At 49.8% G+C, this 144,179-nt stretch overlaps 5 protein-coding genes across 7 annotated transcripts in view; 2 read left to right on the top strand and 3 right to left on the bottom strand.

Annotated features, from left to right (window-relative positions):
* The window catches only part of LOC138801949 (integrin alpha-L-like), an 84,392-nt gene extending 48,800 nt beyond the window's left edge, over positions 1 to 35,592 (bottom strand). Inside the window, exons 1-14 of the mRNA XM_069985045.1 lie at positions 35,511 to 35,592; positions 34,277 to 34,394; positions 33,379 to 33,461; positions 17,951 to 18,015; positions 16,739 to 16,853; positions 11,989 to 12,119; positions 8,104 to 8,246; positions 7,666 to 7,810; positions 6,738 to 6,876; positions 6,366 to 6,433; positions 3,805 to 3,925; positions 3,381 to 3,529; positions 3,164 to 3,301; positions 1,964 to 2,167 (exon numbers count right to left, since the gene is read on the bottom strand). Coding sequence (XP_069841146.1) covers positions 1,964 to 2,167; positions 3,164 to 3,301; positions 3,381 to 3,529; positions 3,805 to 3,925; positions 6,366 to 6,433; positions 6,738 to 6,876; positions 7,666 to 7,810; positions 8,104 to 8,246; positions 11,989 to 12,119; positions 16,739 to 16,853; positions 17,951 to 18,015; positions 33,379 to 33,461; positions 34,277 to 34,394; positions 35,511 to 35,553 — 1,662 coding nt within the window. The 5' untranslated portion in view covers positions 35,554 to 35,592. The remainder of the gene's footprint in view (positions 1 to 1,963; positions 2,168 to 3,163; positions 3,302 to 3,380; positions 3,530 to 3,804; positions 3,926 to 6,365; positions 6,434 to 6,737; positions 6,877 to 7,665; positions 7,811 to 8,103; positions 8,247 to 11,988; positions 12,120 to 16,738; positions 16,854 to 17,950; positions 18,016 to 33,378; positions 33,462 to 34,276; positions 34,395 to 35,510) is intronic.
* A 23,882-nt stretch (positions 35,593 to 59,474) lies between these two features.
* On the bottom strand, positions 59,475 to 66,138 carry DCTPP1 (dCTP pyrophosphatase 1). The gene is made up of 4 exons (XM_069984755.1): positions 66,037 to 66,138; positions 61,368 to 61,444; positions 61,067 to 61,177; positions 59,475 to 60,082 (listed from the first exon to the last, which is right to left on the bottom strand). Exons 2-4 carry the CDS (start codon positions 61,421 to 61,423, stop codon positions 59,842 to 59,844), a joined length of 408 nt encoding a protein of 135 aa, XP_069840856.1. The 5' UTR covers positions 61,424 to 61,444; positions 66,037 to 66,138; the 3' UTR covers positions 59,475 to 59,841.
* Positions 66,139 to 66,235: 97 nt separating this feature from the next.
* QPRT (quinolinate phosphoribosyltransferase) lies at positions 66,236 to 116,202 on the top strand. 3 transcript variants are annotated; one of them, XM_069984754.1, is made up of 6 exons: positions 66,236 to 66,337; positions 75,361 to 75,651; positions 93,444 to 93,726; positions 104,336 to 104,610; positions 113,892 to 114,023; positions 115,581 to 116,202. In XM_069984754.1, the coding sequence occupies exons 3-6, from the start codon at positions 93,444 to 93,446 to the stop codon at positions 115,821 to 115,823; spliced, it is 933 nt and encodes a 310-aa protein (XP_069840855.1). In that variant the 5' UTR covers positions 66,236 to 66,337; positions 75,361 to 75,651; the 3' UTR covers positions 115,824 to 116,202. The 3 variants fall into 3 exon arrangements, with proteins under 3 accessions (XP_069840855.1, XP_069840854.1, XP_069840853.1); XM_069984753.1 differs by lacking the exon at positions 66,236 to 66,337 and adding an exon at positions 75,153 to 75,236; XM_069984752.1 differs by lacking the exons at positions 66,236 to 66,337; positions 75,361 to 75,651 and adding an exon at positions 80,544 to 80,582.
* A 4,300-nt stretch (positions 116,203 to 120,502) lies between these two features.
* Positions 120,503 to 121,504, top strand: LOC138801948 (uncharacterized). Its single transcript, XM_069985044.1, has one exon. It carries the CDS (start codon positions 120,503 to 120,505, stop codon positions 121,502 to 121,504), a length of 1,002 nt encoding a protein of 333 aa, XP_069841145.1.
* Positions 121,505 to 121,697: 193 nt separating this feature from the next.
* On the bottom strand, positions 121,698 to 129,584 carry MYL11 (myosin light chain 11). The gene is given in 8 exon segments (XM_069982420.1): positions 121,698 to 122,077; positions 122,164 to 122,212; positions 124,173 to 124,251; positions 125,424 to 125,528; positions 127,154 to 127,229; positions 128,323 to 128,418; positions 129,509 to 129,538; positions 129,540 to 129,584. Coding segments are annotated over 8 exon segments (585 nt in total). The 3' UTR covers positions 121,698 to 121,972.
* Between the last annotated feature and the right edge of the window lie 14,595 nt (positions 129,585 to 144,179).

Here is a 144,179-nt window from a genome sequence, read left to right as displayed (position 1 = left end):
ATTCACAATCCCTTTTACCCTGTACAAATCTCCCACCTTACCAGCACCAACCCCAGACCATCACATGACCTCCACCATGTATAACAGATGGCGTCAGGCATTCTTCCAGCATCTTCTCATTTCTTCTGCGTCTCACAAACCTTCTTCTTTGTCATCCAAACACCTCAAACTTGGATTCATCCGTCCACAACACTTTTTTCCAGTCTTCCTCTGTCCAATGTCTCTGTTCTTTTGCCCATCTTAATCTTTTTCTTTTATTGGCCAGTCTCAGATATGGCTTTTTCTTTGCCACTCTGCCCTGAAGCCCAAAATCCGGCAGCCGCCTCTTCCCTGTAGATGGTGACACTGGTGTTTTGCGGGTACTATGTAATGAAGATGCCAGGTGGGGACCTGTGAGGCGTCTGTTTCTCAAACTAGAGACTCTTATGTGCTTATCTTCTTGCTTAGTTGTGCAACGCGGCCTCCCACTTCTTTTTCTACTCTGGTTAGAGCCTGTTTGTGCTGTCCTCTGAAGGGAGTAGTACACACCGTTGTAGGAAATCTTCAATTTCTTAGCAATTTCTGGCCTGGAATAGCCTTCATTTCTAAGAACAAAAATAGACTGTCGAGTTTCAGATGAAAGTTCTCTTTTTCTGGCCATTTTGAGCGTTAAATTGACCCCACAAATGTGATGCTCCAGAAACGCAATCTGCTCAAAGGAAGGTCAGTTTTGTAGCTTCTGTAACCAGCTAGACTGTTTTCAGATGTGTGAACATGATTGTACAAGGGTTTTCTAATCATCAATTATCCTTCTGAGCCAATGAGCAAACACATTGTACCATTAGAAGACTGGAGTGATAGTTGCTGGAAATGGGCCTCTATACACCTATGTAGATATTGCCCCAAACACCAGACATTTGCAGCTAGAATAGTCAGTTACCACATTAGCAATGTATAGAGGGGATTGGTTTAAAGTTAGGACTAGTTTAACGTTATCTTCATTGAGAAGTACAGCGCTTTTCCTTCAAAAATAAGGACATTTCAATGTGACCCCAAACTTTTGAATGGTAGTGTATATAAATAAATACATATGTAAATACATGTATATACTGGAATGTGATAAAGGACGAGACTTGAAGCAGCCTAAAAGGAAGTCTTGTGTAGTGTCGTGGTCTTTTCTGCATATTGTGGACTGGTATCCAATAGCCAACGCTTCACACCTGCCCTCAGCACTCATCAGGTTCCCAAAATTATTCACCACTATTTTTAGGAGCGATTCTTCCTCTATTTCCTCTCCACAAGAAGTCAAAAAAGTCTGCCCGGCAGGGGCGGATTGACTTCCCTATGGGCCCCAGGCTGACGGCCAAGCCCGGGGCCCCAACCCCACTGTGTGTATGGCGGCACTAGCGCGGTGTTCATAGTACAGGATGGATAATATCATGATGCCCTGATCTGTGCAAAACTGTGATAAAAAGCAGCAATTTTTGTAAAACATGGCAGAACTGTAGCCAGGTACAATACACCACTGAAAGTATAAGTCTTTTTGGGTGGCCATTGGCCCCTAGGAGCTCTGGGCCCCGGGCTACTGCCCGAAAAGGACCTATTACAATCCGCTAATGCTGCCCAGTCTATCTGTTGTCAGTCATCTCTACGACCCTGGTCCCCGTTCTGTCCGTCATCTCTAGGACCCTGGTCCCCGTCTTGTCCGTCATCTCTAGGACCCTGGCCCCCGTCTTGTCCATCATCTCTAGGACCCTGGTCCCCGTCTTGTCCGTCATCTCTAGGACCCTGGCCCCCATATTGTCCTTCATCTCTAGGACCCTGGTCCCCGTCTTGTCCATCATCTCTAGGACCCTGGTCCCCGTCTTGTCAGTCATCTCCAGAAGGAGCAGATTTTGGTGCTTATTTCTATAGCATCTTGTCTTTTAGTCTATATAATTATTATATATATATATGATATTGTCTGTTGCAGGGAGTCCATTACCTGGATGTAGGCAGCCAACAGTCCTGTGGGACCCCCTTTGTATATATACAATGCTCCTTTTCCATCCATCTCATATGGGGCTCCCACCGCCACCTCAGTATAGTTGTCTCCATCCAGGTCTCCAAGTGATGCGACTGCAGCTCCAAACTGAGAATGACGATGACCCGCTTCCCCATGGAGAGTGGCGGTGCAGTTCAGCGTGTGCTGCAGAGACAGCCTGTTACTCACACTCCCCAAACCCACACCCCACCCCGCATCTCACCTCAGTAAACCCACACTCCACCCCCACCCCGCATCTCACCTCAGTAAACCCCCACCCCACCCCCACCCCGCATCTCACCTCAGTAAACCCACACCCCACCCCCACCCCGCATCTCACCTCAGTAAACCCACACCCCACCCCCACCCCGCATCTCACCTCAGTAAACCCACCCCCCACCCCCACCCCGCATCTCACCTCATTAAACCCACACCCCACCCCGCATCTCACCTCAGTAAACCCACACCCCACCCCCACCCCGCATCTCACCTCAGTAAACCAACACCCCACCCCCACTCCGCATCTCACCTCAGCAAACCCCCACCCCACCCCCACCCTGCATCTCACCTCAGTAAACCCACACCCCACCCCCACCCCACATCTCACCTCAGTAAACCCACACCCCACCCCGCATCTCACCTCAGTAAACCAACACCCCACCCCCACTCCGCATCTCACCTCAGTAAACCCCCACCCCACCCCCACCCTGCATCTCACCTCAGTAAACCCACACCCCACCCCACATCTCACCTCAGTAAACCCACACCCCACCCCACATCTCACCTCAGTAAACCCACACCCCACCCCCACCCCGCATCTCACCTCAGTAAACCCACACCCCACCCCCACCCCGCATCTCACCTCAGTAAACCCACACCCCACCCCCACCCCACGTCACCTCAGTAAACCCCCACCCCACCCCCACCCCGCATCTCACCTCAGTAAACCAACACCCCACCCCGCATCTCACCTCAGTAAACCCACACCCCACCCCCACCCCGCATCTCACCTCAGTAAACCCACACCCCACCCCCACCCTGCATCTCACCTCAGTAAACCCACACCCCACCCCCACCCTGCATCTCACCTCAGTAAACCCACACCCCACCCCCACCCCGCATCTCACCTCAGTAAACCCACACCCCACCCCCGCATCTCACCTCAGTAAACCAACACACAGACACTTCGCCAGACCATTTCGGTTCATAGTGATGAGGAGCAGAAATCAGCACCAAGTCAGTCACTCCGTCTTGGTTGAGGTCGGAGACTGCAATCTCTGCACCAAAATAAGAGCCGACCTACAATAAGATGGAGGGGGAGCCATGTGATAAGGAGCCACTGTCTCATCGCACAGTCCATCATGGTACAGAGTCTCACTTGTTTCCCCAGAACAGAACCAGTCTTCTCCCATGTTAGTTCACCAGCAACTTCCTTCAGGACAGTGACGAGTCCGACATACTGGAAGCGTGGCGAGCCCACCACACAGAAGAGTCCATTAGGATTGTGGAACAGCTTAATGGAGTAACCTGTGGGGAAGAAAAGCCTGGCAGTGACTGTGCTGCAAGTGTTGGGCGCCCCCCCCCCCCCCCACGCGCCATGATTGGCGAGCCCCCCAGTGAGCCTCCCGGAGTGACAGCCCCCCACAAATGACAGCCCCCCTCCCGGAGTGACTGGAACCTTAGTGTTTAACCTGTGTCTCATAGATGTACTGGTGTGCCATGGTGGAGGAGCTGGACTACGTGTGCCCGGCATCAGGTCAGGATAAGAAGGATGGGAGACAATATGAGATGGCGCCACTCACCCAGATACCCATACTTCTCCTCTTCTTTTCTGGACATGTTAATGAGTTGTTCCTCCTCTGAGATATCGAGGATTCCGCCAGACCAGTCGTATATCCCCGGATCTCCCAAAACCTGACGATCCTGAAGGAAAGAGCAACAATCTGATCATGGAGTGGCATCAGCATACAGAGCCCCCAAAAGCTGAGACCCCCAGAAGAGCCTCCAGCCTGAGGGAATAACGGACACCAAGACCCCCAGAAGAGCCTCTAGCATGAGGGAATAACGGACACCGAGACCCCCAGAAGAGCCTCCAGCCTGAGGGAATAAGGGACACCGAGACCCCCAGAAGAGCCTCCAGCCTGAGGGAATAACAGACACCGAGACCCCCAGAAGAGCCTCCAGCCTGAGGGAATAACGGACACAGAGACCCCCAGAAGAGCCTCCAGCCTGAGGGAATAACGGACACCGAGACCCCTAGAAGAGCCTCCAGCCTGAGGGAATAACGGACACCGAGACCCCCAGAAGAGCCTCTAGCCTGAGGGAATAATGGACACCGAGACCCCCAGAAGAGCCTCCAGCCTGAGGGAATAACGGACACCGAGACCCCCAGAAGAGCCTCCAGCCTGAGGGAATAACGGACACCGAGACCCCCAGAAGAGCCTCCAGCCTGAGGGAATAACGGACACCTAGACCCCTAGAAGAGCCTCCAGCCTGAGGGAATAACGGACACCGAGACCCCCAGAAGAGCCTCTAGCCTGAGGGAATAATGGACACCGAGACCCCCAGAAGAGCCTCCAGCCTGAGGGAATAACGGACACCGAGACCCCCAGAAGAGCCACCAGCCTGAGGGAATAACGGACACCGAGACCCCCAGAAGAGCCTCCAGCCTGAGGGAATAACGGACACCGAGACCCCCAGAAGAGCCTCCAGCCTGAGGGAATAACGGACACCTAGACCCCTAGAAGAGCCTCCAGCCTGAGGGAATAACGGACACCTAGACCCCCAGAAGAGCCTCCAGCCTGAGGGAATAACGGACACCTAGACCCCCAGAAGAGCCTCCAGCCTGAGGGAATAACGAACACCGAGACCCCCAGAAGAGCCTCCAGCCTGAGGGAATAACGGACACCGAGACCCCCAGAAGAGCCTCCAGCCTGAGGGAATAACGGACACCGAGACCCCCAGAAGAGCCTCCAGCCTGAGGGAATAACGGACACCGAGACCCCCAGAAGAGCCTCCAGCCTGAGGGAATAACGGACACCGAGACCCCCAGAAGAGCCTCCAGCCTGAGGGAATAACGGACACAGAGACCCCCAGAAGAGCCTCCAGCCTGAGGGAATAACGGACACAGAGACCCCCAGAAGAGCCTCCAGCCTGAGGGAATAACGGCCCCCGAGACCCCCAGAAGAGCCTCCAGCCTGAGGGAATAATGCCAGAATAAAGCCAGAATCCTACCCCACACTGACGAGGGGCAAATACCCCGAAACGGCTGTCTGTGGGTGGAAGCCTGCCTTGGCAAGCCCTTGTCATGATCGCAATACTCGCACCTTGAGTTATACATTGACAAAAGGGGCCACCCTGGTGTTTCCCTATTTATGTTCCAATACTCGCAACCGAGTGGGACTTAAGGGGTTATTTATCAGGGTGGTGTGGTGCTCTCCCCATCATGGAGGCACCCCGTTGGCAACAGGCTAGAGGTATCTGGCTATCCCGTGTTTTGAGACTCGTAACTGAGGCTCCACGGACTCTTGTTTTGCATATTTACATTTTTGGGGGCATCAGTGGAGACTCTTGATTGAGGACTTCATTGGAATTTTTTTCGCTGTTCTCCTTGAGTTCAGTGATTACTGTGTTTTGTTGGTTGATTTTCCCCTAGATGTAGCAGCAGTGCGGTAACCAGAGATAGGGGGAGTCCTGAGATGTGAGAAGATGGAACAGACGTGTGGAAACCGCTGTCTGCACCCTCTCAGTGATGGCCCCAGGAGAGGCCCCTGCACCCCCTCAGTGATGGCCCCTGCACCCCCTCAGTGATGGCCCCTGCACCCCCTCAGTGATGGCCCCAGGAGAGGACCCTGCACCCCCTCAGTGATGGCCCCAGGAGAGGACCCTGCACCCCCTCAGTAATGGCCCCAGGAGAGGACCCTGCACCCCCTCAGTAATGGCCCCAGGAGAGGACCCTGCACCCCCTCAGTGATGGCCCCAGGAGAGGACCCTGCACCCCCTCAGTGAGAGGCCCCTGCACCCCCTCAGTGATGGCCCCAGGAGAGGCCCCTGCACCCCCTCAGTGATGGCCCCAGGAGAGGACCCTGCACCCCCTCAGTGATGGCCCCAGGAGAGGACCCTGCACCCCCTCAGTGATGGCCCCAGTAGAGGACCCTGCACCCCCTCAGTGATGGCCCCAGGAGAGGACCCTGCACCCCCTCAGTGATGGCCCGATGAGAGGACCCTACACCCCCTCAGTGATGGCCCCTGCACCCCCTCAGTGATGGCCCCAGGAACAGCCCCATGTAAGCCCCCTAGTGGTGGACCTCCTCCAGTAAACCATGTACAGCGCCCCCTATCACTACATCCATCATTCACCCACCTGACTCAGAGCAGCACTGAACCCAGCGGACGACATTTCCCGTGTAAAACTGGAACCTTGTGCCACCCCTGAAAGCAAATTACACATAGCAACAGAATAGTGAGTGCAGCTCTGGGGTATAATACAGGATCAGTAATGTAATGTATATACACAGTGACCCACCAGCAGAATAGTGACTGCAGCTCTGGGGTATAATACAGGATGGAACTCAGGATCAGTAATGTATATACACAGTGACCCCACCAGCAGAATAGTGAGTGCAGCTCTGGAGTATAATACAGGATGAGTAATGTATGTACACAGTGACTGCATTATATATAGTGATTATCGGTGTGTGTGTCGGTGATCAGGAAGGATCAGTCCATCACTCACCTTCGATGGCCAGGATCTTGGATTGCAGCTCTGAGAAGAATCCCTCCAGGTAGGAGTAGTCCTGCATCACACGGGTGTGGTTTTCCACCGGCCGAGAAGCGATTTGGGTTAGAAACTCTAGTTTAAAGTTTTTTCCTACCTAAAGGAGAAAAGAGGAGACAGAGGATGGAAGGTTATACAAAGGAGGACAGAGGATAGCCAGGTGATGATGTCATGGATGAGGAGAGGACAGAGGATAGCCAGGTGATGATGTCATGGATGAGGAGAGGACAGAGGATAGCCAGGTGATGATGTCATGGATGAGGAGAGGACAGAGGATAGCCAGGTGATGATGTCATGGATGAGGAGAGGACAGAGGATAGCCAGGTGATGATGTCGTGGATGAGGAGAGGACAGAGGATAGCCATGTGATGTCCTCATGGATGAGGAGAGGACAGAGGATAGCCATGTGATGTCATCATGGATGAGGAGAGGACAGAGGATAGCCAGGTGATGATGTCGTGGATGAGGAGAGGACAGAGGATAGCCAGGTGATGATGTCATGGATGAGGAGAGGACAGAGGATAGCCAGGTGATGATGTCATGGATGAGGAGAGGACAGAGGATAGCCAGGTGATGATTTCGTGGATGAGGAGAGGACAGAGGATAGCCAGGTGATGATGTTGTGGATGAGGAGAGGACAGAGGATAGCCAGGTGATGATGTCGTGGATGAGGAGAGGACAGAGGATAGCCATGTGATGTCATCATGGATGAGGAGAGGACAGAGGATAGCCATGTGATGATGTTGTGGATGAGGAGAGGACAGAGGATAGCCAGGTGATGATGTCGTGGATGAGGAGAGGACAGGATAGCCAGGTGATGATGTTATGGATAAGGAATAAAGAAAAGAGTATATAACTCTGTGATGTCAGAGATGAAGCTCTTTACCCCAATGACATAACGGGTGACTCCTTCTTTGTCCGCTTTCTCTGTTACTCCTTTGTTTCGATCAGTGGCCTCTCCATCTGTCAGAAGTAGTAGTACTTTCTTGGCCTGCTTCCGGGCTCCGGCTTCGGGGGTAAAGATCTCATCTCTGCGGGAATACATGGGATATTATGGAGTGTGTGGCGGCACAACCCGTTCTCATGGAATCTATTCACCCGGAAACCATGATCTGTGGCCGAGAGGAGTGACGGCCATCACTATCTGTAACCCAGTATAGGGTGCAGCATCATTGGGCATATCCTATCTATATGTATACTCCGATCATCCCCCATCCTGGCAGAGGACACCCTGACTGCTCCACCTAGCACAACACTCCTGCAGTGGTATCTCCATCCGGAACGCAATGGGGGGGGGGGGGGGGGCTCTGCGGCCTCCACTTACAGTGTGAATCTGATGGCTCGGAACGTATTTGTTCCACCTCCTAGATGCTTCATATTCCTGACTCGCTTTTCACCTTCTCCACGTTGATAATCCCGGAAATCAAAAAGTTTACTTATGTTGCTTGCGAACTGAACCACAGCAAACTGAGGAGAAGAAGAGAGATGGTGTAATGTGAAGGTGACAACAAAGACCATCAGAGACCCCACAGGATGGTGATAGACGAAGCTTAGAAGGGCCATACTGAGCAGCAATACATGGGAATGATGAGAGCACTGAGGGGACGGGGCAGGCTGCAGAGAGGAGGAATACAAGGGTGATGGGGGTGACTATATGGCTGGAGATGATGGCGGCGGAGGAGAGTAGAGATATTGGGGTGTGATGGTGGAGGAGGATGATGGCATTGCGGTGTGATAGAGGAGGAGGATGGAGATATTGGGGTGTGGTGGTGGAGGAGAATGGAGATATAGGTGTGTGATGGTGGAGGAGGAGGATGGAGATATTGGTGTGTGATGGTGGAGGAGGATGGAGATATTGGGGTGTGGTGGTGGAGGAGGATGGAGATATTGGTGTGTGATGGTTGAGGAGGATGGAGATATTGGGGTGTGGTGGTGGAGGAGAATGGAGATATTGGTGTGTGATGTGGAGGTGGATGATGGCATTGCGGTGTGATGATAGAAGAGGAGGATGGAGATATTGGGGTGTGGTGGTGGAGGAGGATGGAGATATTGGTGTGTGGTGGAGGAGGATGGAGATATTGGTGTGTGATGGTGGAGGAGGAGGATGGAGATATTGGTGTGTGATGGTTGAGGAGGATGGAGATATTGGGGTGTGGTGGTGGAGGAGGATGGAGATATTGGTGTGTGGTGGAGGGGGATGGAGATATTGGTGTGTGGTGGAGGAGGATGGAGATATTGGTGTGTGGTGGAGGAGGATGGAGATATTGGTGTGTGGTGGTGGAGGAGGATGGAGATATTGGTGTGTGATGTGAAGTAGGATGGAGATATTGGTATGTGGTGGAGGAGGATGGAGATATTGGTGTGTGGTAGTGGAGGAGGATGGAGATATTGGTGTGTGATGGTGGAGGAGGATGGAGATATTGGTGTGTGATGGTGAAGGAGGATGGAGATATTGGTGTGTGGTGGTGGAGGAGGATGGAGATATTGGTGTGTGATGGTGGAGAAGGATGGAGATATTGGTGTGTGATGGTTGAGGAGGATGGAGATATACACTCACCGGCCACTTTATTAGGTACACCATGCTAGTAACGGGTTGGACCCCCTTTTGCCTTCAGAACTGCCTCAATTCTTGGTGGCATAGATACAACAAGGTGCTGGAAGCTTCCTCAGAGATTTTGGTCCATATTGACATGATGACATCACACAGTTGCCGCAGATTTGTCGGCTGCACATCCATGATGCCAATCTCCCGTTCCACCACATCCCAAAGATGCTCTATTGGATTGAGATCTGGTGACTGTGGAGGCCATTGGAGTACAGTGACCTCATTGTCATGTTCAAGAAACCAGTCTGAGATGATTCTAGCTTTATGACATGGCGCATTATCCTGCTGAAAGTAGCCATCAGATGTTGGGTCCATTCTGGTCATAAAGGGATGGACATGGTCAGCAACAATACTCAGGTAGGCTGTGGCGTTGCAACCATGCTCAATTGGTACCAAGGGGCCCAAAGAGTGCCAAGAAAATATTCCCCACACCATGACACCACCACCACCAGCCTGAACCGTTGATACAAGGCAGGATGGATCCAAGCTTTCATGTAGTTGACGCCAAATTCTGACCCTACCATCCGAATGTCGCAGCAGAAATCGAGACTCATCAGACCAGGCAACGTTTTTCCAATCTTCTACTGTCCAATTTCGATGAGCTTGTGCAAATTGTAGCCTCAGTTTCCTGTTCTTAGCTGAGCGGAGTGGCCCCCGGTGTGGTCTTCTGCTGCTGTAGCCCATCTGCCTCAAAGTTGGCCGTACTGTGCGTTCAGAGATGCTCTTCTGCCTACCTTGGCTGTAACGGTTGGCTATTTGAGTCACTGTTGCCTTTCTATCAGCTGGAACCAGTCTGCCCATTCTCCTCTGACCTCTGGCATCAACAAGGCATTTCCGCCCACAGAACTGCCGCTCACTGGATGGTTTTTCTTTTTCGGACCATTCTCTGTAAACCCTAGAGATGGTTGTGCGTGAAAATCCCAGTAGATCAGCAGTTTCTGAAATACTCAGACCAGCCCTTCTGGCACCAACAACCATGCCACGTTCAAAGGCCTCAAATCACCTTTCTTCCCCATACTGATGCTCGGTTTGAACTGCAGGAGATTGTCTTGACCATGTCTACATGCCTAAATGCACTGAGTTGCCGCCATGTGATTGGCTGATTAGAAATTAAGTGGTAACGTGCAGTTGGACAGGTGTACCTAATAAAGTGGCCGGTGAGTGTAGGTGTGTGATGTGGAGGAGGATGGAGATATTGGGGTGTGGTGGTGGAGGAGGATGGAGATATTGGGGTGTGGTGGTGGAGGAGGATGGAGATATTGGTGTGTGATGTGGAGGGGGATGGAGATATTGATGTGTGGTATGGAGAGGATGTTGGGTGTGATGGTGGAGAAGGATGATGGAGGAGGATGTTGGGTGTGATGGTGGAGGATGATGGAGGAGGATGTTGGGTGTGATCATGGTGGAGGATGTTGGGTGTGATGGTGATGGAGGATGATGGGTGTGATCATGGTGGAGGATGTTGGGTGTGATGGTGATGGAAGATGATGAAGGATGTTGGGTGTGATTGTGAAGGATGATGGAGGATGTTGGGTGTGATGGTGGAGGATGGAGGATGTAATTATGAAGGATGATGGAGGATGTTGGGTGTGATGGTGGAGGATGGAGGATGATGGAGGATGTTGGGTGTGATGGTGGAGGATGATGGAGGATGTTGGGTGTGATGGTGGTGGCGGATGATGGAAGATGTTGGGTGTGATGGTGGAGGATGGATGATGTTGGGATGTGATTATGAAGGATGATGGAGGATGTTGGGTGTGATGTGATGGAGGATGTTGGGTGTGATGGTGGTGGAGGATGATGAAGGATGTTGGGTGTGATGGTGGTGGAGGATGATGGAGGATGTTGGGTGTGATGGTGATGGAGGATGATGAAGGATGTTGGGTGTGATGGTGGTGGAGGATGATGGAGGATGTTGGGTGTGATGGTGGTGGCGGATGATGGAGGATGTTGGGTGTGATGGTGGTGGCGGATGATGGAGGATGTTGGGTGTGATGGTGGTGGCGGATGATGGAGGATGTTGGGTGTGATGGTGGAGGATGGATGATGTTGGGATGTGATTATGAAGGATGATGGAGGATGTTGGGTGTGATGTGATGGAGGATGATGGAGGATGTTGGGTGTGATGGTGGTGGAGGATGATGAAGGATGTTGGGTGTGATGGTGGTGGAGGATGATGGAGGAGGATGTTGGGTGTGATGGTGATGGAGGATGATGAAGGATGTTGGGTGAGATGGTGGTGGAGGATGATAGAGGATGTTGGGTGTGATGGTGATGGAGGATGATAAGGGATGTTGGGTGTGATGGTGGTGGAGGATGATGGAGGATGTTGGGTGTGATGGTGGAGGATGTGATTATGAAGGATGATGGAGGATGTTGGGTGTGATGGTGGTGGAGGATGATGGAGGATGCTGGGTGTGATGGTGGTGGAGGATGATGATGGATGTTGGGTGTGATGGTGGAGGATGGATGATGGAGGATGCTGGGTGTGATGGTGGTGGAGGATGATGATGGATGTTGGGTGTGATGGTGGAGGATGGATGATGTTGGGATGTGAGATTATGAAGGATGCTGAAGACCTGGGTGAGAAGTTTGGTATCTTACGTTCACGGTGCTGTTCTTCAAGTTTTCTATTGCGCTGAGCAAGAATTTCTGGGTAACGTTAAACTCTAGTTCCCCCACACTGTGCGAGTCATCGAATAGGAAGCAGAGGTCCACTTCAACCTTCTGGCATTCTAGGTGGACATGAGAGGTTACACATACATGCACAAACAAGGCTCTTCAGGATAAGACTGCTGGTCACCTGGCATCCCTACTGATCAGCTGTTCATTGCCCGTACTACCCTGAGAACATGCCCCTGGTAGTGACCCATGTACTGTAGCCTCGGCTGCCACCACTACAAGAAGCATGGAGACAACTGCTCCTGGCCCTGTTCTCAGCGTAGTGCCGGCACCAAACCGCTGTATAGCTGCCGTCTGCTCCATGGCACACCCCTCACATACTGGATGATCAAGGGGAGCAAAAATTCCGGAATCATCTCCCATTTCTAGAACAAAACCCAAGTGCAAGAATGGGAAAGCGACAGAAAAGTCAGAATTATTACTCACTGATAATTTGTTTTTCAGCACCACCTGGAGATTAATTCCCATTAGTCCTAATCAGGACAGGAAGCACAAGAGGTTAATAAAGGGCCCCTCCCCTCTTCACCCTCATTGTTTATCAATTATTATTCCCATAGGTACCAAACACGAATATATAACACAATTAGGGAGGGTAATAAATGGGGGCTGTCATGATGGACAATAATTCTGACTTTTCAGACCGTCCAGTCCTGACAGCACACCTGGAGACATAGCAGATAATCCATTGGGGGGGAGCACAGCCTGTAACACGTTGGGCCACATTCAGCTTGTAGTGACGGTAGAAGGTGTGAGGTGAGGACCAAGTAGCCGCTCTACAGATCTGCTCTAGTGTGGCTGCAGATTGTTCTGCCCAGGAGACGGACATCGCTCTGGTGGAGTGGGCTTGGAGATTCCCAGGCACCTCTTTATCTGAAGATCTGTCGGCTTCTGATCATCTGGCTATGGATGCTTCTCAGGCTTTTCACCTTCGTTGGGCCCCTGAAACTGCAGGAGTAAGTTAGAATCCTCTCTCATTTCTTTAGTGGCTTTAAGGTAGGCGATTACTGCCCTACGGACATCCAAGGCATGGGAGCGAGATTCTGTCATTCTTAGGAGGATCACAGAAAGAAGGAAGTGTTATATCCTGTCATCTGTGAAAGATCATGACCACTTTAGGTAGAAAAGAAGGGTTAAGTTTGAGGATGATCTTATCCTCGAAGATAAAATAATACAGAAAAGGATACGCTTAAAATTAATTTTATTGTATCAAAGGTTAAAATACCAAACAAGAAAAACAAACAAATAATGTTACAAAATATCTCCAAGAATATGCGTAGTCAATAGGAGGATACGCTGCCAGACTATCCCTACTAGTATGGGGGAACTCCGTGCAAGTCAAGTAGGCTGTCACAAGTCCAATCCAATTTAAAGGGTAGTCGGGACTCACTAGCACCTCCAAGCTACTATAAGTATACCAATAATCAAAACAATAGTATACCAGTTATTACAAACCATACTCCTAAATATCGCTGAACCGTACTAATCCAGGTCAGGTCGGTCAAGGAGAACAAACAGACCACCTAGGCCATAGCCCAACGCGTTTCAGCACCAGTGTCGGTATGCATCATCAGGGGCCAAACTGGTCAACAGGTCAAGAAAAGTCTGTGTATACTAAGTATTGCTTCACAAAAACATCACTCCATTATGCAACATATGTATAGTGTAAAACACCACAACAATAGCATCAGAACATATATGGCACTTTTACGCCAGTAAATGATGTCAGTGTGGTGAGATATGGTAGGCGCCGCTGTCCTGTACTCACTGTACCATTCTCCAGGATCTCACATCGGATCACTGTCCCACCCGATAGCGCCGGTGTAGAGACATGTGTCCTTAATAATGATCAGTATGGGTACAGGCTAACATCAGATAGGACAACACTCTCTGTAGAGAGTGCTTGGATTTCACAGACTCGCCTCGCAGATGTGATAACGATTAAGAACACAGTTTTAGTGCCAAAAATCTAATAGAAAGTTCCTCAATGGGCTCAAAAGGCTTTTGCGTTAGGGCTTGGAGAACAAGGCTGAGGTCTCAGGGAGGAGTAAGATTAGAAAACTTTCAGGGTGCTAAGGGAGAGCGTCTTGTCCAAACAGTCTTGGAGGAAATCAAGAATCTGTGCAATGTCCGGATTTAGGGGGTCAGGAGTGGCGTCTCCACACCAAGAGCAGAACTTCTTCCAATGTTTGAGATGTATAGTGGAGGTGACAACTTTCTTGCTTTTTGGCATAGTGTCAAATACTCTGGAGGAAAGCCCGTTACGGATTAAAAAGGACTTCTCAGTAGCCATGTCGCTAAATGAAGCTATTGCAATCTTTGATGATTTAGAGGACCTTGGACGAGAATAATGTTCCTTTGGGGTAACAGGATGGGACCTTCCAGAGCTAGGTGCTTCAGAACACAAAACCAGCTTCTTTTTGGCCATACGCAAGCGATGAATATCCTTCAAGTGTGACCCATTTAGGATTTTGTGAAGGGCCTTCCCAACAGAGGAAATGGAGGGAGCGCATACGCTAGAGGAAACGACCATAGCTGAATCAGAGTATCCACCGCTTCTGGATTGTCCTTTGGTTTTAGAGAAAAGAAACTGTTCACCTTTTTGTTTTTTCTTGTCGCAAACAAGTCCACTTCTGGAATCCCCCATTTGTCTGTGAGGTTCTGAAAGACTTCTTGGTTCAGGCTCCATTCCCCTGGAAGCAACTTCTCCCGGCTAAAGTAATCTGCCATGATGTTGTTTGACCCTTCAAGATGAATGGTTGAGAGGGACTATAGGTGTAGCTCCCCCCAAATGAATATCTTTCCGCCCTCTTCTGTAGAGGAGAATTGCGCGTTCCAGCCTGGTGGTTTATGAAAGCCACTGTTGCATTGTCTAAGTATACCTTGACGTCCTTCTGGTGTAGATGTTGTTCTGCTTCTCTTAGAACTTTGTACACTGCCTTTAGCCTTTACAGGTTACACTGGAACACTGGCCTTGTAGATACTGATCTTGTACATGGCCTCCCCATCCCCACTGGCTGGCATGTGTGTGTACCTTGTCTTGGGGAAGAAACGTCACCTGGAGTTCTGTATCCAGCATCATGTCTAGAAACCTTTCTGCCTAGATAAGGCACTATTGTCACCCCTTTATCCTGAGGTGGGCCACCACTTCCACCATCACTTTTGTGAATATACGAGGGGCTGAGGCTATTCCAAATGGAAGTGCTTTGATTTGGAAACTCTGTGAGATATTGCAAACATCAGATACTTTTGATGGTTGTCCTAAATAGGAATATGAAAATCTTTGAGGTCTATAGTGGCTTACCAGGCCTCTTCGGATATCACAGGCATGGCCGACTTCAGAGTTTCCATCTTGAACCTCTTGTAGACAATAACTCGGTTTACAGGCTTCAGGTTTATTATTGTCCAGAAAGCCCCATTTGGTTTTTGAACTAGAAACAACCAGGAGTAGTGGCCTTGACCCAGTTGAGATTGGTGAACCTGGAAGATAGCTTCTAGAGAAAGAAACTCAGATACTCCTTGCCACAGACTCCTGTTTAACAAATCTGATCCTAGAGCTGTAATACAGAATTTTTGAGGGGGGGGGGGAGGGTCTGCAAATCTTGTAACCCCTTTCTAAGGTTGACAAGATGAAAGAGTTTTTTTGTTAAGGCCGTATTCCACGGCCCAACTCCGAGGAGCAAACGAGCAATGTCAGCGCTTGGTTGCTCTTCATTCCCCGCTCGCTGCTGCAGCTATTCCATGTGGCAGCAGTGGGCAGGTGAGTCCGGGGAGGGCCGGGGGGCTGCCCGGGTTATCGCTAAGCGTCTGGGCAGCCCATAGGAAATAGCCCATAGGCCTGCTGCCGCCACTCCTATTCCACGGAGCGACGGCAGCAAATTGCTGCTATATAAGTCATTTGTCTTTCAACATGTTGAAAGACAAATGACTTCAACGATCAGCTGACAAACAATGTCGGCTAATCGTTGCCTCCTATTCCATGGGACGATTATCGGCCGTAGCGGCCGATATTGGCCAAATACGGCAGATATTCATTCTGTGGAATAGGGCCTTTATACTTTCCCATTGATGATAAAAATGGGAAAGTCTCCCCCCTACAGGAAAGGTTTCATTGTTTTTTTTCCCGAGGATTTGGGATCGAGGAAGCACTGAGGTAGTACGATGTCCCATTGGTGGAGGAAGCACTGAGGTAGTACGATGTCCCATTGGTGGAGGAAGCACTGAGGTAGTACGATGTCCCATTGGTGGAGGAAGCACTGAGGTAGTACGATGTCCCATTGGTGGAGGAAGCACTGAGGTAGTACGACGTGGCATTGGTGGAGGAATCACTGAGGTAGTACGACGTGGCATTGGTGGAGGAAGCACTGAGGTAGTACGATGTCCCATTGGTGGAAACCTTGTAGAAGTCACCAGCGATAGGTTGAGACACCATGAACACGCTTACAATCACTAACAAAGTGATGGATTCCTCCCCATTCACTTCCAATGTGCTGGCGTAGGAGAACAATACAGCAACCTGGAAAAGCTTACATAAGAAATATACACTCAATAGTGTCAGCGAGTACAGGGAACCCTCTGGCCAATACCTGTGGTGCTGACTGGAAGGAGATAAGAAACAGTAGTGGCAAATTGGTTAGGGGACACTCCAGGGACACCCATCCCCTGTGGTACCCACCTTGATAACCAGGACTTTGCATCTGGGATGCTGTAAGGTTGGAGTCCCCGGTGTAGCAGGCCCCATTGGTGTATAGAGTCTTGAAACAGTCATGAGGTTCCTCAAAGCCACAAACCTGGGGGCAAACATAGCAAGTACTCAGGGTAAGACGGCTGAGAGTATCTCTGAAGACCCCCAGAAGTCACATGATTAATATATCTACATTCACATGAAAAAGTAGATTCCTTCTAGTTTTTACCATCTGTGGCCGTTTCAGCATCTGCTCCTCAGTCACACAGAACATGAAGACAAAGGTGACAAAAACTGGCAAAGAGAAGCCATGGTGTCTCTGCAGACGCGTCCCATTAGTCGTGTCTACAGCCCCTACATCCATTGCAGACATTTCCCCCTCTCCAAGCAGCACCTTCAAGTGTTCTACATACAGGTGGAATATTCAGAAAACTGGAGACCTGTAGGTCCTGGTTGACATTCTGACTTCTTAGAGGCATCTTCCACCATCTTGTGTTCTTCAGCTGATCTACATGTACAGTGGCTGTCTCCTCCTGGCCCCCCATGTAGATGTGATCCCTGGCTGTCTCCTCCTGGCCCCCCATGTAGATGTGATCCCTGGCGGTCTCCTCCTGGCCCCCCATGTAGATGTGATCCCTGGCGGTCTCCTCCTGGCCCCCCATGTAGATGTGATCCCTGGCGGTCTCCTCCTGGCCCCCCATGTAGATGTGATCCCTGGCGGTCTCCTCCTGGCCCCCCATGTAGATGTGATCCCTGGCGGTCTCCTCCTGGCCCCCCATGTAGATGTGATCCCTGGCGGTCTCCTCCTGGCCCCCCATGTAGATGTGATCCCTGGCGGTCTCCTCCTGGCCCCCCATGTAGATGTGATCCCTGGCGGTCTCCTCCTGGCCCCCCATGTAGATGTGATCCCTGGCGGTCTCCTCCTGGCCCCCCATGTAGATGTGATCCCTGGCGGTCTCCTCCTGGCCCCCCATGTAGATGTGATCCCTAGCGGTCTCCTCCTGGCCCCCCATGTAGATGTGATCCCCTATTATACATCCTGGGATGACGTTCCGGCCTTATTATTCTGTATGATTGAGGGGAAGATCCTGTATTTTACAGATTGGAAACTATGAAGGAATAAGTCCCCAAGCACAAGGCCAAAATGGCAGATGGAGAGGGACCCCGACCCGTATTCACTACAGGAAGAGCAGTGACACCTACAAGAAACCGTCCGGATATAGGCTCCACCTCCAGAGTCAGGCCGAGGCGAGAGGCGCTGTGCTTATCTAATGGAGAGAGAGAGAGAAACCATGATGCTTATCACACATATACAAAGCTCCTCACTATTCTATCCATCACACATACAGCTCCTCATTATTCTATCCAGAGAATAGAGGAGCCCTCTATAAGGGGGATAATACACAGAGGAGCCATCTATAAGGATAATACACAGAGGAGCCATCTATAAGGGGGATAATACAGAGAGGAGCCATCTATAAGGGGGATAATACACAGAGGAGCCATCTATAAGGATAATACACAGAGGAGCCATCTATAAGGATAATACACAGAGGAGCCATCTATAAGGGGGATAATACACAGAGGAGCCATCTATAAGGGGGATAATACACAGAGGAGCCATCTATAAGGATAATACACAGAGGAGCCATCTATAAGGGGGATAATACACAGAGGAGCCATCTATAAGGGGGATAATACACAGAGGAGCCATCTATAAGGGGGATAATACACAGAGGAGCCATCTATAAGGGGGATAATACACAGAGGAGCCATCTATAAGGATAATACACAGAGGAGCCATCTATAAGGATAATACACAGAGGAGCCATCTATAAGGGGGATAATACACAGAGGAGCCATCTATAAGGAGGATAATACACAGAGGAGCCATCTATAAGGAGGATAATACACAGAGGAGCCATCTATAAGGATAATACACAGAGGAGCCATCTATAAGGATAATACACAGAGGGGCCATCTATAAGGGGGATAATACACAGAGGAGCCATCTATAAGGAGGATAATACACAGAGGAGCCATCTATAAGGGGGATAATACACAGAGGAGCCATCTATAAGGGGGATAATACACAGAGGAGCCATCTATAAGGATAATACACAGAGGAGCCATCTATATGGGGGATAATACACAGAGGAGCCATCTATAAGGATAATACACAGAGGAGCCATCTATACGGAGGATAATACACAGAGGAGCCATCTATAAGGGGGATAATACACAGAGGAGCCATCTATAAGGATAATACACAGAGGAGCCATCTATAAGGGGGATAATACACAGAGGAGCCATCTATAAGGGGGATAATACACAGAGGAGCCATCTATAAGGATAATACACAGAGGAGCCATCTATAAGGGGGATAATACACAGAGGAGCCATCTATAAGGATAATACACAGAGGAGCCATCTATAAGGAGGATAATACACAGAGGAGCCATCTATAAGGAGGATAATACACAGAGGAGCCATCTATAAGGAGGATAATACAGAGAGGAGCCATCTATAAGGAGGATAATACACAGAGGGGCCATCTATAAGGATAATACACAGAGGAGCCATCTATAAGGATAATACACAGAGGAGCCATCTATAAGGAGGGATAATACACAGAGGAGCCATCTATAAGGGGGATAATACACAGAGGAGCCATCTATAAGGGGGATAATACACAGAGGAGCCATCTATAAGGGGGATAATACACAGAGGAGCCATCTATAAGGGGGATAATACACAGAGGAGCCATCTATAAGGGGGATAATACACAGAGGAGCCATCTATAAGGATAATACACAGAGGAGCCATCTATAAGGATAATACACAGAGGAGCCATCTATAAGGAGGATACACAGAGGAGCCATCTATAAGGAGGATAATACACAGAGGAGCCATCTATAAGGAGGATAATACACAGAGGAGCCATCTATAAGAAGGATAATACACAGAGGAGCCATCTATAAGGGGGAATACACAGAGGAGCCATCTATAAGGATAATACACAGAGGAGCCATCTATAAGGATAATACACAGAGGAGCCATCTATAAGGATAATACACAGAGGAGCCATCTATAAGGGGGATAATACACAGAGGAGCCATCTATAAGGATAATACACAGAGGAGCCATCTATAGGGATAATACACAGAGGAGCCATCTATAAGGATAATACACAGAGGAGCCATCTATAAGGATAATACACAGAGGAGCCATCTATAAGGGGGATAATACACAGAGGAGCCATCTATAAGGGGGATAATACACAGAGGAGCCATCTATAAGGATAATACACAGAGGAGCCATCTATAAGGAGGATAATACACAGAGGAGCCATCTATAAGGGGGATAATACACAGAGGAGCCATCTATAAGGATAATACACAGAGGAGCCATCTATAAGGAGGATAATACACAGAGGAGCCATCTATAAGGAGGATAATACACAGAGGAGCCATCTATAAGGATAATACACAGAGGAGCCATCTATAAGGAGGATAATACACAGAGGAGCCATCTATAAGGGATAATACACAGAGGAGCCATCTATAAGGGATAATACACAGAGGAGCCATCTATAAGGATAATACACAGAGGAGCCATCTATAAGGATAATACACAGAGGAGCCATCTATAAGGGGGATAATACACAGAGGAGCCATCTATAAGGATAATACACAGAGGAGCCATCTATAAGGAGGATAATACACAGAGGAGCCATCTATAAGGGGGATAATACACAGAGGAGCCATCTATAAGGATAATACACAGAGGAGCCATCTATAAGGGGGATAATACACAGAGGAGCCATCTATAAGGATAATACACAGAGGAGCCATCTATAAGGAGGATAATACACAGAGGAGCCATCTATAAGGGGGATAATACACAGAGGAGCCATCTATAAGGATAATACACAGAGGAGCCATCTATAAGGGGGATAATACACAGAGGAGCCATCTATAAGGATAATACACAGAGGAGCCATCTATAAGGAGGGATAATACACAGAGGAGCCATCTATAAGGAGGATAATACACAGAGGAGCCATCTATAAGGATAATACACAGAGGAGCCATCTATAAGGAGGATAATACACAGAGGAGCCATCTATAAGGGGGATAATACACAGAGGAGCCATCTATAAGGGGGATAATACACAGAGGAGCCATCTATAAGGATAATACACAGAGGAGCCATCTATAAGGAGGGATAATACACAGAGGAGCCATCTATAAGGAGGATAATACACAGAGGAGTCATCTATAAGGATAATACAAAGAGGAGCCATCTATAAGGGGGATAATACACAGAGGAGCCATCTATAAGGATAATACACAGAGGAGCCATCTATAAGGATAATACACAGAGGAGCCATCTATACGGAGGATAATACACAGAGGAGCCATCTATATGGGGGATAATACACAGAGGAGCCATCTATAAGGGGGATAATACACAGAGGAGCCATCTATAAGGATAATACACAGAGGAGCCATCTATAAGGGGGATAATACACAGAGTAGCCATCTATAAGGATAATACACAGAGGAGCCATCTATAAGGAGGGATAATACACAGAGGAGCCATCTATAAGGGGGATAATACACAGAGGAGCCATCTATAAGGGGGATAATACACAGAGGAGCCATCTATAAGGGGGATAATACACAGAGGAGCCATCTATAAGGAGGATAATACACAGAGGAGCCATCTATAAGAAGGATAATACACAGAGGAGCCATCTATAAGGGGGAATACACAGAGGAGCCATCTATAAGGATAATACACAGAGGAGCCATCTATAAGGATAATACACAGAGGAGCCATCTATAAGGATAATACACAGAGGAGCCATCTATAGGGATAATACACAGAGGAGCCATCTATAAGGAGGATAATACACAGAGGAGCCATCTATAAGGGGGATAATACACAGAGGAGCCATCTATAAGGATAATACACAGAGGAGCCATCTATAAGGATAATACACAGAGGAGCCATCTATAAGGAGGATAATACACAGAGGAGCCATCTATAAGGGGGATAATACACAGAAGAGCCATCTATAAGGATAATACACAGAGGAGCCATCTATAAGGATAATACACAGAGGAGCCATCTATAAGGATAATACACAGAGGAGCTATCTGTAAGGATAATACACAGAGGAGCCATCTATAAGGATAATACACAGAGGAGCCATCTATAAGGATAATACACAGAGGAGCCATCTATAAGGAGGATAATACACAGAGGAGCCATCTATAAGGAGGATAATACACAGAGGAGCCATCTATAAGGGGGATAATACACAGAGGAGCCATCTATAAGGGGGATAATACACAGAGGAGCCATCTATAAGGGGGATAATACACAGAGGAGCCATCTATAAGGGGGATAATACACAGAGGAGCCATCTATAAGGGGGAATACACAGAGGAGCCATCTATAAGGATAATACACAGAGGAGCCATCTATAGGGATAATACACAGAGGAGCCATCTATAAGGATAATACACAGAGGAGCCATCTATAAGGATAATACACAGAGGAGCCATCTATAAGGATAATACACAGAGGAGCCATCTATAAGGATAATACACAGAGGAGCCATCTATAAGGAGGATAATACACAGAGGAGCCATCTATAAGGGATAATACACAGAGGAGCCATCTATAAGGGATAATACACAGAGGAGCCATCTATAAGGGGGATAATACACAGAGGAGCCATCTATAAGGATAATACACAGAGGAGCCATCTATAAGGAGGGATAATACACAGAGGAGCCATCTATAAGGAGGATAATACACAGAGGAGCCATCTATAAGGATAATACAAAGAGGAGCCATCTATAAGGGGGATAATACACAGAGGAGCCATCTATAAGGGGGATAATACACAGAGGAGCCATCTATAAGGATAATACACAGAGGAGCCATCTATAAGGAGGGATAATACACAGAGGAGCCATCTATAAGGAGGATAATACACAGAGGAGCCATCTATAAGGGGGATAATACACAGAGGAGCCATCTATAAGGGGGATAATACACAGAGGAGCCATCTATAAGGAGGATAATACACAGAGGAGCCATCTATAAGGGGGATAATACACAGAGGAGCCATCTATAAGGGGGATAATACACAGAGGAGCCATCTATAAGGGGGATAATACACAGAGGAGCCATCTATAAGGGGGATAATACACAGAGGAGCCATCTATAAGGATAATACACAGAGGAGCCATCTATAAGGGGGATAATACACAGAGGAGCCATCTATAAGGATAATACACAGAGGAGCCATCTATAAGGAGGGATAATACACAGAGGAGCCATCTATAAGGAGGATAATACACAGAGGAGCCATCTATAAGGATAATACAAAGAGGAGCCATCTATAAGGGGGATAATACACAGAGGAGCCATCTATAAGGAGGATAATACACAGAGGAGCCATCTATAAGGGGGATAATACACAGAGGAGCCATCTATAAGGGGGATAATACACAGAGGAGCCATCTATAAGGAGGATAATACACAGAGGAGCCATCTATAAGGGGGATAATACACAGAGGAGCCATCTATAAGGGGGATAATACACAGAGGAGCCATCTATAAGGATAATACACAAAGGAGCCATCTATAAGGATAATACACAGAGGGGCCATCTATAAGGATAATACACAGAGGAGCCATCTATAAGGGGGATAATACACAGAGGAGCCATCTATAAGGATAATACACAGAGGAGCCCTCTATAAGGGGGATAATACACAGAGGAGCCATCTATAAGGATAATACACAGAGGAGCCATCTATAAGGGGGATAATACACAGAGGAGCCATCTATAAGGGGGATAATACACAGAGGAGCCATCTATAAGGGGGATAATACACAGAGGAGCCCTCTATAAGGGGGATAATACACAGAGGAGCCATCTATAAGGGGGATAATACACAGAGGAGCCATCTATAAGGGGGATAATACACAGAGGAGCCATCTATAAGGGGGATAATACACAGAGGGGCCATCTATAAGGATAATACACAGTGGAGCCATCTATAAGGGGGATAATACACAGAGGAGCCATCTATAAGGATAATACACAGAGGAGCCATCTATAAGGACAATACACAGAGGAGCCATCTATAAGGAGGATAATACACAGAGGAGCCATCTATAAGGAGGGATAATACACAGAGGAGCCATCTATAAGGATAATACACAGAGGAGCCATCTATAAGGATAATACACAGAGGAGCCATCTATAAGGATAATACACAGTGGAGCCATCTATAAGGGGGATAATACACAGAGGAGCCATCTATAAGGGGGATAATACACAGAGGGGCCATCTATAAGGGGGATAATACACAGAGGAGCCATCTATAAGGGGGATAATACACAGAGGAGCCATCTATAAGGAGGATAATACACAGAGGGGCCATCTATAAGGATAATACACAGAGGAGCCATCTATAAGGGGGATAATACACAGAGGAGCCATCTATAAGGAGGATAATACACAGAGGAGCCATCTATAAGGATAATACACAGAGGAGCTATCTGTAAGGATAATACACAGAGGAGCCATCTATAAGGATAATACACAGAGGAGCCATCTATAAGGATAATACACAGAGGAGCCATCTATATGGGGGATAATACACAGAGGAGCCATCTATAAGGATAATACACAGAGGAGCCATCTATAAGGAGGGATAATACACAGAGGAGCCATCTATAAGGAGGATAATACACAGAGGAGCCATCTATAAGGATAATACAAAGAGGAGCCATCTATAAGGGGGATAATACACAGAGGAGCCATCTATAAGGGGGATAATACACAGAGGAGCCATCTATAAGGATAATACACAGAGGAGCCATCTATAAGGAGGGATAATACACAGAGGAGCCATCTATAAGGAGGATAATACACAGAGGAGCCATCTATAAGGGGGATAATACACAGAGGAGCCATCTATAAGGGGGATAATACACAGAGGAGCCATCTATAAGGAGGATAATACACAGAGGAGCCATCTATAAGGGGGATAATACACAGAGGAGCCATCTATAAGGGGGATAATACACAGAGGAGCCATCTATAAGGGGGATAATACACAGAGGAGCCATCTATAAGGGGGATAATACACAGAGGAGCCATCTATAAGGATAATACACAGAGGAGCCATCTATAAGGGGGATAATACACAGAGGAGCCATCTATAAGGATAATACACAGAGGAGCCATCTATAAGGAGGGATAATACACAGAGGAGCCATCTATAAGGAGGATAATACACAGAGGAGCCATCTATAAGGATAATACAAAGAGGAGCCATCTATAAGGGGGATAATACACAGAGGAGCCATCTATAAGGAGGATAATACACAGAGGAGCCATCTATAAGGGGGATAATACACAGAGGAGCCATCTATAAGGAGGATAATACACAGAGGAGCCATCTATAAGGGGGATAATACACAGAGGAGCCATCTATAAGGGGGATAATACACAGAGGAGCCATCTATAAGGATAATACACAAAGGAGCCATCTATAAGGATAATACACAGAGGGGCCATCTATAAGGATAATACACAGAGGAGCCATCTATAAGGGGGATAATACACAGAGGAGCCATCTATAAGGATAATACACAGAGGAGCCCTCTATAAGGGGGATAATACACAGAGGAGCCATCTATAAGGATAATACACAGAGGAGCCATCTATAAGGGGGATAATACACAGAGGAGCCATCTATAAGGGGGATAATACACAGAGGAGCCATCTATAAGGGGGATAATACACAGAGGAGCCATCTATAAGGGGGATAATACACAGAGGGGCCATCTATAAGGATAATACACAGTGGAGCCATCTATAAGGGGGATAATACACAGAGGAGCCATCTATAAGGGGGATAATACACAGAGGAGCCATCTATAAGGATAATACACAGAGGAGCCATCTATAAGGACAATACACAGAGGAGCCATCTATAAGGAGGATAATACACAGAGGAGCCATCTATAAGGAGGGATAATACACAGAGGAGCCATCTATAAGGATAATACACAGAGGAGCCATCTATAAGGATAATACACAGAGGAGCCATCTATAAGGATAATACACAGTGGAGCCATCTATAAGGGGGATAATACACAGAGGAGCCATCTATAAGGGGGATAATACACAGAGGAGCCATCTATAAGGAGGATAATACACAGAGGGGCCATCTATAAGGAGGATAATACACAGAGGGGCCATCTATAAGGATAATACACAGAGGAGCCATCTATAAGGGGGATAATACACAGAGGAGCCATCTATAAGGGGGATAATACACAGAGGAGCCATCTATAAGGATAATACACAGAGGAGCTATCTGTAAGGATAATACACAGAGGAGCCATCTATAAGGATAATACACAGAGGAGCCATCTATAAGGATAATACACAGAGGAGCCATCTATATGGGGGATAATACACAGAGGAGCCATCTATAAGGATAATACACAGAGGAGCCATCTATAAGGGGGATAATACACAGAGGAGCCATCTATAAGGATAATACACAGAGGAGCCATCTATAAGGGGGATAATACACAGAGGAGCCATCTATAAGGATAATACACAGAGGAGCCATCTATAAGGGGGATAATACACAGAGGAGCCATCTATAAGGGGGATAATACACAGAGGAGCCATCTATAAGGATAATACACAGAGGAGCCATCTATAAGGGGGATAATACACAGAGGAGCCATCTATAAGGAGGATAATACACAGAGGAGCCATCTATAAGGGGGATAATACACAGAGGAGCCATCTATAAGGAGGGATAATACACAGAGGAGCCATCTATAAGGGGGATAATACACAGAGGAGCCATCTATAAGGATAATACACAGAGGAGCCATCTATAAGGATAATACACAGAGGAGCCATCTATAAGGGGGATAATACACAGAGGAGCCATCTATAAGGATAATACACAGAGGAGCCATCTATAAGGATAATACACAGAGGAGGCATCTATAAGGAGGATAATACACAGAGGAGCCATCTATAAGGGGGATAATACACAGAGGAGCCATCTATAAGGGGGATAATACACAGAGGGGCCATCTATACGGATAATACACAGAGGAGCCATCTATAAGGATAATACACAGAGGAGCCATCTATAAGGATAATACACAGAGGAGCCATCTATAAGGAGGATAATACACAGAGGAGCCATCTATAAGGAGGATAATACACAGAGGAGCCATCTATAAGGGGGGATAATACACAGAGGAGCCATCTATAAGGGGGATAATACACAGAGGAGCCATCTATAAGGAGGATAATACACAGAGGAGCCATCTATAAGGGGGATAATACACAGAGGAGCCATCTATAAGGATAATACACAGAGGAGCCATCTATAAGGGGGATAATACACAGAGGAGCCATCTATAAGGATAATACACAGAGGAGCCATCTATAAGGATAATACACAGAGGAGCCATCTATAAGGGGGATAATACACAGAGGAGCCATCTATAAGGAGGATAATACACAGAGGAGCCATCTATAAGGAGGATAATACACAGAGGAGCCATCTATAAGGGGGATAATACACAGAGGAGCCATCTATAAGGATAATACACAGAGGAGCCATCTATAAGGGGGATAATACACAGAGGAGCCATCTATAAGGAGGATAATACACAGAGGAGCCATCTATAAGGGGGATAATATACAGAGGAGCCATCTATAAGGATAATACACAGAGGAGCCATCTATAAGGGGGATAATACACAGAGGAGCCATCTATAAGGATAATACACAGAGGAGCCATCTATAAGGAGGATAATACACAGAGGAGCCATCTATAAGGGGGATAATACACAGAGGAGCCATCTATAAGGATAATACACAGAGGAGCCATCTATAAGGATAATACACAGAGGAGCCATCTATAAGGATAATACACAGAGGAGCCATCTATAAGGATAATACACAGAGGAGCCATCTATAAGGGGGATAATACACAGAAGAGCCATCTATAAGGAGGATAATACACAGAGGAGCCATCTATAAGGGGGATAATACACAGAGGAGCCATCTATAAGGGGGATAATACACAGAGGAGCCATCTATAAGGAGGATAATACACAGAGGAGCCATCTATAAGGAGGAATACACAGAGGAGCCATCTATAAGGATAATACACAGAGGAGCCATCTATAAGGGGGATAATACACAGAGGAGCCATCTATAAGGATAATACACAGAGGAGCCATCTATAAGGATAATACACAGAGGAGCCATCTATAAGGGGGATAATACACAGAGGAGCCATCTATAAGGAGGATAATACACAGAGGAGCCATCTATAAGGGGGATAATACACAGAGGAGCCATCTATAAGGAGGATAATACACAGAGGAGCCATCTATAAGGGGGATAATACACAGAGGAGCCATCTATAAGGATAATACACAGAGGAGCCATCTATAAGGGGGATAATACACAGAGGAGCCATCTATAAGGATAATACACAGAGGAGCCATCTATAAGGGGGATAATACACAGAGGAGCCATCTATAAGGATAATACACAGAGGAGCCATCTATAAGGATAATACACAGAGGAGCCATCTATAAGGATAATACACAGAGGAGCCATCTATAAGGATAATACACAGAGGAGCCATCTATAAGGATAATACACAGAGGAGCCATCTATAAGGATAATACACAGAGGAGCCATCTATAAGGGGGATAATACACAGAGGAGCCATCTATAAGGATAATACACAGAGGAGCCATCTATAAGGGGGGATAATACACAGAGGGGCCATCTATAAGGGGGGATAATACACAGAGGAGCCATCTATAAGGGGGATAATACACAGAGGAGCCATCTATAAGAGGGATAATACACAGAGGAGCCATCTATAAGGATAATACACAGAGGAGCCATCTATAAGGATAATACACAGAGGAGCCATCTATAAGGGGGATAATACACAGAGGAGCCATCTATAAGGGGGATAATACACAGAGGAGCCATCTATAAGGGGGATAATACACAGAGGAGCCATCTATAAGGGGGATAATACACAGAGGAGCCCTCTATAAGGGGGATAATACACAGAGGAGCCATCTATAAGGATAATACACAGAGGAGCCATCTATACGGAGGATAATACACAGAGGAGCCATCTATAAGGGGGATAATACACAGAGGAGCCATCTATAAGGGGGATAATACACAGAGGAGCCATCTATAAGGGGGATAATACACAGAGGAGCCATCTATAAGGGGGATAATACACAGAGGAGCCATCTATAAGGGGGATAATACACAGAGGAGCCATCTATAAGGAGGATAATACACAGAGGAGCCATCTATAAGGATAATACACAGAGTAGCCATCTATAAGGGGGATAATACACAGAGGAGCCATCTATAAGGAGGATAATACACAGAGGAGACATCTATAAGGAGGATAATACACAGAGGAGCCATCTATAAGGGGGATAATACACAGAGGAGCCATCTATAAGGAGGATAATACACAGAGGAGCCATCTATAAGAAGGATAATACACAGAGGAGCCATCTATAAGGGGGAATACACAGAGGAGCCATCTATAAGGATAATACACAGAGGAGCCATCTATAAGGATAATACACAGAGGAGCCATCTATAAGGGGGATAATACACAGAGGAGCCATCTATAAGGAGGATAATACACAGAGGAGCCATCTATAAGGAGGATAATACACAGAGGAGCCATCTATAAGGGGGATAATACACAGAGGAGCCATCTATAAGGAGGATAATACACAGAGGAGCCATCTATAAGGGGGATAATACACAGAGGAGCCATCTATAAGGGGGATAATACACAGAGGAGCCATCTATAAGGGGGATAATACACAGAGGAGCCATCTATAAGGGGGATAATACACAGAGGAGCCATCTATAAGGATAATACACAGAGGAGCCATCTATAAGGATAATACACAGAGGAGCCATCTATAAGGGGGATAATACACAGAGGAGCCATCTATAAGGGGGATAATACACAGAGGAGCCATCTATAAGGATAATACACAGAGGAGCCATCTATAAGGATAATACACAGAGGAGCCATCTATAAGGGGGAATACACAGAGGAGCCATCTATAAGGATAATACACAGAGGAGATATCTATAAGGGGGATAATACACAGAGGAGCCATCTATAAGGGGGATAATACACAGAGGAGCCATCTATAAGGGGGATAATACACAGAGGAGCCATCTATAAGGATAATACACAGAGGAGCCATCTATAAGGATAATACACAGAGGAGCCATCTATAAGGATAATACACAGAGGAGCCATCTATAAGGATAATACACAGAGGAGCCATCTATAAGGATAATACACAGAGGAGTCATCTATAAGGGGGATAATACACAGAGGAGCCATCTATATGGGGGATAATACACAGAGGAGCCATCTATACGGAGGATAATACACAGAGGAGCCATCTATAAGGAGGACAATACACAGAGGAGCCATCTATAAGGATAATACACAGAGGAGCCATCTATAAGGGGGATAATACACAGAGGAGCCATCTATAAGGGGGATAATACACAGAGGAGCCATCTATAAGGAGGATAATACACAGAGGAGCCATCTATAAGGATAATACACAGAGGAGCCATCTATAAGGATAATACACAGAGGAGCCATCTATAAGGATAATACACAGAGGAGCCATCTATAAGGGGGAATACACAGAGGAGCCATCTATAAGGATAATACACAGAGGAGATATCTATAAGGGGGATAATACACAGAGGAGCCATCTATAAGGGGGATAATACACAGAGGAGCCATCTATAAGGGGGATAATACACAGAGGAGCCATCTATAAGGATAATACACAGAGGAGCCATCTATAAGGAGGATAATACACAGAGGAGCCATCTATAAGGGGGATAATACACAGAGGAGCCATCTATAAGGATAATACACAGAGGAGCCATCTATAAGGATAATACACAGAGGAGCCATCTATAAGGATAATACACAGAGGAGCCATCTATAAGGATAATACACAGAGGAGCCATCTATAAGGATAATACACAGAGGAGTCATCTATAAGGGGGATAATACACAGAGGAGCCATCTATATGGGGGATAATACACAGAGGAGCCATCTATACGGAGGATAATACACAGAGGAGCCATCTATAAGGAGGACAATACACAGAGGAGCCATCTATAAGGATAATACACAGAGGAGCCATCTATAAGGGGGATAATACACAGAGGAGCCATCTATAAGGGGGATAATACACAGAGGAGCCATCTATAAGGAGGATAATACACAGAGGAGCCATCTATAAGGATAATACACAGAGGAGCCATCTATAAGGGGGATAATACACAGAGGAGCCATCTATAAGGAGGATAATACACAGAGGAGCCATCTATAAGGATAATACACAGAGGAGCCATCTATAAGGATAATACACAGAGGAGCCATCTATAAGGGGGATAATACACAGAGGAGCCATCTATAAGGATAATACACAGAGGGGCCATCTATAAGGATAATACACAGAGGAGCCATCTATAAGGATAATACACATAGGAGCCATCTATAAGGGGGATAATACACAGAGGAGCCATCTATAAGGAGGATAATACACAGAGGAGCCATCTATAAGGATAATACACAGAGGAGCCATCTATAAGGATAATACACAGAGGAGCCATCTATAAGGGGGATAATACACAGAGGAGCCATCTATAAGGGGGATAATACACAGAGGAGCCATCTATAAGGATAATACACAGAGGAGCCATCTATAAGGGGGATAATACACAGAGGAGCCATCTATAAGGATAATACACAGAGGAGCCATCTATAAGGGGGATAATACACAGAGGAGCCATCTATAAGGATAATACACAGAGGAGCCATCTATAAGGGGGATAATACACAGAGGAGCCATCTATAAGGATAATACACAGAGGAGCCATCTATAAGGATAATACACAGAGGAGCCATCTATAAGGGGGATAATACACAGAGGAGCCATCTATAAGGATAATACACAGAGGAGCCATCTATAAGGATAATACACAGAGGAGCCATCTATAAGGAGGATAATACACAGAGGAGCCATCTATAAGGGGGATAATACACAGAGGAGCCATCTATAAGGATAATACACAGAGGAGCCATCTATAAGGAGGATAATACACAGAGGAGCCATCTATAAGGATAATACACAGAGGAGCCATCTATAAGGATAATACACAGAGGAGCCATCTATAAGGAGGATAATACATAGAGGAGCCATCTATAAGGGGGATAATACACAGAGGAGCCATCTATAGGGGGATAATACACAGAGGAGCCATCTATAAGGGATAATACACAGAGGAGCCATCTATAAGGGGGATAATACACAGAGGAGCCATCTATAAGGGGGATAATACACAGAGGAGCCATCTATAAGGAGGATAATACACAGAGGAGCCATCTATAAGGGGGATAATACACAGAGGAGCCATCTATAAGGATAATACACAGAGGAGCCATCTATAAGGAGGATAATACACAGAGGAGCCATCTATAAGGATAATACACAGAGGAGCCATCTATAAGGATAATACACAGAGGAGCCATCTATAAGGAGGATAATACATAGAGGAGCCATCTATAAGGGGGATAATACACAGAGGAGCCATCTATAAGGGGGATAATACACAGAGGAGCCATCTATAAGGGATAATACACAGAGGAGCCATCTATAAGGGGGATAATACACAGAGGAGCCATCTATAAGGGGGATAATACACAGAGGAGCCATCTATAAGGATAATACACATAGGAGCCATCTATAAGGGGGATAATACACAGAGGAGCCATCTATAAGGGGGATAATACACAGAGGAGCCATCTATAAGGATAATACACAGAGGAGCCATCTATAAGGGGGATAATACACAGAGGAGCCATCTATAAGGATAATACACAGAGGAGCCATCTATAAGGATAATACACATAGGAGCCATCTATAAGGGGGATAATACACAGAGGAGCCATCTATAAGGGGGATAATACACAGAGGAGCCATCTATAAGGATAATACACAGAGGAGCCATCTATAAGGATAATACACAGAGGAGCCATCTATAACGGGGATAATACACAGAGGAGCCATCTATAAGGATAATACACAGAGGAGCCATCTATAAGGATAATACACAGAGGAGCCATCTATAAGGATAATACACAGAGGAGCCATCTATAAGGGGGATAATACACAGAGGAGCCATCTATAAGGGGGATAATACACAGAGGAGCCATCTATAAGGGGGATAATACACAGAGGAGCCATCTATAAGGATAATACACAGAGGAGCCATCTATAAGGATAATACACAGAGGAGCCATCTATAAGGATAATACACAGAGGAGCCATCTATAAGGGGGATAATACACAGCGGGGGGAGGGGTTGTGGTGATCCGCTGAGGTTCCGTCGGCCTGGAGTCGCCCTGTTACAGCTACTCGCACACATACATACTTGGCAGGGTTATGTTGTCACATTTTTTACTGCTGACATCACAGGATTGTAACGTGTTGGAATCGGGATCTCCGACGAGGACTCTAAGAGGAGAATCAATGTGTGATGAAATGTGTGATAGCGGCCATTGTAATCAGTGACCGGAGGATATAGAGGAACAGGATATATAATCATTACATATAAACTAAATTACGTATATAGTGTGTCTTATAATATCCTATATATCTATATTATGTATACGGTATGTATCCTATATATCTATATTATGTATACGGTATGTATCCTATATATCTATATTATGTATACGGTATGTATCCTATATATCTATATTATGTATACGGTATGTATCCTATATATCTATATTATGTATACGGTATGTATCCTATATATCTATATTATGTATACGGTATGTATCCTATATATCTATATTATGTATACGGTATGTATCCTATATATCTATATTATGTGTACGGTATGTATCCTATATATCTATATTATGTATACGGTATGTATCCTATATATCTATATTATGTATACGGTATGTATCCTATATATCTATATTATGTATACGGTATGTATCCTATATATCTATATTATGTATACGGTATGTATCCTATATATCTATATTATGTATACGGTATGTATCCTATATATCTATATTATGTATACGGTATGTATCCTATATATCTATATTATGTATACGGTATGTATCCTATATATCTATATTATGTATACGGTATGTATCCTATATATCTATATTATGTATACGGTATGTATCCTATATATCTATATTATGTATACGGTATATATTAGTAGTTGCAGGCTGCTGTGGCCGTATCTTAGCCATGGACGTTGTCGGTGCTATATAACGTTAGAGCCAATGCTCCGGAGACCTCACCTCTGTCCAATGCTGGAAGTGAACTGTCTCACTTTGTACCCAAAGCGACTGCCGACCTCTGTGGGGGAAAGTCTGTGCCCCGAGACCTCCACATTGTAAGAGAGAGACAACTCCAGGTCTGAAAAAGAGACAGCAGTGTATAGATGAGGCCCCCGAAAGATGAGAGCTGAGCAGCCAGAAGCCTACCTCCAAGAACGGACAGCAGCACCAGGAGCCAGAAGCCTACCTCCAAGAACGGACAGCAGCACCAGGAGCCAGAAGCCTACCTCCAAGAACGGACAGCAGCACCACAAGGAGCCAGAAGCCTACCTCCAAGAACGGACAGCAGCACCACAAGGAGCCAGAAGCCTACCTCCAAGAACGGACAGCAGCACCAGGAGCCAGAAGCCTACCTCCAAGAACGGACAGCAGCACCACAAGGAGCCAGAAGCCTACCTCCAAGAACGGACAGCAGCACCACAAGGAGCCAGAAGCCTACCTCCAAGAACGGACAGCAGCACAAGGAGCCAGAAGCCTACCTCCAAGAACGGACAGCAGCACCACAAGGAGCCAGAAGCCTACCTCCAAGAACGGACAGCAGCACCACAAGGAGTCAGAAGCCTACCTCCAAGAACGGACAGCAGCACCACAAGGAGTCAGAAGCCTACCTCCAAGAACGGACAGCAGCACCAGGAGCCAGAAGCCTACCTCCAAGAACGGACAGCAGCACCAGGAGCCAGAAGCCTACCTCCAAGAACGGACAGCAGCACCACAAGGAGCCAGAAGCCTACCTCCAAGAACGGACAGCAGCACCACAAGGAGCCAGAAGCCTACCTCCAAGAACGGACAGCAGCACCACAAGGAGCCAGAAGCCTACCTCCAAGAACGGACAGCAGCACCACAAGGAGCCAGAAGCCTACCTCCAAGAACGGACAGCAGCACCACAAGGAGCCAGAAGCCTACCTCCAAGAACGGACAGCAGCACCAGGAGCCAGAAGCCTACCTCCAAGAACGGACAGCAGCACCACAAGGAGCCAGAAGCCTACCTCCAAGAACGGACAGCAGCACCACAAGGAGCCAGAAGCCTATCTCCAAGAACGGACAGCAGCACCAGGAGCCAGAAGCCTACCTCCAAGAACGGACAGCAGCACCAGGAGCCAGAAGCCTACCTCCAAGAACGGACAGCAGCACCACAAGGAGCCAGAAGCCTACCTCCAAGAACGGACAGCAGCACCACAAGGAGCCAGAAGCCTACCTCCAAGAACGGACAGCAGCACCAGGAGCCAGGAGCCGGCCATGAGAGCCGAGATAGCCCGACAAACAGTAACCCAGAAACAGACAGGATTGTGGGCTGAGAGAGTGCTGAGACAGTCATGAGGTGACACCCAAGGAAGGAGAAGAGGAGGTGACCTTATAGTTGTGGTTTTAGGGGGCTGGGGGAGGAAGGAAGCGTGAGTGTGAGATACACCATGCACCGTCACCTGCAGATTGTAGGAGCAGGAACCAAGTAGAAGTACCAGTAAATCATCTTCCCGTGAGAACCCAGCAATCATCTCAGTGACCCCCTCCTCACAACAATCTGCCCCACCATGATCAGCGCCTGTAACCCCGCCACTGCCGCTAATACTCATACCCAGCCCATAGTGTGCCCCATGCCTGCTCCCAGCGACCACACCGCATGGTGCCATCTCAGGATATGTACTGCCATGTATATACCACATGTATACCACTGAGCAGCCACACACGTCACCAGTCATTGCTGAACATATATGCTGTGCCCATACTGCCTGATGGAGGCCCAACCGCATCAGGACAATGGGGGTCCTACAGCACTAAACATGGGCACCAGACCTCCGGCCAACCATAGGGCCAGGAGGAAGCGCCTTACCAGAGCGACATGTGTCTCGCCAAAGTCCACGTCCTCAAACAGCATATATTCAATAAAGGAGTAGTGTTTTATTGAAGGCGAGGTGTTGTGACTATTCTTATACAGTATATCCCATATGTATACCCTCTATGTACAGTATATCCTCTATGTATACCCTCTATGTACAGTATATCCTCTATGTACAGTATATCCTCTATGTATACCCTCTATGTACAGTATATCCTCTATGTATACCCTCTATGTACAGTATATCCTATATGTATACCCTCTATGTACAGTATACCCTCTATGTATACCCTCTATGTACAGTATATCCTATATGTATATCCTCTATGTACAGTATATCCTCTATGTATACCCTCTATGTACAGTATATCCTCTATGTATACCCTCTATGTACAGTATATCCTCTATGTATACCCTCTATGTACAGTATATCCTATATGTATACCCTCTATGTACAGTATATCCTATATGTATACCCTCTATGTACAGTATATCCTATATGTATACCCTCTATGTACAGTATATCCTCTATGTACAGTATATCCTCTATGTATACCCTCTATGTACAGTTTATCCTCTATGTATACCCTCTATGTACAGTATATCCTCTATGTATACCCTCTATGTACAGTATACCCTATATGTATACCCACTATGTACAGTATATCCTCTATGTATACCCTCTATGTACAGTATATCCTATATGTATACCCTCTATGTACAGTATATCCTCTATGTACAGTATATCCTCTATGTATACCCTCTATGTACAGTATATCCTATATGTATACCCTCTATGTACAGTATATCCTATATGTATACCCTCTATGTACAGTATATCCTATATGTATATCCTCTATGTACAGTATATCCTCTATGTACAGTATATCCTATATGTATATCCTCTATGTACAGCATATCCTATATGTATATCCTCTATGTACAGTATATCCTATATGTATACCCTCTATGTACAGTATATCCTCTATGTATATCCTCTATGTACAGTATATCCTATATGTATACCCTCTATGTACAGTATATCCTCTATGTATATCCTCTATGTACAGTATACCCTATATGTATACCCTCTATGTACAGTATATCCTCTATGTATACCCTCTATGTATATCCTCTATGTACAGTATATCCTCTATGTACAGCATATCCTATATGTATATCCTCTATGTACAGTATATCCTCTATGTATACCCTCTATGTACAGTATATCCTCTATGTATACCCTCTATGTACAGTATATCCTATATGTATACCCTCTATGTACAGTATACCCTATATGTATACCCACTATGTACAGTATATCCTCTATGTACAGTATACCCTCTATGTACAGTATATCCTCTATGTACAGTATATCCTATATGTATACCCTCTATGTACAGTATATCCTCTATGTATATCCTCTATGTACAGTATACCCTATATGTATACCCTCTATGTACAGTATATCCTCTATGTATACCCTCTATGTATACCCTCTATGTACAGTATATCCTCTATGTACAGCATATCCTATATGTATATCCTCTATGTACAGTATATCCTCTATGTATATCCTCTATGTACAGTATACCCTATATGTATACCCTCTATGTACAGTATATCCTCTATGTATACCTTCTATGTATACCCTCTATGTACAGTATATCCTATATGTATACCCACTATGTACAGTATATCCTCTATGTATACCCTCTATGTACAGTATATCCTATATGTATACCCTCTATGTACAGTATATCCTCTATGTACAGTATATCCTCTATGTATATCCTCTATGTACAGTATATCCTATATGTATACCCTCTATGTACAGTATATCCTCTATGTATACCCTCTATGTACAGTATATCCTATATGTATACCCTCTATGTACAGTATATCCTCTATGTACAGTATATCCTATATGTATACCCTCTATGTACAGTATATCCTATATGTATATCCTCTATGTACAGTATATCCTATATGTATATCCTCTATGTACAGTATATCCTCTATGTACAGTATATCCTATATGTATATCCTCTATGTACAGTATATCCTCTATGTACAGTATATCCTATATGTATATCCTCTATGTACAGTATATCCTATATGTATACCCTCTATGTACAGTATATCCTATATGTATACCCTCTATGTACAGTATATCCTCTATGTACAGTATATCCTCTATGTACAGTATATCCTATATGTATACCCTCTATGTACAGTATATCCTCTATGTACAGTATATCCTCTATGTACAGTATATCCTATATGTATATCCTCTATGTACAGCATATCCTATATGTATATCCTCTATGTACAGTATATCCTATATGTATACCCTCTATGTACAGTATATCCTCTATGTATATCCTCTATGTACAGTATACCCTATATGTATACCCTCTATGTACAGTATACCCTATATCAGGGGTACTCAACAACTTTTAGTGAAGGTCCACTTACCGGGGTCTATTGTCAGGTGAAGGTCCGAGCTGAACATCAGTAGGAAACGTGTTTTGTTACTTTGTCACAAACATTCAACTATTTATATACAGAATTGCTGCTTATTAGCGGGAAAACTGGCATTTTTTTCTCTCTCACCAGGCCTTTGATATTAGGTACAAAGGGGGTGACTGCCCTGGTAGTATATAGCCCCCCTGTTGCTCCCCCAGTAGTGTATAGCCCCCCCTGTGCGCTCTCCCTCAGTAGTATATAGCCCCCTGTTGCTCCCCCAGTAGTATATAGCCCCCCTGTGCGCTCTCCCCCTGTAGTATATAGCCCCCTGTGAGCTCCCCCCAGTAGTATATCGCCTCCCCGTGCGCTCTCCCCCTGTAGAATATAGCCCCCTGTGAGCTCCCCCCAGTAGTATATAGCCCCCCTGTGCGCTCTCCCCCTGTAGTATATAGCCCCCTGTGCGCTGTCCCCCAGTAGTATATAGCCCCCTGTGAGCTCCCCCCAGTAGTATATAGCCCCCCTGTGCTCTCCCCCTGTAGTATATAGCCCCCTGTGAGCTCCCCCCTGTAGTATATAGCCCCCGTGAGCTCCCCCCAAGTAGTATATAGCCCCCCTGTGAGCTCCCCCCTGTAGTATATAGCCCCCTGTGAGCTCCCCTGTAGTATATAGCCCCCCCGTGCGCTGTCCCCCTGTAGTATATAGCCCCCCCCGTGCGCTGTCCCCCTTTAGTATATAGCGCCTCTGTGCTCTCCCCCCAGTAGTATATAGCGCCCCTGTGCTCTCCCCCCAGTAGTATATAGCCCCCTGTGAGGTCCCCCCCAGTAGTATATAGCCCCCCTTGTGCTTTCCCCCTGTAGTATATAGCCCCTGTGAGGTCCCCCCTGTAGTATATAACCCCCTGTGTGCTCCCCCCAGTAGTATATAGACCCCTCAGTAGTATATAGCCCCCTGTGAGGTCCCCCCTGTAGTATATAGCCCCCTGTGCGCTCCCCCTCAGTAGTATATAGCCCCCTGTGAGGTCCCCCCTGTAGTATATAGTCCACCTGTGCGCTCTCCCCTTGTAGATGCCCCCCAGAGAGAAAAAAAAATAACAAAAACAACTCACCTAGCACCTCGTTCCCCGCTGCGGCTGGCTTCTTCTCTTCCCGTCGGTCCGGCCCCCGGCTGATACGCACTCTGTAGGGATGTCCCGGGGATTCCCCAGCAGAGCGCGCATCAGTGACCTCAGCGTACGCCGCCGGCCTGCACTTCCGGGAAGGACAGGCCGGCAGCGTACACTGAGGTCTGTGGTGCGCGCTCTGCTGGGGAATCCCCGGGACATCCCCAGAGCGCGTATCAGCCGGGGGCCGGACTGACACTGCCCCCAGCCCCACAGGCGTACTGACATCTAAGGACAGTACGACTATGGGGCGGGAGGCAGTGCGGTGGGGAGCGGGACCTCCTAACTTCCCCGGGACGGACCGGATCCGGGGCGGTTAGGAGGTCTGACCAGGGGTCCGGACAGCTGGCCTCCGCGGTCCGGGTTCGGACCGCGGTCCGCCAGTTGAGGACCCCTGCCCTATATGTATACCCTCTATGTACAGTATATCCTCTATGTATACCCTCTATGTACAGTATATCCTATATGTATATCCTATATGTATACCCACTATGTACAGTATATCCTCTATGTACAGTATATCCTCTATGTACAGTATATCCTCTATGTACAGTATATCCTACATGTATACCCTCTATGTACAGTATATCCTCTATGTACAGTATATCCTCTATGTACAGTATATCCTATATGTATACCCTCTATGTACAGTATATCCTATATGTATATCCTCTATGTACAGTATATCCTATATGTATACCCTCTATGTACAGTATATCCTATATGTATATCCTCTATGTACAGTATATCCTCTATGTATACCCTCTATGTACAGTATATCCTCTATGTACAGTATATCCTCTATGTATACCCTCTATGTACAGTATACCCTATATGTATATCCTATATGTATACCCTCTATGTACAGTATATCCTATGTATATGCTCTATGTATACCCTCTATGTACAGTATACCCTATATGTATATCCTATATGTATACCCTCTATGTACAGTATATCCTATGTATATGCTCTATGTATACCCTCTATGTACAGTATACCCTATATGTATATCCTATATGTATACCCTCTATGTACAGTATATCCTATGTATATGCTCTATGTACAGTATATCCTAAATGTATACCCTCTATGTACAGTATATCCTATATGTATACCCTCTATGTACAGTATATCCTCTATGTACAGTATATCCTATATGTATACCCTCTATGTACAGTATATCCTCTATATACCCTCTATGAACAGTATATCCTATATGTATATCCTCTATGTACAGTATATCCTCTATGTATACCCTCTATGTATATCCTCTATGTACAGTATATCCTCTATGTATACCCTCTATGTACAGTATATCCTCTATGTACAGTATATCCTATATGTATACCCTCTATGTACAGTATATCCTCTATGTATACCTTCTATGTATACCCTCTATGTACAGTATATCCTATATGTATATCCTCTATGTACAGTATATCCTATATGTATACCCTCTATGTACAGTATATCCTATATGTATACCCTCTATGTACAGTATATCCTCTATGTATACCCTCTATGTACAGTATATCCTCTATGTACAGTATATCCTATATGTATACCCTCTATGTACAGTATATCCTCTATGTATATCCTCTATGTACAGTATATCCTATATGTATACCCTCTATGTACAGTATATCCTATATGTATACCCTCTATGTACAGTATATCCTCTATGTATACCCTCTATGTACAGTATATCCTCTATGTATACCCTCTATGTACAGTATATCCTATATGTATATCCTCTATGTACAGTATATCCTCTATGTATACCCTCTATGTATACCCTCTATGTACAGTATATCCGAGGATCAGGCAACCTGGGCCCCCGACAGACGCGCCCACCCTGTTGTACACCTCTGTATTAAAGGGACAATGAAGCAGAAAATTCTCCCAGCTTTCCAGCATGCCTCCACACTCCTCCCGGGGACATCCCCGATCCTCACAGCTCCCGCACACTCCTCCCGGGGACATCCCCGATCCTCACAGCTCCTGCACACTCCTCCCGGGGACATCCCCCATCCTCACAGCTCCTGCACACTCCTCCCGGGGACATCCCCCATCCTCACAGCTCCCGCACACTCCCGGGGACATCCCCCATCCTCACAGCTCCTGCACACTCCTCCCGGGGACATCCCCGATCCTCACAGCTCCTGCACACTCCTCCCGGGGACATCCCCCATCCTCAGAGCTCCTGCACACTCCTCCCGGGGACGTCCCCCATCCTCACAGCTCCTGCACACTCCTCCCGGGGACATCCCCCATCCTCAGAGCTCCTGCACACGCCTCCCGGGGACATCCCCCATCCTCACAGCTCCTGCACACTCCTCCCGGGGACATCCCCCATCCTCAGAGCTCCCGCACACTCCTCCCGGGGACATCCCCCATCCTCACAGCTCCTGCACACTCCTCCCGGGGACATCCCCCATCTTCAGAGCTCCTGCACACTCCTCCCGGGGACATCCCCCATCCTCACAGCTCCTGCACACTCCTCCCGGGGACATCCCCCATCCTCACAGCTCCCGCACACTCCCCCCGGGGACATCCCCCATCCTCAGAGCTCCTGCACACTCCTCCCGGGGACATCCCCCATCTTCAGAGCTCCTGCACACTCCTCCCGGGGACATCCCCCATCCTCACAGCTCCTGCACACTCCTCCCGGGGACATCCCCCATCCTCAGAGCTCCTGCACACTCCTCCCGGGGACATCCCCCATCCTCACAGCTCCCGCACACTCCCCCCGGGGACATCCCCCATCCTCACAGCTCCTGCACACTCCTCCCGGGGACATCCCCCATCCTCACAGCTCCTGCACACTCCTCCCGGGGACATCCCCCATCCTCACAGCTCCTGCACACTCCTCCCGGGGACATCCCCAATCTTCAGAGCTCCTGCACACTCCTCCCGGGGACATCCCCCATCCTCACAGCTCCTGCACACTCCTCCCGGGGACATCCCCCCCCCATCCTCACAGCTCCTGCACACTCCTCCCGGGGACATCCCCCATCTTCAGAGCTCCTGCACACTCCTCCCGGGGCAACCCCCATCTTCAGAGCTCCTGCACACTCCTCCCGGGGACATCCCCCATCCTCACAGCTCCTGCACACTCCTCCCGGGGACATCCCCCATCCTCACAGCTCCTGCACACTCCTCCCGGGGACATCCCCCATCCTCACAGCTCCTGCACACTCCTCCCGGGGACATCCCCCATCCTCACAGCTCCTGCACACTCCTCCCGGGAACATCCCCCATCCTCAGAGCTCCCGCACACTCCCCCCGGGGACATCCTCTATCCTCACAGCTCCCGCACACTCCTCCCGGGGACATCCCCCATCCTCACAGCTCCTGCACACTCCCCCCGGGAACATCCCCCATCCTCAGAGCTCCTGCACACTCCCCCCGGGGACATCCCCCATCCTCACAGCTCCCGCACACTCCCCCCGGGGACATCCCCCATCCTCACAGCGCCCGCACACTCCCCCCGGGGACATCCCCCATCCTCAGAGCTCCCGCACACTCCTCCCGGGAACATCCCCCATCCTCAGAGCTCCCGCACACTCCTCCCGAGAACATCCCCCATCCTCACAGCTCCCGCACACTCCTCCCGGGGACATCCCCCATCCTCACAGCTCCCGCACACTCCTTACGGGGACATCCCCCATCCTCACAGCTCCCGCACACTCCTTCCGGGGACATCCCCCATCCTCACAGCTCCCGCACACTCCTCCCGGGGACATCCCCCATCCTCACAGCTCCTGCACACTCCTCCCGGGGACATCCCCCATCCTCACAGCTCCCGCACACCCCTCCCGGGGACATCCCCCATCCTCACAGCTCCCGCACACTCCTCCCGGGGACATCCCCCATCCTCACAGCTCCTGCACACTCCTCCCGGGAACATCCCCCATCCTCACAGCTCCTGCACACTCCTCCCGGGGACATCCCCCATCTTCAGAGCTCCTGCACACTCCTCCCGGGGACATCCCCCATCCTCACAGCTCCCGCACACTCCTCCCGGGGACATCCCCCATCCTCACAGCTCCCGCACACTCCGCCCGGGAACATCCCCCATCCTCAGAGCTCCTGCACAATCCTCCCGGGAACATCCCCATCCTCACAGCTCCTGCACACTCCTCCCGGGGACATCCCCCATCCTCACAGCTCCTGCACACTCCTCCCGGGGACATCCTCCATCCTCACAGCTCCTGCACACTCCTCCCGGGGACATCCCCCATCCTCACAGCTCCCGCACACTCCTCCCGGGGACATCCCCCATCCTCACAGCTCCTGCACACTCCTCCCGGGGACATCCCCCATCCTCACAGCTCCCGCACACTCCTCCCGGGGACATCCCCCATCCTCACAGCTCCCGCACACTCCTCCCGGGGACATCCCCCATCCTCAGAGCTCCTGCACAATCCTCCCGGGGACATCCCCCATCCTCACAGCTCCCGCACACTCCTCCCGGGGACGTCCCCCATCCTCACAGCTCCCGCACACTCCTCCCCGGGACATCCCCCATCCTCACAGCTCCTGCACACTCCTCCCGGGGACATCCCCCATCCTCACAGCTCCTGCACACTCCTCCCGGGGACATCCCCAATCCTCACAGCTCCTGCACACTCCTCCCGGGGACATCCTCTATCCTCACAGCTCCCGCACACTCCCGGGGACATCCCCCATCCTCACAGCTCCTGCACACTCTTCCCGGGGACATCCCCCATCCTCACAGCTCCCGCACACTCCTCCCGGGGACATCCCCCATCCTGACAGCTCCTGCACACTCCTCCCAGGGACATCCTCTATCCTCACAGCTCCCGCACACTCCCGGAGACATCCCCCATCCTCACAGCTCCTGCACACTCCCCCCGGGGACATCCTCTATCCTCACAGCTCCCGCACACTCCTCCCGGGAACATCCCCCATCCTCACAGCTCCTGCACACTCCTCCCAGGGACATCCCCCATCCTCACAGCTCCCGCACACTCCTCCCGGGGACATCCCCCATCCTCACAGCTCCCGCACACTCCTCCCGGGGACATCCTCTATCCTCACAGCTCCCGCACACTCCTCCCGGGAACATCCCCCATCCTCAGAGCTCCTGCACACTCCTCCCGGGGACATCCCCCATCCTGACAGCTCCTGCACACTCCTCCCAGGGACATCCTCTATCCTCACAGCTCCCGCACACTCCCGGGGACATCCCCCATCCTCACAGCTCCTGCACACTCCCCCCGGGGACATCCCCTATCCTCACAGCTCCCGCACACTCCTCCCGGGAACATCCCCCATCCTCACAGCTCCTGCACACTCCTCCCAGGGACATCCCCCATCCTCACAGCTCCCGCACACTCCTCCCGGGGACATCCCCCATCCTCACAGCTCCCGCACACTCCTCCCGGGGACATCCTCTATCCTCACAGCTCCCGCACACTCCTCCCGGGAACATCCCCCATCCTCAGAGCTCCTGCACACTCCTCCCGGGGACATCCCCCATCCTCACAGCTCCCGCACACTCCCCCCAGGGACATCCCCCAATCCTCACAGCTCCTGCACACTCCTCCCGGGGACATCCCCCATCCTCACAGCTCCTGCACACTCCTCCCGGGGACATCCCCCATCCTCACAGCTCCTGCACACTCCTCCCGGGGACATCCCCCATCCTCAGAGCTCCTGCACACTCCTCCCGGGGACATCCCCAATCCTCACAGCTCCTGCACACTCCTCCCGGGGACATCCCCCATCCTCACAGCTCCTGCACACTCCTCCCAGGGACATCCCCCATCCTCACAACTCCTGCACACTCCTCCCGGGGACATCCCCCATCCTCACAGCTCCTGCACACTCCTCCCGGGGACATCCCCCATCCTCACAGCTCCCGCACACTCCTCCCGGGGACATCCCCCATCCTCACAGCTCCTGCACACTCCTCCCGGGGACATCCCCCATCCTCAGAGCTCCTGCACACTCCTCCCGGGGACATCCCCCATCCTCAGAGCTCCTGCACACTCCTCCCGGGGACATCCCCGATCCTCACAGCTCCTGCACACTCCTCCCGGGAACATCCCCCATCCTCACAGCTCCTGCACACTCCTCCCGGGGACATCCCCCATCCTCACAGCTCCTGCACACTCCTCCCGGGGACGTCCCCCATCCTCACAGCTCCTGCACACTCCTCCCGGGGACATCCCCCATCCTCACAGCTCCTGCACACTCCTCCCGGGGACATCCCCCATCTTCAGAGCTCCTGCACACTCCTCCCGGGGACATCCCCCATCCTCACAGCTCCCGCACACTCCTCCCGGGGACATCCCCCATCCTCACAGCTCCCGCACACTCCGCCCGGGAACATCCCCCATCCTCAGAGCTCCTGCACAATCCTCCCGGGAACATCCCCCATCCTCACAGCTCCTGCACACTCCTCCCGGGGACATCCCCCATCCTCACAGCTCCTGCACACTCCTCCCGGGGACATCCTCCATCCTCACAGCTCCTGCACACTCCTCCCGGGGACATCCCCCATCCTCACAGCTCCCGCACACTCCTCCCGGGGACATCCTCCATCCTCACAGCTCCTGCACACTCCTCCCGGGGACATCCCCCATCCTCACAGCTCCCGCACACTCCTCCCGGGGACATCCCCCATCCTCACAGCTCCCGCACACTCCTCCCGGGGACATCCCCCATCCTCAGAGCTCCTGCACAATCCTCCCGGGGACATCCCCCATCCTCACAGCTCCTGCACACTCCTCCCGGGGACGTCCCCCATCCTCACAGCTCCCGCACACTCCTCCCCGGGACATCCCCCATCCTCACAGCTCCTGCACACTCCTCCCGGGGACATCCCCCATCCTCACAGCTCCTGCACACTCCTCCCGGGGACATCCCCCATCCTCAGAGCTCCTGCACACTCCTCCCGGGGACATCCCCAATCCTCACAGCTCCTGCACACTCCTCCCGGGGACATCCTCTATCCTCACAGCTCCCGCACACTCCCGGGGACATCCCCCATCCTCACAGCTCCTGCACACTCTTCCCGGGGACATCCCCCATCCTCACAGCTCCCGCACACTCCTCCCGGGGACATCCCCCATCCTGACAGCTCCTGCACACTCCTCCCAGGGACATCCTCTATCCTCACAGCTCCCGCACACTCCCGGGGACATCCCCCATCCTCACAGCTCCTGCACACTCCCCCCGGGGACATCCTCTATCCTCACAGCTCCCGCACACTCCTCCCGGGAACATCCCCCATCCTCACAGCTCCTGCACACTCCTCCCAGGGACATCCCCCATCCTCACAGCTCCCGCACACTCCTCCCGGGGACATCCCCCATCCTCACAGCTCCCGCACACTCCTCCCGGGGACATCCTCTATCCTCACACACTCCTCCCGGGGACATCCCCCATCCTCACAGCTCCTGCACACTCCTCCCAGGGACATCCTCTATCCTCACAGCTCCTGCACACTCCTCCCGGGGACATCCCCCATCCTCACAGCTCCTGCACACTCCTCCCGGGGACATCCCCCATCCTCAGAGCTCCTGCACACTCCTCCCGGGGACATCCCCGATCCTCACAGCTCCTGCACACTCCTCCCGGGAACATCCCCCATCCTCACAGCTCCTGCACACTCCTCCCGGGGACATCCCCCATCCTCACAGCTCCTGCACACTCCTCCCGGGGACATCCCCCATCCTCACAGCTCCTGCACACTCCTCCCGGGGACATCCCCCATCCTCACAGCTCCCGCACACTCCCCCCGGGGACATCCCCCATCCTCACAGCTCCCGCACACCCCTCCCGGGGACATCCCCCATCCTCACAGCTCCTGCACACTCCTCCCGGGGACATCCCCCATCCTCACAGCTCCCGCACACTCCCCCCGGGGACATCCCCCATCCTCACAGCTCCTGCACACTCCTCCCGGGGACATCCCCCATCCTCACAGCTCCTGCACACTCCTCCCGGGGACATCCCCGATCCTCACAGCTCCTGCACTTCACATTGTCCCTCACATACATTTTCCCATGGAAGCAGCGCCAAGCCAAGTCCCAAAACTTTAAGGAAATCCTGATAGAATTCAATATACCCAAACCAAATAGGGCTAACGATGTCCATGCAGCTCTTGCTAAATGATAATCGCCCCATATAATACGCCCAGTAAATGAGCGTCGATCTAGCAGACTGGTGCTTGCTTACAGTATTGATCGGGTCGCCCGTGTAATAGAACTAAGCCATCTGGACCAGGTGACTTCTTGAGGGCAAGACCATCAATAGCCACCCGGACCTCCTACTCCTGGATCATCTAGGACCTCGGATCTCTGCTCTGGACCTTTTCAGGAATCCTGTACTATCAGTCAGCCCTGAGACAATTTTACTATTCACATCTTGCAGAATCTGTAAAGGGAGGGGGGGGTGTCTCTAATATTTAGAGAAAACTAAATTTAACAGTGGTCAGAGAACTCCACCTCAACAACGGACACTGCTGAAGAGACAGCTTGGTCCTCCAGAGGGGTACTCCAGTGGAAAAGTCTTATTTCAAATCAATTTTCTTCTATTCAAAAATCTCATCTTCCAGTACTTATTAGCTGCTGTATGTCCTGCAGGAAGTGGTGTATTCTTTCCAGTATGACACAGTTTTCTCTGCTGCCACCTCTGTCCATATCAGGAAATGACCTACAGGACATACAGCAGCTGAGAAGTAGTGGAAAACTTGAGATTTTGAAACAGAAGTAAAATTATAAACCTGTATAAAACTTTGACACCAGTTGATCTGAAAGAAGAAAATTTTATCTTGAGTACCACTTCAAATCAAACCGGTCTATTCTGGGTCTGGTGTATTCCGGATGTGGACATCCACCAGGCGAGCCTCACTAGCTATACTATTCAGGGCGACGCCATCATAAGTCAGCTTGTCTCTGGAACCTCCCCTATCCTGGGGCCTCGTGACAGCATTGAAGTCCCCTCCAAAGACCACCTACCGACTTGTAAAAAGATAGGGCTTGATCCTCATAAAGAGACACTTCCGATCCCACTCAGACTGTGGACCATAGATGTTAATAGACGTCCCTTCATGAGGACATCTGAATCTGGCATCTCCTCATTTCTAACTCAATAACCCGTCGGCATTCTACCGGTGTGGTAAAAAGGACCACTACCCTGCTACACAGCTTGGCCCCAAGATACCAGTAGGAAGGCCCATTTCTCCACTCCCTTCTGGCTTTAATGGAATATTCTGCTCAATTGCTTCCCATGGTGAATCTTACCATTCCTTCCAAACTTATAATCTATTCAGTCCCCTTCCCCCAGTTCTAAGCTGCTGCTTTCTGCTGAAGACACAAAAATCTGGGTCTGAGCTTTTCTCTCTCCGTCTCCAGCGTGAGAGAGAGTACCACCATCAGTGGTAATTGAGTTAGATGACTCTTTTTCCCACTTTACTGTCCATCCTCCCCACCACCTTCCTCTTCAGGTGATTGTTTTCTGCCCTTTATTTACATCCTCTAGGTTCCCTAGGGAGAGAGGACAGTTGTACCTTCCTTTGGCATCTGGGGGGGGGGGGATCTTACATCTCCCCTTTTATTATGCTTTTTAGTACTCAGCATGGCAGTATGTCCCACAATGGTCATCTGCACTCTCACCATGGGAGAAGAGCCAAGAGATGGCACCTTCTTTCTGAAAGCTCCCAATCTCCTCATCCAGATCACCATCCCGAAGAGCCTCAGATGTAAGTTTGGCCTCAAGGATGAGATCAGGTGTCACCTCAGTTGCCTGAGGCTCCTAAGATTTCTATATATCCCTCTCTATTGGCCCTTATTCAGATGTCTCAGTTGGTCTGGAGTCCTCTACTTACTTTTCTTCCCTGGCCCCTTCACCTCCACCAGCTGTCCCCCCAGCAGACATCTCCTTTTTCCACCGGGGTAAGGACTGTGTGGGCAAACAAACAAGGGCAGCAGCGACTGAATGGGTGACCTAAGTCAGCACACAGGTGATACCTAATCCCCACACAGGATGCAGCGAGATGGCCTACACCCCCACACAATGAGCAACTAACCCTGAAATGTGTGGGGTCACCACATCAGGGACAGAGCTTCGGCTGACCCTGGTAGAAAACCTGGATTCAATCCCTTCGTAGGAAGGTTGCAGATGGTCGGTAGATAGCCGTCTTTCCTGAATGATTAAGCACAAACATAAAGTTCCAGGCTCATGACCAGCTGCCATACTTATCCCTGATCTTTTTTTTTTTTTTATTGAGACCTCCACCTCTCCATACCGGCCTAGCCACGGCATGATGTCAATACTAAAGAGTGATTTGTTACTCTCTTGACGATGCATTGGAAAAGTCTTGCCAGCTGAGCGCTTTCTTAACCAGTTCATAGTTTGTTCACAACATCAAACTCCTCCGTCCGATCAAAGCCAATATAGCAGATATGTTCCGGACCCTCGGGTGGATTTACCTCAACACTATGTTCCTTTGCACCATCTCCCTCCTGCTCCACCCGGCTCTCGGCTGAAGCCCCCTCCGCCTTCACTGCATTTCAGCAGAACTATTTTTCTCTAGCAGTTTTCCTTTAAATAGCCTTGTTCTCCAGAATAAAACTTGTCTTTTTCTCCAGCTGCCTGATGTGACCCGTCAGCCGTTTGCTGTTTAGTAGCAGAGTCCATCAATGCTAAAGACTGCACATACTACGTCCTAAAGCTTATACAGGTCGTTCCTGGCATCCTCATACCCACAGAGGCTCTCAGCAATCTGGAGACCATAGATGGAGCCAGTCTCCTCCATCCCTTCTTCTGCCATACCTCTATGGGCAGACAATCCTGCTCCAGGAGACGGCTTACGGCTCACATTGTCCTGCTCCATAATACTTGTAACATTTCCATAACTTCTTGTAGCTCCACAGCTTGCCATGGCTTCAGGGGCGGCTGGAGAATAGCTGCAGCTTTTGGTTAAATGCCTCAGGCCTGGGACCTCTGAGACACCTCATGATGTGGTGATCCCTCTGCTGCTGGTCGCTGGTTTCCTCTACCCCCACAGACCAGATTCAGGGGGGGGGGAAGAAAAGTACACTAATGGCAGATGAGCAGGAGGAGCAGCAGTACACTAATGGCAGATGAGGAGCAGTACACTAATGGCTGATGAGGGGGAGGAGCAGCAGTACACTAATGGCAGATGAGGAGGAGGAGCAGCAGTACACTAATGGCAGATGAGGGGAAGGAGCAGCAGTACACTAATGGCAGATGAGGAGGAGGAGCAGCAGTACACTAATGGCAGATGAGCAGGAGGAGCAGCAGTACACTAATGGCAGATGAGGAGGAGGAGCAGTACACTAATGGCAGATGAGGAGGAGGAGCAGTACACTAATAGCAGATGAGGAGGAGGAGGAGCAGCAGCAGCAGTACACTAATGGCAGATGAGGAGGAGGAGCAGTACACTAATAGCAGATGAGGAGGAGGAGGAGCAGCAGCAGCAGTACACTAATGGCAGATGAGCAGGAGGAGCAGCAGTACACTAATGGCAGATGAGCAGGAGGAGCAGCAGTACACTAATGGCAGATGAGGGAGAGGAGCAGTACACTAATGGCAGATGAGGAGGAGGAGCAGCAGTACACTAATGGCAGATGAGGGGGAGGAGCAGTACACTAATGGCAGATGAGCAGGAGGAGCAGCAGTACACTAATGGCAGATGAGCAGGAGGAGCAGCAGTACACTAATGGCAGATGAGGGAGAGGAGCAGTACACTAATGGCAGATGAGGAGGAGGAGCAGCAGTACACTAATGGCAGATGAGGGGGAGGAGCAGTACACTAATGGCAGATGAGCAGGAGGAGCAGCAGTACACTAATGGCAGATGAGCAGGAGGAGCAGCAGTACACTAATGGCAGATGAGCAGGAGGAGCAGCAGTACACTAATGGCAGATGAGGGGAAGGAGCAGCAGTACACTAATGGCAGATGAGGGGGAGGAGCAGTACACTAATGGCAGATGAGCAGGAGGAGCAGCAGTACACTAATGGCAGATGAGGGGGAGGAGCAGTACACTAATGGCAGATGAGGGAGAGGAGCAGTACATTAATGGCAGATGAGGAGGAGGAGCAGCAGTACACTAATGGCAGATGAGCAGGAGGAGCAGCAGTACACTAATGGCAGATGAGCAGGAGGAGCAGCAGTACACTAATGGCAGATGAGGGAGAGGAGCAGTACACTAATGGCAGATGAGGGAGAGGAGCAGTACACTAATGGCAGATGAGCAGGAGGAGCAGTACACTAATGGCAGATGAGGGGGAGGAGCAGCAGTACACTAATGGCAGATGAGCAGGAGGAGCAGCAGTACACTAATGGCAGATGAGGGGGAGGAGCAGTACACTAATGGCAGATGAGGGGGAGGAGCAGTACACTAATGGCAGATGAGCAGGAGGAGCAGCAGTACACTAATGGCAGATGAGCAGGAGAAGGAGCAGCAGTACACTAATGGCAGATGAGCAGGAGAAGGAGCAGCAGTACACTAATGGCAGATGAGGGAGTGGAGCAGTACACTAATGGCAGATGAGGGAGAGGAGCAGTACACTCATGGCAGATGAGCAGGAGAAGGAGCAGTACACTCATGGCAGATGAGGGGCAGCAGTACACTAATGGCAGATGAGGGGGAGGAGCAGTACACTAATGGCAGATGAGGAGGAGCAGTGTGTACAACAGATGTATTAGAACCTTCTGTGTGGATAATAATCTAAGTTTATATTTTCACATTAATAGACGGTGCAGCCAGGGCCGTTTTAATACATTGGTGGGCCCAGTGCACAGCCCTCAAGAGTGGGCCCCCTCTTCCCTTTTAGCGCATGGTATAATGTACTAAATTTGCCACCACACTGTATTAAGAGCCCCAATACATACAGTAGTTACCTTATAACACTATTTCCACCATACAGTGATTACATTTTACATAAAAACTGCACTAAACAAAACAGAAAGATATTACCAATGATACCATTACATAATACCGCCACACCATGACCCCTATCACTACAACCCTATAGCAGAGTGCAGTTACATCCAGTGACTCACCGGGGCAGTCTTCTCCGATCAGAGTCTGTCACCTTTTCTTTTTCTCTCCATCCAGCCTGGGCCACCTTGAAGTCTTCTCCTGGCTGTGAATCTTCTCTCCAGAATCTGCCAGACAAATATTTTTGGCTCCAACACATACAGTAGTTAGGTCCCTTGTACCCCTATACAGTAGTTACACCCCTCTGTGCCTCTATAGTTTTAAGGTGTCCTTGTAGTATATAGACCCTCGTGTGCTCCTCCAGTTATATATAGCACTCCTCCATTAGTATATAGCCCCCCTGTGCTCTCCCCCAATAGTATATAGCCCCCCTGTGCTCTCCCCCAATAGTATATAGCCCCCCTGTGCTCTCCCCCAATAGTATATAGCCCCCCTGTGCTCTCCCCCCAATAGTATATAGCCCCCCTGTGCTCTCCCCCCAATAGTATATAGCCCCCCTGTGCTCTCCCCCCAATAGTATATAGCCCCCCTGTGCTCTCCCCCAATAGTATATAGCCCCCCTGTGCTCCCCCCAATATTATATAGCCCCCCTGTGCTCTCCCCCCAATAGTATATAGCCCCCCTGTGCTCTCCCCCCAATAGTATATAGCCCCCCTGTGCTCTCCCCCCAATAGTATATAGCCCCCCTGTACTCTCCCACCAATAGTATATAGCCCCCCTGTGCTTCCTTCCAATAGTATATAGTCCCCCCGTGCTCTCCCCCAAACAGTATATAGCCCCCGTGCTTCCCCCAATAGTATATAGCCCCCCTGTGCTCTCCCCCAAACAGTATATAGCCCTCTTGCTGTGTGCCCTCCCCATTAGTGTATAGCCCCCTTGCTGTGCGCCCTCCCCATTAGTATATAGCCCCCTTGCTGTGCGCCCTCCCCATTAGTATATAGCCCCCTTGCTGTGCACCCTCCCCATTAGTATATAGCCCCTTCATGTGCGCCCTCCCCATTAGTATATAGCCCCCTTCATGTGCGCCCTCCCCATTAGTATATAGCCCCCTTCATGTGCGCCCTCCCCATTAGTGTATAGCCCCTTCATGTGTGCCCTCCCCATTAGTGTATAGCCCCTTCATGTGCGCCCTCCCCATTAGTATATAGCCCCCTTCATGTGCGCCCTCCCCATTAGTATATAGCCCCCTTCATGTGCGCCCTCCCCATTAGTATATAGCCCCTTCATGTGCGCCCTCCCCATTAGTATATAGCCCCCGAGGGGCTGCAGGGGGCGCCATGGATGGGTAAGTAGATTACCCATCCATGGCGCTGCCCCCTGACAGGCTGGTGGCCAGAACCCTGTGCGACCGCACTGGTCACACATAGCAACGGCCGGCCTGCTCGGGGTGGGCCCCTTTAACCAGTGGGCCAGATGCACGTGCACCATGTGCCCTCTGGTTAAAGCGGCCCTGGGTGCAGCAGAATTGTTGCTGCACATTAGACCACAGCCCTTTTATACAGCCTCTCTCTTAGGGCCGGTATACCAGGTAAAGTCAGAATTATTACTCACCGATAATTGATTTTTCATCCATCATGACAGCACCACCTGGAGATTGATCCCCATTGATCCTAATAGAAACAGGAAGCATTAGAGGTTAAAAAGGGCCCCTCCCCTCTTCACCCTTAGTGTTTATCATTTACTATTAACATAGTTACAAACTTTATGTAACAAAAAGGGAGGGTAATAAATTGGTGCTGTGTGATGGACTCATGAAAAACAAATTATGGTTGAGTAATAATTCTGACTTTTCAGACCGTCCAGTCCTGACAGCACACCTGGAGACATAGCAGATAATCCATTAGGGGGGAGCACAGCCTGTAGCACGTTGGGCCACATTCAGCTTGTAGTGACGGTAGAAGGTGTGAGGTGAGGACCAAGTAGCTGCTCTACAAATCTATTTCATATATATATATATATATATATATATATATATATATATATATATATATATATATATATATATATATACACACACACACACATATATATACACACACACGCATACATATACACATATACATATACACACACACACACATATATACACACACGCATACATATACACACACACACACATATATACACACACAGTACACGAGTGTGACCTGCCAGGATCTTTTGCAAGGCCTACCTCAGCCGAGGAAACTGAGGGAATGCATAGCTAGATGGAAATCCCATGGCTCAGAGTCTACTGCCTCTGGCTTGTCTTCTGGATTTAGGGATTAGAACAGCTTCACTTTCTTGTTTTTTTTTGTCACAAATAGGACTACTTCTGGAACTTTCCAGCTTTCTGTGAGAGGGTGGGTTCATACTACGGAATTCTCGCGGATAATGTCCACGCTCCATAGACACCATTCTATGGGCCGGCGTATTCCTAAGAAGTGACATGTCCGGATAGCGGAATGTTGGGGATAGCGGAATACGCCGGCCCATAGAATGGTGTCTATGGAGCGTGGACATTGTCCGTGAGAATTCCGTAGTATGAACCCCCCCTTACTCTGGAACACTTCCTGATTTAGGCTCCACTCCCCTGGAAGTACCTTCTCCCACCTGAGGTAGTCTGCCTTTGCGTTGTCGGAGCCCCTTAGATGGACAGCTGAAAGGGACTAAAGGTGCATTTCCACCCAGCTGAAAATGTTCTGCGACATCCACTTTTAACTCCTGCAAGTTGGAGAAGGAGCGACTGGTCTTCTCCGACCACTGGCCTTGAAGGTACAGGTCTTGTGTGTGAGATCCCCAGCCCCACTGACTGGCATCTGTGGTCCACGTCACAATCTGCGGGGAAACCACAGGCGGCCTTTTGTTAGGTTTCCTTTGTCTAACCACCATTTTAGCGATGCGGTCACCTGTGATAACACCAACATCTTTGAATCTAGGAACGATTGTTGGTGATTCCAGGATTTTACAATCTGGGCCTGGAGGGCGCATGAATGATTCTGACACCTGGGCACTGCGGCATGCATGACACCATAGACCAGAGCACTGACATCACTTCCCAGATTGTTGTCGACTTCTGGGGAAATTTTCTGAATGTGTCCAGTAGCGCGTGTCATTTCTCCCTGGGAAGGAAAGTCATTTGAAGTTCCGTGTGTAACATCATGCCCAGAAACTTCTTTCTGTGAGACCCGGTTTCTGCAGGTTTACAATCCCTCTAGATCTTGGAGACAGGAGATAGTTAAGGCAATGCCTGCATTTTACGGATGTTTGGACTGAGCTACAATGAGAAGATTGTCCGGATAAGGGACTATTGTTCCCCCTTTTAATCTGAGATGGGCAACAACCTTCACCATTACTTTTCTAAAAATGCGAGGAGCCAAGGCCATCCCAAATGGTAGTGCCTTAAACTGAAAATGGGGAGTGTTATTCTTGTGGACTGCTGCAAATCTCTCATACTTCTGGTGATTTTCATAAATGGGAATATGAAAGTAGCTTCTGTGAGATCTACTGTGGCTAACCAGGCCCCCTTGGTTATTAGAGGAGTAGCTGACCTCAGAGTTTCCATCTTGAACCTCTTGTAGACAATAACTTGGGTTAGAGGCTTGAGGTTTATTATTGTCCTGAAAGCACCATTTGGTTTTGTTCTAGAAATAACCAAGAGTAGTGGCCTATTCCTAATTGAGATTGGGGACCCTGGACAATGGCTTCTAGTGACACTCCACAGACGTCTGCCAAGTCTGACCCAAGAGAGGTAGTACAACATTTTTGAGGCGGGAGGTCTGAAAATTCTATTTTGCAACCCCTTGAGATGGACTGGAGACCAGAGGCCCTAGCCTGCCTGGCCACACAGCGGACCTGATCCCCACCAGCCCCAGGAGGAGGTAAGAATCTCACGTCCTGAATAGGAACAGGAAAACCCTGAGTGTTAAGTGGGCAGGGGCCTTTTTACCTCTTGTACGTCCTGTTACTATTAGGACCAATGGGGATAACTCTCCAGGTGGTGCAGTCACGACTTGACACTCTGAAAAAAGTTTCTATACTGGTAGCACAACACAGCGGCAATGAGCATCTGTGCCCTAGGCCTACAGTGCCTGCACCAGCCCCAAGAGACAGACCCCGGGACAGGACATGTCTCAATTAGGACATCAAAACTGTTCCATTGGTTTGGGAGGGCTGTGTGGGGAATGCAGAGTACCTGTCACTAAGCACAACATCGGCCGTTGTCTTTTATACAAGGGTTGTTGCTGGACGTCCTGGCAGATGTCCCTCTAACCTATACTGAGGATTGGATATGAGAGCTTGGACGTAAGTTTTCAGCTGCTCAGGGGCGTAAGGCGTTCACCCTGTGCCACAAAACGTCCATCTCTTGTAGGGCACAGGAGACAAATTACAAGATCCTTATGCGCTGGTAGAGGGTGCTCACACTCTTGGTTGTATCCCTCAGTTCCTGACTCGTGCTGGAGGTGTGGTAGGGCGAGGGGGAACAAGTCCCATGTATGGTGGGAGTGCCCGGTGCTACAGCCGTTTTGGAAGAACGTGGACATCACTAACTAAATCAAGGTCTACCCAACGACCCCGCTCCCCTATTACTTTCTATGTTGCCAGGGCCTACCAAGTTGCTGTCTAAGGATCTTCTTCATTTCTTAATCTTATCTGTGAAAATGGAGATCCCACATCTCTGGAAAACAACTAGGACTCCCACAGTGACCGATTGGTTTGAGGAAGTAGATTGGAGGAGATGATGGGAGATACCACCAGAGATCAGCACCTGGAGAGCTTGGTGAGATTTCACCTCACTATATCCCCCCCCTCCATTGTTTAGGTTATTTGCATTTTGGGGATAATTTCTTAGATTATGGGCTATCAGGGTAGACTAGAAGCTTTCCACAGCAGCACACATTCTGGTCATGTACATGTCTACAAACTGTGTGTGCATTGTTCAGATGATCTTACCCGTCCCATGTAGTGGACTTTATGTTTCTAGAACACTCTATGTCAATCATTTGTGATTGCAGGCAGTGTAGCGCTTTTTTCCTTTTTGGTTTTCCCCAGTCAGAACTTTGCCAATGACTGTAAAATTGCATAACAATGTGACTAAGGCAAAATCCCATAAATACAGAAAGCAATTCTTCTATCTAAGCGTAATATGATTGACACTGTAAAATAAAATTCTAGGGGTTATAATCATGTACACAGTATATATGACTAGCTTACCTAATGCTGCGCCTCACTGCCAAGATATACTCCTGTGCAGTCTGATGATGGGACGTTGCAGCCGGCTCGCTGCCCAGGACTGACAGCATGGCAGCAGAGCTTGGAATCGCCCGCCCTCACTTCCTGTCCACCAAAAGTGCTGTTATTATTGATGAGCATTCATTGTCAACAGGCAGTGGGGGCAAGAACAGTGACACCTAGTGGCCAATGTCATAATGGGTGAATTACATACCGAAAACTATGAGAGAGACAGATGCCCCTGTCCAAAAAAGCAAAGCTCTTTTAAAGGAGAACTCCAGCCAAAATGTATTTTTTAATATGTTATTACATAAGCAAAGTTAGACAAATTCCTAAAGTACAAGAAAAAGGAAATGCACATATAGTGATAGATATACACACATCTAGGGGGAGATCTATCAGACATGGTGTAAAGTGAGACTGGCTCAGTCGCCCCCGGCAACCAATCAGATTCCACCTTTCATTCCTCACAGACTCTCTGGAAAATGAAAGGTGGAATCTGATTGGTTGCCGGGGTGGCTGAGCCAGTCTCACTTTACACCATGTCTGATAAATCTCCCCCATAGTGTTATTTCCCTTAACTTAGTAGTTGCGGCAAACTTTAGTTTGGTGATGTCATAAACCGGGTGTATTTACATGAAGTGTCGCAGTATAGGGAAAATTACACTGTAAAGATAACTGGAGCCTTTTCTGCGCCTTATAAAATTCAGCTACGGTGACCCCCCCCAACCTGGCAGGATGTAGTATAAATATCCCCCCCCCCCCCAATCGCATCACAAGTGCTAGCAGCCCCATCCACGGCACATAGGACAGGGCTGCTGGCACTTGTGATGCGGTTGGGGCCCCCCTGCCCTGTCTCTCCCACTGAACATGAGGAATTACTGCAGGGAGAGGGGCAGCAGGGACACAGGAGCTGAATTTTGTGAATAAAGCACAATTACAATGTAATTTCCACATATACTGCGCCCCCTGCTGGACACTTCATGTACGTACACCCGGTTCGTGACATCACTTTTCTCAAGAGAAATTGAGGCCGTCTGAACTGCTAAATAGAGGGAAATAGCCCTATAAGTTATATATATAGCACTATATGTGCATTTCCCATAATTAGTGTTAGCAATTTGTCCAACTTTCATTTTGTAATAACAGAATATATAATACATTTTGGCCAGAGTTCCCCTTTAATGACCAGTACTGTTTTTAGGCCATATGCATACTGCTGTGCCCACATCCTGGTCTCTTTCCATGAAGTGCCGGCCTACTGGGTGAGTGCTGATGCAGTGAGCGCCCCCTACTGAGCACTGTGTAATACGGCGCATCAAGCTTGGCTACAGAACCTGAGACTGATGTACAGATCTGGTGCAGGACTGACGGTCGTACACTTCCTGCTGGGTCTGGGGGCGGAGCATGACCCGTGTAACGCTCCACCCTATAGGTCGCAGTAATCCCTACTCCCCAAGATGACAGGACACAATATGGCTTCAGAGCTGGCCATTTAATCTGCTTAAATCTGTCAACAAGATAAAATCCATCACAATATGGAGGAAGATGATAAAAGAATGTGTAAGATTCCCCCAAACCTCCCCCAGAGAGGAACAAAGCTAAAACCACAACCCCCACAAGGATGGGGCGCACCGATCCCTACAGCATGCATCATGGGAAAGACTACACAGGAGCGGCTCACAAGGCGGAGGGTGACCACAAGCGAGTACCCGGCCGCCACATCCTGTCACAGCCCAGATCACTTCTCATCTCTGCACAATAAAAACCACAACACTAAAGAGAAACAAACATCAGAAAGCAACAGTACAGGAGGAAGCCCAAGGTCCATGAGAAAACCGGGGTGCCTAACCCTGCTGATCCTCCCCGTACTCTGTATACTTCTTGGCACTGCCTTGTACTCGCTCCACCGGATACTTTTTGGCGTTCAGTTCCATCTTGTCGAGGACGGCGCGCGGCAGGTCCACGTGGCACTTCTCTGCCAGCTCCAGGAGGTAAATGAGGACGTCACTCAGCTCATGGCGAAGAGACTCCTTCTGAGATGCCGACCAATCCGGGAGACCTTCTGCCACCTCACCCTTCCACTGACTACCGAGAAAGAGAGAGAAACAGGGTTTTAAGGATCGGCCCGACCCCCAACCACTCACGGGAAAGACCCGGGCCCCAACCCACCAACCACTCACACCGGGCCCCAACCACTCACACCAGACCCCAACCCACCAACCCCTCACACCAGACCCCAACCCCTCACACCAGACCCCAACCCACCCAACCCCTCACACCAGACCCCAACCCACCCAACCCCTCACACCAGACCCCAACCCACCCAACCCCTCACACCAGACCCCAACCCACCCAACCCCTCACACCAGACCCCAACCCACCCAACCCCTCACACCAGACCCCAACCCATTCAACCCCTCACACCAACCCACTCAACCCCTCACACCAGACCCCAACCCCTCACACCAGACCCCAACCCACCCAACCCCTCACACCAGACCCCAACCCACCCAACCCCTCACACCAGACCCCAACCCACCCAACCCCTCACACCAGACCCCAACCCATTCAACCCCTCACACCAACCCACTCAACCACTCACACCAGACCCCAACCCACCAACCACTCACACCAGACCCCAACCACTCACACCAGACCCCAACCACTCACACCAGACCCCAACCCACCAACCACTCACACCAGACCCCAACCCACCAACCACTCACACCAGACCCCAACCTTCAATCACTCACACCAGACCCCAACCTTCAATCACTCACACCAGACCCCAACCTTCAATCACTCACACCAGACCCCAACCTTCAATCACTCACACCAGAGCCCAACCCACCAATCACTCACACCAGACCCCAACCTTCAATCACTCACACCAGACCCTTGATGAGTGACCAGGGGCCAAAAAAAAAAAAAAGTCACACATTGCCAGGCTCCTAATGACAGACCTAGGCCCCAACTAACATAACATCCAGGTCCACCATGCCTTCCAGCAGGCCACAGACACCAAAGCCTACCCAGTTACCCACACAATGCAGTCCCCGTGCCACTCACAAGAGCTCTGCCAGCTCCCCAACTTCTCCAACCAGGGCGAGCAGCAGGTTACGTGGTTGATGAAACTTGTTCCAGTCTCTCTCGGCAGTGAAGCGGGACTGCAGGCGCCGGCTGTGGAGAAGACGGACCGCTCAGGTTATCAGCGATACCAGTCATGCCCCGGTGACTAAGATACATGGAGGAGACACTGCAGACAAGACTAGACATAACAGGAGCTATGACCGAGCACTGGTGGAGTGTGAGGAAAGGACTAAGAGGGAGCGGCAGTAATAGAACCCCAGAATTACACCCCCCCTCTTACATGTCCTCCATGCTGGGGGAGACACTGAAGGAGAACCCTGGTTGGGGGTCACTCATGATGGTCAGATGGCTGAAGACCTGAGAGCAAGAGGGGAAAAACAAATTAGAGAACAACCAGAAATCTACAGACCACCCCAAGTCATCCATATGGGGAGACCCCACCACCTGAACCCTCCCTACACGTCCTCCATATGGAGAGACCCCACCACCTGAACCATCCCCTACACGTCCTCCATATGGAGAGACCCCACCACCTGAACCCTCCCTACACGTCCTCCATATGGAGAGACCCCACCACCTGAACCATCCCCTACACGTCCTCCATATGGAGAGACCCCACCACCTGAACCATCCCCTACACGTCCTCCATATGGGGAGACCCCACCACCTGAACCATCCCCTACACGTCCTCCATATGGAGAGACCCCACCACCTGAACCATCCCCTACACGTCCTCCATATGGAGAGACCCCACCACCTGAACCATCCCCTACACGTCCTCCATATGGAGAGACCCCACCACCTGAACCATCCCCTACACGTCCTCCATATGGAGAGACCCCACCACCTGAACCATCCCCTACACGTCCTCCATATGGAGAGACCCCACCACCTGAACCATCCCCTACACGTCCTCCATATGGAGAGACCCCACCACCTGAACCATCCCCTACACGTCCTCCATATGGAGAGACCCCACCACCTGAACCATCCCCTACACCAGTGATTTTCAACCAGTGTGCCGTGGCACACTAGTGTGCCGCGACACATGGTCGGGTGTGCCGCGGGGAAAGTTCCCCAAACTATGGTGCCACTGTGAAACAGAAGAAAACAATGGGGGAGAGAAACCTGGGAATGGGGGAGAAACAGGGGAGAGAAGCAGGGGGGAGAAGTATGGTGGAGAGAAGTAGGGGGGAGAAGTATGGTGGAGAGAAGCACAGGAGAGAAGTAGGGGGGAGAAGTATGGTGGAGAGAAGCACAGGAGAGAAGCACAGGGGGGAGAAGAAAACAGGCCCAGGTGTCACACTGAGTGAGTATAAATACATTTAGAATCTATATTATTAACTATATGTTTAATATGTACTGTTTTTTAGTGTCATTTTGTGCCATTTTGGTTGGTGGTGTGCCCCGGGATTTTTTAAGTATTAAAAGTGTGCCGCGGCTCAAAAAAGGTTGAAAATCACTGCCCTACACGTCCTCCATATGGAGAGACCCCACCACCTGAACCATCCCCTACACGTCCTCCATATGGAGAGACCCCACCACCTGAACCATCCCCTACACGTCCTCCATATGGAGAGACCCCACCACCTGAACCATCCCCTACACGTCCTCCATATGGAGAGACCCCACCACCTGAACCATCCCCTACACGTCCTCCATATGGGGAGACCCCACCACCTGAACCATCCCCTACACGTCCTCCATATGGAGAGACCCCACCACCTGAACCATCCCCTACACGTCCTCCATATGGAGAGACCCCACCACCTGAACCATCCCCTACACGTCCTCCATATGGAGAGACCCCACCACCTGAACCATCCCCTACACGTCCTCCATATGGAGAGACCCCACCACCTGAACCATCCCCTACACGTCCTCCATATGGGGAGACCCCACCACCTGAACCATCCCCTACACGTCCTCCATATGGGGAGACCCCACCACCTGAACCATCCCCTACACGTCCTCCATATGGAGAGACCCCACCACCTGAACCATCCCCTACACGTCCTCCATATGGAGAGACCCCACCACCTGAACCATCCCCTACACGTCCTCCATATGGAGAGACCCCACCACCTGAACCATCCCTACACGTCCTCCATATGGAGAGACCCCACCACCTGAACCATCCCTACACGTCCTCCATATACATTACCCACCATCATCTCGACAAGTCATCAGTATGGAGACCCCCACCACCACCACCTCAACCATCCCTACACGTCCTCCATATACATTACCCACCACCTGAACCATCCCTACACGTCCTCCATATACATTACCCACCACCTGAACCATCCCTACACGTCCTCCATATACATTACCCACCACCTGAACCATCCCTACACGTCCTCCATATACATTTCCTCCCCCACACATTCTCCTCACACCCCTCCTCCTCCCCCCCACATTCTCCTCACACCCCTCCTCCTCCTCCTCCTCCCCCCCACATTCTCCTCACACCCCTCCTCCTCCTCCCCCCCACATTCTCCTCACACCCCTCCTCCCCCCCACATTCTCCTCACACCCCTCCTCCTCCTCCCCCCCACATTCTCCTCACACCCCTCCTCCTCCTCCCCCCCACATTCTCCTCACACCCCTCCTCCTCCTCCCCCCCACATTCTCCTCACACTCCTCCTCCCCCCCACATTCTCCTCACACTCCTCCTCCCCCCCACATTCTCCTCACACTCCTCCTCCTCCTCCCCCCCACATTCTCCTCACACCCCTCCTCCTCCTCCTCCCCCCCACATTCTCCTCACACCCCTCCTCCTCCTCCCCCCCACATTCTCCTCACACCCCTCCTCCTCCTCACACCCCTCCTCCTCCCCCCCCCTCATTCTCCTCACACCCCTCCTCCTCCCCCCCACATTCTCCTCACACCCCTCCTCCTCCCCCCCACACCCACCCCCCCACATCACATTCTCCTCACACCACCCCTCCTCCCCCACCACCCCACATTCTCCTCACACCACCCCTCCTCCCCCACCACCCCACATTCTCCTCACACCCTCCCTCCTCCTCCCCCACCACCCCACATTCTCCTCACACCCCCCCTCCTCCCCCACCACCCCACATTCTCCTCACACCCCCCCTCCTCCCCCACCACCCCACATTCTCCTCACACCCCCCCACATTCTCCTCACACCCCTCATCCTCCCCCACATTCTCCTCACACCCCTCCTCCCCCCCCACATTCTCCTCACACCCCTCCTCCCCCCCACATTCTCCTCACACCCCTCCTCCCCCCCACATTCTCGTCACACCCCTCCTCCTCCCCCCCACACCCCTCCTCCTCCCCCCCACACCCCTCCTCCTCCCCCCCACATTCTCCTCACACCCCTCCTCCTCCCCCCCACACCCATCCTCCTCCCCCACATTCTCCTCACACCCACCCCCTCCTCCCCCACCACCCCCTCCTCCCCCACCACCCCACATTCTCCTCACACCCCCCCCCCCTCCTCCCCCACCACCCCACATTCTCCTCACACCCCCCCTCCCCCCCCACCTTCTCCTCACACCCCCCCCCCCCCCCCCACCACCCCACATTCTCCTCACACCCCCCCTCCTCCCCCACCACCCCACATTCTCCTCACACCCCCCCTCCTCCCCCACATTCTCCTCACACCACCCCACATTCTCCTCACACCCCCCCCCCCTCCTCCCCCACCACCCCACATTCTCCTCACACCCCCCCTCCTCCCCCCCCCCCCCACATTCTCCTCACACCCCCCCTCCTCCCCCACCACCCCACATTCTCCTCACACCCCCCCTCCTCCCCCACCACCCCACATTCTCCTCACACCCCCCCACATTCTCCTCACACCCCTCATCCTCCCCCACATTCTCCTCACACCCCTCCTCCCCCCCACATTCTCCTCACACCCCTCCTCCCCCCACATTCTCCTCACACCCCTCCTCCCCCCCACATTCTCGTCACACCCCTCCTCCTCCCCCCCACACCCCTCCTCCTCCCCCCCACATTCTCCTCACACCCCTCCTCCTCCCCCCCACACCCATCCTCCTCCCCCACACCCACCCCCTCCTCCCCCACACCCACCCCCTCCTCCCCCACCACCCCCTCCTCCCCCACCACCCCACATTCTCCTCACACCCCCCCCCCCTCCTCCCCCACCACCCCACATTCTCCTCACACCCCCCCTCCTCCCCCACATTCTCCTCACACCCCCCCCCCTCCCCCACCACCCCACATTCTCCTCACACCCCCCCTCCTCCCCCACCACCCCACATTCTCCTCACACCCCCCCTCCTCCCCCACATTCTCCTCACACCACCCCACATTCTCCTCACACCCCCCCCCCCCTCCTCCCCCACCACCCCACATTCTCCTCACACCCCCCCTCCTCCCCCCCCCCCCACATTCTCCTCACACCCCCCCTCCTCCCCCACATTCTCCTCACACCCCCCCTCCTCCCCCACCACCCCACATTCTCCTCACACCACCCCACATTCTCCTCACACCCCCCCCCCCCTCCTCCCCACATTCTCCTCACAACCCCCCCTCCTCCCCCCCCCCCATTCCCCTCACACCCCCCCTCCTCCCCCCCCCCCACATTCTCCTCACACCCCCCCTCCTCCCCCCCCCCCCACATTCTCCTCACACCCCCCCTCCTCCCCCCCCCCCCCCCCACATTCTCCTCACCCCCCCCCCCCTCCCCCCCCCCCACATTCTCCTCACACCCCCCCTCCTCCCCCCCCCCACATTCTCCTCACACCCCCCCCTCCTCCCCCACCACCCCACATTCTCCTCACACCCCTCCTCCCCCACCACCCCACATTCTCCTCACACCACCCCACATTCTCCTCACACCACCCCACATTCTCCTCACACCCCGCCTCGCCCCCCCGCCGTCCTCCTCCTCTCCCCCCCGCCGTCCTCCTCCTCTCCCCCCCGCCGTCCTCCTCCTCCTCTCCTCATACACGTGCTGTGATGGACGCTCCGGCAGGTGACGGGGGCGGGAAACACTGATTCTATTTAAGAAGCCGCGCCAATAAGTGACGCTGCCACATCGGTCACGTGACTACGTCTATTGGCCAATCACTGGCCGGCTCCCATCCCGCTTTATTCAAGGCTGCATTGTCTCCATGGAAACGGACCAGCCTCCACCGTACCTGGTCAGGACTGATGAATGTCCCGCTGCACGTCCCGCAGTCCGCCCCGCAGTCCGCCCCGCAGTCCTCCCGGGGGTCCCATTGCAACAAGCAACTACTAAGGACTGGGGTAAGTATAAGACTGCAGTCACGGTATCAGCACTAGGAATTGCAGTGCTCTTATATACCATGTATTACGGTAGTTAGTTCCATCGTTAGGGTGGCGATCGGAGCGGCGGGGGTGGCGATCGGAGCGGCGGGGGTGGCGATCGGAGCGGCGGGGGTGGCGATCGGAGCGGCGGGGGTGTCGCTGGGCTGCGGATGAGCGGGGGGGGGGGGGGCGGTCAGACTTTCGCGACGACTGTTTACACGGAACGTTCGGCGAATTTTTTAGCGAACGACAATTTAAGAACAAGTTAAAAGATGAAAATGAATGATTTCTCGCTCGTCGTTCGATCGTTTGCTGCGTTTACACGTACGATTATCGTTCGAATTCGATAGTTATTGTGCAAATTTGCACGATAATCGTTGCGTGTAAACCGAGCGTAACTAATGCCCCTATTCCACGAGTCGTTTGAAGGAGCAAACGAGCGCTATTAGCGGTCGTTTGCTCCTCGTTCCCCGCTCGCTGCCGCAGCTATTCATCGCGGCGTCAGCGAGCGGGTGAGTGCGGGAGGGGGCGGCGGGGAGCTGCGGGGGGGCTGCCCGGGTGATCGCTGATCGTCCGGGCAGCCCATAGGATAGAGCAGCGTCTCCTGCCGACGCTCCTATTTAACGGACCCGCCGCAGCAGATCGCTGCTATATCAGTCGCTTGTTTTTCAACATGTTGAAAAACAAGCGACTGCAACGATCAGCCGACATGAACGATGTCGGCTGATCGTTGCACTCTATTCCACGGGACGAATATCGTTCGTAGCGGCCGTTATCGGCCGAATACGAACGATATTGCTCCTCTAAACGACCCGTGGAATAGGGCCTTAAGTAATGTCTTAACCCCTTCAGATCCACAACTGTTTAATAACCCCACTTTTAACCCCTTCACATCCACCACAGTTTAATTCATATACTGTTAACCCCTTCAGCTCCAGGAATATTTTATTTTTTTCTAACTATATGTAATTTTTAACACCTGAAATCCCGTCTCATTGTTATTTCTCTTATTTGTCTTAGATATAGAAGAATCATTGTTACTGTGGGGATTCGGAGTAATGTGATGGTAAAGTCTCTATTTGGGGCTATACTATATGTCGCACACTTTGAAGTCCAATAAAATCATGAAATCACATTGTTATCCAATCCCGTTACCATATCCTAGAAGAGCGCTTACCCTCGTACAGGTTCTGTGATTTTCAGACATTGTTACTGTAGGGATGTGGAGTAATGTGATGGGAAAGTCATCTTGTTCTCGTTGTTGGACGTTTTTGGTAGGCGACTTCCAATCAGGGACCAGCTCCATGGCAGATGGAGGAGAACCATTACCAGACTGTCTCAGGACTGTCCTTCTAGTTTAATAAGTCTATGTTCCTTTTAGGTTTAGGTTAGGGACTGGCAGGAGAATGAGGACCCTTGATGTGGCTTGCGAGCTTACCATATTTCTTGCCTATTTTTTTCTTCTAGTTTTCACGGTAAAAGATATCTACTAATACCTCATTGAAGATTGGACATCGAGCCATCAAGGAGTCCCACTAGACTAAAGCTGCTTTCACATGCTGCAGATTTTAGGCAGGTTTTCTGCAGCAGATTGTCTGTTACCAAACCAAAGTCACCCTGAAGTTTCAAATCTGCTGTAGAAAATCTGCATCAAATCCGCAGTGTGTGAAAGCACCCTTACTATTCTGCAAGTGTTCCCAAGTGCATTATAGGGCCATGCAGCTGCCACTGACTGACAGCTACTTACCGCCCTAGTGGTCTTGTCTCTGCCACCTAATAAAGAGTGCTGAGGGGCCTGTGTGAGCTGCTGGCGCCCGCTGATGCCCCCTCCCCCGTGCATGGGGGTGTCACTTCCTGGATAACATGGTGATGTCACTTCCTGGATAACATGGTGATGTCACTTCCTGGATAACATGGTGATGTCACTTCCTGGATAACTTGGTGATGTCACTTTCTGGATAACATGGTGATGTCACTTCCTGGATAACACGGTGATGTCACTTCCTGGATAACATGGTGATGTCACTTCCTGGATAACGTGGTGATGTCACTTCCTGGATAACGTGGTGATGTCACTTCCTGGATAACGTGGTGATGTCACTTCCTGGATAACACGGTGATGTTACTTCCTGGATAACACGGTGATGTCACTTCCTGGATAACACGGTGATGTCACTTCCTGGATAACACGGTGATGTCACTTCCTGGATAACATGGTGATGTCACTTCCTGGATAACGTGGTGATGTCACTTCCTGGATAACACGGTGATGTCACTTCCTGGATAACGTGGTGATGTCACTTCCTGGATAACATGATGATGTCACTTCCTGGATAACGTGGTGATGTCACTTCCTGGATAACATGGTGATGTCACTTCCTGGATAACGTGGTGATGTCACTTCCTGGATAACGTGGTGATGTCACTTCCTGGATAACGTGGTGATGTCACTTCCTGGATAACATGATGATGTCACTTCCTGGATAACGTGGTGATGTCACTTCCTGGATAACATGATGTCGTCATGACTCCCAGAGCTGTGCGGCTGTGGCTGCTGGAGAGGATGATGGCAGAGGGATGCTGTGTCCCCCCACTGCCCTGTGTCCCTCAGTGTCCCCCCAGTGCCCTGTATCCCTCAGTGTCCCCCCACTGCCCTGTGTCCCTCAGTGTCCCCCTGCCATCATCCTCTCCAGCCGCCACAGCCGCACAGCTCTGGGAGTCGGGTCGTTATAGTTGAAAACTAGAAGAAAAAAATAGGCAAGAAATATGGTAATCTGGCAAGCCACATCAAGGGTCCTCACTCTCCTGCGAGTCCCTAACCTAAACCTAAAAGGAACATAGACTTATAAACTAGAACAGAAGAACAGTCCTGAAAAAGTCTCTTAATGGTTCTCCTCCATCAGCCATGAAGCTGGTCCCTCCTGGGATTGGAAGTCGCCTACCGAGAACAAGATGACTTTCCCATCACATTACTCCACATCCCTACAGTAACAATGTCTGAAAGTCACAGAACCTGTACGAGAGTAAGCGCTCTTCTAGGATATGGTAACGGGATTGGATAACAATGTGATTTCATGATTTTATTGGACTTCAAAGTGTGCGACATATAGTATAGCCCCAAATAGAGACTTTACCATCACATTACTCCGAATCCCCACAGTAACAATGATTCTTCTATATCTAAGACAAATAAGAGAAATAACAATGAGCCCGGATTTCAGGTGTTAAAAATTATGTGGCGAAATTTAATGCATCACAAGAACCGGAAGAAGAATATAGCGGCAACAGCACTTTAAAATTTTAGGATTGTTCTACATATAGTTAGAAAAAAATAAAATATTCCCGGAGCTGAAGGAGTTAACAGCATATAAATTAAACTGTGGTGGATGTGAAGAGGTTAACAGTGGATGAATTAGTTCAGAGCTTCTCAATCCCAGTCCTCAGGCCTCACCAACAGGTCGTGTTCTGAGGATTTCCTTAGTATTAGCACAGGTGATACAATTACACTCAGTGCATCAGGTATTAGCACAGGTGATACAATTACACTCAGTGCATCAGGTATTAGCACAGGTGATACAATTACACTCAGTGCATCAGGTATTAGCACAGGTGATACAATTACACTCAGTGCATCAGGTATTAGCACAGGTGATACAATTACACTCAGTGCATCAGGTATTAGCACAGGTGATACAATTACACTCAGTGCATCAGCTATTAGCACAGGTGATACAATTACACTCAGTGCATCAGGTATTAGCACAGGTGATACAATTACACTCAGTGCATCAGGTATTAGCACAGGTGATACAATTACACTCAGTGCATCAGGTATTAGCACAGGTGATACAATTACACTCAGTGCATCAGGTATTAGCACAGGTGATACAATTACACTCAGTGCATCAGGTATTAGCACAGGTGATACAATTACACTCAGTGCATCAGCTATTAGCACAGGTGATACAATTACACTCAGTGCATCAGGTATTAGCACAGGTGATACAATTACACTCAGTGCATCAGGTATTAGCACAGGTGATACAATTACACTCAGTGCATCAGGTATTAGCACAGGTGATATAATTATACTCAGTGCATCAGGTATTAGCACAGGTGATACAATTATACTCAGTGCATCAGGTATTAGCACAGGTGATACAATTACACTCAGTGCATCAGGTATTAGAACAGGTGATATAATTACACTCAGTGCATCAGGTATTAGAACAGGTGATACAATTACACTCAGTGCATCAGGTATTAGAACAGGTGATATAATTACACTCAGTGCATCAGGTATTAGCACAGGTGATACAATTACACTCAGTGCATCAGGTATTAGCACAGGTGATACAATTACACTCAGTGCATCAGGTATTAGCACAGGTGATACAATTACACTCAGTGCATCAGGTATTAGCACAGGTGATACAATTACACTCAGTGCATCAGGTATTAGCACAGGTGATACAATTACACTCAGTGCATCAGGTATTAGCACAGGTGATACAATTACACTCAGTGCATCAGGTATTAGCACAGGTGATACAATTACACTCAGTGCATCAGGTATTAGCACAGGTGATACAATTACACTCAGTGCATCAGGTATTAGCACAGGTGATACAATTACACTCAGTGCATCAGGTATTAGCACAGGTGATACAATTACACTCAGTGCATCAGGTATTAGCACAGGTGATACAATTACACTCAGTGCATCAGCTATTAGCACAGGTGATACAATTACACTCAGTGCATCAGGTATTAGCACAGGTGATACAATTACACTCAGTGCATCAGGTATTAGCACAGGTGATACAATTACACTCAGTGCATCAGGTATTAGCACAGGTGATATAATTATACTCAGTGCATCAGGTATTAGCACAGGTGATACAATTACACTCAGTGCATCAGGTATTAGCACAGGTGATATAATTACACTCAGTGCATCAGGTATTAGCACAGGTGATACAATTACACTCAGTGCATCAGGTATTAGCACAGGTGATACAATTACACTCAGTGCATCAGGTATTAGCACAGGTGATACAATTACACTCAGTGCATCAGGTATTAGCACAGGTGATACAATTACACTCAGTGCATCAGGTATTAGCACAGGTGATACAATTATACTCAGTGCATCAGGTATTAGCACAGGTGATACAATTACACTCAGTGCATCAGGTATTAGCACAGGTGATATAATTACACTCAGTGCATCAGGTATTAGCACAGGTGATACAATTACACTCAGTGCATCAGGTATTAGCACAGGTGATACAATTACACTCAGTGCATCAGGTATTAGCACAGGTGATACAATTACACTCAGTGCATCAGGTATTAGCACAGGTGATACAATTACACTCAGTGCATCAGGTATTAGCACAGGTGATACAATTACACTCAGTGCATCAGGTATTAGCACAGGTGATACAATTACACTCAGTGCATCAGGTATTAGCACAGGTGATACAATTACACTCAGTGCATCAGGTATTAGCACAGGTGATACAATTACACTCAGTGCATCAGGTATTAGCACAGGTGATACAATTACACTCAGTGCATCAGGTATTAGCACAGGTGATACAATTACACTCAGTGCATCAGGTATTAGCACATCCTCAATACTGTGTACAAAATATCTTTATTAGTACATAAAACACAAGCGCAAACACAAACACTTAAAATCATCTAAAACCATAAATACCAACAAAGTATTGTGCAGGTGATCACGATAGCAGGAGCCAGCGACAGGTGGCAATACAATACCCCTCCTAATGGCCCAAACTAGTCATACAGTAACAATGTGTGAATATATATATATATATATGTGATATCAGCGTAACCTGTGTGTATGAGTGGCAAAGCACGAGGAAAATCAAACCCGGCCACACAAGGTAAGGATAGATATCACCATTGGAGGGAGTCCATGCCGAGGCCCAAGAAGCCCACGCGTTCAGTCTCTTGACACGAGACTTTCTCAAGGGTACTGATCTACAACAATGATATATATATATATATATATAGCACTTGTAATTAGCGTTGTGGGCTTCCATACCTGTGTAATCATACTCCTCATGTATGATCCCCGCTTGCATCACCAAACATGGCCGCCGCATGCCGGGCCGTCCATCGCGCATGCGTGCAAAGAGGGCCGCCCTAAAGTACCCAGTGTAGTATACCTAAGTGTAGCCAGATACAAAATGGCCGCAATCACCCAGATATCGCGGTGCACATGTGTACACTGCACCGCCGCCCACAAGATGATGTAATTAGTCACATGATACTACAGGCGCCGACGGACGAAATAGTATAGTCAGATTGAGTAGGCGTGGCTGCGGCGTACGTACGGAACCATACCTGACATGATCTATTCCCCATACACAACTCATATATCAGCACAGACCATTGGGAGAATAGAGAAATAGATATACATATGTACTCAATCTAAATAACAAACTGTGCCTACATGTGATGAAAAGGAATACAAAGGTTCGTATGATAAGAGCATTGTGGTTAGCACATGTCCCTCGGCCGTATCTAATCTTGGTCGCAGTACTGTGGTGGGCCACAACATAGAAGGGAAGCAGTGAAATAGATCACCTCCCCAAGAAGTAGTATTGTACAGCAACCACCAGGCTCTAGCATCCTATAGCTCATTCCGCCAATGATAGGTCCCCACCGGACTGCGCTAGCTCAGGAGCCAAACCCCATGGACAGTATGGAAAGAAATATATGAGACCGCACATAATAGCCGACAGGGGTCGGCGCAGTATGACAATCGTTTGGGATGCAAGCGGGGTCAGAGGAGACAGGAATAAAGAATATATGAGAAGTAATATGAAAAAAGAGACAAGAAAAGTAATGAGGAATAGAGACAAAGTATCTGCAAGTCATAGGAGACTATCTTATATATATGGATACCAGGACCAGGCCTGAAACGTATAGGTGGTACTGATCCACATGTCAATCAATGTCATGTGGTGAAGTGAATCTCACGGTCACAGTGGTACGTTTTCTCTCATAATGGAGTCCATACCACATCCCAATGTTATATATAGGGAGTGATGAAAGTTCAAAGATCAAAGCAGGCCTTAGGAGTTCAAATGCAGGAGTGTGGAAGTTGTCAGCTAGAGTCCAATATGTCGGAAAAGACATAAGCAAGTACGTCATGGCAATCCGGTATCGAGACTAGTCCAGGGGGATCGGCCGATAATAAGGGCCAAATACAGGGCTGAGGAGTAGATCCTAGATTGTAGCTCCGTCTCCAACTTCAACACGGCCACCCAAAAAGCGAAGCACATACACTGCAAAATATCAATCAGAAATCAATCAAAAATAAAGTGACCAAACAGCAAAGCCCAATGCAGAGCGTGCGATCAATGTGTGAGGCGTGAGGGAGAAAAGAACGAGAGCAGAAGAGCCAAGAAAGAAGCCGGGAGGTGAGAAAGTGGCTGAGTCCAGGTCTATGTGATGGGACCTAATGGATGAGGACTGGGATAGACCAGTGAGGGGAAAGGGGGGAAAGAACGGGAGCGGAGAGAGGTAAGTGTGCAACCAAAGCAGAGCTATGTGTCAGGAAGGGAACTGCCTCTCAAGATCTATGTATGAGCACTGATAGGGGGATATAGGGGAAAACAAGGTGGTGAGAGGTAGGGAAAGGGAGGGCTGGCCGGGGGCAGGAGGGGAGATAACACAACTATTTATTCATCACATATACAACTCAATCCCACTATAAGTCCTAGATGTAAAACCCAGTATAGAGCAACTCCTCATTCATGCCCACAGGTCTACACCGAACCATTATCGGGCAAATTTCCGCAATAACGATCAAATTCGAACGATAATCGTACGTGTAAACGCGGCAAACGATCGATAAATCGTTCATTTTGATCTTTTAACATGTTCTTAAATCGTTGTTCGCAAAAAATTCGCCGATCGTTCCGTGTAAACAGTCGTTCACTGATTTTACCTATGTGTGAGATAGGCTTAAGCGATCGCAAAACGAATTTTCTGCACAATATATCGTTCCATCTAAACGCTGATCGTTATAAAAAAAAACCGTTAATCGTGCGATCGGGCCAATTATCCCTCTGTGTAACATAAGACTGTGGAGTTTGTAAATCCACCTGGACTCAGTTTGTAACAATTTCTGTGCCATGTTCCCTCCTCTAATTCCTAAATGTACTTGTTCCAGCCCAACTATCTTCATAGCCGTATACTCACCGTTATGAGGTCTCCAGAAGTGTCGGGCTACAGAGGTCAGGTAAGGGGACCGGAGAGCTGGCAGCTTTTCCAATAGTCGACGTGTGATGTTGTATTCTCTTCCTTAATTCCTGGGAAGTCTGTCCAATATAAATCATGGGGCAGGAAGACATAAGCGCATATATAACGTTACGTGTACACAATTAGTGTAGTCCTTTAGGACCCCATTTTGTCCATCCCCTGGGTTAGTGAACTGTCCCGCTGCTAGCATGTGGGGGCAAATATTGCATCGAGCACAAGGGAAGCTGCCAGCCCCTTTCTAGCGTAGTATGTGGCCTAAGTGACTCCTGGTTAGTAGATCCTTAAGATTCTTGGTCCTCCTGGCTGTGAGTGATGGTTTGGATGTAATGGGAGGTGTCAATCTTCAATCAATAGTATATTCCCATTTTTCTGTAGAAGTCCATAGACATCCTGCCCCTGATTATTGGAAGATGTGATTAATCTCACCTTGTTATCCATATGTCTTCGGGATGAATAGTCGTTCCCTTTCCGTATCTCTGGCCCGATAGAAAGCTCGAGAGATGACTCCATTTTTAGGATGGTGGGAAAGGACACACGTGGACCCCATGGGCGACTATCAGGACCGGATATTAAGGTGGTTTCCCTTTATTGATGATATTTTCCTCCTGTGGACGGGCACTAATGAGGAATGTGATGCCTTCATTGCTAGGCTCAACACCAATACATGCAACGTACTCCTCACCTCTACTTTTTCACAGGACAAGGTATATTTCCTGGACCTGGACCTGAGGGTGGAAAACAACAAAATCGTTACCTCACTCTAGCGAAAGGAAACGGCCACGAACAGTCTACTCCAGTACCAAAGTTTCCATCCACGCCACCTACGTGATGGGATCCCGGTGGGACAGTATCTACAAATCAAGAGAAATTGCTCCCTAAACACAGACTTTCTGAAGAATGCTAAAGATCTGACTCTTCGAGGTTACCCTCATGGAGTCATCTGTCGGGCTAGAGTACATGTATACAGGACCCCCTATTCCATCTATACAGTATGTATATACAGGGCCCCCTACTCCATCTATACAGTACATGTATACAGGACCCCCTACTCCATCTATACAGTACATGTATACAGGACCCCCTACTCCATCTATACAGGACATTTATACAGGACCCCCTACTCCATCTATACAGGACATGTATATACAGGACCCCCTACTCCATCTATACAGTACATGTATACAGGACCCCCTACTCCATCTATACAGTACATGTATACAGGACCCCCTACTCCATCTATACAGTACATGTATATACAGGACCCCCTACTCCATTTATACAGGACCCCCTACTCCATCTATACAGGACATGTATATACAGGACCCCCTATTCCATCTATACAGTATGTATATACAGGGCCCCCTACTCCATCTATACAGTACATGTATACAGGACCCCCTACTCCATCTATACAGTACATGTATATACAGGACCCCCTACTCCATCTATACAGGACATTTATACAGGACCCCCTACTCCATCTATACAGGACATGTATATACAGGACCCCCTACTCCATCTATACAGTACATGTATATACAGGGCCCCCTACTCCATCTATACAGTACATGTATATACAGGACCCCCTACTCCATCTATACAGTACATGTATACAGGACCCCCTACTCCAACTATACAGTACATGTATATACAGGACCCCCTACTCCAACTATACAGTACATGTATATACAGGACCCCCTACTCCATCTATACAGTACATGTATATACAGGACCCCCTACTCCAACTATACAGTACATGTATATACAGGGCCCCCTACTCCATCTATACAGTACATGTATATACAGGACCCCCTACTCCATCTATACAGTACATGTATATACAGGACCCCCTACTCCATCTATACAGTACATGTAAACACAGGGCCCCCTACTCCATCTATACAGTACATGTATATACAGGACCCCCTACTCCAACTATACAGTACATGTATATACAGGACCCCCTACTCCATCTATACAGTACATGTATACAGGGCCCCTTACTCCATCTATACATTACATGTATATACAGGACCCCCTACTCCATCTATACAGTACATGTATATACAGGGCCCCCTACTCCATCCATACAGTACATGTATACAGGACCCCCTACTCCAACTATACAGTACATGTATACAGGACCCCCTACTCCATCTATACAGTACATGTATACAGGACCCCCTACTCCATCTATACAGTACATGTATACAGGACCCCCTACTCCATCTATACAGTACATGTATACAGGGCCCCCTACTCCATCTATACAGTACATGTATACAGGACCCCCTACTCCATCTATACAGTACATGTATACAGGACCCCCTACTCCATCTATACAGTACATGTATACAGGACCCCCCTACTCCATCTATACAGTACATGTATATACAGGACCCCCTACTCCATCTATACAGTACATGTATATACAGGAGCCCCTACTCCATCTATACAGTACATGTATATACAGGGCCCCCTACTCCATCTATACAGTACATGTATATACAGAACCCCCTACTCCATCTATACAGTTCATGTATATACAGGACCCCCTACTCCATCTATACAGTACATGTATACAGGACCCCCTACTCCATCTATACAGTACATGTATACAGGACCCCCTACTCCATCTATACAGTACATGTATACAGGACCCCCTACTCCATCTATACAGTACATGTATACAGGGCCCCCTACTCCATCTATACAGTACATGTATACACAGGACCCCCTACTCCATCTATACAGTACATGTATACAGGACCCCCTACTCCATCTATACAGTACATGTATACAGGGCCCCCCTACTCCATCTATACAGTACATGTATATACAGGACCCCCTACTCCATCTATACAGTACATGTATACAGGACCCCCCACTCCATCTATACAGTACATATATATACAGGGCCCCCTACTCCATCTATACAGTACATGTATATACAGGACCCCCTACTCCATCTATACAGTACATGTATACAGGACCCCCTACTCCATCTATACAGTACATGTATATACAGGGCCCCCTACTCCATCTATACAGTACATGTATACAGGACCCCCTACTCCATCTATACAGTACATGTATATACAGGACCCCCTACTCCATCTATACAGTACATGTATACAGGACCCCCTACTCCATCTATAAAGTACATGTATACAGGACCCCCTACTCCATCTATACAGTACATGTATACAGGGCCCCCTACTCCATCTATACAGTACATGTATACACAGGACCCCCTACTCCATCTATACAGTACATGTATACAGGACCCCCCACTCCATCTATACAGTACATATATATACAGGGCCCCCTACTCCATCTATACAGTACATGTATATACAGGACCCCCTACTCCATCTATACAGTACATGTATACAGGACCCCCTACTCCATCTATACAGTACATGTATATACAGGGCCCCCTACTCCATCTATACAGTACATGTATACAGGACCCCCTACTCCATCTATACAGTACATGTATATACAGGACCCCCTACTCCATCTATACAGTACATGTATATACAGGACCCCCTACTCCATCTATACAGTACATGTATACAGGACCCCCTACTCCATCTATACAGTACATGTATACAGGACTCCCTACTCCATCTATACAGTACATGTATCCAGGACCCCCTACTCCATCTATACAGTACATGTATACAGGGCCCCCTACTCCATCTATACAGTACATGTATACAGGACCCCCTACTCCATCCATACAGTACATGTATATACAGGACCCCCTACTCCAACTACACATTACATGTATATACAGGGCCTCTACTCCATCCATACAGTACATGTATATACAGGACCCCCTACTCCATCCATACAGTACATGTATATACAGGGCACAACAGGTATACCAAACTGTGACTGGGTAACACTGCTACACCAGACCTAACCAATACCGCCATACTGTGCTGGATAACACTGTCATACCAGACCTGACCAATACCGCCATACTGTGACTGGATAACACTGCCATACCAGACCTGACCAATACCGGCAAACTGTGACTGGGTAACACCGCCACACCAGTCCTGACCAATACCACCATACTGTGACTGGATAACACCATCATATCAGACCTGACCAATACTGCCATACTGTGACTGGGTAACACCGCCACACCAGACCTGACCAATACCGCCATACTGTGACTGGATAACACCCCCATACCAGACATGACCAATACCGACACACTGTGACTGAATAACACTGCCATACGGGTAAATACAACCCTGCAGGTATACAGGACACTACAGGTATACAGGACCCAGAAACTATACACTACAAGTGCACGGGACCTCCACAAAACTATATACTACAGGTATACAGGACCCCAAACTTTACACTACAGGTATACAGGACCCCAAAACTATATACTACAGGTATACAGGACCCCAAACTATACACTACAGGTATACAGGACCCCAAAACTATACACTACAGGTATACAGGAACTCCACCAACTATATACTACAGGTATATAGGACCCCAAACTATACACTACAGGTATACAGGACCTCAAAACTATACACTACAGGTATACAGGACCTACACCAACTCTACTACAGGTATACAGCACCTTCACCAACTCTTTACTACAGGTATACAGGACCCCAAAGCTATATACTACAGGTATACAGGAACTCCACCAACTATATACTACAGGTATACAGGACCCCAAACTATACACTACAGGTATACAGGACCCCAAAGCTATATACTACAGGTATACAGGAACTCCACCAACTATATACTACAGGTATATAGGACCCTCAAACTATGCACTGCAGGTATACAGGACCCCCGAACTATATACTACAGGTATACAAGACCTCCACCAATTATACACTACAGGGATCCAGGACCCTTAAACTATAAACCACAGGTATACAAGACTTCCACCAACTATACATTACAGGTATACAGCACCAACTATATACTACAGATATACAGGACCCCCGAACTATACAGTACAGGTATACAGGACCTTCACCAACTGTACACTGCAGGTATACAGGACCCCCCCAACTATACACTATAGGTATACAGCCCCCCCAACTATGCACTACAGATATGCGAGACCCCTAAAAACTATACATTGTGGGTATACAGAACCCCTCCAACTATGCACTACAGGTATGCACTAATTCCACTGATTAACTCAGATGAAACAATACCTTTAGCTTGGCCTCCTGGGCACCTTAGAACAAATCTAATTAACACACTGACACTTTATACCCGGGCAGCGACGGGTACATTTTCTAGTGCATATATATATATATATATATATATATATATATATATATATATATATATATGAGTATAGGTGTATAATATATATATATATATATATATATATATATATATATACCTATACTTATACGTATATATATATATACGTATAGGTGTATATATATATATATATATATGTATGATTATAGGTGTGTATATATGCTGTATATTTATATATATATGTGTGATTATAGGTATATATATATATGTGTGTGTATGATTATAGGTGTATATATATATATATATATATATATATGTGATTATAGGTGTGTGTATATATGTATGTGTATAGGTGTATAATATATATATATATATATATATATATATATATATATATATACCTATACTTATACGTATATATATATATACGTATAGGTGTATATATATATATATATATATATATATATATATATGTGTGTGTGTGATTATCGGTATATATATATATATATGTGTGTATGTTTCCCAGCCGTCATCATTGACCTCTGCACTTTGACCCCTGGGAGATGTCAATGTGTAACCTGCTGTTTACCTGAAGTTTCTGCAGGAATTCCCTTATTTCTATTAGCAGCAGCCGAGAGAGCAGGAGGAGGTGAGGACGGGTGTGCAGCATGGAATAGGAGGGGGGGGGGGGTCGCAGGGGATAATAATAAGGGGGACAGGGGGTAATAATGAGGAGGGCAGGGGGTAATAATAAGGAGGGGACAGGGGATAATAATAGGGGAGGCAAGGGGTATTAATGAGGGTAAGGGGGAATAATAAGGGGGGAAGAGGATAATAATAAGACGGGGCAGGGGGTAATAAGGGGGGGTGGTAGGGGTAATAATAAGGGGGACAACAGGGGGTATTAACGGAGGTGCAGGGGTTAATAAGGGGGTAGGGGATAAAAATTAGGGGGACAAAGAATAATAACTGGGTGCAGGGGGTGATTAGGGGCAGAGGGTAATAATAATAAGGAGGGCAGAGGATAATAGGGGGGGCAAGGTGTAATAGTGATTGGGGGGGCAGGGTGTAATCGTGATTGGGGGGCAGGGTGTAGTAGAGATTGGGGGGCAGGGTGTAATAGTGGTCAGGAGGGCGGGGTGTAATAGTGATTGGGGAGCAGGGTGTAATAGTGATTGGGGGGCAGGGTGTAATAGTGATTGGGGGGCAGGGTGTAATCGTGATTGGGGGGCAGGGTGTAGTAGAGATTGGGGGGCAGGGTGTAATCGTGATTGGGGGGCAGGGTGTAGTAGAGATTGGGGGCAGGGTGTAATAGTGGTCAGGAGGGCGGGGTGTAATAGTGATTGGGGGGCAGGGTGTAATAGTGATTGGGGGCAGAGTGTAACTGATTGGGGGCAGGGTGTAATAGTTATCAGGAGGGCAGGGTGTAATAGTGATTTGGGGGGCAGGGTGTAATAGTGATTGGGAGGCAGGGTGTAATAGTGATTGGGGGCAGGGTGTAATAGTGATTGGGGGCAGGGTGTAATAGTGATTGGGGGCAGGGTGTAATAGTGATTGGGGGCAGGGTGTAATAGTGATCAGGAGGGCAGGGTGTAATAGTGATTGGGGGCAGGGTGTAATAGTGATTGGGAGGCAGGGTGTAATAGTGATTGGGGGCAGGGTGTAATAGTGATTGGGGGCAGGGTGTAATAGTGATTGGGAGGCAGGGTGTAATAGTGATTGGGGGCAGGGTGTAATAGTGATTGGGGGCAGGGTGTAATAGTGATTGGGGGCAGGGTGTAATAGTGATTTGGGGGGCAGGGTGTAATAGTGATTGGGGGCAGGGTGTTATAGTGATTGGGGGGCAGGGTGTACTAGTGATTGGGGGCAGGGTGTAATAGTGATTGGGGGGCAGGGTGTAATAGTGATTGGGGACAGGGTGTAATAGTGATTGGGGACAGGGTGTAATAGTGATTGGGGGCAGGGTGTAATAGTAATTGGGGGCAGGGTGTAATAGTGATTGGGGGCAGGGTGTAATAGTGATTGGGGGCAGGGTGTAATAGTGATTGGGGGCAGGGTGTAATAGTGGTCAGGAGGGCAGGGTGTAATAGTGATTGGGGGGCAGGGTGTAGTAGTGATTGGGGGCGGGGTGTAATAGTGATCAGGAGGGCAGGGTGTAATAGTGATTGGGGGCAGGGTGTAATAGTGATTGGGGGCAGGGTGTAATAGTGATTGGGGGCAGGGTGTAATAGTGATTGGGGGCAGGGTGTAATAGTGATTTGGGGGGCAGGGTGTAATAGTGATTGGGGGGCAGGGTGTAATAGTGATTGGGGGCAGGGTGTAATAGTGATTGGGGAACAGGGTGTAATAGTGATTTGGGGGGCAGGGTGTTATAGTGATTGGGGGCAGGGTGTAATAGTCATTGGGGGGCAGGGTGTAATAGTGAATGGGGAGCAGGGTGTAATAGTTATCAGGAGGGCAGGGTGTAATAGTGATTTGGGGGGCAGGGTGTAATAGTGATTGGGGGGCAGGGTGTAATAGTGATTGGGGGCAGGGTGTAATAGTGATTGGGGAACAGGGTGTAATAGTGATTTGGGGGGCAGGGTGTTATAGTGATTGGGGGGCAGGTGTTATAGTGATTGGGGGCAGGGTGTAATAGTCATTGGGGGGCAGGGTGTAACAGTGATTGGGGGGCAGGGTGTAATAGTGGTCAGGAGGGCAGGGTGTAATAGTGATTGGGGGGCAGGTGTTATAGTGATTGGGGGCAGGGTGTAATAGTCATTGGGGGGCAGGGTGTAATAGTGATTGGGGGGCAGGGTGTAATAGTGTTCAGGAGGGCGGGGTGTAATAGTGATTGGGGGCAGGGTGTAATAGTGATTGGGGGCAGGGTGTAATAGTGATTGGGGGCAGGGTGTAATAGTGATTGGGGGCAGGGTGTAATAGTGATTGGGGGCAGGGTTTAATAGTGATTGGGGGCAGGGTGTAATAGTGATTGGGGGCAGGGTGTAATAGTGATTGGTAGCAGGGTGTAATAGTGATTGGGGGCAGGGTTTAATAGTGATTGGGGGCAGGGTGTAATAGTGATTGGGGGCAGGGTGTAATAGTGATTGGGGGCAGGGTGTAATAGTGATTGGGGGCAGGGTGTAATAGTGATTGGGGACAGGGTGTAATAGTGATTGGGGGGCAGGGTGTAATAGTGATTGGGGACAGGGTGTAATAGTGATTGGGGGCAGGGTGTAATAGTGATTGGGGGCAGGGTGTAATAGTGATTGGGGACAGGGTGTAATAGTGATTGGGGGCAGGGTGTAATAGTGATTGGGGGCAGGGTGTAATAGTGATTGGGGGCAGGGTGTAATAGTGATTGGGGGGCAGGGTGTAATAGTGATTGGGGGGCAGGGTGTAATAGTGATTGGGGGGCAGGGTGTAATAGTGATTGGGGGCAGGGTGTAATAGTGATTGGGGGCAGGGTGTAATAGTGATTGGGGGGCAGGGTGTAATAGTGATTGGGGGGCAGGGTGTAATAGTGATTGGGGGCAGGGTGTAATAGTGATTGGGGAGCAGGGTGTAATAGTGATTGGGGGGCAGGGTGTAATAGTAATTGGGGGCAGGGTGTAAAAGTGATTGGGGGACAGGGTGTAAAAGTGATTGGGGGACAGGGTGTAATAGTGATTGGGGGCAGGGTGTAATAGTGATTGGGGGCAGGGTGTAATAGTGATTGGGGGCAGGGTGTAATAGTGAATGGGTGGCAGGGTGTAAAAGTAATTGGGGGGGCAGGGTGTAATAGTGATTGGGGGCAGGGTGTAATAGTGATTGGGGGCAGGGTGTAATAGTGATTGGGGGCAGGGTGTAATAGTGATTGGGGGCAGGGTGTAATAGTGATTGGGGGCAGGGTGTAATAGTGATTGGGGGCAGGGTGTAATAGTGAATGGGTGGCAGGGTGTAAAAGTAATTGGGGGGCAGGGTGTAATAGTGATTGGGGGCAGGGTGTAATAGTGATTGGGGGCAGGGTGTAATAGTGATTGGGGGCAGGGTGTAATAGTGATTGGGGGCAGGGTGTAATAGTGATTGGGGGCAGGGTGTAATAGTGATTGGGGAGCAGGGTGTAATGGTGATTTGGGGGGCAGGGTGTAATAGTGATTGGGGTGGGGGGTCAAGGTGTTGTAGTGATAATAATAATAATAATAATAATAATAATAATTTATTTGTATAGCGCCAACAAGTTCCGCACCGCTGTTTCTATGCATACAGTACAGAGGTACATAATACACAGTTAAATAATTAGAATGATTAAAAATTACATGAAAATACAAAGTATAAAGGAGACCTGCTTGTTGGAGCTTACAGACTAACAACTTGGGTGACGGCAGGCAGAAGGGCTTCATTTGCCCATATTCCGGCCATTGCACATAGTTAGAAATACAGGATGAGCCAGTAACAACGCCAATGTCTGATTGCAAGTAAACATATAGGGGGGCATTTATTAAGTCCGGCGTTTTTTACGCCGGACTTATAAATGCCCCCGCAGCGCCGGCGCTACGGGATTTATGTAGAGGCGGACTGCCTCTACATAAATCCCGTGCGCACCGCCGAAAACCTACGCCAGCTGAGGACTGGAGTAGGTTTTCGGCGTACATTTGGGCGGAACAGATGGTAAATTGCGCGGACTCTGAGTCCACGCCCTCCGTTCCGCCCACTACATGCCCCCTTTCCGCCCCCCTGGCGTACTCGGCGGAAAGTGCCAATTTGCAAATATTTTATTCGCAGATCGGCCATTTGCGTATAAAAAAATACGCAAATCGTCACTTTCCGCCGAAAATCATCCGTTCGCCGGATGATACATGTGGCCCATAGAGTGCAGGAACCGTCAGAGAGAGAGCCAGGGAAACAGAAAGGGGAAACAAGTTTAGGGAACGTTATAAGCGAGCCTGAGGAGATGAGTCTTCAGGCCACGCTTGAAACTGTGAGTATTGGGTATGAGTCTGAGGTCTTTGGGTAGGGCGTTCCAGAGAGCTGGTGCCGGGGTGACAGGCTCCCGACCCCCCGTCCCGCTTCCTGATCCGGTCGGGTCACGGAGATATGAGCGCCCGAAGCCCGCCGCACGCGCTCACAGGAGAGTCCGATGCCCATAGAGAATGATGGAGCATCAGACTCCCCATCCATTCTCTATGAACGTCGGACTCTCCTGTGAGCGCGCGCGCCAGGCTTCAGCGCTTATATCTCCGTGACCCAACCGAACCAGGTGAGGTGACTCGGGATCAGGTGAGTATAGAGGGCTCTAACGGGAGGGTCGGGAGCCTGTCACCCTGGCACGGGGGGTGACAGGTCTCCTTTAAGGTTAGATCATTAGCAGAGCACAGAGCATGGGAAGGATGGTAGGTGGAGATGAGGGAGGAGATGTATGGAGGGCAGAGTTGTGGAGATGAGGAGATGTTTGGAGGGCAGAGTTGTGGAGATGAGGAGATGTATGGAGGGCAGAGTTGTGGAGATGAGGAGATGTATGGAGGGCAGAGTTGTGGAGATGAGGGAGAAGATGTATGGAGGGCAGAGGTGTGGAGATGAGGGAGAAGATGTATGGAGGGCAGAGTTGTGGAGATGAGGGAGGAGATGTATGGAGGGCAGAGTTGTGGAGATGAGGGAGGAGGTGTAAGGGGAGGGTAGAGTTGTGGAGATGAGGGAGGAGGTGTATGGAGGGCAGAGTTGTGGAGATGAGGGAGGAGATGTATATAGGGGCAGAGTTGTGGAGATGAGGGAGGAGATGTATGGAGGGCAGAGATGTGGAGATGAGGGAGGAGATGTATGGAGGGCAGAGATGTGGAGATGAGGGAGGAGATGTATGGAGGGCAGAGTTGTGGAGATAAGAGAGGGGCGGATGTATGGGGAGGGCAGAGTTGTGGAGATGAGGGAGGAGATGTATGGGGAGGGCAGAGTTGTGGAGATGAGGGAGGAGATGTATGGAGGGCAGAGTTGTGGAGATGAGGAGATGTATGGAGGGCAGAGTTGTGGAGATGAGGGAGGAGATGTATTGAGGGGCAGAGTTGTGGAGATGAGGGAGGAGATGTATGGAGGGCAGAGTTGTGGAGATGAGGAGATGTATAGGGGGCAGAGTTGTGGAGATGAGGGAGGAGATGTATGGAGGGCAGAGTTGTGGAGATGAGGGAGGAGATGTATGGGGGGGCAGAGTTGTGGAGATGAGGGAGGAGATGTATGGGGGGGCAGAGTTGTGGAGATGAGGGAGGAGATGTATGGGGAGGGCAGAGTTGTGGAGATGAGGGAGGAGATGTATGGAGGGCAGAGTTGTGGAGATGAGGGAGGAGATGTATGGGGAGGGCAGAGTTGTGGAGATGAGGGAGGAGATGTATGGAGGGCAGAGTTGTGAAGATGAGGGAGGAGATGTATGGAGGGCAGAGTTGTGGAGATGACGGAGGAGATGTATGGAGGGGCAGATTTGTGGAGATGAGGGAGGAGATGTATGGAGGGCAGAGTTGTGGAGATGAGGGAGGAGATGTATGGAGGGCAGAGTTGTGGAGATGAGGGAGGAGATGTATGGAGGGCAGAGTTGTGGAGATGAGGGAGGAGATGTATGGAGGGCAGAGTTGTGGAGATGAGGGAGGAGATGTATGGAGGGCAGAGTTGTGGAGATGAGGGAGGAGATGTATGGAGGGAAGAGTTGTGGAGATGAGGGAGGAGATGTATGGAGGGCAGAGTTGTGGAGATGAGGGAGGAGATGTATGGGGGGCATAGTTGTGGAGATGAGGGAGGAGATGTATAGGGGAGGGCAGAGTTGTAGAGATGAGGGAGGAGATGTATGGGGAGGGCAGAGTTGTGGAGATGAGGGAGGAGATGTATGGAGGGGCAAAGTTGTGGAGATGAGGGAGGAGATGTATGGAGGGCAGAGTTGTGGAGATGAGGGAGGAGATGTATGGAGGGCAGAGTTGTGGAGATGAGGAGATGTATGGAGGGGCAGAGTTGTGGAGATGAGGGAGGAGATGTATGGAGGGCAGAGTTGTGGAGATGAGGAGATGTATGGAGGGCAGAGTTGTGGAGATGAGGGAGGAGATGTATTGAGGGGCAGAGTTGTGGAGATGAGGGAGGAGATGTATGGAGGGCAGAGTTGTGGAGATGAGGAGATGTATAGGGGGCAGAGTTGTGGAGATTAGGGAGGAGATGTATGGGGAGGGCAGAGTTGTGGAGATGAGGGAGGAGATGTATGGAGGGCAGAGTTGTGGAGATGAGGGAGGAGATGTATGGAGGGCAGAGTTGTGGAGATGAGGGAGGAGATGTATGGAGGGCAGAGTTGTGGAGATGAGGGAGGAGATGTATGCGGGGCAGAATTGTGGAGATGAGGGAGGAGATGTATGGAGGGCAGAGTTGTGGAGATGAGGAGATGTATGGAGGGGCAGAGTTGTGGAGATGAGGAGATGTATGGAGGGCAGAGTTGTGGAGATGAGGGAGGAGATGTATGGAGGGCAGAGTTGTGGAGATGAGGAGATGTATGGAGGGCAGAGTTGTGGAGATGAGGGAGGAGATGTATGGAGGGCAGAGTTGTGGAGATGAGGGAGGAGATGTATTGAGGGGCAGAGTTGTGGAGATGAGGGAGGAGATGTATGGAGGGCAGAGTTGTGGAGATGAGGAGATGTATGGAGGGCAGAGTTGTGGAGATGAGGGAGGAGATGTATGGAGGGTAGAGTTGTGGAGATGAGGGAGGAGATGTATGGGGAGGGCAGAGTTGTGGAGATGAGGGAGGAGATGTATGGAGGGCAGAGTTGTGGAGATGAGGGAGGAGATGTATGGAGGGCAGAGTTGTGGAGATGAGGAGATGTATAGGGGGCAGAGTTGTGGAGATGAGGGAGGAGATGTATGGAGGGCAGAGTTGTGGAGATGAGGGAGGAGATGTATATAGGGGCAGAGTTGTGGAGATGAGGGAGGAGATGTATATAGGGGCAGAGTTGTGGAGATGAGGGAGGAGATGTATGGAGGAGGGCAGAGTTGTGGAGATGAGGGAGGAGATGTATGGAGGGGCAGAGTTGTGGAGATGAGGGAGGAGATGTATGGGGAGGGCAGAGTTGTGGAGATGAGGGAGGAGATGTATGGAGGGCAGAGTTGTGGAGATGAGGGAGGAGATGTATGGAGGGCAGAGTTGTGGAGATGAGGGAGGAGATGTATGGAGGGCAGAGTTGTGGAGATGAGGGAGGAGATGTATGCGGGGCAGAGTTGTGGAGATGAGGGAGGAGATGTATGGAGGGCAGAGTTGTGGAGATGAGGGAGGAGATGTATTGGGGGCAGAGTTGTGGAGATGAGGGAGGAGATGTATGGAGGGCAGAGTTGTGGAGATGAGGGAGGAGATGTATGGAGGGGCAGAGTTGTGGAGATGAGGAGATGTATGGAGGGCAGAGTTGTGGAGATGAGGGAGGAGATGTATGGGGAGGGCAGAGTTGTGGAGATGAGGGAGGAGATGTATGGAGGGCAGAGTTGTGGAGATGAGGGAGGAGATGTATGGAGGGCAGAGTTCTGGAGATGAGGGAGGAGATGTATGGAGGGCAGAGTTGTGGAGATGAGGGAGGAGATGTATGGAGGGCAGAGTTGTGGAGATGAGGGAGGAGGAGATGTATGGAGGAGGGCAGAGTTGTGGAGATGAGGGAGGAGATGTATGGAGGGCAGAGTTGTGGAGATGAGGGAGGAGATGTATGGAGGGCAGAGTTGTGGAGATGAGGAGATGTATGGAGGGCAGAGTTGTGGAGATGAGGAGATGTATGGAGGGCAGAATTGTGGAGATGAGGGAGGAGATGTATGGAGGGCAGAGTTGTGGAGATGAGGAGATGTATAAGGGGCAGAGTTGTGGAGATGAGGGAGGAGATGTATGGGGAGGGCAGAGTTGTGGAGATGAGGGAGGAGATGTATGGAGGGCAGAGTTGTGGAGATGAGGGAGGAGATGTATGGGGAGGGCAGAGTTGTGGAGATGAGGGAGGAGATGTATGGAGGGCAGAGTTGTGGAGATGAGGGAGGAGATGTATGGGGAGGGCAGAGTTGTGGAGATGAGGGAGGAGATGTATGTAGGGCAGAGTTGTGGAGATGAGGGAGGAGATGTATGGAGGGCAGAGTTGTGGAGATGAGGGAGGAGATGTATGGAGGGGCAGAGTTGTGGAGATGAGGAGATGTATGGAGGGCAGAGTTGTGGAGATGAGGGAGGAGATGTATGGAGGGCAGAGTTGTGGAGATGAGGGAGGAGATGTATGGAGGGCAGAGTTGTGGAGATGAGGGAGGAGATGTATGGGGGGCCGAGTTGTGGAGATGAGGGAGGAGATGTATGGGGGGGCAGAGTTGTGGAGATGAGGGAGGAGATGTATGGGGGGCAGAGTTGTGGAGATGAGGAGATGTATGGAGGGCAGAGTTGTGGAGATAAGGGAGGAGATGTATGGGGGGGGCAGAGTAGTGGAGATGAGGGAGGAGATGTATGGAGGGCAGAGTTGTGGAGATGAGGGAGGAGATGTATGGGGGGCAGAGTTGTGGAGATGAGGGAGGAGATGTATGGAGGGCAGAGTTGTGGAGATGAGGGAGGAGATGTATTGGGGGCAGAGTTGTGGAGATGAGGGAGGAGATGTATGGAGGGCAGAGTTGTGGAGATGAGGGAGGAGATGTATGGAGGGGCAGAGTTGTGGAGATGAGGAGATGTATGGAGGGCAGAGTTGTGGAGATGAGGGAGGAGATGTATGGAGGGCAGAGTTGTGGAGATGAGGAGATGTATGGAGGGCACAGTTGTGGAGATGAGGGAGGAGATGTATGGAGGGGCAGAGTTGTGAAGATGAGGGAGGAGATGTATGGAGGGCAGAGTTGTGGAGATGAGGGAGGAGATGTATGGAGGGCAGAGTTGTGGAGATGAGGGAGGAGATGTATGGAGGGGCAGAGTTGTGGAGATGAGGGAGGAGATGTATGGAGGGCAGAGTTGTGGAGATGAGGGGGGAGATGTATGGAGGGCAGAGTTGTGGAGATGAGGGAGAAGATGTATGGAGGGCAGAGTTGTGGATATGAGGGAGGAGATGTATGGAGGAGGGCAGAGTTGTGGAGATGAGGGAGGAGATGTATGGAGGGCAGAGTTGTGGAGATGAGGGAGGAGATGTATGGAGGGCAGAGTTGTGGAGATGAGGGAGGAGATGTATGGAGGGCAGAGTTGTGGAGATGAGGGAGGAGATGTATGGAGGGGCAGAGTTGTGGAGATGAGAAGATGTATGGAGAGCAGAGTTGTGGAGATGAGGGAGGAGATGTATGGAGGGCAGAGTTGTGGAGATGAGGGAGGAGATGTATGGAGGGCAGAGTTGTGGAGATGAGGGAGGAGATGTATATAGGGGCAGAGTTGTGGAGATGAGGGAGGAGATGTATGGGGGGCAGAGCTGTGGAGATGAGGGAGGAGATGTATGGAGGGCAGAGTTGTGGAGATGAGGGAGGAGATGTATGGAGGGCAGAGTTGTGGAGATGAGGGAGGAGATGTATGGAGGGGCAGAGTTGTGGAGATGAGGGAGGAGATGTATGGAGGGCAGAGTTGTGGAGATGAGGGAGGAGATGTATGGAGGGGCAGAGTTGTGAAGATGAGGGAGGAGATGTATGGAGGGCAGAGTTGTTGAGATGAGGGAGGAGATGTATGGGGGGCAGAGTTGTGGAGATGAGGGAGGAGATGTATGGAGGGCAGAGATGTGGAGATGAGGGAGGAGATGTATGGAGGGCAGAGATGTGGAGATGAGGGAGGAGATGTATGGGGGCAGAGTTGTGGAGATGAGGGAGGAGATGTATGGAGGGCAGAGTTGTGGAGATGAGGGAGGAGATGTATGGAGGGCAGAGTTGTGGAGATGAGGAAGGAGATGTATGGAGGGCAGAGTTGTGGAGATGAGGGAGGAGATGTATGGAGGGCAGAGATGTGGAGATGAGGGAGGAGATGTATGGGGGGCAGAGTTGTGGAGATGAGGGAGGAGATGTATGGAGGGCAGAGTTGTGGAGATGAGGGAGGAGATGTATGGAGGGCAGAGTTGTGGAGATGAGGGAGGAGATGTATGGAGGGCAGAGTTGTGGAGATGAGGGAGGAGATGTATGGAGGGTGGAGTTGTGGAGATGAGGAGATGTATGGAGGGCAGAGTTGTGGAGATGAGGGAGGAGATGTATGGAGGGCAGAGTTGTGGAGATGAGGGAGGAGATGTATGGAGGGCAGAGTTGTGGAGATGAGGGAGGAGATGTATGGAGGGCAGAGTTGTGGAGATGAGGGAGGAGATGTATGGAGGGCAGAGTTGTGGAGATGAGGAGATGTATGGTGGGCAGAGTTGTGGAGATAAGGAGATGTATGTAGGGCAGAGTTGTGGAGATGAGGAGATGTATGGAGGGCAGAGTTGTGGAGATGAGGGAGGAGATGTATGGAGGGCAGAGTTGTGGAGATGAGGGAGGAGATGTATGGAGGGCAGAGTTGTGGAGATAAGGGAGGAGATGTATGGAGGGCAGAGTTGTGGAGATGAGGGAGGAGATGTATGGAGGGCAGAGTTGTGGAGATGAGGGAGGAGATGTATGGAGGGCAGAGTTGTGGAGATGAGGAGATGTATGGAGGGCAGAGTTGTGGAGATGAGGAGATGTATGGAGGGCAGAGTTGTGGAGATGAGGAGATGTATGGAGGGCAGAGTTGTGGAGATGAGGGAGGAGATGTATGGAGGGCAGAGTTGTGGAGATGAGGAGATGTATGGAGGGCAGAGTTGTGGAGATGAGGGAGGAGATGTATGGAGGGCAGAGTTGTGGAGATGAGGGAGGAGATGTATTGAGGGGCAGAGTTGTGGAGATGAGGGAGGAGATGTATGGAGGGCAGAGTTGTGGAGATGAGGAGATGTATGGAGGGCAGAGTTGTGGAGATGAGGGAGGAGATGTATGGGGGGCAGAGTTGTGGAGATGAGGGAGGAGATGTATAGGGGAGGGCAGAGTTGTAGAGATGAGGGAGGAGATGTATGGGGAGGGCAGAGTTGTGGAGATGAGGGAGGAGATGTATGGAGGGCAGAGTTGTGGAGATGAGGAGATGTATGGAGGGCAGAGTTGTGGAGATGAGGAGATGTATGTAGGGCAGAGTTGTGGAGATGAGGAGATGTATGGAGGGCAGAGTTGTGGAGATGAGGGAGGAGATGTATGGAGGGCAGAGTTGTGGAGATAAGGAGATGTATGTAGGGCAGAGTTGTGGAGATGAGGAGATGTATGGAGGGCAGAGTTGTGGAGATGAGGGAGGAGATGTATGGAGGGCAGAGTTGTGGAGATGAGGGAGGAGATGTATGGAGGGCAGAGTTGTGGAGATGAGGGAGGAGATGTATGGAGGAGGGCAGAGTTGTGGAGATGAGGGAGGAGATGTATGGAGGGCAGAGTTGTGGAGATGAGGGAGGAGATGTATGGAGGGGCAGAGTTGTGGAGATGAGGGAGGAGATGTATGGGGGAGGGCAGAGTTGTGGAGATGAGGGAGGAGATGTATGGAGGGCAGAGTTGTGGAGATGAGGGAGGAGATGTATGGAGGGCAGAGTTGTGGAGATGAGTTAGCAGATGTATGGAGGAGGGCAGAGTTGTGGAGATGAGGGAGGAGATGTATGGGGGAGGGCAGAGTTGTGGAGATGAGGGAGGAGATGTATGGAGGGCAGAGTTGTGGAGATGAGGGAGGAGATGTATGGAGGGCAGAGTTGTGGAGATGAGGGAGGAGATGTATGGGGGGCAGAGTTGTGGAGATGAGGGAGGAGATGTATGGAGGGCAGAGTTGTGGAGATGAGGGAGGAGATGTTTGGAGGGCAGAGTTGTGGAGATGAGGGAGGAGATGTATGGAGGGCAGAGTTGTGGAGATGAGGGAGGAGATGTATGGAGGGCAGAGTTGTGGAGATGAGGGAGGAGATGTATGGAGGGCAGAGTTGTGGAGATGAGGGAGGAGATGTATAGGGGGCAGAGTTGTGGAGATGAGGGAGGAGATGTATGGGGGGCAGAGTTGTGGAGATGAGGGAGGAGATGTATGGGGGGCAGAGTTGTGGAGATGAGGGAGGAGATGTATGGAGGGCAGAGTTGTGGAGATGAGGGAGGAGATGTATGGAGGGCAGAGTTGTGGAGATGAGGGAGGAGATGTATGGGGGGCAGAGTTGTGGAGGGCAGAGTTGTGGAGAGCTTTATGGGTGATGAGGTTTGAAGTGGATTCTGGATTTAATGGGTAACCAGTGCAGTGACTGGCACAGAGGGGAGACGTTAGTATAGCGGCTGGAGAGGAAGATGAGCCTGGCTGCTGCGTTCAGGATAGACTGGAGAGGGGAGAGCTTAGAGAGAGGAAGAGCGATTAGTAGGAGTTACAGTAGTCAGGACGGGAAGGATCAGGGCGACAATCTGAGTCTGAGCGGTGTCAGTAGTGAGAAATGGGCGGATTCTGGAGATGTTTTTGAGATGAAGATGCCAGGGATTCAGAGTGTTATAGCTACTTGGGGGGGTGGCACAGTGTATTAATGATTAGATCACTTGCTGACCACCTCCTGATCCTTCTCCCTTGTCCCCTTAGATGACATCGTGTGACCTCAGGCTTCTCCTGCCCCGATGCCGCCTTCAGCAGCTGGCTCGGGAATGGCTTGCAGAGGACGCTCCATGGCTGGATTTTGCTGGTTGGGCTGCATCCCGTGACGAGCAGGGATGTCAAGAGGCAGTACTCCTGTGCAAGTCAGTGGGGGTGTTGGCGGGATGCCCCTTCTTTCAGGCTGTGTGTGAAGAGGCTGGCTGCAGCGTGGAGTGGGAGTGTAGAGAAGGCACGTGGCTTCAGCCAGTTACAAGAGTGGCCATAGTCCGAGGTGATGTCTCTGTTTTCCTGTCAGTCTGTCTGTGGACCCCATACTGCCAGTCTTATGTAGTCATTATAATCTACACAGGTCACAAAGCATGCCCACTACATTCTCACAGAAGTCTACAGTTAATGGACATAGCTAACCTCCTTCTCACTGCACAGTCATCTCAGCGTAGGCCACAAAGCATGCTCACTAAATTCTCTCAAAGAAGCCTATTTACTGTATTTTATGAGGGACCCCTCTCTGTTTGCCTGCAGTGGGATTCCAGGAGTTCACAAGGGGCACTGCAAGTCCAGTGTATAACAATCACACACACACCTGCTGTAACTGGACATGGGGGGACATTTATTATATCCGCCGTTTTCTGCGCCAGACTTGAAAATGTCCCCGCAGCTCCTAAGGTGCGGATATTTATGTAGGGGCGGACTGCCTCTACATAAATCCAGTGCGCGCGGCAGGAAACCTACGCCGGCTCAGAGCTAGAGTGCTTATTTTCCCCCCCAAAAAATGATAAATTAAGTGGACACCCCCCTCCCCGCCTGCTCCATACCCCCTCCCCACCCCCCTGACATACCGGGCGGAAAGTGACCTGATGCAAATATTTTATTCTCGAAACGGCCATTTGCGAATAAATTTATTTGCATCTGGCCACTTTCTGCTGAAAAGTTTAGGCATGATAAATGTCCCCCATGGTGTATTGTCATCACAAGTCTGCATGTGCCTGCGTTTCCTCTCCTGTTCTGTCCTGTGCCTGCCTCTCCTCTCCTGTTCTGTCCTGTGCCTGCCTCTCCTCTCCTGTTCTGTCCAGTGCCTGCCTCTCCTCTCCTGCTCTGTCCTGTGCCTGCCTCTCCTCTCTTGTTCTGTCCTGTGCCTGCCTCTCCTCTCCTGTTCTGTCCAGTGCCTGCCTCTCCTCTCCTATTCTGTCCTGTGCCTGCCTCTCCTCTCCTGTTCTGTCCTGTGCCTGCCTCTCCTCTCCTGTCCTGTGCCTGTGCCTGTCTCTTCTCTCTTTTTCTGTCCTGTGCCTGCCTCTCCTCTCCTGTCCTGTGCCTGCCTCTCCTCTCCTGTTCTGTCATGTACCTGCCCCTCCTCTCCTGTTCTGTCCTGTGCCTGCCTCTCCTCTCCTGTTCTGTCCTGTGCCTGCCTCTCCTCTCCTGTTCTCTCCTGTCCTGTGCCTGCCTCTCCTCTCCTGTTCTCTCCTGTCCTGTGCCTGCCTCTCCTCTCCTGTCCTGTCCTGTGCCTGCCTCTCCTCTCCTGTCCTGTGCCTGTCTCTTCTCTCCTTTTCTGTCCTGTGCCTGCCTCTCCTCTCCTGTTCTGTCATGTACCTGCCCCTCCTTTCCTGTTCTGTCCTGTGCCTGCCTCTCCTCTCCTGTTCTGTCCTGTGCCTGCCTATCCTCTCCTGTTCTCTCCTGTCCTGTGCCTGCCTCTCCTCTCCTGTTCTCTCCTGTCCTGTGCCAGCCTCTCCTCTCCTGTCCTGTCCTGAGCCTGCCTCTCCTGTCCTGTGCCTGCCTCTTCTCTCCTGTCCTGTGCCTGCCTCTCCTCTCCTGTCCTGTGCCTGCCTGACCTCTCCTTTTCTGTCCTGTGCCTGCCTCTCCTCTCCTGTTCTCTCATGTCCTGTACCTGCCTCTCCTCCCCTGTTCTGTCCTGTACCTGCCTCTCCTCTCCTGTTCTCTCCTGTTCTGTCCTGTGCCTGCCTCTCCTGTCCTGTCCTGTGCCTGCCTCTCCTCTCCTGTCCTGTCCTGTGCCTGCCACTCCTCTCCTGTTCTCTCCTGTCCTGTACCTGCCTCATCTCTCCTGCTCTGTCCTGTGCCTGCCTCTCCTCTCCTGTTCTGTCCTGTGCCTGCCTCTCCTCCCCTGTTCTGTCCTGTACCTGCCTCTCCTCCCCTGTTCTGTCCTGTGGCTGCCTCTCCTCCCCTGTTCTGTCCTGTGCCTGCCTCTCCTCTCCTGTTCTGTCCTGTGCCTGCCTCTCCTCTCCTGCTCTGTCCTGTGCCTGCCTCTCCTCTCCTGTTCTCTCCTGTTCTGTCCTGTGCCTGCCTCTCCTCTCCTGTTCTCTCCTGTCCTGTGCCTGCCTCTCATTTCCTGTTCTGTCCTGTGCCTGCCTCTCCTCCCCTGTTCTCTCCTGTGCCTGCCTCTCCTCCCCTGTTCTCTCCTGTCCTGTGCCTGCTTCTCCTCCCCTGTTCTCTCCTGTCCTGTGCCTGCCTCTCCTCCCCTGTTCTCTCCTGTCCTGTGCCTGCCTCTCCTCCCCTTTTCTCTCCTGTACCTGCCTCTGCTGCTCTGTCCTGTACCTGCCCCTCCTCTCCTGTTCTGTCCTGTGCCTGCCTCTCCTCTCCTGTTCTGTCCTGTTCCTGCCTCTCCTCTCCTGTTCTGTCCTGTGCCTGCCTCTCCTCTCCTGTTCTCTCCTGTTCTGTCCTGTGCCTGCCTCTCCTCCCCTGTTCTGTCCTGTGCCTGCCTCTCCTCTCCTGTTCTCTCCTGTCCTGTGCCTGCCTCTCCTCTCCTGTTCTCTCCTGTCCTGTGCCTGCCTCTCCTCTCCTGTTCTCTCCTGTCCTGTGCCTGCCTCTCCTCTCCTGTTCTCTCCTGTCCTGTGCCTGCCTCTTCTCTCCTGTCCTGTCCTGTGCCTGCCTCTTCTCTCCTCTCCTGTCATGTGCCTGCCTCACCTCTCCTGTTCTGTCCTGTGCCTGCCTTTCCTCTCCTGTCCTGTGCCTGCCTCACCTCTCCTGTTCTGTCCTGTGCCTGCCTCTCCTGTCCTGTGCCTGCCTCTCCTCTCCAGTTCTCTCCTGTCCTGTCCTGTCCTGTACCTGCCTCTCCTCTCCTGTTTTCTCCTGGCCTGTCCTGTGCCTGCCTCTCCTCTCCTGTTCTGTCCTGTGCCTGCCTCTCCTCTCCTGTTCTGTCCAGTGCCTGCCTCTCCTCTCCTGTCCTGTGCCTGCCTCTCCTCTCCTGTTCTCTCCTGTCCTGTGCCTGCCTCTCCTCTCCTGTTCTGTCCTGTGCCTGCCTCTCCTCCCCTGTTCTGTCCTGTGCCTGCCTCTCCTCTCCTGTTCTGTCCTGTGCCTGCCTCACCTCTCCTCTCCTGTTCTGTCCTGTGCCTGCCTCTTCTCTCCTTTTCTGTCCTGAACCTGCCTCTCCTGTTCTCTCCTGTCCTGTGCCTGCCTCTCCTCTACTGTTCTCTCCTGTCCTGTGCCTGCCTCTTCTCCCCTGTTCTGTCCTGTGCCTGCCTCTCCTGTTCTGTCCTGTCCTGTGCCTGCCTCATCTCTCCTGCTCTGTCCTGTGCCTGCCCCTCCTCCCCTGTTCTGTCCTGTGCCTTCCCCTCCTCCCTTGTTCTGTCCTGTGCCTGCTTCTCCTCTCCTGTTCTGTCCTGTGCCTGCCTCTCCTCTCCTGTTCTGTCCTGTGCCTGCCTCTCCTCTCCTGTTCTGTCCTGTGCCTGCCTCTCCTCTCCTGTTCTGTCCTGTGCCTGCCTCACCTCCCCTGTTCTGTCCTGTGCCTGCCTCACCTCTCCTCTCCTGTTCTGTCCTGTGCCTGCCTCTCCTCCCCTGTTCTGTTCTGTGCCTTCCCCTCCTCCCCTGTTCTGTCCTGTGCCTGCCTCTCCTCTCCTGTTCTGTCCCGTGCCTGCCTCTCCTCTCCTGTTCTGTCCTGTGCCTGCCTCTCCTGTTCTGTCCTGTGCCTGCCTCTCCTCTCCTGTTCTGTCCTGTGCCTGCCTCTCCTCCCCTGTTCTGTCCTGTGCCTGCCTCTCCTCTCCTGTTCTCTCCTGTCCTGTGCCTGCCTCTCCTCTCCAGTTCTCTCCTGTCCTGTGCCTGCCTCTCCTCTCCTGTTCTCTCCTGTCCTGTGCCTGCCTCTCCTCTCCTGTCCTGTGCCTGCCTCTCCTCTCCTGTCCTGTCCTGTGCCTGCCTCTCATCTCCTGTCCTGTGCCTGCCTCTCCTGTCCTGTGCCTGCCTCTCCTGTCCTGTCCTGTGCCTGCCTCTCCTGTCCTGTGCCTGCCTCTCCTGTCCTGTCCTGTGCCTGCCTCTCCTCTCCTTTGCCTGCCTCTCCTCTCCTGTGCCTGCCTCTCCTCTCCTGTGCCTGCCTCTCCTCTCCTGTGCCTGCCTCTCCTGTCCTGTCCTGTGCCTGCCTCTCATCTCCTGTCCTGTGCCTGCCTCTCCTGTCCTGTGCCTGCCTCTCCTGTCCTGTCCTGTGCCTGCCTCTCCTGTCCTGTGCCTGCCTCTCCTGTCCTGTCCTGTGCCTGCCTCTCCTCTCCTTTGCCTGCCTCTCCTCTCCTGTGCCTGCCTCTCCTCTCCTGTGCCTGCCTCTCCTCTCCTGTGCCTGCCTCTCCTCTCCTGTGCCTGCCTCTCCTCTCCTGTTCTGTCCTTTGCCTGCCTCTCCTCTCCTGTTCTGTCCTGTGCCTGCCTCTTCTCTCCTTTTCTGTCCTGAACCTTCCTCTCCCGTTCTTTCCTGTCCTGTGCCTGCCTCTCCTCTCCTGTTCTCTCCTGTCCTGTGCCTGCCTCTCCTCTCCTGTTCTGTCCTGTGCCTGCCTCTCCTCTCCTGTCCTGTCCTGTGCCTGCCGCTCCTCTCCTGTTTTCTCCTGTCCTGTACCTGCCTCATCTCTCCTGCTCTGTCCTGTGCCTGCCTCTCCTCTCCTGTCCTCTCCTGTTCTGTCCTGTGCCTGCCTCTCCTCCCCTGTTCTGTCCTGTGCCTGCCTCTCCTCTCCAGTTCTCTCCTGTCCTGTGCCTGCCTCTCCTCTCCTGTTCTCTCCTGTCCTGTGCCTGCCTCTCCTCTCCTGTCCTGTGCCTGCCTCTCCTCTCCTGTCCTGTGCCTGCCTCTCATCTCCTGTCCTGTGCCTGCCTCTCCTGTCCTGTGCCTGCCTCTCCTGTCCTGTGCCTGCCTCTCCTGTCCTGTGCCTGCCTCTCCTGTCCTGTCCTGTGCCTGCCTCTCCTCTCCTTTGCCTGCCTCTCCTCTCCTGTGCCTGCCTCTCCTCTCCTGTGCCTGCCTCTCCTCTCCTGTTCTGTCCTGTGCCTGCCTCTCCTGTCCTGTCCTGTGCCTGCCTCTCCTCTTCTTTGCCTGCCTCTCCTCTCCTGTGCCTGCCTCTCCTCTCCTGTTCTGTCCTGTGCCTGCCTCTTCTCTCCTTTTCTGTCCTGAACCTTCCTCTCCTGTTCTTTCCTGTCCTGTGCCTGCTTCTCCTCTCCTGTTCTCTCCTGTCCTGTGCCTGCCTCTCCTCTCCTGTTCTGTCCTGTGCCTGCCTCTCCTCTCCTGTCCTGTCCTGTGCCTGCCGATCCTCTCCTGTTCTCTCCTGTCCTGTACCTGCCTCATCTCTCCTGCTCTGTCCTGTGCCTGCCTCTCCTCTCCTGTCCTCTCCTGTTCTGTCCTGTGCCTGCCTCTCCTCCCCTGTTCTGTCCTGTGCCTGCCTCTCCTCTCCTGTTCTGTCATGTGCCTGCCTCTCCTCTCCTGTTCTGTCCTGTGCCTGCCTCTCCTCTCCTGTTCTGTCCTGTGCCTGCCTTTCCTCTCCTGTTCTGTCCTGTGCCTGCCTCTCCTCTCCTGTTCTGTCCTGTGCCTGCCTCTCCTCTCCTGTTCTGTCATGTGCCTGCCTCTCCTCTCCTGTTCTGTCCTGTGCCTGCCTCTCCTCTCCTGTTCTGTCCTGTGCCTGCCTTTCCTCTCCTGTTCTGTCCTGTGCCTGCCTCTCCTCCCCTGTTCTGTCCTGTGCCTGCCTTTCCTCTCCTGTTCTGTCCTGTGCCTGCCTCTCCTCCCCTGTTCTGTCCTGTGCCTGCCTCTCCTCCCCTGTTCTGTCCTGTGCCTGCCTCTCCTCTCCTGTTCTGTCCTGTACCTGCCCCTCATCTCCTGTTCTGTCCTGTGCCTGCCTCTCCTCTCCTGTTCTGTCCTGTGCCTGCCTCTCCTCCCCTGTTCTGTCCTGTGCCTGCCTCTCCTCCCCTGTTCTGTCCTGTGCCTGCCGCTCCTCTCCTGTTCTCTCCTGTCCTGTGCCTGCCTCTCCTCTCCTGTTCTCTCCTGTCCTGTGCCTGCCTCTCCTCTCCTGTCCTGTGCCTGCCTCTCCTCTCCTGTCCTGTCCTGTGCCTGCCTCTCCTCTCCTGTCCTGTGCTTGCCTCTCCTGTCCTGTCCTGTGCCTGCCTCTACTCTCCTGTGCCTGCCTCTCCTCTCCTGTGCCTGCCTCTCCTCTCCTCTCCTGTGCCTGCCTCTCCTCTCCTCTCCTGTGCCTGCCTCTCCTCTCCTCTCCTGTGCCTGCCTTTCCTCTCCTGTGCCTGCCTTTCCTCTCCTGTGCCTGCCTCTTCTCTCCTGTGCCTGCCTCTCCTCTCCTGACCTGTGCCTGCCTCTCCTCTCCTCTCCTGTGCCTGCCTTTCCTCTCCTGTGCCTGCCTCTCCTCTCCTGTGCCTGCCTCTCCTCTCCTGTGCCTGCCTTTCCTCTCCTGTGCCTGCCTCTTCTCTCCTGTGCCTGCCTCTCCTCTCCTGACCTGTGCCTGCCTCTCCTCTCCTCTCCTGTGCCTGCCTCTCCTCTCCTGTGCCTGCCTCTCCTCTCCTGTGCCTGCCTCTCCTCTCCTGTGCCTGCCTTTCCTCTCCTGTGCCTGCCTCTTCTCTCCTGTGCCTGCCTCTCCTCTCCTGACCTGTGCCTGCCTCTCCTCTCCTCTCCTGTGCCTGCCTCTCCTCTCCTGTGCCTGCCTCTCCTCTCCTGTGCCTGCCTCTCCTCTCCTGACCTGTGCCTGCCTCTCCTCTCCTCTCCTGTGCCTGCCTCTCCTCTCCTGTGCCTGCCTCTCCTCTCCTGTGCCTGCCTTTCCTCTCCTGTGCCTGCCTCTTCTCTCCTGTGCCTGCCTCTCCTCTCCTGACCTGTGCCTGCCTCTCCTCTCCTCTCCTGTGCCTGCCTCTCCTCTCCTGTGCCTGCCTCTCCTCTCCTGTGCCTGCCTCTCCTCTCCTGACCTGTGCCTGCCTCTCCTCTCCTCTCCTGTGCCTGCCTCTCCTCTCCTGTGCCTGCCTCTCCTCTCCTGACAGAGGGTGTCACTGTCTGTTATCATGGGCCCCCAAATTATCACACCAGCAATGGGGCAGTGTATCCTCTACATTACAGGCCAGATTGAAGAGTTCTCTAACCTGATCAGCACCAGATCCCAAACTCCTCCTCCTATACTGGTTACTACGTATATACCGTATATACTGTATGTGAGGGGTGACTCCTCCTCCTATACTGGTTACTACGTATATACCGTATATACTGTATGTGAGGGGTGACTCCTCCTCCTATACTGGTTACTACGTATATACCGTATATACTGTATGTGAGGGGTGACTCCTCCTCCTATACTGGTTACTATGTATATACCGTATATACTGTATGTGAGGGGTGACTCCTCCTCCTATACTGGTCACTACGTATATACCGTATATACTGTATGTGAGGGGTGACTCCTCCTCCTATACTGGTTACTACGTATATACCGTATATACTGTATGTGAGGGGTGACTCCTCCTCCTATACTGGTTACTACGTATATACCGTATATACTGTATGTGAGGGGTGACTCCTCCTCCTATACTGGTTACTATGTATATACCGTATATACTGTATGTGAGGGGTGACTCCTCCTCCTATACTGGTTACTACGTATATACCGTATATACTGTATGTGAGGGGTGACTCCTCCTCCTATACTGGTTACTATGTATATACCGTATATACTGTATGTGAGGGGTGACTCCTCCTCCTATGCTGGTTACTACGTATATACCGTATATACTGTATGTGAGGGGTGACTCCTCCTCCTATACTGGTTACTACGTATATATACCATATATACTGTATGTGAGGGGTGACTCCTCCTCCTATACTGGTTACTACGTATATATTGTATATACTGTATGTGAGGGGTGACTCCTCCTCCTATACTGGTTACTACGTATATACCGTATATACTGTATGTGAGGGGTGACTCCTCCTCCTATACTGGTTACTATGTATATACTGTATGTGAGGGGTGACTCCTCCTCCTATACTGGTTACTATGTATATATCGTATATACTGTATGTGAGGGGTGACTCCTCCTCCTATACTGGTTACTACGTATATACCGTATATACTGTATGTGAGGGGTGACTCCTCCTATACTGGTTACTACGTATATACCGTATATACTGTATGTGAGGGGTGACTCCTCCTCCTATACTTGTTACTATGTATATACTGTATGGGAGGGGTGACTCCTCCTCCTATATTGGTTACTATGTATATACCATATATACTGTATGTGAGGGGTGACTCCTCCTATACTGGTTACTATGTATATACCATATATACTGTATGTGAGGGGTGACTCCTCCTCCTATACTGGTTACTACGTATATACCGTATATACTGTATGTGAGGGGTGACTCCTCCTATACTGGTTACTATGTATATACTGTATGTGAGGGGAGACTCCTCCTCCTATACTGGTTACTATGTATATATCGTATATACTGTATGTGAGGGGTGACTCCTCCTCCTATACTGGTTACTACGTATATACCGTATATACTGTATGTGAGGGGTGACTCCTCCTATACTGGTTACTACGTATATACCATATATACTGTATGTGAGGGGTGACTCCTCCTCCTATACTGGTTACTACGTATATACCATATATATTGTATGTGAGGAGTGACTCCTCCTCCTATACTTGTTACTATGTATATACTGTATGGGAGGGGTGACTCCTCCTCCTATACTGGTTACTATGTATATACCGTATATACTGTATGTGAGGGGTGACTCCTCCTATACTGGTTACTATGTATATACCGTATAAACTGTATGTGAGGAGTGACTCCTCCTCCTATATTGGTTACTATGTATATACCATATATACTGTATGTGAGGGGTGACTCCTCCTAAACTGGTTACTATGTATATACCATATATACTGTATGTGAGGGGTGACTCCTCCTCCTATACTGCTTACTATGTATATACCGTATATACTGTATGTGAGGGGTGACTCCTCCTCCTATACTGCTTACTATGTATATACCGTATATACTGTATGTGAGGGGTGACTCCTCCTCCTATACTGGTTACTATGTATATACCGTATATACTGTATGTGTGGGGTGACTCCTCCTCCTATACTGGTTACTATGTATATACTGTATGTGAGGGGTGACTCCTCCTCCTATACTGATAATTATGTATATACTTTATATACTGTATGTGTGGGGTGACTCCTCCTCCTATACTGGTTACTATGTATATACTGTATGTGAGGGGTGACTCCTCCTCCTATACTGGTTACTATGTATATACCGTATATACTGTATGTGAGGGGTGACTCCTCCTCCTATACTTGTTACTATGTATATACTGTATGGGAGGGGTGACTCCTCCTCCTATATTGGTTACTATGTATATACCATATATACTGTATGTGAGGGGTGACTCCTCCTCCTATACTGGTTACTACGTATATACCGTATATACTGTATGTGAGGGGTGACTCCTCCTCCTATACTGGTTGCTATGTATATACCGTATATACTGTATGTGTGGGGTGACTCCTCCTCCTATACTGGTTACTATGTATATACCATATATACTGTATGTGAGGGGTGACTCCTCCTCCTATACTGGTTGCTATGTATATACCGTATATACTGTATGTGTGGGGTGACTCCTCCTCCTATACTGGTTACTATGTATATATCGTATATACTGTATGTGAGGGGTGACTCCTCCTATACTGGTTACTACGTATATACCATATATACTGTATGTGAGGGGTGACTCCTCCTCCTATACTGGTTACTATGTATATATCGTATATACTGTATGTGAGGGGTGACTCCTCCTCCTATACTGGTTACTACGTATATACCGTATATACTGTATGTGAGGGGTGACTCCTCCTCCTATACTGGTTACTACGTATATACCATATATACTGTATGTGAGGGGTGACTCCTCCTCCTATACTGGTTACTACGTATATACCGTATATACTGTATGTGAGGGGTGACTCCTCCTCCTATACTGCTTACTATGTATATACCGTATATACTGTATGTGAGGGGTGACTCCTCCTCCTATACTGGTTACTATGTATATACCGTATATACTGTATGTGTGGGGTGACTCCTCCTCCTATACTGGTTACTATGTATATACCGTATATACTGTATGTGAGGGGTGACTCCTACTCCTATACTGGTTACTATGTATATACTGTATGTGAGGGGTGACTCCTCCTCCTATACTGGTTACTATGTATATACCGTATATACTGTATGTGAGGGGTGACTCCTACTCCTATACTGGTTACTATGTATATACTGTATGTGAGGGGTGACTCCTCCTCCTATACTGGTTACTATGTATATATCGTATATACTGTATGTGAGGGGTGACTCCTCCTCCTATACTGGTTACTATGTATATACCGTATATACTGTATGTGAGGGGTGACTTCTACTCCTATACTGGTTACTATGTATATACTGTATGTGAGGGGTGACTCCTCCTCCTATACTGATAATTATGTATATACTTTATATACTGTATGTGAGGGGAGACTCATCCTATACTGGTGACAATGTATATACCGTAAACACTGTATGTGAAGGGTGACTCCTCCTCTAATACTGGTGACTATGTGTATACCGTATATACTCTTCTCTATTCCAGGACATGTGACTGATCTCCTCCTGGCAGAACGCTCGGCGCTTAATGTCCTTTCCCGGGTCAGCGGAGTGGCCACACTGGCCAGGCAGGTATCAGAGCAGGCCCAGGCAGCGGGATGGCAGGGACAGGTTACAGGGACCCGGAAAACCACTCCTGGATTCCGCCTGGCGGAGAAGTACGGGCTGCTGGTGGGAGGAGCTGGAACACACCGCTACGGGATGAGCGACCTGATCATGCTAAAGGATAACCATATATGGGCAATGGGAGGAGTCAGAAAGGTATAAAAAGATTGGATCCCACAGTGTATCCTCCTAAATGTCCTCCCTCCATAGTGTATCCTCCTAAATGTCCCCACACACACAGTGTATCCTCCTAAATGCCCCCCCCCCCCCCACACACAGTGTATCCCCCTATATGTCTTCCCCCCACAGTGTATCCCCCTAAATGTCCCCTCCTACAGTGTATCCCCCTAAATGTCCCCTCCCACAGTGTATCCCCCTAAATGTCCCCTCCCCCACAGTGTATCCTCCTATATGTCCTCCCCCCACAGTGTATCCCCCTAAATGTCCCCTCCCACAGTGTATCCCCCTAAATGTCCCCTCCCACAGTGTATCCCCCTAAATGTCCTCCCCCTCCCACAGTGTATCCCCCTAAATGTCCTCCCCCCACAGTGTATCCCCCTATATGTCTTCCCCCCACAGTGTATCCCCCTAAATGTCCCCTCCCCCCACAGTGTATCCCCCTAAATGTCCTCCCCCTCCCACAGTGTATCCCCCTAAATGTCCCCTCCCCCACAGTGTATCCCCCTAAATGTCCTCCCCCCACAGTGTATCCCCCTAAATGTCCCCTCCCACAGTGTATCCCCCTAAATGTCCTCCCCCCATAGTGTATCCCCCTAAATGTCCCCTCCCACAGTGTATCCCCCTAAATGTCCTCCCCCCATAGTGTATCCCCCTAAATGTCCTCCCCCCACAGTGTATCCCCCTAAATGTCCCCTCCCACAGTGTATCCCCCTAAATGTCCTCCCCCCACAGTGTATCCCCCTAAATGTCCCCTCCCACAGTGTATCCCCCTAAATGTCCTCCCCCCATAGTGTATCCCCCTAAATGTCCCCTCCCACAGTGTATCCCCCTAAATGTCCTCCCCCCACAGTGTATCCCCCTAAATGTCCTCCCCCCATAGTGTATCCCCCTAAATGTCCTCCCTCCACAGGTATATACTGTCAGGATGGTATCTTTGCGGAGCGTCATGCGTCCCTCTGCTCGCGCTGTGCGGCCGAGAAGGCGCTGATTTTCTTGCATTCTGTTTCTGTGTTTTGTTTTGTAGTGTGTGAACTCTGGTTTATTGCTCACCTTGAGAGACACACCCGACTTTACCTGCTGAGTTCTGTCTGGCCATGTCAGGGTTAATCTGTGTTTTGGTTCTGCTGTGACTGACTGGTCTTCCTGCCAGTGGATCTGTTTTGTTCTCAGCTGTCTGTGCTTGGAGATCAGGGGGATGGTCCAATTATGTTCTGGATCAGAACCCTGGCCTCCTATATAACTACCCAGTCTGGGATATCTTTGCTGGATATTGAGCGCGTCTCTGCCTGGTTCTGCGTTTGCTATTCTTGCTCTGTTGATTCTGACCCTGCTTTGTATTTCTGACCTTTCCTGCTTGCTGCTGCCCCTGACCATACTGCCTGTTTATTGACCTTGCCTTTGGATTGTGATTTTGTACTTTTGCTGCCCGATTGTTGTGACCTGGACTGTCGACCATTCTTTATTGTGTTTTGTCTGTCTGGTCCTTGTGTCCCACCTAGCCAGTGCAGGGACCGCCGCCCAGTTGCTCGCCGCCATCTTAGGGCGGATTGTGGCAAATAGGTAGAGGACAGTGGGCGGGGCTGAGCTTAAGGCTCACTGTGTTGTCTTGTCCTGCTGTCCGGTCCCTGACAGTATCCTCCTAAATGTCCCCCCCCACACACACAGTGTATCCTCCTAAATGTCCTCCCACACACAGTGTATCCTCCTAAATGTCCCCCCACACACACAGTGTATCCTCCTAAATGTCCCCCCACACACAGTGTATCCTCCTAAATGTCCTCCCCCCACAGTGTATCCTCCTAAATGTCCTCCCCCCACAGTGTATCCCCCTAAATGTCCTCCTCCCACAGTGTATCCCCCGAAATGTCCTCCCCCATAGTGTATCCCCCGAAATGTCCTCCTCCCACAGTGTATCCCCCTAAATGTCCCCTCCCACAGTGTATCCTCCTAAATGTCCTCCCCCCACAGTGTATCCCCCTAAATGTCCTCCCCCCACAGTGTATCCCCCTAAATGTCCTCCCCCCACAGTGTATCCCCCTAATGTCCTCCCCCCACAGTGTATCCCCCTAAATGTCCTCCCCCCACAGTGTATCCTCCTAAATGTCCCCCCCCCCAGTGTATCCCCCTAAATGTCCTCCCCCCACAGTGTATCCCCCTAAATGTCCTCCCCCCACAGTGTATCCCCCTAAATGTTCTCCCTCCCACAGTGTATCCTCCTAAATGTCCTCCCCCCACAGTATATCCCCCTAAATGTCCCCTCCCACAGTGTATCCCCCTAAATGTCCCCCCCCCCAGTGTATCCCCCTAAATGTCCTCCCCCCACAGTGTATCCCCCTAAATGTCCTCCCCCCACAGTGTATCCCCCTAAATGTCCCCTCCCACAGTGTATCCTCCTAAATGTCCCCTCCCCCACAGTGTATCCTCCTAAATGTCCCCTCCCACAGTGTATCCCCCTAAATGTCCTCCCCCACAGTGTATCCTCCTAAATGTTCTCCCCCCACAGTGTATCCCCCTAAATGTCCTCCCCCCACAGTGTATCCCCCTAAATGTCCTCCCCCCACAGTGTATCCCCCTAAATGTCCTCCCCCCACAGTGTATCCCCCTAAATGTCCTCCCCCCACAGTGTATCCCCCTAAATGTCCTCCCCCCATAGTGTATCCCCCTAAATGTCCTCCCCCCACAGTGTATCCCCCTAAATGTCCTCCCCCCACAGTGTATCCCCCTAAATGTCCTCCCACACACAGTGTATCCTCCTAAATGTCCTCCCCCCACAGTGTATCCCCCTAAATGTCCTCCCCCCACAGTGTATCCCCCTTTTTTTTTTTTCTTAATCTTTTAATTTCTTTTCAAATTACATACAAAATCACAAAATAATGAATCAACAATACTATTCTTACCTCCCTCCCTGACAGCACACAGGCAAGAAGAAAAAAAAGATCAAAAGTATAGGCAAGTATTCTCTTAGAGTCCTGCAGAACCTACTCATTCCGCCACTTCTTCCAGATTCTCTGATGTTTCCCGTACCCTTTCTTCCCTTTTCTGGACGCCAGCTCCTCATACATTCTGACCACCGCCGGGGGGCTTCCTCCATCCACTTCCTAAGGATAAGCACTTTAGCACATCCTATAATCCTATAAATCAGTGTATTGGTTTCCCCATCTTCTATCAATCCCCCCAGTAGAATCTCTGCTTCAGAATATTCACCCACTATATCCATCCCCATCACCTGTTCAACATATTGAAAGATCTGATTCCAAAATTGTGCAATCTTGGGGCAGTTCCATATCAAATGCACAAGATCTACCCCCTAACTCCTGGCATTTCTTACATCTAACCTCCTCAATCTTCTTAAACTGCATCAGCCTTTTGGGGTATAATACAGCCAGTAAAAGATTTTAAAGAAGATTAACCTATGCGTTGGACTTCTGGACGTACACCCCAAATTTTGTACTATAGACTCCCATCCCACTTCTCTTCTTCCCAATGCAGTTTCCCACCTTACCCTAGCTCTCTTAACAAACGGGGTTTCTCTCTGGCTTATAAGATCTCCATACAGTTTAGTCAAGACTTTTCCCTTCACCCCTACTTCCCATATACTCTCAAACGTCTATATCTCAGCTCCTCTAAACGTCTTCATTGCAGACTTCAACTGTACATAATAGAATAACTGTGATTTACCCAACCCAAATCTACTTTTAACATCCTCAAATGTTATTATCCATCTTCAAAAATCTGATGTACATACTTAACCCCATATTTCTTCCAAAATTGTTCCATAGTGCTATTTAACACACCATCAAAAACTCGATTTTCCCAAATCGGTGTAAAACCCAAGTGACCTGTCATATGGAAACATTTTTTAATTACTTTCCACGTTTTATCATACAGAGTGACAAACGAAAGTGCTCCCAGATTTTCCACCGTGCATTGACCTGCTTCAAGTACCTCAAGAAAATCTGTGAGACTAGTGTTATTCATGTCCATCATATATTCAAGTATAGAGGAGGACCTCCACTCCACCAAAGTCTGTGCCACACTTGCATAAAAATACAGCCTAAATCCGGCATAGATAATCCCCCCTCCCCTCTCCCTCTGTGTAAGTGCTTCATATTTTATTCTGACTTTTTTTCCTCCCCATACCAACTTAGGCCCCGTTCCCACTGAGGAAAGGTAGCGGAATTCCGCGACAGAATTGTCCGCCGCGGAATGCCGTTAGCCTCCCGCTCATAATGGGAGTCTATGGGATGTGCGCGCTCCTGCTCTGTACGCGCTGAAGAATGAGCATGTTCATTCTTCAGCGCGGACAGGGCAGGAGCGCCCACCTCCCATAGACTCCCATTATGAGCGGGAGGCTGGAGCGCGCACCTCCCATAGACTCCCATTATGAGCGGGAGGCTAACAGCATTCCGCGGCGGACAATTCCGTCGCGGAATTCCGCTACCTTTCCTCAGTGGGAATGGGGCCTTAATTCAAAATTATAGTGATTCTCCTAAACCAGAGATCTGGAATCCAAAGCGGGGCTGCCCTAAGGACATGTAAAACTTGGGGTAACACCACCATTTTAATTAGGGCCATCCTCTCAGCCATTGATAGGGGTAACCTGAGCCATATTTCTACCTTTTTAGAGATTTTAGTCAAAAGGGGTTTGAGGTTTAAATCCAGATAGCTCTCCACCTCTTTACTAATCTGAACCCCGAGGTATTCTATTATTTCACTCCTGCCCACCGGGGATGTTATCCCCTCAGTTCCTTCTCTTACCTCCCCTAGGGACAGTAATGCCGATTTATCCCAATTCACCCCGAATCCAGCTATTTTCCCATAATCCTCTACTAATCTCATAACCTTGGGCAGGCTTTCCATTGGGTCCTTAATAAACAGTAAGGCATCATCGGCATAAAGGAGAACCTTATTATTCCCACCCCCTAGACCAAACCCCACTATGTCCTAATACACTCCGCCAGGGGCTCAATATACAAATCAAAAAGAAGGGGTGACAGGGGACACCCCTGCCTAGTGCCCCTTGATAACTTAAAGCACCTAGTAATGTCCCCGTTCACGATTACTCTTGCCAGCGGGTCCGAGTAAAGTAATCTAACCCAGCTCACAAACTCCAGACCAAACCCCATCTCACCCATCACTCTCCACAGAAATCCCCACTCCACCCTGTCAAAGGCTTTCAAGGCATCAAGAGACAGGATGGAGTGGGGACCTCCCCTCCCCAATTGGACACTGGCATGGACTCTAGCTACATTGGTAAAAATAGAACGTCCCGGAACAAACCCTGTCTGCTCAGGGCCAATAAGACTCTGTATAACCTCCGTCAATCTCCGTGCCAGAACCCTGGCCACTAACTTGTAGTGAGTGTTCAGCAGGGAGATTGGACGGTAGGACTCTATTCGCAGGGGTTTTTTGTTTTTTTTATTAACACAATGTGGGCCTGACGCATAGATTCAGGAAGACGCCCCTTACACAAGGATTCATTAAGTACTTCAGCTAAATAAGGAAAAGGACGTCTCCGAACTCACAATAGAAATCAAAAGGCAGACCATCGGGTCCTGGTGTAGTTGATCCTGAAATACTACTCAAGGCTTCCCTTAGATCTGAAACCCCAATATTCCCCTCCAACCATTGAACTCTATCCTGAGGAACACATGGCAGTTTACATCCGGTGAAGAATTTTTGGTATTCCTGTTCCATTGGGGAGACTTCTGAGCTATACAGCCTCTCATAAAACTCAACAATTTTCTTGTGGATCCCTTCGCTATCCCTGACCTGACCTCCCATCTCATCCTCCAGGGCCGAGATATACGAGCTCCCTTCTTGTGCCCTAACAATAGTTGCCAAAAGTTTCCCCGGTCTCCCCGCCTCCACAAACCGCTTCTGGCCCAGAAAGAAGCATTTTTGTTGTGCCTTATTTATGAGATATTCCCCATACTTCCCCTGGGCTGTCTTAATCTTATCTGCCACTACCTCTGTCTGTGAAACCTTAAATTCTTCTTCTGCTTCCTGAACTGCAGCCTTAAGGCTATCCTCCTGCTCTCTAAACCCCTTTTTCTTATAACAAATCTCGGCCCCTCGGCTACTGGATGTTTCTCAGCATGCCCCCGCGTCCGGCGCCAGACCCCAGACAACCCAAAGCACCCCCGACCCCCACTGCCCAGACACGGGCCCGGACGGGGGGGGGGGGTTGGGGGGGTTATGAGAAGGACCGCAGGGACCCCGTGCCCGGCAAGGAAGCAACTTCTCCATTTCCCGGGCCGTCACCGTTCAATGTTAAGACCTCACCAGCAAAAAGTTCAGTGCTTCCGTGCTCACCGGTTCCAGCAGCTTGTGTAAAGACCCCGCTTCCAGTACAGCGGCGCGCTCAACTCGGCAAAGCGATCCGGGGTACTGCCTCCCCATAAGGTCACATGTGCAGCTTTCCTCCAATACTCTATACGCTGGCTGCACGTGACCCGGGCGATACCATCTCGAGCCGGGGGGAGAAGAGCGAAACTGTCCCGCGGCATTCCTCTCTCCTGCCGCAGCTGCTCTGCATACCCGAGTGCCGGTCCAAAGCCGCCCAACTTCAGGCCCCAGGTCAAATCATTCCGTGGCGCATCAGTCAGAGAAGGTTAGATCCGGGCTACACCATTCCAAACCGGAGGAGCAGGGGGGGAGGGAGGGAGCGGGGGAGGCACGGGAGGTGCGTCCTCACATCATGACGCCGGACCTCGGACAACCACAGTGTATCCCCCTTAATGTCCCCCCCACAGTGTATCCTTCTAAATGTCCTCCCCCCACAGTGTATCCCCCTTAATGTCCTCCTTCCCACAGTGTATCCCTCTAAATGTCCCCCCCCCACAGTGTATCCCCCTAAATGTCCTCCCCCAACAGTGTATCCTCCTAAATGTCCTCCCCCCACAGTGTATCCCCCTAAATGTCCTCCCCCCACAGTGTATCCTCCTAAATGTCCTCCCCCACAGTGTTTCCCCCTAAATGTCCTCCCCCCACAGTGTATCCCCCTAAATGTCCTCCCCCAACAGTGTATCCTCCTAAATGTCCTCCCCCCACAGTGTATCCCCCTAAATGTCCTCCCCCCACAGTGTATCCTCCTAAATGTCCCCCCCCCACAGTGTATCCCCCTAAATGTCCTCCCCCACAGTGTATCCTCCTAAATGTCCTCCCCCCACAGTGTATCCCCCTAAATGTCCTCCCCCAACAGTGTATGCCCCTAAATGTCCTCCCCCCACAGTGTATCCTCCTAAATGTCCTCCCCACACAGTGTATCCCCCTAATGTCCTCCCCCCACAGTGTATCCCCCTAAATGTCCCCTCCCCCCACAGTGTATCCCCCTAATGTCCTCCCCCCACAGTGTATCCCCCTAAATGTCCTCCCCCCACAGTGTATCCCCCTAAATGCCCTCCCCCCCATAGTGTTTCCCCCTAAATGTCCTCCCCCCCACAGTGTTTCCCCCTAAATGTCCTCCCCCCACAGTGTATCCTCCTAAATGTCCTCCCTCCACAGTGTATCCTCCTAAATGTCCTCCCCCCACAGTGTATCCTCCTAAATGTCCTCCCCCCACAGTGTATCCTCCTAAATGTCCCCTCCCACAGTGTATCCTCCTAAATGTCCTCCCTCCCACAGTGTATCCTCCTAAATGTCCTCCCCCCACAGTGTATCCTCCTAAATGTCCTCCCCCCACAGTGTATCCTCCTAAATGTCCCCTCCCACAGTGTATCCTCCTAAATGTCCCCTCCCACAGTGTATCCTCCTAAATGTCCTCCCTCCCACAGTGTATCCTCCTAAATGTCCCCCCCCCCCACAGTGTATCCTCCTAAATGTCCTCCCCCCCCAGTGTATCCTCCTAAATGTCCTCCCCCCATAGTGTATCCCCCTAAATGTCCCCCTCCCACAGTGTATCCTCCTAAATGTCCTCCCCCCATAGTGTATCCCCCTAAATGTCCCCCTCCCACAGTGTATCCTCCTAAATGTCCTCCCCCACAGTGTATCCCCCTAAATGTCCCCCACACAGTGTATCCTCCTAAATGTCCTCCCCCCACAGTGTATCCCCCTAAATGTCCCCTCCCACAGTGTATCCCCCTAAATGTCCTCCCCCCACAGTGTATCCCCCTAAATGTCCTCCCCCCACAGTGTATCCCCCTAAATGTCCTCCCTCCCACAGTGTATCCCCCTAAATGTCCCCCCCCATAGTGTATCCTCCTAAATGTCCTCCCCCCATAGTGTATCCCCCTAAATGTCCCCCCCCTCCACAGTGTATCCCCCTAAATGTCCCCACACACAGTGTATCCCCCTAAATGCCCTCCCCCCCATAGTGTATCCCCCTAAATGCCCCCCCCCACAGTGTATCCTCCTAAATGTCCTCCCCCCACAGTGTATCCTCCTAAATGTCCTCCCCCCACAGTGTATCCTCCTAAATGTCCTCCCCCCACAGTGTATCCTCCTAAATGTCCTCCCCCCACAGTGTATCCCCCTAAATGTCCTCCCCCCACAGTGTATCCTCCTAAATGTCCTCCCTCCACAGTGTATCCCTCTAAATGTCCTCCCTCCATAGTGTATCCTCCTAAATGTCCTCCCCCCACAGTGTATCCTCCTAAATGTCCCCTCCCACAGTGTATCCCCCTAAATGTCCTCCCCCCACAGTGTATCCCCCCATAGTGTATCCTCCTAAATGTCCTCCCCACACACAGTGCATCCTCCTAAATATCCCCTCCCACAGTGTATCCTCTAAAATGTCCTCCCCCCACAGTGTATCCTCCTAAATGTCCCCCTGCACACAGTGTTTCCTCCTAAATGTCCCTTTCCCACAGTGTATCCTCCTAAATGTCCTCCCCCCACAGTGTATCCTCCTAAATGTCCCTTTCCCATAGTGTATCCTCCTAAATGTCCTCCCCCCATAGTGTATCCTCCTAAATGTCCTCCCCCACAGTGTATCCCCCTAAATGTCCCCCACACAGTGTATCCCCCAAAATGTCCCTCCCACAGTGTATCTACCTAAATGTCCTTTATCCCACAGTGTATCGTCCTAAATGTCCTCCCCCTCCCACAGTGTATCCTCCTAAATGTCCTCCCCCCACAGTGTATCCTCCTAAATGTCCTCCCCCCACAGTGTATCCTCCTAAATGTCCTCCCCCCACAGTGTATCCTCCTAAATGTCCTCCCCCCACAGTGTATCCGCTGGGGTCACATGTCCCCTTATCTTGTCTGAATGTGTAGGACCCTGCGTCCTTATAGTGTATAACGTGTCTTCCCTCCAGGCTCTTCATGCACTGCGCTCTTTAGCTGGCTGCACTCTGAAGGTGGAGGTGGAGTGCCGATCCCTTGAGGAGGCCCTAGAAGCCGCAGAGGCTGGAGCGGACATCATAATGCTGGACAACTTCAACCCTGAGGTACAAGACTACATAAAGCTTCACTACATCACACCATGACTGCACCATGATCACCGTATAGAACATACATGACCACACAGAGGAGAGACCGCTCCATACATACCAGACATCTCGTACTTGTCTATATGGGCTAGCTACGGTATATGGTCCATGTGTGGAGTAGGTATAGTATGTGGTCAGTGATGGTCTATGTGGGGTAGATACAGTATATGGTAAGTGGTGGTCTTTGAGGGGTTGGTATAGTATATGGCCAGTGTAGATCCATGTGCGGAGTAGGTACGGTATACGCACCATGTTAGTCCATGTGTTGGGTAGGTACTGTATATGGTCTGCATTGGTGTATGTGGGGTTGGTATAGTATATGGCAAGTGTAGATCCATGTGTGGGGTAGGTATGGTATATGGACCCTGTTAGTCCATGTGTTGGGTAGGTACTGTATATGGTCCGCATTGGTGTATGTGGAGTTGGTATAGTATATGGTCAATGTTGGTCCATGTGTGGGGTAGGTATGGTATATAGTCTGTGTTGGTTTATGTGGGGTTGGTATAGTATATGGTCAGTGTTGGTCCATGTGTGGGGTAGGTATGGTATATGGTCTGTGTTGGTTTATGTGGAGTTGGTATAGTATATGGTCAGTGTTGGTCCATGTGTGGGGTAGGTACTGTATATGGTCCGCATTGGTGTATGTGGAGTTGGTATAGTATATGGTCAATGTTGGTCCATGTGTGGGGTAGGTATGGTATATAGTCTGTGTTGGTTTATGTGGAGTTGGTATAGTATATGGTCAGTGTTGGTCCATGTGTGGGGTAGGTACTGTATATGGTCCGCATTGGTGTATGTGGAGTTGGTATAGTATATGGTCAATGTTGGTCCATGTGTGGGGTAGGTATGGTATATGGTCTGTGTTGGTTTATGTGGAGTTGGTATAGTATATGGTCAGTGTTGGTCCATGTGTAGGTTAGGTATAGTATATGGTCTGTGTTGGTTTATGTGGAGTTGGTATAGTATATGGTCAGTGTTGGTCCATGTGTGGGGTAGGTATGGTATATGGTCTGTGTTGGTTTATGTGGGGTTGGTATAGTATATGGTCAGTGTTGGTCCATGTGTAGGTTAGGTATGGTATATGGTCTGTGTTGGTTTATGTGGAGTTGGTATAGTATATGGTCAGTGTTGGTCCATGTGTGGGGTAGGTATGGTATATGGTCTGTGTTGGTTTATGTGGAGTTGGTATAGTATATGGTCAGTGTTGGTCCATGTGTGGGGTAGGTATGGTATATGGTCTGTGTTGGTTTATGTGGAGTTGGTATAGTATATGGTCAGTGTTGGTCCATGTGTGGGGTAGGTATGGTATATGGTCTGTGTTGGTCCATGTGTGGGGTAGGTATGGTATATGGTCTGTGTTGGTTTATGTGGAGTTGGAATAGTATATGGACAATGTTGGTCCATGTGTGGGGTAGGTACGGTATATGGTCTCTGTTGGTCCATTTGGGATAGGTTGCAAGAGATTGTGTGTTTCTCCATCGGTCGAGGTTCACCACCTTCTTCTATCATCCATAGGAACTCCACCAGGCTGCTCTTTCATTGAAGACGGCTTTTCCTGGAGTTGTTGTAGAAGCTTCCGGCGGCGTCTCTCCTCAGAACCTTCTCCAGTTTCTCGGCCCTCATGTGGATGTGGTATCAATGGGGTGTCTCACGCAGGGACCTCCTAGTATTGACTTTTCTCTGAAATTATCCAGAGGTTTAAAGTACACTATGGGCACCTCGGACCCCTGCCCGGCTTCTTCTACTGATTTGCAGTGAGGAGGGCTGCTATCCCAGCAACCAGCCCAAAGGCTTCGTAACCCACTGATCATTTCTGACCTGAAGTGTTATAAGCCTGGAGCAGGGTAGCTTGGACACCGAGACAACCTTACCGCCCAGCCATGATCGACCACCTGAAGCTTCATGTATACTGACTGCTGGCTTACAAGCTCCCCTTGTTCTATGAGAATATTAGTACACCATAAGAGGCCAGATATGACTGGGACAGATCATACAACCCCACAAAACATTGGCTGTCACAAAAAAAAACCTGGACTAGACTGCAGCAGGGACTATTCTCTGTACTATCTTCAAATTTGTTCTTTTTTTCTCCAGTTTATATCTAAAAGCATTCAAAATCTAGAGAAATGTGATGCAGTGTCTGAGGGTGCTAGTAGTAAATCCCATGACCTCCAGCTATAGACGCCAGTGCGGAGGAACCAGGACGTCAGTGTGTAGCCGACCCCATATGTAGTGTCTGAGGGTGCGAGTAATCCCATGACCTCCAGCTATAGACGCCAGTGTGGAGGTGCCAGGACGCCAGCGTGTAGCGGGACGGATATGTAGTGTCTGAGGGTGCGAGTAATCCCATGACCTCCAGCTATAGACGCCAGTGCGGAGGAGTGAGGACACCAGTGTGTAGCCGACCACATATTCAGGGGATGGAAAGGTCTGCCCCGGTATGAGGCCATAGTACAGTGTAGGACAGCCCCAGTATGAGGCCATAGTACAGTGTAGGACTGCCCCGGTATGAGGCCATAGTACAGTGTAGGACAGCCCCAGTATGAGGCCATAGTACAGTGTAGGACTGCCCCGGTATGAGGCCATAGTACAGTGTAGGACTGCCCCGGTATGAGGCCATAGTACAGTGTAGGACTGTCCCGGTATGAGGCCATAGTACAGTGTAGGACTGCCCCGGTATGAGGCCATAGTACAATGTAGGACTGTCCCGGTATGAGGCCATAGTACAGTGTAGGACAGCCCCAGTATGAGGCCATAGTACAGTGTAGGACTGCCCCGGTATGAGGCCATAGTACAGTGTAGGACTGCCCCGGTATGAGGCCATAGTACAGTGTAGGACTGCCGCGGTATGAGGCCATAGTACAGTGTAGGACTGCCCCGGTATAAGGCCATAGTACAGTGTAGGACTACCCCGGTATGAGGCCATAGTACAGTGTAGGACTGCCCCGGTATGAGGCCATAGTACAGTGTAGGACTGCCCCGTGTATGAGGCCATAGTACAGTGTAGGATTGCCCCGGTATGAGGCCATAGTACAGTGTAGGACTGCCCCGGTATGAGGCCATAGTACAGTGTAGGACTGCCCCGGTATGAGGCCATAGTACAGTGTAGGACTGCCCCGGTATGAGGCCATAGTACAGTGTAGGACTGCCCCGGTATGAGGCCATAGTACAGTGTAGGACTGCCCCGGTATGAGGCCATAGTACAGTGTAGGACAGCCCCGGTATGAGGCCATAGTACAGTGTAGGACTGCCCCGGTATGAGGCCATAGTACAGTGTAGGACTGTCCGTGTATGAGGCCATAGTACAGTGTAGGACTGTCCGTGTATGAGGCCATAGTACAGTGTAGGACTGCCCCGGTATGAGGCCATAGTACAGTGTAGGACTGCCTCGGTATGAGGCCATAGTACAGTGTAGGACTGCCCCGGTATGAGGCCATAGTACAGTGTAGGACTGCCCCGGTATGAGGCCATAGTACAGTGTAGGACTGCCCCGGTATGAGGCCATAGTACAGTGTAGGACTGCCGCGGTATGAGGCCATAGTACAGTGTAGGACTGCCCCGGTATGAGGCCATAGTACAGTGTAGGACTACCCCGGTATGAGGCCATAGTACAGTGTAGGACTGCCCCGGTATAAGGCCATAGTACAGTGTAGGACTGCCCCGGTATGAGGCCATAGTACAGTGTAGGACTGCCCCGTTATGAGGACATAGTACAGTGTAGGACTGCCCCATGTATGAGGCCATAGTACAGTGTAGGACTGCCCCGTGTATGAGGCCATAGTACAGTGTAGGATTGCCCCGGTATGAGGCCATAGTACAGTGTAGGACTGCCCCGGTATGAGGCCATAGTACAGTGTAGGACTGCCCCGTTATGAGGACATAGTACAGTGTAGGACTGCCCCATGTATGAGGCCATAGTACAGTGTACGACTGCCCTGGTATGAGGCCATAGTACAGTGTAGGACTGTCCCGGTATGAGGCCATAGTACAGTGTAGGACTGCCCCGGTATGAGGCCATAGTACAGTGTAGGACTGTCCCGGTATGAGGCCATAGTACAGTGTAGTGTAGGTGCTAGTAGTAAATCCCATGACCTCCAGCTATAGACGCCAGTGCGGAGGAACCAGGACGTCAGTGTGTAGCCGACCCCATATGTAGTGTCTGAGGGTGCGAGTAATCCCATGACCTCCAGCTATAGACGCCAGTGTGGAGGTGCCAGGACGCCAGCGTGTAGCGGGACGGATATGTAGTGTCTGAGGGTGCGAGTAATCCCATGACCTCCAGCTATAGACGCCAGTGCGGAGGAGTGAGGACACCAGTGTGTAGCCGACCACATATTCAGGGGATGGAAAGGTCTGCCCCGGTATGAGGCCATAGTACAGTGTAGGACAGCCCCAGTATGAGGCCATAGTACAGTGTAGGACTGCCCCGGTATGAGGCCATAGTACAGTGTAGGACAGCCCCAGTATGAGGCCATAGTACAGTGTAGGACTGCCCCGGTATGAGGCCATAGTACAGTGTAGGACTGCCCCGGTATGAGGCCATAGTACAGTGTAGGACTGCCGCGGTATGAGGCCATAGTACAGTGTAGGACTGCCCCGGTATGAGGCCATAGTACAGTGTAGGACTACCCCGGTATGAGGCCATAGTACAGTGTAGGACTGCCCCGGTATAAGGCCATAGTACAGTGTAGGACTGCCCCGTGTATGAGGCCATAGTACAGTGTAGGATTGCCCCGGTATGAGGCCATAGTACAGTGTAGGACTGCCCCGGTATGAGGCCATAGTACAGTGTAGGACTGCCCCGTTATGAGGACATAGTACAGTGTAGGACTGCCCCATGTATGAGGCCATAGTACAGTGTACGACTGCCCTGGTATGAGGCCATAGTACAGTGTAGGACTGTCCCGGTATGAGGCCATAGTACAGTGTAGGACTGCCCCGGTATGAGGCCATAGTACAGTGTAGGACTGTCCCGGTATGAGGCCATAGTACAGTGTAGGACTGCCCCGGTATGAGGCCATAGTACAGTGTAGGACTGCCCGGTATGAGGCCATAGTACAGTGTAGGACTGCCCCGGTATGAGGCCATGGTACAGTGTAGGACTGTCCCGGTATGAGGCCATAGTACAGTGTAGGACTGCCCCGGTATGAGGCCATAGTACAGTGTAGGATCTGCCCTGGTATGAGGCCATAAAACAGCGTAGGACTGCCCCGGTATGAGGCCATAGTACAGTATAAGACTGCCCCGGTATGAGGCCATAGTATAGTGTAGGACTGCCCCGGTATGAGGCCATAGTACAGTGTAGGACTGCCCCGGTATGAGGCCATAGTACAGTGTAGGACTGCCCCGGTATGAGGCCATAGTACAGTGTAGGACTGCCCGGTATGAGGCTATAGTACAGTGTAGGACTGCCCCGGTATAAGGCCATAGTACAGTGTAGGACTGCCCGGTATGAGGTCATAGTACAGTGTAGGACTGTCCCGGTATGAGGCCATAGTACAGTGTAGGTCTGCCCCGGTATGAGGCCATAGTACAGTGTAGGTCTGCCCCGGTATGAGGCCATAGTACAGTGTAGGACTGTCCGTGTATGAGGCCATAGTACAGTGTAGGATCTGCCCCGGTATGAGACCACCGTAACGTGGTGGGGCAGTTTATACCATTTTCAAGTGGTAACCAAGAGCCTCATTATTTTTTATGGCTGCTTTTAACTATTTTCACGTCTGTAATGGGTCTGTATCTTGCCATTGCGGTGAGCTGTTGCATTTTTCTGTGTTTTTTTGTGTTTGCAACTTCAGCCATAGCAACGTGCTTCTGCCTAGTGTGAATGGGGTTCTAGGAGAGCCGACCAAATTTGTCTTTTTTTAATATGTAATCACTGTATAGTGGTAGGAGTGTTATACGATAACTACTGAATGTACTGGGGCTCATAATGCAGTGTGGGGGCATTTTCAGGGCTTTATCCTGTCTTTGGCGCACCGATCCTGATAACACTGGGTTGGGGGGGGGGGGGGAGAGCGACAAAACTCCTTGTCCCGGCCTTGTCTCTCGGGAGGAGGGGGATGTGTCAGTCCCTGGGGAGGAGGGGGATGTGCCAAATCCGGGGATCAGGTGATGGGGAGCGGCAGGAACACTGGGGATCAGGTGATGGGGAGCAGCAGAGACACCGGGAATGAGGTGATGGGGAGCGGCAGGGACACCGGGGATCAGGTGATGGGGAGCGGCAGTGACACCGGGGATCAGGTGATGGAGAGTGGCAGAGACACCGGGGATCAGGTGATGGGGAGCGGCAGTGACACCGGGATCAGGTGATGGGGAGCGGCAGTGACACCGGGATCAGGTGATGGGGAGCGGCAGTGACACCGGGATCAGGTGATGGGGAGCGGCAGTGACACTGGGGATCAGGTGATGGGGAGCGGCAGGGACACCGGGATCAGGTGATGGGGAGCGGCAGTGACACCGGGGATCAGGTGATGGGGAGCAGCAGGGACACCGGGAATCAGGTGACGGGGAGCGGCAGTGACATCGGTGATCAGGTGATGGGGAGCGGCAGTGACACCGGGGATCAGGTGATGGGGAGCGACAGTGACACCGGGGATCAGGTGATGGGGAGCGGCAGTGACACCTGGGATCAGGTGATGGGGAGCGGCAGTGACACCGGGGATCAGGTGATGGGGAGGGGCAGTGACATCGGTGATCAGGTGATGGGGAGCGGCAGTGACACCGGGGATCAGGTGATGGGGAGCGACAGAGACATCGGTGATCAGGTGATGGGGAGCAGCAGAGACACCGGGGATCAGGTGATGGGGAGCGGCAGTGACACCGGGGATCAGGTTATGGCGAGCGGCAGTGACACCGGGGATCAGGTGATGGGGAGCGGCAGTGACACCGGGGATCAGGTGATGGGGAGCGGCAGTGACACCGGGGATCAGGTGATGGGGAGGGGCAGTGACATCGGTGATCAGGTGATGGGGAGCGGCAGTGACACCGGGGATCAGGTGATGGGGAGCGACAGAGACATCGGTGATCAGGTGATGGGGAGCAGCAGAGACACCGGGGATCAGGTGATGGGGAGCGGCAGTGACACCGGGGATCAGGTTATGGCGAGCGGCAGTGACACCGGGGATCAGGTGATGGGGAGCGGCAGTGACACCGGGGATCAGGTGATAGGGAGCGGCAGTGACACCGGGGATCAGGTGATGGGGAGCGGCAGTGACACCGGGGATCAGGTGATGGGGAGCGGCAGTGACACCGGGGATCAGGTGATGGGGAGCGGCAGTGACACCGGGGATCAGGTGATGGGGAGCGGCAGTGACAACGGGGATCAGGTGATGGGGAGCGGCAGTGACACCGGGGATCAGGTGATGGGGAGCGGCAGTGACACCGGAGATCAGGTGATGGGGAGCGGCAGTGACACCGGGGATGACAGGGAGCAGCAGTGACACCGGGGATCAGGTGATAGGGAGCAGCAGTGACACCGGGGATCAGGTGATAGGGAGCAGCAGTGACACCGGGGATCAGGTGATAGGGAGCAGCAGTGACACCGTGGATCACGTGATGGGGAGGCCCAGCCTTTGTCGCATCTTTGAAGAAATGAATGAAGTTGAAGCAATGTGACACAAGTGACAGAAGACGTAGTATAAACACGAGATTTTATTGAGTTTTTCTTCCCCTGAGGATTCCGTATGTTCCAACTTTAAGACATTGAAAATAGTCGGGGACAAAGGGGGAGGGTTCAGACCAAGAATGGGGCGACAGTATGGGGCCCCTTTCTGACCAGCGAAAGAAATAAATTACAGTTGTGTCTTTGATGAGTCGGGTTTACAAAATAAGACGTAATATACAGCGTAATAAGTTGGGGTTCAGCGCTGAGTATGAGAGCACCCCCCAGCGGGCTGATGTGGCTTCATTTACTCCTGGTCTTTGTCCTCTCCGTGGGTGATGACGTAGCAGATGTTCTTGTAGTCTACATTGCCAGCTACATCAGGGGGAAATGCTGTCCACATGTTCTTGATCTGGGGGTGAAAGAGAAGAAAGAATGAGTGAAGGTCGGACTCTTGGGATGCCAGACATATGAATATTGGCTGCAGGGGGTGCTCACCTCCTCTGGAGTGAATCTGTCACATTGTGTGGTCAGGAGCTCCTCGAGGCTAGGAGGAAACAGAGGAAATGTGAGGCCATGTGAGGGAAAAACATAAGATCCAAGGGCAGGGGTAATGGGGACGGAGGAAGGAGAAGACATGGGAACCCCAGGAGAAGGGCATAAGGAGCAAAGGATGGAGCACACATGAGGACCCTGGGAGAGGGACATCAGGAGCAAAGGAAGGAGAAGACATGGGGACCCTGGGAGAGGGACATCAGAAGCAAAGGAAGGAGAAGACATGGGGACCCTGGGAGAGGGACATCAGTAGCAAAGGAAGGAGAAGACATGGGGACCCTGGGAGAGGGAACATCAGAAGCAAAGGAAGGAGAAGACATGGGGACCCTGGGAGAGGGACATCAGAAGCAAAGGAAGGAGAAGACATGGGGACCCTGGGAGAGGGACATCAGGAGCAGAGGAAGGAGAAGACATGGGGACCCTGGGAGAGGGAACATCAGAAGCAAAGGAAGGAGAAGACATGGGGACCCCGGGAAGGGAACATCAGGAGCAAATGAAGGAGAAGACATGGGGTCCCTGGGAGAGGGAACATCAAGAGCAAATGAAGGGCAAAATATGAGGAGCCCGGGAAGGCACATGAGGAGCAAAGGAAGGAAAAAACATGAGGACCCCGGGAAGGGAACATCAGGAGCAGAGGAAGGAGAAAACATGAGGACCCTGGGAGAGGGAATATCAGGAGCAAAGGAAGGAGAAGACATAGGGGCCCTGGGAGAGAGGGACAACAGGGGCAGAGGAGGGAGAAGACAAGGTGACCCCAGGATTGGGACATAAGGGTCAGAGGAAGAAGAAGAAATGTGGACCTCAGAAGAGGGACAATAGGAGCAGAGAAAGTAAAAGGCACTGGAACAACAGGAACAGAGTAAGAAGAAGAAATGGGGACCCAAGTGAGGGACAACAGGAGCAAAGGAAGGAGAATACATGAGACCTGGGGGCTTAGGTAATGGAAGCAGAGGAAGAAGAAGAAATTGGAACCCTAAGAGAGGGACAACAGGAGCAGAGGGATGAGGAGACTTGGACACCCCTGGAGACAGACATCAGGGGCAGAGGAAGAAAAAGACAAAGGAAGGAGGAGACATGGAAACCCTGGGAGGGGGACATCAGGAGTAAAGAAAGGAGAACACATGGGGACCCCGGGAGAGGGACATCAGGAGCAGAGGAAGGAAAAGGCATATGAACCCTAGGAAGGGAACATCAGGATCAGGAAGAAAAAGACATGGGGACCCCAAGAGAGGGCCAACAGGATCAGAGGAATGAGAAGACTTGGAGACCCCAAGAGAGGGCCAACAGGATCAGAGGAATGAGAAGACTTGGAGACCCCAAGAGAGGGGCAACAGGATCAGAGGAATGAGAAGACTTGGAGACCCCAAGAGAGGGGCAACAGGATCAGAGGAATGAGAAGACTTGGAGACCCCAAGAGAGGGGCAACAGGATCAGAGGAATGAGAAGACTTGGAGACCCCAAGAGAGGGGCAACAGGATCAGAGGAATGAGAAGACTTGGAGACCCCAAGAGAGGGGCAACAGGATCAGAGGAATGAGAAGACTTGGAGACCCCAAGAGAGGGGCAACAGGATCAGAGGAATGAGAAGACTTGGAGACCCCAAGAGAGGGGCAACAGGATCAGAGGAATGAGAAGACTTGGAGACCCCAAGAGAGGGGCAACAGGATCAGAGGAATGAGAAGACTTGGAGACCCCAAGAGAGGGGCAACAGGATCAGAGGAATGAGAAGACTTGGAGACCCCAAGAGAGGGGCAACAGGATCAGAGGAATGAGAAGACTTGGAGACCCCAAGAGAGGGGCAACAGGATCAGAGGAAGAATACATGGAAACCCTGGAAGAGGGACTACAAGATCAGAAGAAGAAGAAGACAACATGGGGACCCTGGGGTAAAGACAACAGGAACAGAAGAAGAAAATGGTGGTGGTGGGGGGTGATAGGTTGATCACTACTTACAACTGCTTCTTGATGGACCCTTTACCCTCAGGATCAAGCACCTTAAATGCCCCAGTGATCACGTCCTCTGGATCAGCACCTGCAGAAGGACATTATGTCAGAAGAGTCATCAAACCTGAGCCCAGTTACCAGTCATTGTGTTCATACTAGATAATGGTCCCATTAGTAGGTCCTCTGCCCTATATGTATGATGTATAGGGTCCTCTGCCCTATATGTATGATGTATAGGGTCCTCTGCCCTATATGTATGATGTATAGGATGCTCTGTCCCGTATGTATGATGCATAGGATGCTCTGTCCTGTGTGTATGATGTATAGGATGCTCTGTCCCGTATGTATGATATACTAGGTTCCCTGCCATTATGTATGATGTATAGGATGCTCTGTCCCGTATGTATGATGTATAGGATGCTCTGTCCCGTATGTATGATGTATAGGATGCTCTGTCCCGTATGTATGATATACTAGGTTCCCTGCCATTATGTATGATGTATAGGATGCTCTGTCCCGTATGTATGATATACTAGGTTCCCTGCCATTATGTATGATGTATAGGATGCTCTGTCCCGTATGTATGATATACTAGGTTCCCTGCCATTATGTATGATGTATAGGATGCTCTGTCCCGTATGTATGATATACTAGGTTCCCTGCCATTATGTATGATGTATAGGATGCTCTGTCCCGTATGTATGATATACTAGGTTCCCTGCCATTATGTATGATGTATAGGATGCTCTGTCCCGTATGTATGATATACTAGGTTCCCTGCCATTATGTATGATGTATAGGATGCTCTGTCCCGTATGTATGATATACTAGGTTCCCTGCCATTATGTATGATGTATAGGATGCTCTGTCCCGTATGTATGATATACTAGGTTCCCTGCCATTATGTATGATGTATAGGATGCTCTGTCCCGTATGTATGATATACTAGGTTCCCTGCCATTATGTATGATGTATAGGATGCTCTGTCCCGTATGTATGATATACTAGGTTCCCTGCCATTATGTATTATGTATAGGATGCTCTGTCCCGTATGTATGATATACTAGGTTCCCTGCCATTATGTATGATGTATAGGATGCTCTGTCCCGTATGTATGATGCATAGGATGCTCTGTCCTGTGTGTATGATGTATAGGATGCTCTGTCCCGTATGTATGATATACTAGGTTCCCTGCCATTATGTATGATGTATAGGATGCTCTGGCCCATAAATCCCTCTGCTTTTCTATAAATCTCTTACCCTTGAGCTTCTCGCCGAACATGGTAAGGAAGACGGTGAAGTTGATGGGTCCAGAGGCCTCCTTGACCATCTCATCGAGTTCCTCATTCTTCACGTTCAGGCGGCCTGTGGGGGGCAGCAACAAGGGTCATAAAGGAAGAGGTGAGAGCCCCCCACAAACATATAACCACCATTGAGAGAGATCTGCTATAGGATGGGGCCATTATAGGACCAGGATATATGGACCCCCATGTCACCAGAGGGGCCAAGATAATGCTGGGGCTTCATCATGTTCAGGAGGAGGGGTTATGGGGGTCTCCTGAGATGCTGTATTCAGGGGGGGGAGAGGGTTATGGGGGTCTCCTGAGATGCTGTATTCGGGAGGAGGGGTTATGGGGGTCTCCTGAGATGCTGTATTCAGGGGGAGGAGAGGGTTATGGGGGTCTCCTGAGATGCTGTATTCAGGGGGGGGAGAGGGTTATGGGGGTCTCCTGAGATGCTGTATTCGGGAGGAGGGGTTATGGGGGTCTCCTGAGATGCTGTATTCAGGGGGAGGAGGGGTTATGGGGGTCTCCTGAGATGCTGTATTCAGGGAGGGGGGGTTATGGGGGTCTCCTGAGATGCTGTATTCAGGGGGAGGAGGGGTTATGGGGGTCTCCTGAGATGCTGTATTCGGGAGGAGGGGGTTATGGGGGTCTCCTGGGATGCTGTATTCGGGAGGAGGGGTTATGGGGGTCTCCTGAGATGCTGTATTCGGGAGGAGGGGGTTATGGGGGTCTCCTGAGATGCTGTATTCAGGGGGAGGAGGGGTATGGGGGTCTCCTGAGATGCTGTATTCGGGAGGAGGGGGTTATGGGGGTCTCCTGAGATGCTGTATTCGGGAGGAGGGGGTTATGGGGGTCTCCTGAGATGCTGTATTCGGGAGGAGGGGGTTATGGGGGTCTCCTGAGATGCTGTATTTGGGGGGAGGAGGGGTATGGGGGTCTCCTGAGATGCTGTATTCGGGAGGGGGGGTTATGGGGGTCTCCTGAGATGCTGTATTTGGGGGGGGGGGTTATGGGGGTCTCCTGAGATGCTGTATTTGGGGGGAGGAGGGGTATGGGGGTCTCCTGAGATGCTGTATTTGGGGGGAGGAGGGGTATGGGGGTCTCCTGAGATGCTGTATTTGGGAGGAGGGGGTTATGGGGGTCTCCTGAGATGCTGTATTTGGGGGGGGGGGGTTATGGGGGTCTCCTGAGATGCTGTATTTGGGAGGAGGGGGTTATGGGGGGTCTCCTGAGATGCTGTATTCGGGGGGGGGGGGGTATGGGGGTCTCCTGAGATGCTGTATTTGGGGGGGGGGGGTTATGGGGGTCTCCTGAGATGCTGTATTTGGGAGGAGGGGGTTATGGGGGGTCTCCTGAGATGCTGTATTCGGGGGGGGGGGGGGTATGGGGGTCTCCTGAGATGCTGTATTCGGGGGGGGGGGGTATGGGGGTCTCCTGAGATGCTGTATTCGGGGGGGGGGGGGGGGTTATGGGGGTCTCCTGAGATGCTGTATTCAGGAGGAGGGGGGGGGGGTATGGGGGTCTCCTGAGATGCTGTATTCAGGGGGGGGGTTATGGGGGTCTCCTGAGATGCTGTATTCAGGGGGGGGGGTATGGGGGTCTCCTGAGATGCTGTATTCGGGGGGGGGGGGGGTATGGGGGTCTCCTGAGATGCTGTATTCAGGGGGGGGGGGGTATGGGGGTCTATTCAGGGGCTGCACTCACCCATAGCTGCAAAAGTGTCTCTCAGATCCTCCTTGTCGATGATTCCATCTCTGTTCTGATCAATTACTGTAAATGCCTGAGGAGAAAGTAGAGATTTACCCCGGGGACACAGAGGGGGCAGGGAGGGCCCCAGTATTCACAGCGTCTATCAGTGCTGGATGCCCCTCTCCCACAGTCCCCAGCATGACATGGCTGATACCAGGGGACAGTAGCAGGAGGTCTCAGCCCTATGGGTGTAGTTGCCTCTATATTTAACTCCCCCTCCCCCATTACACACCTGTCCCCCTTGTCATGGTCATGTGACATGTCAGGATGCCTACACCCCCGCCCACCAATCACTCGAGGGTCTTCTTACATATTGGACCACACAGGACATTTCTCTTCAGCTATCTGGGACCTTTGTGTTACACGTTTTCCACCAAGAGACGGAGAAGCTTAAAGACGGGAGTCGCCAGATCTAATACCACTCGTCCTGTTTCTATAGCGCCACCTGCCTGCCTGTCAGAGAAGGTCTCCATTGTCCATTACAGGCCGACCCACTGCAGGATGACCCACCGCCTGAGTGCAGGATGACCCACCGCCTGAGTGTAAGAAGAGCACCGCCTGACTATAGGGTGACCCACCGCCTGAGTGTGAGGAGCGCACCGCCTGACTATAGGGTGACCCACCGCCTGACTATAGGGTGACCCACCGGCTGACTATAGGGTGACCCACTGCCTGACTATAGGGTGACCCACCGCCTGAGTGTGAGGAGCCCACCGCCTGACTATAGGGTGACCCACCGCCTGACTATAGGGTGACCCACCGCCTGAGTGTGAGGAGCCCACCGCCTGACTATAGGGTGACCCACTGCCTGACTATAGGGTGACCCACTGCCTGACTATAGGGTGACCCACCGCCTGAGTGTGAGGAGCCCACCGCCTGACTATAGGGTGACCCACTGCCTGACTACAGGGTGACCCACTGCCTGACTACAGGGTGACCCACCGCCTGACTATAGGGTGACCCACTGCCTGACTACAGGGTGACCCACCGCCTGACTACAGGGTGACCCACCACCTGACTACAGGGTGACCCACCGCCTGACTATAGGGTGACCCACCGCCTGACTACAGGGTGACCCACCGCCTGAGTGTGAGGAGCCCACCGCCTCAGTACAGGGCACTCACCTCCTTAAACTCCTGGATCTGGGTTTGGTCAAACATGGACAAGACGTTGGAGGAGCCTCCTTCTGCTGCCTTTCTCTTGGCCTTCTTTGCTGGTGCCTGTGGGAGAAGAAAGAGTGAGTGGGTGCAGCACCAGGGACACTCTGGACCTCCACACATCACTCACTGCAGCAGATTGGGGGGTCACCGAAACTGGATATTCTGGGGGTCTACAGGCACAGGTCTGAGGGTTCAGAGGGGTCCACAGACACAAATGTGGGGATCAGAGGGGTCTACAGACACAGGTCTGAGGGGTCTACAGGCAGGTGTGGGGATCAAAGGGGTCTACAGACACAGGTGTGGGGTCAGAGGGGTCTACAGGCAGGTGTGGGGATCAAAGGGGTCTACAGACACAGGTGTGGGGTCAGAGGGGTCTACAGGCAGGTGTGGGGATCAAAGGGGTCTACAGACACAGGTGTGGGGATCAGAGGGGGGGTCTACAGACAGGCCTGGGTATCAGAGGGGTCTACAGACAGGTCTGGGGGTTCAGAGGGGTCTACAGACACAGGTCTGGGGGTTCAGAGGGGTCTACAGACAGGTCTGAGGGTTCAGAGGGGTCTACAGACAGGTCTGGGGGTTCAGAGGGGTCTACAGACAGGTCTGGGGGTTCAGAGGGGTCTACAGACAGGTCTGGGGGTTCAGAGGGGTCTACAGACAGGTCTGGGGGTTCAGAGGGGTCTACAGACACAGGTCTGGGGGTTCAGAGGGGTCTACAGACAGGTCTGAGGGTTCAGAGGGGTCTACAGACAGGTCTGGGGGTTCAGAGGGGTCTACAGACAGGTCTGGGGGTTCAGAGGGGTCTACAGACACAGGTATGGGGGTTCAGAGGGGTCTACAGACACAGGTCTGGTGGTTCAGAGGGGTCTACAGACACAGGTCTGGGGGTTCAGGGGTAAGTACCCCCTATGGTGTTGGGTGGGCATCCATGATGGTCACTCTTTGCAGTAACAGAATTGGGGTATCAGTGGGTGACATCATCTGTAGAGAAGGGCAACAGTGGTATAGAGTGGGGGTCCATGAGGGTGGATTTGGGGGGTCCTGGTTGTAGAAGGAAAACCCTGGGCTCTTCTTCATCCTGGTGGTCGATCCCCAAGTCCAGTGAATAATCCAGGGCCCCGGGCTGGGGCTGAGGAGCCACACGTCCACTTACCATGTCCTCGGCTGAGCTTGGTGCTTGTCCTGGTCAGAAGGAGTGAGTGACATGGAGAGAAGCCCCCGGGAGGCATTATATACCCCGCGCCTCCAAGACGCTGATACTAACTATAGCCCCATCCTCAACTAAGGAGCCCAGGAGGAGGAGGAGGAGGAGGAGGAGGAAAATAGTGCGACCAAAATAGCCGAGGAGACTCAAGGCGTCTTCTGCTCCTTTCTTGGACACATGAGGAGAAAGAGCAACAGCTGCAAAGGGGGTAGGGGGGAGATGAGGGGCCGAGAGAGGGGGAGGGGGCCCCCAAATAATGGCTCCAGCCATTCCTACTAATACAGCTATACAGGCCCAGGAGATGCCAGACATCTATATCCATCTATATCCACCTGTATCCATCTATATCCACTTATATCCATCTGTATCCATCTATATCCACTTATATCCATCTGTATCCATCTATATCCACTTATATCCATCTGTATCCATCTATATCCACTTATATCCATCTATATCCATCTGTATCCACTTATATCCATCTGTATCCACTTATATCCATCTATATCCATCTATATCCATCTGTATCCACTTATATCCATCTGTATCCACTTATATCCATCTGTATCCATCTATATCCACTTATATCCATCTGTATCCATCTATATCCACTTATATCCATCTATATCCATCTGTATCCACTTATATCCATCTATATCCACTTATATCCATCTATATCCATCTGTATCCACCTATATCCATCTATATCCACTTATATCCATCTATATCCACTTATATCCATCTGTATCCACTTATATCCATCTATATCCACCTATATCCATCTGTATCCATCTATATCCACCTATATCCATCTATATCCACCTGTATCCATCTATATCCATCTGTATCCACTTATATCCATCTATATCCACTTATATCCATCTATATCCATCTGTATCCATCTATATCCACTTATATCCATTTATATCCACCTATATCCATCTATATTGTCTATATCCATCTATATCCACTTATATCCATCTATATCCACTTATATCCATCTGTATCCATCTATATCCACTTATATCCATCTATATCCACTTATATCCATCTGTATCCATCTATATCCATCTATATCCACTTATATCCATCTGTATCCATCTGTATCCATCTATATCCATCTATATCCATCTGTATCCACCTATATCCATCTATATCCACTTATATCCATCTATATCCACTTATATCCATCTATATCCATCTATATCCATCTATATCCACTTATATCCATCTGTATCCATCTATATCCACCTATATCCATCTGTATCCACTTATATCCATCTGTATCCACTTATATCCATCTATATCCATCTGTATCCATCTATATCCACTTATATCCATCTATATCCACTTATATCCATCTGTATCCATCTATATCCACTTATATCCATCTATTCCCATCTATATCCACTTATATCCACCTATATCCATTTATATCCACCTATATCCATCTATATTGTCTATATCCATCTATATCCATCTATATCCACTTATATCCACCTATATCCATCTATATCCACTTATATCCATCTATATCCACTTATATCCATCTGTATCCATCTATATCCACCTATATCCATCTGTATCCACTTATATCCATCTATATCCATCTATATCCACCTGTATCCATCTATATCCACTTATATCCATCTATATCCATCTATATCCACCTATGCCCATCTGTATCCATTTATATCCACCTATATCCATTTATATCCACCTATATCCATCTATTCCCATCTATATCCATTTATATCCACCTATATCCATCTATATCCATTTATATCCACCTATATCCATCTATATTGTCTATATCCATCTATATCCATCTATATCCATCTATACACTGATGAAGGTGTCCGTGTACTGTGAAATGCATAGGGTAATTTCTGGCTTGCACTAGGACCCAGACCTAAGGAGAGGGACGTCACACAGGATCCCACTTTTGCCTCAGAAAACTGGACTGTGTGACTTGTGTGCAGTGCGAGCGGCCGGAGCGGGCGCGTCTCCTCTGCATATAAGCTGGATGTGGACTGCGGCTGAACTCCATTGATATCAGCATCTGGGCAAGTCTTCTATTCACCTATATACCTATATACAGGGATTTGTCATCTATATTATCTTGACCTCCTTATTCTGACTGACCCACTAATAGTCTGCGCTGGGGGCATCTATAGGGTTAGATTATATACAGACAATCATAGCAGGTGTAAGCGGCAATAGGCTGCAGTATGTAGTATGGCTGCAATGCCGCCTGGACGTTCTTTCACAGGAGCCATAGAGAGGGTGGTGGCTGCTCCCACACTCCAGCTCCAGGTTGTGATGGGGCCTATGTAGGCTGGGAGGATCAGCTGAGAGGTGTATGTCTGTGTATATCCAGTCTCAGAGATAGCAGCTGCGGAGGAGGAGCTGTCTGTGTGGCCGTGTATGTGTGTGTGTGTGTGTGTTGCTGTGTGGCTGTGTATGTGTGTGTGGCTGTGTGTGTGTGTGTGTGTGTGTGTGTGTGTTGCTGTGTATGTGTGTGTGGCTGTGTATCTGTGTGGCTGTGTATGTGTGTGTGGCTGTGTGTGTGTGGCTGTGTGTGTATGTGTGTGTGGGGGGGCTGTGTGTGTGGCTGTGTGTGTGTGTGGCTGTGTATATGTGTGTGTGGCTGTGTATCTGTGTGGCTGTGTATATGTGTGTGTGGCTGTGTGTGTGTGGCTGTGTGTGTATGTGTGTATGTGTGGGGGGGGGGCTGTGTGTGTGGCTGTGTATCTGTGTGGCTGTGTATGTGTGTGTGGCTGTGTGTGTGTGTGTGGCTGTGTGTGTGTGTGTATGTGTGTGGGGGGGCTGTGTGTGTGGCTGTGTGTGTGTGTGTGTGTGTATGTGTGTGTGTGTATGTGTGTGTGGCTGTGTGTGTGTGTGTGGCTGTGTGTGTGTGTGTATGTGTGTGTGTGTATGTGTGTGTGGCTGTGTATGTGTGTGTGGCTGTGTATCTGTGTGGCTGTGTGTGTATGTGTGTGGGGGGGGGGCTGTGTGTGTGGCTGTGTATGTGTGTATGTGTGTGGCTGTGTATATGTGTGGGTGTGTGGCTGTGTGTGTGGGGGGGGGGGTGTGGCTGTGTATGTGTGGGTGTGTGGCTGTGTATATGTGGGTGTGTGTGTGGCTGTGTATATGTGTGTGTGTGGGTGTGTGTGTGGGTGTGTGGCTGTGTATATGTGTGGGTGTGGCTGTGTGTGTGTGGGGTGTGTGGCTGTGTATATGTGTGGGTGTGTGGCTGTGTGTGTGTGTGTGGGGGTGTGGCTGTGTATGTGTGTGTGTGTGTGTGTGTGTGGCTGTGTATATGTGTGGGTGTGTGGCTGTGTATATGTGTGTGTGTGTGTGTGGCTGTGTATATGTGTGGGTGTGTGGCTGTGTGTGTGTGTGGGGGGGGTGTGGCTGTGTATATGTGTGGGTGTGTGGCTGTATGTGTGTGGCTGTGTATATGTGTGTGTGGGGTGTGTGGCTGTGTATTTGTGTGGGTGTGTGGCTGTGTATATGTGTGTGTGTGTGTGTGTGGCTGTGTATATGTGTGGGTGTGTGGCTGTGTGTGTGTGGGGGTGTGTGGCTGTGTATATGTGTGGGTGTGTGGCTGTATGTGTGTGGCTGTGTATATGTGTGTGTATGTGTGTGTGTGTGTGTGGCTGTGTATATGTGTGGCTGTGTGTGTGTGGGGGTGTGTGGCTGTGTATTTGTGTGGGTGTGTGGCTGTGTGTGTGTGTGGGGGGGGGTGTGGCTGTGTATATGTGTGTGTGTGTGTGTGTGGCTGTGTATATGTGTGGCTGTGTGTGTGTGTGTGTGTGTGTGTGGCTGTGTGTGTGTGGGGGTGTGTGGCTGTGTATTTGTGTGGGTGTGTGGCTGTGTGTGTGTGTGGGGGGGTGTGGCTGTGTATATGTGTGGCTGTGTGTGTGTGGGGGTGTGTGGCTGTGTATTTGTGTGGGTGTGTGGCTGTGTGTGTGTGTGGGGGGGTGTGTGGCTGTGTATATGTGTGTGTGTGTGTGTGTGTGGCTGTGTATATGTGTGGCTGTGTGTGTGTGTGTGTGTGTGTGTGTGGCTGTGTGTGTGTGGGGGTGTGTGGCTGTGTATTTGTGTGGGTGTGTGGCTGTGTGTGTGTGTGGGGGTGTGTGGCTGTGTATATGTGTGTGTGTGTGTGTGTGTGTGTGTGTGTGTGGCTGTGTATATGTGTGGCTGTGTGTGTGTGTGTGGGGGGGGTGGCTGTGTATATGTGTGGGCGTGTGTGTGTGTGTGTGTGTGGCTGTGTGTGTGTGGGGGGGGGGCTGTGTATATGTGTGTGTGTGTGTGTGTGTGTGTGTGTGTGGGGGGGTGTGTGGCTGTGTATATGTGTGGGTGTGTGGCTGTGTGTGTGTGGGTGTGTGTGTGTGGCTGTGTGTGTGTGTGGGGGGGGGGGTTGTGGCTGTGTATATGTGTGTGTATGTGTGTGTGTGTGTGTGGCTGTGTGTGTGTGGGGGGGTGTGGCTGTGTATATGTGTGTGTATGTGTTTGTGTGTGTGTATATGTGTGTCTGTGTGTGTGGCTGTGTATATGTGTGGCTGTGTGTGTGTGGGTGTGTGTGTGTGTGTGTGGCTGTGTGTGTGTGGGGGGGGGGGGTTGTGGCTGTGTATATGTGTGTGTATGTGTGTGTGTGTGTGTGTGTGGCTGTGTGTGTGTGGGGGGGTGTGGCTGTGTATATGTGTGTGTATGTGTGTGTGTGGCTGTGTGTGTGTGGGGGTGTGTGGCTGTGTATATGTGTGTGTGTATGTGTGGCTGTGTGTGTGTGTGTGTCTGTGGCTGCTGTGGCTGTGTGAGTGAGTGTGTATGTGTGTGTGTGGCTGTGTATGTGTGTGTGTGGCTGTGTATGTGTGTGTGTGGCTGTGTGTGTGTGGGGGGGTGGCTGTGTATATGTGTGGGTGTGTGTGTGTGGGGGTGTGTGGCTGTGTATATGTGTGGGTGTGTGGCTGTGTGTGTGTGGGGGTGTGTGGCTGTGTGTGTGTGTGGGGGTGTGTGGCTGTGTTTGTGTGTGTGTGTGTATGTGTGTCTGTGTGTGTGTCTGTGTGTGTTTTGTAGCTGCCAATGACTGTTTTCACGGACGCTGCTCCATACCTGGGTGTTGGCTGAAGAAAGCTGTAGGTTTTGTTTTCTGTTGTGGACAATAAACCACTTATTTCTCTTTCTGCTGCTGATCTCCTATTACAGACGCTTCTCAGACTGATCCCCACAGATTGGCGCTTCGGATGCGGCAGATCCCGGCTAGTGGATCGTATGTCCTGGGTTATGGCTGCAGCCCAGATACAGACCCAGGCAGAGACTATGGAGGACGTTATCACACAACTGGTGCAGGCCGATATCCGGCAGCAACAAGGCCGTGCTGAAGCTCTACGAGTCCAGACTAACCGGCTCCAGGCAGATGGCTATAATAAAAGGAGACCCCACCTCCACCCAGCATGGAGCACGGTCAGCGAGCCTGAAAATCGGTATGAGAGACCCTGCTAAAGATGACTCCAGAAGATGAGGTGGAAGCCTTCCTTACCGTTTTTAGCGGGTCGCTGACCAGGAAAAGCTGCCAAGTGAGCAATGGGCTGAAGTGTTAGCTCCGTTCCTCACAGGCGAGCCCCAGAAGGGTTGTTATGGCTGGTCTTTACAGGATGCCAGGGGGTACGGTAAGCTGAAAGCCGAGATCCTGGCACGTTTGGGCGTTACCGTTGCTGTCCGGGCTCAGAGAGTGCACCACTGGGGGTACAAAAGGAACAAGCCCCCAAGATCCCAAATGTTTGACCTCCTGCACCTTGTGCAAAAGTGGCTGCAGCCGGATGATGAACGGGTGGTGATGGACCGGTTGGTGCTGCCCTCTCCAAGCCGGTGCAGTGCTGGGCTGCCCAGGGAAATCCCCAGGAGCGGATGACTTAGTGGGCTTGGTGGAGAGATATCATGCTGATGAGACCTCTCTGGCTGACCCAGGACCCCTTCCCTCTCTGTACTGGCGTACTCGGGGTGCAAGCCAAAGGAAGGGTTCTCAAACCCCATGTGATGGACGTTCCAAGGTGAAGAGTATGTAAGAGAGTCAACTAGACAAACCCTTGGAGAGATCATCTGCTGGAGATGCCAGGCCCCTGGTCACATCACGGCTCAGAAGCCATGGACTGTTCCGTGGGGAGGCGGACTTCCATGTTTGCCCATCTGGGCTGCAGTGCCATTCCACATGCCATAAAGGACTGCCCCTTTGTACAATTAGGGTAAATGGCATCCCTGTCACTGGACTCCTGGGCCCGGGAAGCTTGGTCACCCTTCTGACAGCCCATGTCCCTCATAAGTTAATCCCCGGGAAAACCTTGGGGGTCACTTGTATTCATGGGGATACCAAGCTGTACCCCATGGCCAAAGTCATCCTAAAAACAGATGGCAGTACAGTGTCACACCCTGTGGGAATCGTGCAGGGACTGATGCACAAGATGATCCTCTGGGGTCTGTGGGAAAGTGTGGTACTGCAAAAAGGTCCCAGGTACCAAGACAGCCCGAGGAACACTGGTCATGATGTAGTCCCTGAATTCCCTGGAAGGGGACGGGGAGGAGGATTTGACCCTTGAGGAGGTCCCAGACCTAGAGGTGTCCCAAGGAGACTTTGGGACTGCCCAAATACAGGATGAAACCCTAAAAGGTGCCTTTAATACAATAGTGGTACTTAATGGGGTACCCCAAGAGCTAGGGGCAGATGAAAGGTTTCCCCACTTTGCAATGAATGGGAACTTACTGTACCGGGTAACCAAAATCCGTGAGGAAGTGGTGGAAAAACTTCTAGTCCCTGTCCTTGATTATGCCACCAGGTACCCAGAGCCAGTGCCCCTAAGAAATCCCTCCTCCAAAGTCCTTGCGTAGAGAGTTATGGCAAAATCACCCACGAACGGACGGCCAAGTGGAGCGTTTCAACGAAACCTTAAAGGCCGTGTTAAATAAAGTGGTTGAGAAGGACGGCCGGGACTGGGACTACCTGTTACCCAGTCTTCTGTTTGCCATCAGAGAGGTCCCCCAAGCTTCTGCAGGTTTCTAACCCTTTGAGTTGCTGTATGGCGGACCCCCCCGAGGCCTGTTAGATATAGCGAGAGAGACCTGGGAGAGTGAAGTCACGACCCATCAAAGCGTCATTGAGCAAGTGGCCCAACTACAAGATGGGATAGCTCAGGTACTTCCCATGGCCAGAGAACACCTCCTACAGGCACAAGCTAGAGTATAGACCGTATTTTCAGCGTATACGACGACCCCCCAACTTCTCCAGTTACATGATAGAGTTTGGGATATACTCTCCATATAAGACTACCCCTCCTCCAACCCACACCAAATAAAAAGGAATACAAATTCTCAGACAGCAGTGAGATCTGAGAGGCAGAGAAGTAGGGACAGTAATACTGGTAGGATACAATGGGGGGACAGACGGGTGATAGAGGGGGGGGGGGGGTTCTGGGCATAGTGCCTCTCTCTCCTATTTCTTTTTTCTATACCCCGGACACCCTTCATACATGGCCGCATACAGTGGGGGTGTGGGCATTTTTGAGTCCCCCCCCACTGTATGCGGCGGCTGCAGATTCTCCAGTCCGGTTCCAACGTTTTTCAGCACCCGTCCTATAAAACGACTCCCGGCGTATAAGACGACCCCTGACTTCTGAGAAGATTTTTCTGGGTTAAAAAGTCGTCTTATACGCAGAAAAATACTGTATAGTTCAGCCAGGGTGAGACAGTTCAGTCCAGGGGAGCGGGTTCTTGTACTAGTACCACGGTAGAAAGCGAGTTCCTGGCGAAGTGGGAGGGGCCATATGAGATAGTTGAGAAGCTGGGAGAAGTCAACTATCAGGTACACCAGCCAGGTAGGAGGAAACCAGGTACAAGGGTACATTGCATGTTTGCTGAGGTGCCCAGAACCCCGGCTTTGGACAGAGGGGGGTATGTAAGAAGGTGCAAGGCAACCCCATAGACAGCAGCCTGGCCCGGGACGTTCTTTCACAGGAGCCATAGAGAGGGTGGTGGCTGCTCCCACACTCCAGCTCCAGGTTGTGGTGGGGCCTATGTAGGCTGGGAGGATCAGCTGAGAGGTGTATGTGCCTCCAGTCTCAGAGATATTGGCTGCATAGGAGGAGCTGTGTGTGTGTGTGTGAGTGTGTGTAGATGTGTGTGTCTGCCTGTGTGCAAGAGTGTGTAGCTGTGTCTGTGTGCGTGAGTGAGTGTGTGTAGATGTGTGTGTCTGTCTGTGTGCGAGAGTGTGTGGCTGTGTGCGTGAGTAAGTGTGTGTCTGTGTGTGTCTGTCTGTGTAGATGTGTGTGCTTTGTATGTGTTGTGTGTGTGTGGCTGTGTGAGTGAGTGTGTGTAGCCGTGTGGGGCCGTGTATGTGTTTGTGTGTCTGTGTCTGTGAGTGTGTGTAGCTGTGTATGTGTTTGTGTGTGTGGCTGTGTATGTGTTTGTGTGTAGCTGTGTATGTGAGTGTGTGTAGCCGTGTGGGGCCGTGTATGTGTTTCTGTGTCTGTGAGTGTGTGTAGCTGTGTATGTGTTTGTGTGTTTGTGTGTGTGGCTGTGTTTGTGTGTGTGTCTCTGTCTGTGTGCAGATGTGTGTGTCTGTCTGTGTCTGTCTGTGTGCGTGAGTGTGTGGCTGTGTGCGTGTCTGTGTGCGTGAGTAAGTGTGTGTAGCTGTGTGTGGATGTCTGTGTGTGGATGTCTGTGTGTGTGTCTGTGTGTGTCTGTCTGTGTAGATGTGTGTGCTTTGTATGTGTTGTGTGTGTGTGTTGCTGTGTGTGTGTGTGTGCTGAGGCCACAGGAGACTTCCAGGAGCTGTTTGGTGTCTGACAGCGCCTATCCGGGTTAGTGCCCTATGTGAACCAATTGAGCACTTTTGCAGCTGCCAATGACTGTTTTCCATTCCTGGGTCTTCGCTTACATGGAACGATAATTCGCCCGATCGTAAAATTAACGATGTTGGAGTAACGTTTTTTTGGTCATAACGATCAGCGTTTAGACGGTACAATATATTGTGTGGAAATTCGTTTTGCGATCGCTTTAAACCTATCTCACACATTGGTTAAATCGCGAACGACTGTTCACACGGAACGATCTGCAAATTTTTTGCGAACGATCAACGACGATTTGAGAACTTGTGGAAAGATCAAAATGAACGATTTCTCGCTCGTCGTTTGATCGTTCGCTGCGTTTACACGTACGATTATCGTTCGAATTTGATCGTTATCGTGTGAATGCGCACGATAATCATTCCGTGTAAACGCAGCGTTAGTTTGGACAATAAAGCTCTTATTCTTCTTTAAACCTCCTGCTGCTGGTCTCATATTACAGACGTCTTCTCAGACTGATCCCCACACCATCTATATCCACCTATATCCATCTATATCCACCTATATCCATCTGTATCCATCTGTATCCATCTATATCCATCTGTATCCATCTATATCCACCTATATCCATCTATATCCATCTGTATCCATCTGTATCCACCTATATCCACCTATATCCATCTGTATCCATCTGTATCCACCTATATCCATCTGTATCCATCTATATCCATCTGTATCCATCTGTATCCACTTATATCCATCTATATCCATCTGTATCCATCTGTATCCACCTATATCCATCTGTATCCATCTGTATCCACCTATATCCATCTGTATCCATCTGTATCCACCTATATCCACCTATATCCATCTGTATCCACTTATATCCATCTGTATCCACTTATATCCATCTATATCCATCTGTATCCACCTATATCCATCTGTATCCACCTATATCCATCTGTATCCATCTGTATCCATCTATATCCACCTATATCCATCTATATCCATCTGTATCCATCTGTATCCACCTATATCCACCTATATCCATCTGTATCCACTTATATCCATCTGTATCCACTTATATCCATCTATATCCATCTGTATCCACCTATATCCATCTGTATCCACCTATATCCATCTGTATCCATCTGTATCCATCTATATCCACCTATATCCATCTGTATCCATCTATATCCACCTATATCCATCTGTATCCATCTATATCCACCTATATCCATCTGTATCCATCTATATCCACCTATATCCATTTGTATCCATCTGTATCCATCTGTATCCATCTGTATCCATCTATATCCATCTGTATCCATCTATATCCACCTATATCCATCTGTATCCATCTGTATCCACCTATATCCACCTATATCCATCTGTATCCATCTGTATCCACCTATATCCATCTGTATCCATCTGTATCCACCTATATCCATCTGTATCCATCTATATCCACCTATATCCATCTGTATCCATCTATATCCACCTATATCCATCTGTATCCATCTATATCCACCTATATCCATCTGTATCCACCTATATCCATCTGTATCCATCTGTATCCATCTATATCCATCTGTATCCATCTATATCCACCTATATCCATCTGTATCCATCTGTATCCATCTATATCCATCTGTATCCATCTATATCCACCTATATCCATCTGTATCCATCTGTATCCACCTATATCCACCTATATCCATCTGTATCCATCTGTATCCACCTATATCCATCTGTATCCATCTGTATCCACCTATATCCATCTGTATCCATCTATATCCACCTATATCCATCTGTATCCATCTATATCCACCTATATCCACCTATATCCATCTGTATCCATCTATATCCACCTATATCCATCTGTATCCACCTATATCCATCTGTATCCATCTGTATCCATCTATATCCATCTGTATCCATCTATATCCACCTATATCCATCTGTATCCATCTGTATCCACCTATATCCACCTATATCCATCTGTATCCATCTGTATCCACCTATATCCATCTGTATCCACCTATATCCATCTGTATCCATCTATATCCACCTATATCCATCTGTATCCATCTATATCCACCTATATCCACCTATATCCATCTGTATCCATCTATATCCACCTATATCCATCTGTATCCATCTATATCCACCTATATCCATCTGTATCCATCTGTATCCATCTATATCCACCTATATCCACTTACATCCATCTATATCCACCTATATCCATCTGTATCCATCTGTATCCATCTATATCCATCTATATCCATCTGTATCCATCTATATCCACCTATATCCATCTGTATCCATCTATATCCACCTATATCCATCTGTATCCATCTATATCCACCTATATCCACCTATATCCATCTGTATCCACTTATATCCATCTGTATCCATCTATATCCACCTATATCCATCTGTATCCATCTATATCCACCTATATCCACCTATATCCATCTGTATCCATCTATATCCACCTATATCCATCTGTATCCATCTATATCCACCTATATCCATCTGTATCCATCTGTATCCATCTATATCCACCTATATCCACTTACATCCATCTATATCCACCTATATCCATCTGTATCCATCTGTATCCATCTATATCCATCTATATCCATCTGTATCCATCTATATCCACCTATATCCATCTGTATCCATCTATATCCACCTATATCCATCTGTATCCATCTATATCCACCTATATCCACTTACATCCATCTATATCCACCTATATCCATCTGTATCCATCTATATCCATCTATATCCACCTATATCCATCTGTATCCATCTATATCCACCTATATCCACCTATATCCATCTGTATCCACTTATATCCATCTGTATCCATCTATATCCACCTATATCCATTTGTATCCATCTGTATCCATCTATATCCATCTGTATCCATCTATATCCACCTATATCCATCTGTATCCATCTATATCCACCTATATCCATTTGTATCCATCTATATCCACTTATATCCATCTGTATCCATCTATATCCACCTATATCCATCTGTATCCATCTATATCCACCTATATCCATCTGTATCCATCTATATCCATCTATATCCATCTGTATCCATCTATATCCACCTGTATCCATCTGTATCCATCTATATCCACCTATATCCATTTGTATCCATCTGTATCCATCTATATCCACCTATATCCATCTGTATCCATCTATATCCACCTATATCCATCTGTATCCATCTATATCCACCTATATCCATTTGTATCCATCTGTATCCATCTATATTCATCTGTATCCATCTATATTCATCTATATCCATCTGTATCCATCTATATCCATCTATATCCACCTATATCCATCTGTATCCATCTGTATCCATCTATATCCATCTGTATCCATCTATATCCATCTATATCCACATATATCCATCTGTATCCATCTATATCCACCTATATCCATCTGTATCCATCTATATCCATCTGTATCCATCTGTATCCATCTATATCCATCTATATCCATCTATATCCACTTACATCCATCTATATCCACCTATATCCATCTGTATCCATCTGTATCCATCTGTATCCATCTATATCCACATATATCCATCTGTATCCATCTATATCCACCTATATCCATCTGTATCCATCTATATCCACCTATATCCATCTGTATCCATCTATATCCACCTATATCCATCTGTATCCATCTATATCCACCTATATCCATCTATATCCATCTGTATCCATCTATATCCACTTATATCCATCTATATCCATTTGTATCCATCTGTATCCATCTATATCCATCTATATCCATCTATATCCACTTACATCCATCTATATCCACCTATATCCATCTGTATCCATCTATATCCACCTATATTTATCTATATCTATCTATATCCATCTATACTTATCTATATATATCTATATCCACTTATATCCACCTATATCTTTCTATACCTATCTATATCCACCTATATGCATCTATATTATCTATATCCACTTATATCTATCTATATCCACTTATATCCATCTGTATCCATCTATATCCACCTATATGCATCTATATTATCTATATCCACTTATATCTATCTATATCCACTTATATCTATCTATTAGAGATGAACGAGTAGTGAAATATTCGAATTGCGAGAATTCCAATCGAGTAGGCACTGAGATTCGACTATTCGAACGAATATTCGATCCCATTATAGTCTATGGGAAAAAAATTCTCGGCACTTGGAAATTCAAAGTCGACCACTTGGAGGTCACCAAGTCCCCCATGAAACCTCCCTAAACGATGGGAACACCTCCGGAATGACACTGACATCAGGGGGAGCATGCCTGGGTGCACCCAACACCCCAAAATCGCAATATAATTCCACTCTCCGCAGCTGTGAATGAAAAATATTTGCGAACGCTTTAAGAACGTTTATGGCAATGTTCACACATTTCCTTTGTATGGGTGCGTTCACACCTACAGGATCTGCAGCTGATTTTCTGCAGCAGATTTCAGGTAAATAACTGAACACAGCATCAAATCTGCTGCAGATCCTGTAGGTGTGAACGCACCCTATTTCTTGCGCAGCGTTACATATATGATCCCAATGTGTGTCCATAGAGCGTCATGTTATTCGCGTGTATCACGCATTGCGCTGTACGTACGCTAGGCCGCAGCAGAGCAGAGATTAGGAGAGAGAGAAATATCCAGGCGATCGTCCCATATTGGCGATGAAGAGCTGAAGCTCATGGTCCAATTAATGGATGAAATGGATTATGGGCCCAGAACGTGTCCCTGTCACTAACCCCAATACATATAAACGGTGGATAATAAGAAAGGTGGTACGTGCCCTCCAGCAGGATCTCAACAAGAGGACCCCCGACCAAATCCAAAAAAAATGGTCGGACCTAAAATATAAGAGTCCCCGGAAACTTGCAGAGATACGGCACGGTGAGTAATATGCTGTGAGTCTGATCAGGGGCTGTGTAATATACTGGAGTAGTGATACTGGGATGTGTAATATACTGGAGTCGTGATACTGGGATGTGTAATATACTGGAGTAGTGATACTGGGATGTGTAATATACTGGAGTAGTGATACTGGGATGTGTAATATACTGGAGTCGTGATACTGGGATGTGTAATATACTGGAGTCATGATACTGGGATGTGTAATATACTGGAGTAGTGATACTGGGATGTGTGATATACTGGAGTTGTGATACTGGGAGGTGTAATATACTGGAGTCGTGATACTGGGATGTGTAATATACTGTGATCTGCTACTGGGGTGTGAAATATACTGGAGTCGTGATACTGGGATGTGTAATATACTGGGATCTGCTACTGGGGTGTGTAATATACTGGAGTCCTGATACTGGGATGTGTAATATACTGGAGTCGTGATACTAGGATGTGTAATATACTGGAGTTGTGATACTGGGATGTGTAATATACTGGAGTCATGGTACTGGGATGTGTAATATACTGGAGTTGTGATACTGGGATGTGTAATATACTGGAGTCCTGATACTGGGATGTGTAATATACTGCAGTCGTGATACTGGGAAGTGTAATATACTGGAGTCCTGATACTGGGATGTGTAATATACTGGGATCTGCTACTGGGGTGTGTAATATACTGGAGTCCTGATACTGGGATGTGTAATATACTGGAGTCGTGATACTAGGATGTGTAATATACTGGAGTTGTGATACTGGGATGTGTAATATACTGGAGTCATGGTACTGGGATGTGTAAT

Source organism: Dendropsophus ebraccatus, chromosome 9 (genome assembly GCF_027789765.1).
Source record: "Dendropsophus ebraccatus isolate aDenEbr1 chromosome 9, aDenEbr1.pat, whole genome shotgun sequence".
In the NCBI taxonomy this organism is placed as follows: Eukaryota; Metazoa; Chordata; class Amphibia; order Anura; family Hylidae; genus Dendropsophus; species Dendropsophus ebraccatus.
This window is presented reverse-complemented; position numbering and strand designations above follow the sequence as displayed.

Bases quoted from the DNA above. Each gene is read 5' to 3' on its own strand.
- DCTPP1 (XM_069984755.1), bottom strand. From the start codon at position 61,423: ATGAGTGACCCCCAACCAGGGTTCTCCTTCAGTGTCTCCCCCAGCATG. The intron at 61,178-61,367 runs GTAAGAGGGGGG...TCTTCTCCACAG, and splicing joins TCCCCCAGCATGGAGGACAT to CCGGCGCCTGCAGTCCCGCT. The intron at 60,083-61,066 runs GTGAGTGGCACG...CTTTCTCGGTAG, and splicing joins GGGGAGCTGGCAGAGCTCTT to TCAGTGGAAGGGTGAGGTGG.
- QPRT (XM_069984754.1), top strand. From the start codon at position 93,444: ATGACATCGTGTGACCTCAGGCTTCTCCTGCCCCGATGCCGCCTTCAG. The intron at 93,727-104,335 runs GTGATGTCTCTG...TCTCTATTCCAG, and splicing joins AAGAGTGGCCATAGTCCGAG to GACATGTGACTGATCTCCTC. The intron at 104,611-113,891 runs GTATAAAAAGAT...TCTTCCCTCCAG, and splicing joins CAATGGGAGGAGTCAGAAAG to GCTCTTCATGCACTGCGCTC.
- LOC138801948 (XM_069985044.1), top strand. From the start codon at position 120,503: ATGGGGAGCGGCAGTGACACCGGGGATCAGGTGATGGGGAGCAGCAGG.